Source organism: Leptopilina heterotoma, unplaced genomic scaffold (assembly GCF_015476425.1).
Source record: "Leptopilina heterotoma isolate Lh14 unplaced genomic scaffold, ASM1547642v1 Lhet_238, whole genome shotgun sequence".
NCBI lineage: Eukaryota > Metazoa > Arthropoda > Insecta > Hymenoptera > Figitidae > Leptopilina > Leptopilina heterotoma.
This window is the reverse complement of record NW_025110954.1, coordinates 601,685-745,863: the sequence shown is the minus strand read 5'-3', so window position 1 is coordinate 745,863 and position 144,179 is coordinate 601,685. Positions and strand designations below refer to the sequence as shown.

The window sequence follows — 144,179 nt, the reverse complement described above, 5'->3', positions numbered from 1 at the left end:
CAGGTTTTAGTCAGACAAAAATTCTATTTTTTTTTTCTAATTAACTAAACTCATTGTCAGTCAGATGAAATACTTCTAATTGAAACAAAATAAACAGAAAATAAACTGAAATAATTTTACTTTTTATTAGAAATCGTTTTTCAGTAGTACAAGTCAGTCTGTGTCAGACACAAATTTTCAATTCTTTTACTTTTGCCCATAACTAAAAATTCATTTAAAAATTCGCTTCTAATTACTGGCAAGAAGGAAAAGTTTGTTTCTAATTTTAATAACAGTTACAAACAGTTAATAACAGTAATAACAGTACAAAAATGTACTTTTTTATTAACTGTTTTATAATTCAGTAGTAAAACCTTGTTTTTGTCAGACAAGAAGTTTCAACTTCTTATAAATTTTGTCTAAAAATATACTAAAAGTAAAACTCAGTGTTCAATATATTCTTAAATACATTTTTCATTTCAACCATGAGAAAGCAATCAGTAAACAAATAAAAGAAAATAAATAAATATAAATAAACAAATAATAATTTTCTATTTAATTTTACGTCTTCAGTAGTACAAGTCAGTTTCGGTCAGACGAAAAGTTCAACCATGAGAAAATAATAAGTAAACAAATAATAGAAACAAAATAAATATAAATAGATAAATAGTAATTGAATAAATTGAAGTAATCGTTAGTGTATTAAATTAATTAAAAAAAAAATTTTTAATAAAAATAAATTTAAAAAAATAAAAAAAATGAGAAAATTAAAAAAAAATTAAAAAATATACAAATATTTCTAAACATAGAATATAAAGACAGTTATCGGTGCATAGTCGATATTTCATAAAAGTAACGAAAAGAAAAGAGGTGAAAATTTCCTAATTAAAACTCAAGCGTGTAACTATTTAAAACTTAAAAAGTTTTCAGAAACTGCCAAAGTCTTGGGTCGCGAGAGGGGAGCTCTGCAAATTATAAATCTACTCCTCTCTTCTTGTGTCGCGCGCAGTATCTTTCTACCATTTAGGGGAAGTGATTTTCTTCGAGAATTTTTTTTTTACACTTTTTTTCTATTTTTTTTTTTTTAATGGCATATATAGAGAGGCTCAGTGACACTAATACTCGAGACTTATTTTAACGGTCTCCGACATTGCGTCGCGCCGAACAACGGGTCGCAATTAGGAAGACTGTCTTAAGCTTGGTCATAGATTTTTCCCTCGAGCTCCCCCGCTTAACAAGGAAAATTTAGAGGGAGTTTACGAGCTACATGAGAGATGAGAAATTTTCCTCTCCACTCGACTCATTTTCCCTACTTTTTTTCTCTTAATTTTCAAATTTATTATTTTTTATTCCAGAGACATTTCTTTGAATAAAAAGTCTTCTTCAAAAATTACTCTTGTATTTTTCGTTCTTTTTGAGACAACTATATACGTAAAAATTTTTTTACCTGGATCAGGTATATATTTCACTATATTGACGAAATTTTTAGTAATTATATTTAAAATTATAAAATTATATTTTAATAATTATAATTATAATTAATTATAATTTTTAATTGTTAACTTCTTTCACCTTTAATTATAATTATACTTTCGCTATTCTAGAGAAATTTATCGTTGTTGAGAATAAAGTTTTTTTTTCATGTACTTAATTAGAAGAAAATATCGAGGTCTAAATTTATTAGAAAGGAAAAATAAAATATCAAAATAAAACATCGAAGTAAAAAATACGAGTAGAATTATTTTAGGAAAAATGAGAGATTTTTCAAAATTCCGACCAGAGGGGTAAAAATTCAAAAAAATGAAATTATTTAAAATTTATTTACAGATTTCTACAATACGGTCCTTTTGGCAAATAGTACGTGCGACATCTCTTCTCTATCAAGAGAACCTGTTTATAATCTAGGGATATTTTCTCTCCGTCGATGAAGCTGGAGAGTACATAAGAAATTCCCCATTTTGTCAAGAGAGGGCAGCAGTTTACACAAAATTTGAATTGAAAACAATAAAAAAAAATCCCATGCCTTATCGATCTATTACTAAATTTAGAAATTTTTTTTTTTAATTTTTATAACTAGGAATAACATTTAAAAGAAAAAAAAATATTTATAAGAATAGAAAACATTTCGCCTTAGAGGACTACAACCAATTCGACAGTAAAGTCAGAGTGTATGCCAAGGTGCAGGGGTTTTTTCAAATTTTTACCCTGTAAAAAAAAATTTCTGAAGTCACAAAAAAAAATTTTTTATTGTAAAATTTTTATTTAAAAAAAAATTTACTTATTGATTAATTTTTTAAAACTAATTTTGCTTCGTACTAGAAATAAAATTATTTCTAATAAGAAGCAAAATTAGTTAATATTTATTTATAGCATACTATTTTTTGTTAAAACTTTTTTTTTTGATGATTTTTTAATAAAAAGCGTATTTTGGGCTTTTTATTAAAAAATTTTCGAAAAAAAATTTATAACAAACATAATTTTTTAATAGAAAGCCCCAAATACGCCTTTTACCTTTTTTTTTTGATAATTTTTTAAATAAAAGGCGTATTTAGGGTTTTTTATTAAAAAATTATCAAAAAAAGGTTTTAACAAACATGATTTTTTAATAGAAAGACCAAAATACGCCTTTTGTTAAAAAAATATAAAAAAAAACGGTTTTAACAAAAAAAAATTGTCATAAAATATTATAATAAAATAATCCATTAATTAATAATATTAATATAATTAATTTCCCCAATTATAATCATGAATGAAACGACAGTAAATTATCCGCAATAAGAAATTTATTAATTCTTCAATATACAATATAAATATGAAACATTAATTTTTTAATTATTCAATCAATTTTCTCTTTACTATATGAATTTCTGAGATTTGTCATATAAATTATTAAATTCTGAAAATAATATACCGCCCCGGAATCTGATATATATATATATATATATATATATATATATTTTATATTGATTGTAGGAAAATATAATCTAGTTGGAAAATTTCAATTCACACAAGTTTATCAAAAAATAATGCAATAATGAATAAATTATTGACAAAAGTGTCAGGATACATGAAGTCTAAGTAGATATTATTAATTTTTCAAAAGTGACAAAAATAAATTGAGAAATCTCATAGTTTATTTTCTATAATTATCCACGCTTGTAGATCACTTCCTGTATATATTCAATTAATTTTTCCCTCTTCATAATAATTTATTATTCTATGAATTATCAAAAATTGAATTTGAAACAGTATAATGAACTTTGATTGGCAATTTTCTTTTCATTTAGTTATCTTTTGCCATTTTCAATCATTTTTATTTCTTTATATTTAATTAATCTTATCTTTATATTATTTTATCAGTATTAATTTTTTTTCATTTATTTATTTTTACTATTTTTAATCATTTTTATTTCTTTATATTATTTTATTTCATTTTTCTGTTTATACTTTTTGTTTCTCTGTTTTCTTTACTCCATTTTTTTATTTACTTTTATTTCTTTATATTGTTTTATTCAATTTTTTTTATTTACTTTTATTTCTTATTAATGTTTTTTTGATTCCATTTTTTTATTTACTTTTTATTTCTTTATATTTTTTTTCAATTTTTTATTTACTTTATTTTATTTTCTTTCACTTTATTTATTCAGTTTTATTTTTTTTTCATATTTTTATTCAGTTTTCTTCGTCTCGGTTTAGATTATACATATAGTTTTTCTAAGAATATCAAAATGAGACAAAAATCGAATAGCCAGCGCCTCGTCGCAGCCCTATTTGTTGAAATGTCCATGTAAACTATAAATGCGACTAAATAAATTATGAAATAAATTTTAAAATTAATTACACATAAAATTGGATAATTAAAATTAACCGATTAAAAAATTGAAGCAAGGATTGAAAATTTAAGTAGAGATATTATTAGAAAATTAAAATAAAAAAAAAATAAATATCGAAATTAAATTTTATTTCCTAAAAATGAAGTGAAATATAATTTTGAATAAATTACAGGTGGGGGGGGGGTGGAATAGAGGAAAGGGAGGGGTGGTTAGGAAAAATTAAAATTGAAAGAAAATTTTATTTTCTAGAAATGAAGGGAAATATAATTTTGAATAAATTACTGGAGGGGGGATAGAGGGGAGGAAAAATTAAAAATCGAAATTCTTTTTTATTTCCTAGAAATGAAGTGAATTATAATTTTGAATAAATTACAAGCGGTGGGATAGGAGGAAGGAAAGAGGGGGAAGGGGGTTAGAAAAAAATTGCTAACAGAAAAATACTTTTTGAAGCGAATAAAAAATTTATTTTCAAATAGAACAATAAGATTCATGTCGAGTTGATAATAAAATAAACTAGAAACATAAAAATTCGAAATTCTGAACCCCAGTGCACATTCTCCCCGCGCCCGGCCTCTTCTAAGCAAGGCTAATTCAAAATGGCGGCCTCCGCCTCTATATCATTCTCAACCCCAGGCCGTTGCTCGGGGCTCAAGAGAGGTGGGGCCTCCCAAAGTATGGCGCTCTCTCCCTTCATCTCAGAACTTCGCCAAATTGAAATCCTGCATTTTCCCCGGGAAGCGCGCGACGGCTTATCTCAAAGTTGGAGCTTTGCCGGGATAATTCTTGCCTCAGCCATATAGGATAGAGAGTCGATTTGCCGCTGCCGTCGTCGTCGTTGTCGTAGTCGTAGTCGTCGTCGTACGAATTTCAAAGCAAAATAGCGTCTACACACCCAACACCCCACTCTTATCCCATTTTCAGAATACTATCTGTATATATATATATAGAACACTGAGAACGAGATATTCGCCAAATCACTTTACATTTATTTCTAAAATCCACCTAGACGTTTACTATATATGTGCTTGTAAAGGATTTAGATGTATAGAATTTTACAATTATAAATGGTTTCAGTATATAACTTAGCTTCGATAAAGTTTGGGAGATTTGAACTTTCGTTGTCTGTATATAATATTGGATGATGGTAAATTATTAATAATAATAATAATATTTAATGTAAAATTGATCTGCGAATAATATTTAATAATAAATTGCTGATTAATAATATATTCAATAATTTATTCCTGAAAATTATTATTCTAACTAATTAATAATATTCTATAATAAATTGTTAATTAATAATATATTCCATAATAAGTAACTAATTAATAATATTCAACAGTAAATTGATAATTAATAATATATTCAATACTAAATAACGAATTAATAATTTTCTTTTCTGTAAAAAGAAAGGTACTAATTTAGTACCAATTTTGGTGCTAAATAGTAATTTGTTTTAAAATAAAAAAAAAATTAAAATTAAAAATTAAAATTAATTTAGAACTTTTTTTTCTAACAGTGATTCGATAATAAATTGTTAATTAATAATATATACAATAATAAATAACTAATTAATAATATTCCATAATAAATTACAAATTTACCCCATATAGTACAACTGGGGTAATAAAGTACCCAAAAATGCTAATAATTAGATTTTTGTAAATTTCTTTGTATTTTTTTGTTTTGGTTTTTGTAATTTTTTGACAATCGAAAAACAAAAATTGCTATCCTGTTCTTTATTAAAAAAAACGAAGAACAGTCTATCAAGAAAACAATTTTGGGGTACTTTATTACCCCAGTTGGTTTTTTACGTATGAGCTAGCTAGGCTATGTTGTACTACCTAAAGTTAATAATATTCAATCATAAATTACTAATTAATGATATACGCAATAATAAATATATTTTGAGTCTGGAATTTTGAATAAACTATGGGGTAACTTGTACACATCAACTATAGTGGTAATAAGGAGATAAACTAAAATTACGAAACGCTTTTTGAAAATATAAATACTTCTTTTAGTTTTGCAATAATAGGGTTAATAATATTCAATCATAAATTACTGATTAATAATATTCCATTATAATAAATATTTTTTTGATTTGGAATTTTGAGTATACTATGGGGTAACTTGTACACATCGACTAGGGGTAATAAGCTATACACTAAAATTACGAAACGCTTTTTAAAAATATAAATACTTCTTATGGTTATGCAATTTTGAATACACAATGGGGTAACTTGTACACCCTCGAATTCTATTTTACTCCAATTTACCCTAATGCTACATACTCCACAATAAAATTTCCAATATTTGATTATAAAAGTAAAATAATATTGTCCAATAATTCGAAACGAGATATAATTTTTTTTTATTTCGAAAAAAAAATCTTTCTAGGTCCCAAACGCCATTTTACCCCAATTTTCTCTGTGCTATGTGCAAATTTTGAATACATGAATATTTTATTATGTAAAATTGTTTTATTTTAGTTATGTAATATTTTTTAGTAATTAAAAGTAAAATAGAATTTTTATTTTTGATTTTCCTTTTTGTATTTTATTTCGAAACAAAAGAAATAATAAACCCAAAAATCTATTTTACCCCAATTCTCGGTTCATTATAAGCAGTTTTTACACAGGAGTCGAAATTTCAATAATGTTTTCAATTGTAAGTTATAATTTTGTAAATTCAAAACGAGATTTTTATTTTTGTATTCTATTTCGAAAAAAAGAAGTGTTTTCAAGCTTCAAACGTCATTTGACCCCAATTTTGGCTATTAGGTACATGTTACAGTAAAATAAAAATTTTAAAAAGGGTTTTACATTAAGTCAAATTTTGTAAATTAAAAACGAGATTTTCTTTATTGTCTTTTATTTCGAAATAAAGTATTTTTAAGCTCCAAACGCCATTTTACCCCAGAACAAGAAATTATTAAACCCAAAAATCAATTTTACCCCAATTTTCGATTCTTTTCAGGCATTTTACACTGGAGTCGAAATTTCAATAACGTTTTTATAATTTTGTAATTCAAAACGAGATTTTCTTTTTTTTGTATTTTATTTCGAAAAAAGAAGTATTTTTAAGCTTCAAACGCCATTTTACCCCAATTTTTGCTACTGGATACATTTTACACTGGAGTCGAAATTTGAATACTTTACATAGTAAGTTATATAATTTTCGAAATTCAAAACGAGATAATTTTTTGTATTTTATTTCCAAGAAAAGTATTTTTAAGCTCCAAATGCCATTTTACCCCAATTTTCGCTATTAAATACATTTTACAGTAGAGTAAAAATTTTAAAATGATTTCACATTGTAAGTTATGTATCATTTTGTAACAATTCAAAACGTGAACAATACACTATAGTAATTGTAATCCTCATTTCTGTATTTTCTCTCGGATTAAAAATATTCTTAACCCTTCGATTTCCATTTTACCCCAATTTTATCAATTTCTCTTTTTTTCTCTCTATTTTAAAGTGGATTTAAAAATTACAATACTTTATTAAAGATTACAAAATATTTAGCAATAATAAATCGAATTACAAATTTCGTTTCTGATTTTCACCTTTTTATTTTTTATTTTCAAAAAAATATTTTTAACCCCCAAACTCCAATTTACCCCAACATTTAATATTATACACAATACACATTTTATACATTGCAATGAAAATTTCCAATATTTTATTGTACAAAACAGATATATATCTATATATATATATATACATAATTTGTAATAATTCAAAATGAGATATATTATACGAGCTAAAATACATAAATAGTATATAAAATAAAAAATTCAAGTATAATTAAATGATTTTGGTATTTGAGAGGAAAATTTATTGCCGGCGTTATATATTACTAATCGAAAAGGGATAATAATTAGGATGATATGAAATGAGTAAATCATGATGGGTTTATGATCGATGAATTTCTCGCGTTGAAGTGCATATTGCGAATTAACCGGAATCAGTGTGGTCGACACATTATTTGTTATTCACCAGAAAGGAATGTGAATTTTGGTGTGGGTGGTGGTGGTGGAGAGAGGGGTATTGTGAGCGGGGAGTGGGAATACACGTTCATCCCAGAAATTTCAACAGCCGCCCAGATTTCGTGTCCCGCTTGCTCTGACCACTGAAAGTCTCAAATTCCACTGGAAATAGTTCTCAAATTAACGAACGCTTTTCAAAATTCTTCCTTTATAGTATATATATACATATATTTTAATATACATGATTTAGAAACAAAAATTTTACACATACACAACTTCAAATATTTCACCCAGTTTTTTGTTTTGGAGGGAAAATAAATTATTATTTTTAAAAAAATAGTATTTGAAAAAGAATAGTTTTTTACTGAAAAATAGTTTTCTTTTTATAAAAAGTAGATAAATGTAAACAAACTTTAATTTTTACTTGCAAAAAAGAAAAACGAATTTTTTATATTAGTTTTTTTGGAGAAATATCCGAATTTGGAATGCAGTAAAATTTGATAATTTCTATTTAATTCCTTTTTAAGTCAAACAAATTGTTGAATTCAATTTAATTTACTATAAAGAGAAATTTAATTTATTTTACTATAGAAAATTTTATTTGAATTCCATTAATTTTCCTAGTTTCAATTTTTAAACCATGTTTATAATCTACATTAAACCAAAATTGTGTTTTGATGAATAAAAAAATTTATTGCAGAACACAAACCTTTTTCTCACCTTTTATAAAATCCATTTTATTGTTTATCCACAATTATTAATTATTTAATCCATTTTTTATGTTTTTTACAATTTACAGTTACAATTTCAGTTGTTATTTTAGTCACGTTAGTTATTTAAATTCGAATTTTGAAAAAAAAATTTTTAAAAAATTGAACAGAAATAAAAAAAGATTTAATTACCTAATGGTCTCGGTGGTTAAAGTACTTGTTATAGAGTTAAGATAGGTCAGGGTTCGAATCCCTCTGGGGTCGAATAAATGAAACACAATCTTAATATTCGACGGTAGGAAATAATTATTTCAAGAATGATTTTTTAATTAACAGAATTTGCTAATAAGTATAATTTATTGACATTATTGATTAATGAAACCTAATAATTTATATAATTTATCAATTATTATTTAATAGAATCTAGTAATTATAATTAATAAATGAATATAATTTACTAATTAATACAAGTTATTAAAGAATATAAGTTACTATTCTAGTATAATTTAATAAAGAATATAAGTTACTATTAATATAAATTAATAAAGAATACAAATTACTATTAATATAATTTAATAAAGAAAATAAGTTACTAATTAACATAATTTTTTATTTTTTGTGATTTTTGTTTTTTTTTGTTTTTTGAAAAATATTAAAATAATTTATTATTGAGTATAAATTACCAATTAATATCATTCATTAATGAATTTAATTTTCTAATTATTACAATTTACTATTGAATATATAAAAAAAGATTTTTTATTCACGGAAAAAACTTAAACTGAAACATCGACAAGTTTCACTAAAATATCGAAAGTATTAATTGAAAAAATTAAAAATTTCGCTAAAATAGTGCAATTTGTAGCTATTTCAGCTAAAATATTTTTTTTGTGTTTTTTCAAGAGAAGGAAAATAATGAAAAATAAAAAAAAAATTACAAAAAAAATACAGAAAATCAGTAGTAAATAAAAATATTATATAAACAAATTTGAAATAAAGATCAATTGAATTAACGTTTGAATTGTTAATAGTTACATACTATGTAAAATTTGACCTAATTATTAAATACAATTATACGTATATGCAAAAATTTGGGAGGCGGTTCGCGGAATTAGCGTGAATTTTTACGCACTTCTCGCGGCGTACTGACCTCGCCCTTATTTTTCAACCCTGTTCTATTCTTTCCCCTTTACCTCTACACCCTCTCAGTTGTCTACCAAGGAATTTTTACGATTCTGCGCGGAAAAATACTTTTTTTTACCCAAGTTACGAGCGTGCGCGCCCTACTTTTCATTCTTTCAGTTCTTCTTTTTCTTTTTTCTCAAATATCATCATTTTCCTGCGATTTATACTTTCTATATTTCTTCAAAAGTGACCTAAATTTTTTCTAATCTAATAAATATATTTTTTAATTATTTACTTGACTTTCTTTTATTTAATTTTTGCTCTTGAATTAGTAAATTTTACTAAACTATATTTTACTTTTTAGTTGAAATTACTATTTATTAGCAAAATTTACTAATATAAAAACAAATAGTCAGTTGTTAATTCAAATTAGTAGACATTTTTAAATAATTCAAATTTAAAGAATTTTTTATTTATAATTTTTCAATTTTATACGTATGAGATTATTATTATCCCAGCGCTGTCACCAAAAACTTATTGCGATCTATCAAAGTGAATTTAACGTTTGTATAATAAAAACTCTTCTTCGAGAATTAAAATTATTTTCCTTCCACACAGACTTTCTTTATTTTTCTTTTTTTTGGATTCCTTATTCGACAATTTATTCGACTATGCGAAATGCGAATATTTAATCTCTTTAATCCGACACATATGCGACCAAGACTTGTTGGATTTCAGAGATTTGTCGGATTATTGAATGTTTAATAGAAAATGCTCTAATACTGTCAGAAACTTTTTGAAGATTAACTTCAGCGTAATGATGAATCATTGTAGTAATTTATCATTTCGTATCATTCAATAATTATTCAATATTTTTTTAATAATTCATTAAATGATTAATCATTTTGAAAATTAATTTAATAATTAATCATTTTAAAAATTAATTTAATAATTAATTATTCTGAAAATTATTATTTTATTAGTCAAGAAAAATTAATTCAGACTTTGAGATTAAAACATTTTTTTCTAAATTCATTTTAGGAAAATTTCCTTACAAAAGTTTAGAAAAATTTTCTCTTTAATGTCTCAGGGATTTTTCGCTTGAATATATGTTTATTCTTCCTTTGAAAGCATAATGAATTTTTTAAAATTTATAAAATTTCTATATAAAAAAAATTTTTTTTTCTACTTAATGTATAAAAAATGTTGAACAAATTTAAAAAAAATACTTTTCCTTACTAATTTTTGGAACATCAGAAAAAATTCCCAAATTACAGTGTTGATATAAAATATTGGAAAAAAAATTTGGAATTAAATAAATATTTTTGTAGAAAATTCTCAATTTTCATAACGAAATAATTTACATTATTTTTAAAAATATACAAACAAAATGTTTATAAATTCTATTTGTCAATTATAAATTTTAATTGAAAATAATATTAAAACTTTTTAAATTTTCAGATAATAATAAAAAAAAAATTTTACTCGAAAAAATCTTCCTTTACATTTATTTAAGAATTTCTTTGAAATTATTCGAAAACATCAATAACTTCTTTTTTATATAAATTTTTTATTTTATTTTTTAAAAATGTCAATAAAATTCTTGTCCTAATTTCAATTATTTTCAATATCTACTATTTTAATAAAATTATCCAAAAAGAATTTAATTATTTAAAAAAAAAATTTTAATATAATAGTACGAAAACATTTAATTATTTTCATAAATAAAAAAAATTTCACAGAAATTAAATTATTTACAAATTGTGTACAAATTTCTTCGCAATAATTAAATTATTTTAATAAATAATAACATTTTTTTAAGGAATTCAATTATTTTCCTAAAGAATAATTGAAAATTCTACAGGAATTCAATTATTTACCAATTTTTTTATAACTTTCTTCGCAATAGGTCAATTATTTTAAGAAATAATAAAAATTTTTTTTAGTAATTTAATTTTTTGCATAAAAAATAATTTAATTATTTACAAATTTTTTATAATTTTCTTCGCAATAATTAAATTATTTTAATAAATAATAAAAACTTTATTTAAGTTATTCAATTATTTTTATAAAAAATAATTAAAAATTCAATTATTATTTTACAGAATTTTCAATTATTTTCATAGAAAATAATTGAATAACTTAAATAAAATTTTTATTCTTTAATTATTTTCATAAATAAAAAAAATTTCACAGAAATTAAATTATTTACAAATTTTGAATAAATTTCATCGCAATAATTCAATTATTTTAATAAATAATAACATTTTTTTAAGGAATTCAATTATTTTCCTAAAGAATAATTGAAAATTCTACAGGAATATAATTATTTACAAATTTTTTATAATTTTCTTCGCAATAATTAAATTATTTTCATAAATAATAAAAATTTTATTCAAGTTATCCAATTATTTTTATAAAAAATAATTAAAAATTCAATTATTATTTTACAGAAATTTCAATTATTTTCATAGAAAATAATTGAATAACTTAAATAAAGTTTTTATTATTTAATTATTTTCATAAATAAAAAAAATTTCACATGAATTAAATTATTTACAAATTTTGAATAAATTTCATCGCAATAATTCAATTATTTTAATAAATAATAACATTTTTTTAAAGAATTCAATTATTTTCCTAAAGAATAATTGAAAATTCCACAGGAATTGAATTATTTACAAATTTTTCATAACTATCTTCGCAATAATTAAATTACTTTAATAAATAATAAAAATCTTATTTAAGTTATTCAATTATTTTCATAAAAAATAATGGAAATTTCTATAAAATAATAATTGAATTGAAATGATGAAAAAATTATTAATTATTATAAAACATGAAGAAATCGATTACTCCGAGTCTTCGACTCGGAGCAATCGATATCTTCATGTTTTATAATAATTAATAATTAAAGATGTCCGAGTGATAAAATCATTATTTTATATTATAGGAAAATTGTTACTCCAACTTCTTCAAAATTATTTTCATCATTTCAATTCAATTATTATTTTCTAGAATTTTTAATTATTTTTTACGAAAATAATTGCATTCTTTTTATTATTTATGAAAATAATTCAATTGTCTGTGTACAATTTTATTAAAATTTTTTTAAAATTGAATTCTTTTTGAGAAATTTTATCAAAATAGTAGACATTGAATATCATTATAAAAGGAGAAAAATTTTTGAAAATAATTGAAATTAGGACAAAAATTTTATTGACATTTTTCAAAAATAAAATTGAACTTTGGGAAAGAATTTTATTATTTATAAATATAATTAAGACTTTGACCAGAATTTTTTACAAATTTTCAACATAATTGAATTTTTTTAGAAGAATTTTATTACTTTTGAAAATAATTGAATTTCTGCAGTTATTTCTACCTTCTCTAAAATTTAATTTTCAGTTTTCAACAATTTGAATTAAAAATTTTTAAATTTTGTTATTATCAAGAATTTGCTAATTTTATTTTAAAAAGTAGGCAAGAAGTAAGCAGCGCGAATTGTTGTTAGTCTTTTGATAAAAACCGAAATTATCGTTCGGAGTCTATCGAAATTCCAGTATAACGTGATATATGTAAAAAGACAAAGATGTTAAATTTACTTTTTTGACATTTTTTCTGAAAACGATCAGTACGAAGTGAGATAAATAGATAATTAAAAATTTCGTATTGTTTTGCATAATTCTTTGGGTAATAAAGTGAAAATTGACATCAAAAAATAAAATCTTAATTCGGCTCCTCTGGAATATCTTGACTGTGTGTTATGCTCCTTGTAACCAGGGAAGGTTTTCGAAGGGTGGAAATGATGGGAGTCCCTCGGTTGGGTAACCCCCGCGAGGCAATAAATTCGTTCTTCGTTCTGTCTGAAATTCTACCTTCTCTGAATGTTATATACTTATATATATATATATGTGTAAATACATAAAGGTACCATTTCGTGGTATAAGTTTTCAATGTGTGTGTGTATATATATATGCGGTATATAAATTCGCCTCGCGGAATAAGGATCGAGCCATGTTTAACCCCCTTTCAGACGTCGCTCGGGTATACCCTAGGCAAGTAGGAGAGGGTGGAGAAAGGTTCGTTGGAGGTCGTCGGATGGTTTTCACCCAAAAGTGGAAGGAGGCACCTTCTTGGATCAATAAATGATTTAACATTCACAAAATGGCGGGCCACACGGTCGGGTTCCGCAGAGGCGGAGAAATAATATAATCTACCTTAGACTCTCTGCTTCTCTACTTCCACCCTCGACTCGCGGGGTTTCGTTCTCGGTTCTCACACACCCCTACCACTATACTCTATATAGAGCCTTAGCTTGTGTTTTCCTTCTCTCTCTCTATTTCTCTTTCTCAAACCACCCTCTTATTCCACCCACACCTCGACATCGTCAGCAGACTTTGGAGAACTCCCTTAATACCTACGTGGTTTCTAACATCGAAGAAGGTACCGTTCGGTACCATTAGACTATTCGAATCTCGACTTTTCAGATGCCACGAATAGTTCTCCTCGTGTGAGTGGATTCTATTCTGCCAGAATCCACGTCTGGTCTGCATACTTCTCTCTTTGGGGCTGTGCTTATATAGGCAAAGCTTTAGACTATTACCCGCTCACAGTAATAGATTTGTTTTCACGTCTGTGTTGGACAATAAAATATCTTTTAATTTCCAGTGGAAAATAAATTTTCAAAATTCCTAAACTATTTCAAAATTTTGCTTCTGTTGATCACTTCATTAATTTTTATATGAGATGTTGTCATTTGGTAAAATAATTATTTCCTTTATTGTATTAAAATCTTGTACATCCAAGTAGTTTTCCAAGGATATCAAATTGAGACAAAAAACTTATCATGAAAGTAATCATTTGCGCAAATTTTGAAAGAAGAGAAAGAGGTTCTTGAGAAAAAAAAGAAAATTCTGTTTCTAGAATTAATAAAAGAAAAATTAATCTACCTTCATTATAAACAAGTTAGAAAAATACCAATGTTGGTACCACATCATCATCCGTTAAAAATCCCTTTCTTGCTTTTGTAAATTCTTTTGGAAAACAAAAGAGAAATAAAATCGACAAAAAGTAGTTCCTTGTCGACTACTATTTCCTTCTACAAACAAAACAAAAATTAGAAATTTTTAACCCTTACTATATTGGGAGTTGGAAAATTTAACAATGTTGTCTCATAAACTGTTCAAAATCTGTTTCCTGATTTTACAGATTGTTTTAGAAATAATTGATTTTGTTAGTAAAATAAAAATAGAATCCAATAGAAATATTTTCATTACAACTGTAGCATTTGTTGCTATAAACATTATAAACTAGGAAAAGATCAGAAATTTTCAAAATCTGTTGTTTTGAGATTGAAAAGAGGATTTCATTGATGATAAAAGAAAAAATATTTATTAGATTTGAAAAGAATTTATTTTATAACCTTTATATGGATGAAAGGAACGTATGGTTAACACAAATATCATCCATTAATACATATTCCATAGTCAAATTGTGGTCGTAGTTGACAAATTCCGCAACAATAAACACGACCCATTCCGGGTTTGCATATACCACCATTCACAATACATTGTGCATTCGATAATTTCACCAAAATAGCGATTTTTATAATCATCACCAATAGTCCAATTAGTTTCAAATTCACCATATTTTAAGCTGTTCTCTAAAAAAAAAGTTTACTACTATTATTACTATTATTATTTTTATCACTATTTTTATTATTATTATTATTATTATTATTATTATTATTATTATTATTATTATTATTATTATTATTATTATTATTATTATTATTATTATTATTATTATTATTATTATTATTATTATTATTATTACAATTATATTACTTTATGATCCAATTATTGTTCAACTATAACAAAAATTATTAGTCAGTTCTCGATTTTCTTTCACCTAAAATTTAGTCTCTCAATTCTAAAAATTATATACGAAACTGAATTGTTAATAAAACTTGGAGTCAAATGTTTATTTAATTGTTTAAGATATTGTACTTTTTCCTCTAACTTTATTGCGACAAATGCAAATTTTAAATAACGTCAAGGAACAATGTATGTAACGAAACCAGATAAGGCGCACGTGCACACTTGAAAAAACAGAAGACTTTTTTTTGCACTAAATATTTTAATCAGTATAAGTATGATGAAAAATACTTTTATAATGTACAATAATATGTTTCGCATAGATGTGAAAATTAGAGCATTAAATTTTTATAAGAAAATAATTTACAATAAAATTATTGCGTAATAGATTATGATTCTTACTGTCATTGTGGTAATATTATCATGAACATTATCATTACCATTAGCATTGACATTATCATTAGTATTAACATTTTCATTAACATTATTATTAACATTAATATTAACATTATTATTAACATTATTATTAATATTATTATTAACTTTATAATTTACATTATAATTAAGAATATCATCACAATTAGATATTAGTTATTTAGTACTATTCTGATTATCATTAGCAATATTAACACTATTATCACTATTATTATTATTATTATTTGTTTTTTTGTTTTTTTTAGTTGTTTAGTAATATTATCATTATCGTTTGCAATATTATTTTCACTATTAGATATTAGTTAGTTAGTTGTATAGTAAAGATAAGAAAATTTAGAGGAAGATCATAAATTATCGAATGATATTAAAGGATTTTTGCAGTATCCGGTATTCCAACGTCTTTGTTGATAACAAAAGCCAGAACAGCAGTTTCCCAAACTACCGTCAACTTTACATGTGTGTCCATTAGATAGACATGAATTTGCTACAATTGAACGTGAAACGAACACGATTGTTGCCATTAGGATTAACATTAAGCGCATCGATTTATTCAACATTTTTGTCTAATGTTTCTGTAAAAATCGAATAAATGTTAATAAATTTACAAATACGGCAAATTTTTAGGATTTTTTCTTAAATAAAATATCAATGCATATTAAAATGATAATAATACATTAGTGTTTATTAATATTAATATGTTTACAACTTATTTATAATTTAATATTTACCAGTAAGACTGAATTGATAAGCACAAATATGAGATGAAACAGTTTTTTGTGAACAGTTCGTATAAATGCAGATAAAAATTCGAAAATTAACGACTTTTTATACAAACTCAACAAATAATGACACATTCACATTCATTATTATCTCTGTTAAAAATTAATTGCTTGGAAAGTTGAGAAAATATTTTTACGCATAATAATTTTGTTTAAAAACGTTATCACTTTATTTTTATTTTACAGAATTCAATTATTTAAATACAAAAGTAAATTATTTATTGAATAATTAAATGTTTTTTTAAATTTAAATCTTAGAAAGAATTTTATTAAGAAATTTTTAAATAATTGAATTCTTTTGACGAATTTTAATAAAAATTTATAGAATATTTACATTTTTTAAGAAATTTGATTAAAATTGTATTAAAAGTAATTGAAATTCTGCGATGAGTTTTATTATTTCTGAAAATAATTAAATGTTTGCGTACAATTTTATTAAAATTATTTTTAAATAATTAAATTATTTTAGATAATTTTATTAAAATAGATATTTAAAATCATTGAAATGAAAAAAATTTTTTTAAATAATTGAAATTTTGACAAGAATTTTATTAAAATTTTTGAGAATAATTGAATTTTGAAGAATTTTTTTATTTATAAAGATAATAATTGGGATTTTGTCGAGATTTTTTTGTAAATTTTGAACATAATTGAATTTTGTTATAAGAATTTTATTACTTTTGAAAATAATTGAATTTCTCCAATCATTTGTAACTTTTTCAAAATTCAATTCTTTTTTAATGTTTTTAATTAAAATTCTTCTATGAATCCATTATTTTAAAGAATTAATTAAATACCTATATATTGACAAACTTAACGAATTTTAGAAGATTTTGAATTATTAAAATTTTCCGAAAATTTTAGTTCTTTAAAATTTCTAATTAAATTCATTTAAAATTGAAATTTTATAAAATTTTAAATTATAAACGTTTGAAGTTCATTTATTTATGAAAATTGTAAACGCGACTCTTTTAAAATTCAATTAATTTTGAGATATTTATGTAATTAATTATTAATTATTTAATTATTTAATTATTTAATTATTTAATTATTCAATTATTTAATTATTTAATTTATTTATTTTATGATAATTGTTAAAGATTTAAGTTATTTCAAAAGAAATTTTTGTCAGATATTGAAAAAATGAAATGTTTTGTATTAAAATTTGTGGAAATTTTATCGTTTAAGAGTCAAACAAAAATGACACAAAAAGTTGGAATTTTCTTATGAATTCTAAAAATTAAATTTTTTTCAGTACTGTTAAAAATTCTTGACTTTTTCCTAAATTCTCTATTTCAGAATATATGATTATTATAATTATAATAATATCAAAACTATATACCATACAATATAATATTGATTCCATATAATTGGAATTAATTCATAATTTATTTTTATAAAAGAAATTAAAATTAAAATTTTATGTTCTATTATTTTTAAAATTGCTAATTTTAATTTTTAATTTCTGAAAAATTGAATTTTTTCAGTGTTTTCAACAAAAATTTGAAATAAAAATTTTTAAATTCTATATACATTTAAAATTGTTAATTTTATTTAAAATAGTAAGTTTAAAGGCCTAAAGGGAGTAAATGCAAATTAGTTTAGAGAAGAACTTCTTATGATGTTGTTAAATAGAAGAAATATTGTAGAGTTATAGAAACAGGCAATGATTACTTGACGTACATCTTTAAGGGTAAATCTTTAAGTGAATCGAAATTTTGGACATTATCCTTTTTTTCCAATGAAATCGACATCTTAAGATTAGGAACCTCGTAGCAGGAATATTTTACCCTAATGGGGCAGTAAAGTGGATTTTAGGATGGGCTGTAGCATAGCGTTCGGCTTCAGGGATGCTAGACGTACAAGATCCCTAAATATTAAGAGGGCATTAACGTGGGCGGCCATTTTGCATCCCACGAACCCCCAACTCCCACTTTCATCTCCAACAACTTCTGGACTACCAACGAAGCGCTAGATACCATATAAGCGAACCTTCTCTAGCGTATATTATTATATTATAAGGGTGTGCTCTCTCGCCTCTACCCCTTCGTTTTCATCGTCTCATCCTCCTAAAACTTCCCACCCTCCCCCCCCCCGACCCTCTTTTCATCCTCAACCTCTGAAACTCCCATTCCTCCTAGAAAGCGTTCAAAGTACCTCGCAAGATTATGGAAATCGTAATAGGCATTAAAGACCCTGTAAAATGAAAAATATGCCCCAGTGAACGTACTTTATGATTAATTATTAATTTTTATATATTCTCTAATGTAACATGTTCATTGGATTTGATATAATATTTTACTTTGATAATTTGACATTCTCATACAGAAATTGAGACAAAAAAAAGGAATCAAAACGTTGCTTCGCAACATTTTTAATTCTTCTTTTGTCTCAATTTGATATTTGCAGAAAAACTGTGTACACTGAAGCCACGATTTTTTCTAAATGAAAAATTTAATAAATGAAAAATTTTGATGTAAATAAAAAATACCATTTAGATTGAATATGAATAGATGAAGAAAGTGGAAAAATGGAATATAGATTTTAGGATATCCTAAAACAGAAGGATTAAGACAACTTAATAAGATTAACCCCCTTCCTATATTCTCTTGTACTCTAAAAACCCTTTTTCCCAACAAATGAAAACTGACATTCCTCCCCTAATTATTAGAACTAATGAGAATTCTTAAAAATACACTAAGCTTCAAAAATCGAAAATTCTTAAAATTCAAAATTTTTCTTTTATTTTAAGGCAAATTGCTTCATTATTTTTGGGCTCTTAAATAATACTTTACTCGTTTTTTTAAACTTCACCCTTTGGTCAAAAAAAAAATAATTACTTTTACCACTAGCACCAAAAATCGAAAATTCTTAAAATTCAAAATTTTTCTTTTATTCTAAGGCAAATTGCTTCATTATTTTTGGGCTCTTCAAAATTACTTTACTCGTTTTTTTAAACTTCATCCTTTGGTATAAAAAAAGTACTCTGACCACAGCAAAATTAGAAAATTTTACCAATAATTCAAATCAATAACAAAACATTTCAAAAATTACACAGAACATTTCAAAATTTAAAAAAAAAGAACAAAGAAATTTAACTATTTATAAAAATTACAAAAGTCATTTTTTTCAAAATAATTTTTTTTTCTTGAAATTTATAAATAAAATTATTCAAAACTTTAATCATTTTATTTTGATCAATTCTAAATCAATTTTTAAAAGAAAGTTCTATACGAGAATTCAATTATGTATTTAAATACAAAAATAGATTTATTGAATAATTGCGAATGATTCTTAAATTTGAATTCTTATAAAGAATTTTATCAACATTTTTAAAAATAATTGAATTTTTACCAAGAATTGCATAACAACTTTTGATAATAATTAAATTCATTCAAAAAATGAAATTAAAAATGAAATGAAAATAATTATTACACTCTAAGAAGGAAATTATATCAAATTTTTTTAAATAATTGAATTTTCTCCTGCGATGAGTTTCATTATTTATGAAAATAATTGAATTTTTGTCACTGAACTTTAATAAAGTTTTTAAGTTTTTGAAATAATTGAAATCATGTGAAAAATTTATTTATTTGCAAAAATAATTGAATTTTTGCGAAGGATTTTATTAAAACTTTTATAAGTATTTGAATTTTTTTTTCAAAAATTTTATGAAAATTAAAAGGAATAATTCAATTATATCTACTAATTTAATTAAAATTTTATTAAAAATTATTAAAATTCTGCGATTATTTATGAAAAAAATTGAATTCCTAAAAAGAGTTTAATTATTAATGACAAAAATTGAATTCCTAAAAAGAATTTTTTTTATGGAAATAATTGAATTCTTGCAATGAATTTTATTACATTTTTTAAATAATTAAATTCCTGTGAAAAATTTAATTATTTGCAAAAATAATTGAATTTCTGCGATTATTTATGAAAATAATTTAATTCCTAAAAAGAGTTTAATTATTTATGAAAAAATTTAATTCCTAAAAAGAATTTTTTTTATGGAAATAATTGAATTCTTGGAATGAATTTTATTACATTTTTCAAATAATTGAATTCATGTGAAAAATTTAATTATTTGCAAAAATAATTGAATTTCGGAAACAAATTTTATTAAAAATTGTGTTTTAAATAATTGAATTTCTTTGAAAATTTTATATTATTAATGAAAATAATTGAATTCTTGCAAAAAAATTTTTTAAATAATTGAATTCTTTCAAAGAAATTTATTAAAATTTTTAAAAATATTTTTATTTTTAGCAGAATTTATTTAGAATTGTATTAAAAATAGTTGAAATTCTGCGATGAGTTTTCTTATTTATAAAAATAATTGAATTCTTGCAACGATTATTATTAAAATTTTACAAAACTAATTGAATTCCTGAGAAGAATTTTATTATTTACAAAAATAATTGAATTCTTGGGAAGAATTTTTTAAAAATCTATTTAAATAATTGATTTTTTTCGAAAAATATTAGGAAAATTCTGTTTTAAATAATTGAATTCCTGTGAAAATTTATTTATTCATGAAAATAATTGAATGTTTGCGAAGAATTCTATAAAAAAATTTTTTAACTTATTCAATTCTTTTGGGAAATTTTTTATTAAAATAGTAGATATTAAAAATCATTGAATTACGAAAAATTTGTTAAAATAATTGAATCGTTTAATAGAATTTTATTAAAATCTTTAGAATTTTTTCCAATAACTTTATTAAAATCTTTGAAAATTATTTTTTCTATTTCAACTGTTAATAAATTTAACTCTCTAAATTTGAATTAGTAAAAATGTTTACTAATTCCAAGTAGTGACTGACTTTTTTTTTCTTTTTTGAATTAGTAAATTTTACTAATAAATTAGTAGAAAATACTATTTATTATGTAAAATTTACTAATTTAAAAGCAAACATTCAGTCACTAATTCGAATTAGTATACTAATTCAAAATTAATGAGTAAATTAGTACAAATTCTCAAACATGAAAAAGTAGCTTTTATAAAAAACTAGTAAACTAATTCAAATTTAAAGAGTAAATTACTGGAAATTCTCAAACATGAAAAAGTAGCTTTTAGTGTTACAAATAAAGAAAGTATCTAAATTAGTAGGAAATCGTAAAAACGTAGTAAATAGTAGGCTTTAGTAGATGAGTCCGAGGTCTGTATACCAAAGCAATTAATATTTTTTTATTTTCTCTAAACTATAAATAATCATTAAAAATACAGGAAATAATATCAGATAGTACGAAATAGTATACAGTAGGAATGTTTGTTCCGTCGCATATCTTCATTAGAAGGTTGGTAATTGGTGTAGGTCTCTTGGTACTTAGTTCTTGGGAGGTGCTCTCGCTATTCCAGGAAAAGGGTGTGTGTGGGTGTTGGAAAGGTGGAAGACCTCCTCCCCCCACCCCTTTGTCCCCTTTTCTCTCTCACTCCCGAGTGTATACTTGGAAATGGGTGATGGGAGAGTAACTACTAGAGATCAAGCCACTAGAGTTTCTCCAAGTTTGTTGTGTGAGAAAACAGGGACTGATTTGAATTTATATTGCCTAGCATTGCCCTCCCTCCCCCCCTTCCACCTCTCACCTCACCATCCACCCACAATCTGCAAGGGGCTGTGCAACGCACTGCTCTAAGGAAATTTACATATATCTGAGAAACCGCGAGATCACACAGTTCACGAAATGAATTGTTCTCCAATTTGAATATCCTACACTACGTGTTCCTAGCAGTTTGAAACGTCATTTTGGAAATGCATCTTATATACAGAATTTGATCAGCGAGGTGGTAATTTCTTTTTTCTTATTATTAATTAATTATGTGTGATGCTTTCCCAAGAAAAAATTTTCTTACACCAAAAAAAAACGTTATTCTAAAAAGTACTGAATTTAAGAACTGTTTCTTATTTAAGGAATATTATATTTTAACTTTAAGATAATTTATTTGATTCGCGAGTTTTTCTATAAAAAAAATACACGCTAATATAATTCACGTAATTCAAAATAAAATGACACTATATAAAAAAAGAATTTTTATATTTTAATACCAAAATATCTGCAACGAATATAAAATCGCGATGGGTAAAAATTAAAAAAAATAATTTTCAAATTTTACAATTATAAAACAACGTTATCGATTTAATTCAAATTTAATTAAAATTACTTGAAGTATTTCTTCTGCGAACAAAATCGAAATTGTTTCCAACGAAATTTAAATTCATTCAAATTCTAATTAATTTTCCACTTGAATTTATCAAAATTGTAATCCGTTCGAACGTTAATTTATTGAAATTTTATTTAAATATCTCCTCACTTTTAATTTAAATCAAAAATAAATTCAATTAATTAAAATAACATTTTTTTCAACAGAAAAATAAGCAGCCGACCAAAAAAAAAGTGTTTCAATTAACCATATTTTATAATTGACCTAAACCTAATTTTTATTAAATAAAACTTATTATATATTGAATCAAAATTATTATATTTAAATCAAAAATAAATTAAATGAATGAAATTAAATCATTTTTGCTTGACTGTATTATTGTATCACAAATATTTTAAAGCAAAAGTTTATATTATATAGAATGGAATGAGTGATTTCCGGTTTATACGTATTTCACTTTTCACTAAAATTCAATGGCTGGCATTAAAGTAGAGGTTTTTACGCTAAATTTTCGCTTTTACACGCGAACCCTCGTTATCAGCGAGTGTGGCCGTGGCTTAAGCACTTTTTAAACGGGCAGGGCGCACGTACATATTTATAAACGTAACCGCGCACTCACAATTGTACCGCTTTAGCTCGCCCGACCGCGAGATGTAAGCTCAAAACAATTAAAATCTCCAAAATGCAAAATTGAGCTTTTCCACGTAAATATACTTTTCACGATGAGTCATATTAAGAATATAATAACTGGGAAGGGTAAATAACTGTCTTCATTTCCTTTTATGACTTACTTTATTATTATTATTATTATTATTATTATTATTATTATTATTATTATTATTATTATTATTATTATTATTATTATTATTATTATTATTATTATTATTATTATTATTATTATTAATATAACAATAATAAATATTACAACCATAATAAATGTTATAACAATAATAATAATTATAAAAATTATTATTATTATTAATATTATTTAGTAGCAATTTTATTTAGTTACTACTTTAATTAGTTAGTACTATTTCCAATTAGTATTTTTGTTAGTTAGTATTCTATTTAGACACTATTTTATTTAGTCAAAATTTTCAGTTTTGAAATTACTTTATTTAGTCAAAATTTTCAATTTTGAGATAATTTTATTTAGTTAATACTTTATTTAGTCAGTATTTTATACAATTATTACTTTAGTTAGTATTCTACTAAGTCACTATTTTATTTCATTATAGTATTCTATTGAAGTCACTGTTTTATTTAGTCAAATTTTTCTATTTTTAAATTATTTTATTTAGTTAATACTTTATTTAGTATGTGTTCTAGTTAGTAACTATTTTTTTACTTTAATACTTAAATTAGTTAGTACTTTACTTAGTTAGTATTCTGCTTCGTCACTATTTATTTGGTCCAAATTTTCTGTTCCGAAATTATTTTACTTAGTTACTCTCTAAACCAGGGACTTTCACGAAAAATTCGTGTCGTGCCCGTGCCGTGCCTTGGCACGACACGAAGTACGATTTGTAATTCGTGCCGTGCCAAGGCACGACACAAAGTTCGCTTGGTAATTCGTGCCGTGCCTAGGCACGACACGAAGTTTGCTTGGTAATTCGTGCCCGTGCCAAGGCACGACACAAATTACACTTACTAAATCGTGTCGTGCCTTAAATATTGCTTTTGAGATTCTACACAATATTCCATGCGTGCCTTTAAAACGTGCCTTGGCACAACACATTTCAAAAATTTTATTTGTGTCGTGCCTTGGCACGGCACGATTTACCAAACGTACTTTGTGTCGTGCCTAGGCACGGCACGAATTACCAAGCGTTATTCGTGTCGTGCCAAGGCACGGCACGAATTACAAAACGTTTTTCGTGTCGTGCTAAGGCACGGCACGGGCACGACACGAATTTTCGTTTTTTTTCGTGTCCGTGTCGGTCCCTGCTCTAAACATAAATTAGTAAAAATATTTTCTAATTTTAATTAGTGACTGACTTTTGTCTTTTAAAATATTAAATTTTACTAAAAAATTAGTAGAAATTACTATATATTAGGTAGAGTTATTTTTTCCAATTTTTTAGTAAAATTTATTAATTCAAAAGCAAAAAGTTTGCCACTAATTCAAATTAGTAAACATTTTTATTAATTAAAATTTAGAGAGTAAAACTTTATTTAGGAAAGTATTTTATTCAATTAGTACTTTAGTTAGTATTCTACTTAGTCATTATTTTATTCCATTAAAGTATTCTATTTAGTCACTATTTTAAATAGTTTAACTTTTCTGTTTTGAAATTATTTTATTTAGTTAGTATTTTATACAATTAGTACTTTAGTTAGTATTCTACTAAGTCACTATTTTATTTCATTAAAGTATTCTATTTAGTACTTATTTTATTTAGTCAAATTTTTGTATTCTTTTATTTATTTAGTTAGTATTTTATTTAATTAGTACTTTATTTAGTGTTCCACTCAGTCACTATTTTATTCTGTTAAAGTATTCCAATTAGTAATTATTTTATTTAGTCAAAATTTTCCATTTCAAAATTATTTTTTTTAGATGAAATATTCTGTTTAATGATATAAATCGTTATATTTATAGTTAATAATTTAATTAGTTAGTATTTTATTTTTTAAGTATTTATTTTATATTAAGTATTTTATTTACTATCTTGTCTATAGTTCACTAAGTTAGTATTTTATTTAGTCACTATTTTATTTATTTAAATTTTAACGGTTTTAAAATTATTTAATTTAATAAATACTTTATTTTGTTGGTATTTTTTACAGTTAGTACTTTAGTTAGTATTCTGTTTAGTCACTATTTATTTAGTCAAAATTTTATGTATTGAAAATATTTTATTTAGTTGATTTAATTTAATTTATTTAGTTAATTATTCAATTAGTACTTTATTTAGTTAGTATTTTCTACAATTAGTACTTTATTTAGTATACTATTTAGTCACCATTTTATCCCATTAAAGTATTCCACATAGTCACTATTTTAAATAGTTAAAATTTTCTGATATGAAATTACTTTATTTTGAAAATTTTTCTGTTATCAAATTATTTTATTTAGTTAATACTTTATTTAGTTAGTATTTTATACAATTAGTAATTTAGTTAGTATTCTACTAAGCCTCTATTTTATTTCATTAAAGTATTCTACTTAGTAATTATTTTATTTAGTCAAATTTTTCTATTTTTCAATTATTTTATTTTTTAAGTAGTATATTATTTTATTAGTATTTTATTTAATTAGTACTTTATTTAGTATTCCACTCATTTACTATTTTATTCCGTTAAAGTATTCCATTTAGTCACTATTTTATCGCATATATTATTCTATTTAGTCACTACTTTTTCCATTAAAGTATTCTATTTAGTTACTATTTTATTTAGTCAAATTTTTCTATTATGAATAATTATTTTATTTAATCAAAATTTTTATTTTTAAAAATATTTTATGTAGTTAAAGTATTCTGTTTAGTGACTGTTATATTTAGTTAATAATTGATTTAGTTAGTATTTTATTTTTAAGTATATTTAATTCAGTTAAAGTATTCGATTTAGTATCTTATCTTTATTTTCTTTACTCAGTATTCTATTTTGTAAATATTTTATTTATTTATCTGTTTATTTAGTTAGTATTCGATTTAGCAACAATTTTATTTAGTTAATGCTTCATTATTTATTATTTTCTTTAATAAACATTTTACTTCGTTAATACTCTGCTAAATAACAATTTTAATTAGTTAATACTTGTTTTTAGTAATATTTTATCAAGTTAGTAGTTTATCAAGTAAATTTAGTAATTTTTGTAAAAAGTAATTTTAGAATGAATTTAAATATATTTTATCTATTTACTATTTTAGTTAATAATTATTTTATTTATTCACTATTTTTGCTACTAGTCGGTATTTATTCGTTTATAATTCACAACCGAATACGATCGCAATGCTTGTAAGACTGATTTGAATTTTGATATTAAAATAGAATCGAAAGAAGAACTCTTTTTTTTTCCTTGAAACTGAGCTGAAAGTTGATTTGGTTACTATTGGTTTAGAGACAGAAACGATATACGGGAGTCGAAGGAAAGGGAAACGCGTTTTCCGGAACCTGTTGGTTTGATTGTCGGACACAAGTTGACCGGTCACGTGAGAATAACGACAAGGGGGCATGCCGAGGTGGTGGCAACAGATTCACTTTCCTTCGCCAGTGTCCGGGAATGTAGGACACACGCAAATTCCCACAGGATCTGGTTCTACTACGATGTTTCGGCACACAACCTGCTTCAATGTAGAAATTGAATCACATCGTATCCAGAATGACCAGTCACTGACCATCGAGTTACACGTTCTCGATCTTCGATAACAATTACGTACTGTTTACAAGGACAGACACTTTTAACTCGTTTTCTTACTTTCCCCTTTCTTCTCTCTCTCTCTCTCTTTCTTTCTGCCTCGTTTCTCTTTTTCTGTCTCTTTCTCTCTCTTTCTGCTTCTTTCTCTCTCCTTCTGCCTCTTTCTCTCTCCTTCTCACTTTTTTAACCCCCTTCGTTTCGCTGACATTTTTACTTTTTTCTTTCCACTATAAAAACTCGTAACAACATATATATATATATACCTGATACCATAGAACAAGCGTGCGAATTAAATATAAAAAAACCCTCTCATCGTAATTTAATAATTTTATTTAGAAAATTAACTTCCGCATCCGGATTTCAAGAAACAATAGAAATAGTCTTCCGGAAATGAAACAATAGAATATTTTTCAAATAAAAAAGAAAATAGAATATTTTGTTATTCTCCTTTTGGGGTGGTTAATAAAACAGAATTTTTTTAATTTGAATATTCGTTGTTTGATTAATTAGTGGTCTATTGATGGGAACAAAAAGATGTTTTATATAATGAAATTGTTAATTATTAAATTTACAATAGAATTTGTGAGTTGATCATTTTATACGTGAATGACTAAAGTACCGATGCACATTATGCCCATTGTGTTATATGAACAAGAGACAACAATGTGCATTGTCGCTCAGGGCCATGTCGTTGTCGACTTGAAACTTAATTTCTCAAAGACGACAAGTGTACAATTAAGTTGTTAAAGGACTTCCGCGAACTTAGCACTGATTCTGTCTCTTCTCTCTCAGAACAATGCAATTTTGGTCTCAAAATGATCATATTCGAAATAATAAAATGCAAATTTTCTTGATTAAGCACAAAATTCAGAATGCTTGCACAGTTACGTTATCAGGCTTCGTACTCGATAATTAATTTTAAAGAAAGTAGCAAAAAGTAGCTTAAAGACAGAAATAAAGTAGTAAAAAAGTAGCTATCGAAAAATTAAACTTGACTACATTTTTTTATAATTTCTTAATTACATTCAAAAATAGAATAATTTTTTAAAATAAATATTTAAATACCTATTTCTATTGTCTACAGGAGTTAAAAGATTTCAAATTATTTCAATGTAACGCATTTTTGAAATTTAACTATTTCTAAAAAATTACAAAAGTAATTCTTTCAAAATTCAATCATTTTTTTCTTGAAATTTATAAATAAAATTATTCAAAACTTTAATCATTTAATTTCATTCCATTCTAAATCAATTATCATTAGAAAGTTCTAATACGAGAATTCAATTATTTAAATACAGAAATAAATAATTTATTAAATAATTGAATATTTCTTAAATTCGAATTCTCATAAAGAACATTATCAACATTTTAAAAAAAAATTGGATTTTTTCGAAAAATTTTATTCAAATTTTTAAGAATAATTGCGTTTTTAGCGGAATTAATTTAAAATTATATTGGAAATAATTTAAATCCTGCGATAAGTTTTATTATATTTATGAAAATAATTGAATTTTTGTCATCGAATTTTAATAAAGTGTTTAAAAAATTGCATTCTTGAGAAAAATATTGAAAAAAATCTTTTTAAAGAAATGATTTTTTTCAAAAAATTTTATGATAATTGTATATTATTTATGAAAATAAAGGAATTTCTTTAAAAATTGTATATTATTATGAAAATAATGGAATTTTTTTAAAAATTGTATATTATTTATAAAAATAATTAAATTTTTACCAAGAATTTTATTATTTAAAAGTAATTGAATTTTTACGAATAATTTTATTATTCAAAAATAATTGAATTCTTGGTAAGTTTATTAATTTTTTAAAAATAATTGAATTCTTGCATATAATTTTATAAAAATTTCTGAAAATAATTTAATTCTTTGGAAGTTTATTAATTTTTTTTAAATTATTGAATTCTTGCATAGAATTTTATAAAAATTTCTGAAAATAATTGAATTCCTAAGAAGAATTTTATTATTTAAAAATAATTAAATTCTTGGGAATTTTATTAATTTTTTTTAAATAATTGAATTCTTGCATAGAATTTTATAAAAATTTCTGAAAATAATTGAATTCTTTGGAAGTTTATTAATTTTTTTAAAATTATTGAATTATTGCATAGAATTTTATAAAAATTTCTGAAAATAATTGAATTCCTAAGAAGAATTTTATTATTTAAGAATAATTGAATTCTTGGTAAGTTTATTAATTTTTTAAAAATAATTGAATTCTTGTATAGAATTTTATAAAAATTTCTGAAAATAATTGAATTCTTTGGAAGTTTATTAATTTTTTTTAAATTATTGAATTCTTGCATAGAATTTTATAAAAATTTCTGAAAATAATTGAATTTCTAAGAAGAATTTTATTATTTAAAAATAATTAAATTCTTGGGAATTTTATTAATTTTTTTTAAATAATTGAATTCTTGCATAGAATTTTATAAAAATTTCTAAAAATAATTGAATTCTTTGGAAGTTTATTAATTTTTTTTAAATTATTGAATTCTTGCATAGAATTTTATAAACATTTCTGAAAATTATTGAATTTCTAAGAAGAATTTTATTATTTAAGAATAATTGAATTCTTGGGAATTTTATTAATTTTTTTTAAATAATTGAATTCTTGCAAAGAATTTTATAAAAATTTCTAAAAATAATTAAATTCCTGCAAATAATTTTATTATCCTTGAAAATAATGGAATTTTTCTAAAGAATTTAATTATTTTTTAAAATAATTAAATACTTTCAAGAAATATAATTAAAAATCATTAATCATATAATTAAAAAAATTGAAAATAATAATAGCATTCTAATAAACAAATTATATCAAAATAATTTAAAATAATTGTATTTTTCATGGAATTCATTTAAAATTGTATTAAAAATAATTGAATTCTTGCAACGATTATTATTAAAATTTTTAAAAATATAATTGAATTCCTGACAAGAATTTTATTTTTTATAAATATAATTGAATTCTTAGGAAGAATTTTATAAATATAAATTTGAATAATTGATTTTTTTCGAAAAATATTAGAAAAATTCTGTTTGAAATAAATGAAGTCCTGTGCAATTTTTTTTATTTTTGAAAATAATTGAATGCTTGCGAAGAATGTTATAATCATTTTTATTTCAATTTTTTGGGAAATTTTTTATTAAAATAGTAGATTTAACGTTGAAGTAAACTAATTTTTTAAAAATTGTTTGTCCGAAAATTTTCGTTTATATTCCTTCACTATAACTTTATAATTATACTTATTAATTTATTTGTTTCAAATAAAAAAATACTAATTAACACAAAAAAAAAATTTGTACATAAATGCACTCGGACTGTAATGTAATTGTACAAATGTGATTTATAACTTAGTAAATAAATATCCATAAAATAAACTTCTCTCAATATCTGTCACTCCTATTTATTTCAATATTCTCATCACTCTCGAGAAATGGAAAATACAATTTTCAAAATTCATATCTCTGACGTTACATCCTGTTGAGAAATGTAAAACTGCAACGTAAAGATATAATATTACGAATAAATTTTCCCTCATAATTTCCTCTATCCCCCCCCCCCTCCCACTTCCTTTTTTTAACCGCAAGGTACGAAAACTCTCGGCAAAAAGGCATGAAAATCAAATTATCCATATTAACCGCTTTTACGTGCTATACATAATCATTTCAATTTTAATCCTATCAAAAAGTTTGTATAACAATAAGAGCGACATTATATTAAAATAAATCCAAATTGCTAATTCCTTAATCAATAAAATTCGAGAAGATAAATAAATTGAAAGCTTCATTAATATTTAATATACAATTTTATATTTTCAGTTAAATAAATAGAAATTTAATAAATTGAAATATAGAATAAAATGTCAAATTATTTTCATATAATATTTTTAATATATTGGATAAATAATTAAAATAATTTCGTGTTGAGACATCTTCGCGATGGGGAACTTTGACGTCTGTCGTATCTTGTGAAAGTTTTGGAGAGTAAATGGTGCAAAGGGGTGGGGGAGGGAAAAAGGGGAATGGGAAGGGGGTTGTGTTGGGGGTGGGTTAAAGGGTGGTACCACTAAGAGAGTACTGTTTTCCTCTCGCATCTCATCTCCAAACCCCTCTCACAGTTCCCAGTTTCTCCTATATCATTAATTATCTAAATTGAACCACTATAGCGCGTGTCTTAGATCGAAATTGTCAAAGGAGTCGAGACGCTCTAACTCAAGAGAAAATGGCGGCGGGTCGTTAGCACGGAAACTGCGCGAAGACTCTTCTCTTGAATATATTTGCGATATACATGTATATATATCGCCAATTGTGTTATATAACCCCTTTAACGAAAATACGGGGGGCGTATTGTCCTTGTTTTAGGCTCTAATTTCAATCTTGGCGGGTGTGTGTGTGTATTACGATTCTCGAGGAGCATATTAATGCCTCGTAGAAGTAATCCCATTCGATTAAATTGTTTTAATTAAAGGATTAAATTCGTTAGGCATTATTAGATATTTATGACAAAATGCGAATAATAAAAATTACGTCTTTTTTATTTTTCTTTAGAAAATTATTAATTTTATAAAATTCAAACAAGACACTACGATCTCGGGGGAAAAAAGGTTACTTTTAACTCTTGGGAAATAAAGAACACACGATTCTTCTCCTTTCTCAATTTGATATAGAAAATTGTGAAATCTTATCGATCGCACAGTAAAACATGAGGTGTTAAAATAACACCAGAATGGATTAAAATAATCCACAACAGTTTAATCTCTCTAGGATTAAATTAACACCAGAAAGGATTAAAATAATCTATTTTGGTGTTATTTTTAACTATGAATGAAATTTTACTTTAAATAAATTAATAAAACACCAAAGTCAACGATTTGTAAAAATTCAACGAATTTAGCTTCTCCAGGAAGAATAGTAAGTTAGTAAGTTAGTTTCTAATTTAGTTACTAACTTATTAACTAACTAACTTAGTAACATAGTTACTAAATTCAATTGTGTTCAAAACTTTTAAAAAATACTCGTCAAAATTTCAATTTTCTTTATAAATAATAAAATTCTTCTCTGATATTCAATTATTTTACAAAATTTTAATCAAATTCTTGTCAAAATTTCAATTATTTTCAATAGTTTTCTAAAATTCAATAATTTTCAATATATCTACTATTTCAATAAAATTTTCCAAAAGAATTCCATTATTAAAAAAAAATTTGAATAAAATTCTACACAAACATTCAATTATTTTCATAAATAAAAAAAATTTTTACTGGAATTCAATTATTTACAAAATTTTTTTTATAAATTTCTTCGCAATAATTTAATTATTTTCATAAATAATAACATTTTTACAGGGATTCAATTATTTTTATAAATAATAAAATTCTTTTTAGGAATTCAATTATTTTCATAAATAATAAAAATTTTTACAGGAATTCAATTATTTACAAATATTTTTATAAATTTCTTCGCAATAATTCAATTATTTTTATAATTAATATCATTTTTACATGGATTCAATTATTTTTGTAAATAATAAAATTCTTTTTAGGAATTCAATTATTTTCTTAAATAATAAAAACTAATAGCAGAATTTCAATTATTTTTAGTACAATTTCAATCGAATTCTTCGAAAAATGTAGTAACTCTTAAAAATTTTATTAAAATTTGTCGAAAGAATTTTATTATTGAAAAAATTTGTTGATAAAATTCTTTAGGAGAATTCAATTTTAAGAAATATTCAATTATTCAATACATTATTTATTCTTGTATTTGAATAACTGAATTGTATTATGTTAAACAATTTTAATAAAATTCTCGACAGAATTTCAATTATCTTTATAAATAATAAAATTCTTCCCCGAAGTTCAATTATTTAAAAAAATTTTCATAAATAATATAACTCATTGCACAATTTCAATTATTTTTAGTTGCAATTTTAATCGAATTCCTCGAAAAATGTAATTATTGTTAAAAATTTTATTAAAATTCGTTCAAAGAATTTAATGATTTAAAGAATTTGCTGATAACATTTTTTATGAGAATTTAATAATTCAAGAGACATGAAATTAATAAATTTTTTATTTTTGTAGTTAAATAATTGAATTCTCGTAGAATTAACTAATAAAAATGGTTTTAAAAATGAATTTCAATTGAAATTTTAGATTATAATTAAATATTAAAAGCATTATAACGTGGATTTTTAGAAATAATTACATTTTTGAAAAAGTTTCAAACTAAAATCATTGAAATTCTTACTTTTTAATATTTTTGACAAACAATTCTGTTGAATTAATTATTTGTAAAAATTTAATAGGATTTTTATTGAAATTATTTCAAGCTTTTATTTTTCATTATATATTTAATTGCAGAATTTCCGAATAATTGAAATTTTGTAAAATTGAATTGTAAACGAATGAATTTGAAAATTCTCAAAGAACTTTTTTAAAAATTATTAAAAATAATGGATTTATTGAAGAATTTTAGTTTAAAACACTAGAAAAAAAATTTAATTTTAGAGAAGTTACAAATATTATTGCAGAAATTCAATTATTTTCAAGAGTAATAAAATTCTTCTTAAGGATTCAATTATTTTTATTAATAATAAAACTCATCGTAGCGTTTCAATTATTTTTCATATACATTTATAATTGAATTCCTTGAAAAAAGTAATATTATGTTCATGCAAGTTTTAATAAAATTCGACAAAAGAATTCAATTCTTTAAAAATATATTACAAAATTCCTTTTTGAGAATTGAATTTTGAAAAATATTTAATTATTCAATAAATTATTTACTTTTGCATTTAAATAATTAAATTCTTGTAGAATTTTTTAATAAAAATTGATTTTCATTTTTTAAAAATGAATTTCAGTTAAAATTTTAGATTATAATTGAATATTAAAAGCAATTCAGCGTAAATTTTTAGAAATAATTGAATTTTTGAAATTAATTTTTTCGAAAAAGTTTAATTGAATTTTCTTTTATATTATTGATGAGTCGAAGACTCGGAGTTATCGATATCTTCATGTTTTATAGTTATAAAAAAATTTTATGAACTAAAATTTCATTTATTGTAAAAAATATCACCAAAATTGATTATTTTAATCTTTTTTGGTGTTAATTTAATTTGCAACACTTTTTAATACCTCAAGATTTACTGTGCGGATAAAAGTTTCTTGTAAAAGGTTTTTTTGCGTGAATTTAAAGCTTAACTTTAAAAATAAACAAAAAATCGAAAAAAAACCGTTTTTTCAGAAATTAATTCAAGACTAGAAAATGAGACTGGAGATGGTGTCTCAGGTCGACTCATATCGACGTATTTTAGCTATTTTCCCCGGGACCGTCTTGCACCCACTCAACCCTCCTCCCCCCTACCACAACACGTTGCTCCTATATATGTGAAAATACACACATAGGAGGAGAAAGCTTAGGTTTTCTCTCTCCTAAGGTCTTTCCATTTCTCTCTTGCTTTCGTGGTCCATTCTCCTAGAATATATGCCTCGCGCGACCCTTCCCAGCGCTCTAAACTTCCCCGCAACTAGTGAGTAACGATTTTCCTCCATCTTACCCCGATTCTAGAACACACCCTCGAGTTCAACCTCCCACTCTCTTTCTCTCTCTTTCTATCTCTCTCTCTCTCTATCTATCTTTCTCTCTCATTTCTATTTCTCTCGCATTTCCATTTCCTTTTATATAGCAAATTCGCAATGTACGGGGAGTAAAAGTATATAGAGTAGACTAAACACAAAAAAGGTGAAAAATAAAAGAAAATAAAACGAATGGTGAGAGAATTGTTTCCGCCCACCACCCTTATGTCTCCCCCCCCCCTCCCTCCCACGGGAACGCGAATCTCATGGAGATTTCGATGCCAGCGTGTAAGGATAATTCTTTTTTCGCGAAATACTCGCTTCTTTTTCCGTCGTTGAAATTCTCCCTTCGAAATTTTTTAACACTAGGAAGTAAATTTATAAATGTAAACATTTAAATATGAATGTGGTTTTTTTTTCTAAATTTTATCGAAAAAGTTAAATATTTATATACTTTAGAAAAAATTATAAAAACGATTCGAAAGATTTTCATATCTGATGGAGGAAAAGTTTATTTCAGCTAAAATTAAAATAAAAGTAAAATAAAATTTATTTTGAAACAAATAAAAAATCTAGGATTTTATTAGAAAACTATAGTAATAATAAGACTAACTTATATTACTTTTTTTTAAATAAAATTAGCAATTTAAAGAGAAAAGAATTTAAAAATTGTTAATTCAAATTTTTGTTAAAAACACTAAAAAAAATTGAATTTGGGAGAAGTTAGAAATAATTGCTCAGAAATGCAATTATTTTCAGAAGTAACAAAATTCTTCTCATAAAATTCAATTATGTTTGCAAATTTTTTTTTAAATTCTCGTCAAAATTACAATTATTTTTACAAATAATAAAACTCTTACCCAAAGTTCAATTATTTTCAAAAATGTCAATAAAATTCTTGTCCTATATATATTGAAATTTTTTAATTTAATTCTTTCTATTAGTCTCAGAGCTAACAAGAATATTTAATAGTTTTAAATTTAACAAAAATTAGACATAATTAAAACTTTTATTAAAACAATAAATGAAATTCTATTCGAGATTCTATTTAAACCAAGTAAAATTTATTTTAAACGTATAAAATGTCTGTAGCTGGTTCTGAGTCAAATATATTTTTTTTCTATACGTGTGTTTGTAATAATTATACGTTAAATTAAATGATCAACTTTCATAAATCTAAATTAGTAGAATTCTACTGATAAATTTTAATTTTTACTAATTTTTAGTAGTTTTTATGTTTAGCATTGACTATTTTTGCAAAGTTGTACAAAATTAAATTAGTTGTCTGACTAAAACCTGACTATTACTACTTAGGATTAAATACTATAGAAAACTGGTAAAAATTTAATTAGTTGTCTGACTAAATCTGACTATTACTACTTAGGATTAAATATTATCAGGGTTGCCGCAGGTCAGGGAAGTCAGGGAAATCAGGGAAAAGTCAGGGAAAGTAAAATTGGTCAGGGAAGTCAGGGAAAAGTCAGGGATTTTTACTAAAAATACTGGAAAAAATTGAATTTTTAAAATTCATGAGAAAACTTTAAATTTTTTTCCTTTTTTCTTCGTAAATTATAAAATTTCCTCGAATTTTAATACAAAACCTTCAATTTCTGACAATAATTTTTTTTTTAATAACTTAATTTTTCAAAAACTATTATAAAATTATGACTTACAAATTATTTTATAAATAATTTTTACAATTTTCATAAATACTAGATTGATAGAAGAATTTCAGCTAAAAATACTAAAAAAAATTTGATTTTGGAAAAGTTACGAATGATTACAGAAATTCAATTATTTTTAAAAGTTACAAAAATTCTTCGCAAAATTTCAATTATGTTCAAAAATAAAAAAAAAATTCTCGTCAAAATTTCAATTATCTTTATAAATAATAAAATTCTTCATCGAAATTGAATTATTTTTTTAAATTTTAATAAAATTCTTGTTAAAATTCCACAGGAATTCAATTATTCAATATTTCATAAATTTCTTTGAATTAATTCAATTATTTTCATAAGTAATAAAATTTTCACAGAAATTCAATTATTTAAAATACAAAATTTCATAAAATTTTTCGAAAAATATCAATTATATAAAAAGATTTTTATAAAATATTTTCATGAATTCAATTATTTTTATAAATAATAAAATTCTTCACCGAAATTTAATTACTTTCATAAACTTGAATAAAATTCGTTGTAAGAATTCAATTATTTATATAAACTTGAATAAAATTCGTTGGAAGAATTAAATTATTTTCAAAATAATCAAATTCTTCGCAGAAATTCAATTATGTTCAAAAATTAAAAAAGAAATATTTGTCAAAATTTCAATTATCTTTATAAATAATAAAATTCTTCATCAAAATTCAATTATATTTAAGAATTTTAATAAAATTCTTGTCAAAATTTCGTAGGAATTCAATTATTCAATTTTTAATAAATCAATTAAAAATAATTTCATTATTATATAAAATTCTTTATAAGAATTGAATTTTAACAAACATTCAATTATTCAATAAATTATTTATTTTTTAATTTAAATAATTGAATTTTTTTAGAATTTTCTAATAAAAGTTGATTTAAAAATGAATAAACGAATAATCGATTTATTATTATTTAGAAAAATAATTGAATTATTGCAACGAATTTTATTACATTTTTTTTAATAATTGAATTTTTTTGTGAAATTGTACTTCTTGTAAAAATAATTGAATACTTGTGAAGGTTTTTTTTAGGATTTTTGTAAATAATTAACTTATTTTAAAAAATTTTATGGCAATTTAAATTATTACAAAACATGAAGAAGACGATCACTCCGAGTCGAAGACTCGGACTGATCGTCTTCTTCATGTTTTGTAATAATATTCTTATAAGTTGTTGAATTTCAAAATGGTTTAAATTTGAATATTTTGAAGAATTTTCATTCCTACAGAAAAATAATAATGATTAAATATTTATTTAAGAAAGAAGTTATTGATGTTTTTAAATAATTTTACAATTAAAAAAGTTTGTAAATAAATGTAATAGAACATTTTTTTTTGAGTATCTAATAATTTTTAGAGTGAATCAGAATATTCTTTAGGGTCAGGGAAAAAGTGAAATTTTTTTCTGGAAATCAGGGAAAAGTCAGGGAAAAATAAAATTAAATATTTGTGGCAACCCTGATTATAGAAAACTAGTAAAAATTTAATTAATTGTCTGACTAAACCTGACTATTACTACTTAGAATTGACTATTATAGAAAACTAGTAAAAATTAAATTAGTTATGCCCGATGAAACCTGACTATTACTACTTAGGATTAAATATTATAGAAAACTAGTAAAAATTTAATTAATTGTCTGACTATTACTACTTAGCATTGTCTATTATAGAATAATTGTAAAAATTTAATTAGTTGTCTGACTAAATCTGACTATTACTACTTAGGATTAAATGTTATAGAAAGCTAGTAAAAATTTAATTAATTTTCTGACTAAACCTGACTATTACTACTTAGAATTGACTATTATAGAAAACTAGTAAAAATTGAATTAATTGTTTGACTATTACTACTTAGCATTGTCTATTATAGAATAATTGTAAAAATTTATTTAGTTGTCTGACTAAATCTGACTATTACTACTTATTATTACCATAAATATGTAGCACAACTGCACAATATTAAATACAATATTAACATTGCGTAAATGTTTCTTGGTAACATTGCTAATATTGCAAATATTTCTCGTCTTTATTCTCGTTTATTAGTTATATTCGCATTAAAGCAATATTGCGGTGATTTTTAATGAAAAGACAAGGAAAGCCAATAATATTTTTCCCAAAAATATTAACAAAATATTTACACAGTAAAAAGTAAATCTTAGTTTAAGAGCTGCCTTAAATTCAACACTGTCTGCTATAATGTTAAAGGATACGAAAAACGTGCGTAAATTCAACATTGACTGTCTTAAAAATGTTGCATCTTAATTTAAGGCAGCTTTCGTGCCTTAAAATAAGATTTTCTTTTTACTGTGTATTATTAAATTTCGTATTAAAGTCAATCACTCATAAAATTGTTGAAAATGAACATTACAATGGCAATATTGTTATTTATGTTTATGCAATTCGAATTAGCATCTTCACTCTTAGAATAAACCAAAGCCAAAATAGACAAGACGTGCGAATTATAATCCTTAGACTCCTAAGTTGTTATACGGATAAATTCTCAGCAATGCATTATGCCACCGCTCTCTCTCTCTCTCTCTCGCTAGTATGATGTGATTCGTGGAAAGAGGTTTTGATGCCGCGCGAGAATGGTTGTCGACATTAGAGCTCAACGAAACGACGACGACGACGTTATATGAATATATATATATATATATATATATATATATATATATATATATATATATATATATATATATATATATATATATATATGTGCGCATAGATTGCACGTAAAATATCAAGGCAACGTCACTGGTGATGCGTGTTTCTCTCCACATAACTAAACCCCGTTCCGCGCCAAGACTCCTTTTCCAAGTATATAGAAACCCAACCCTCTCTCTTAGAAAAGCAGGCAGGCTGTTCACGTCTTCGCTGATTATACAAGACGAGTCTCATGGGAGCGCGAAGAGGTGAGGATGGGGGGGGGGAGCGGGTGTTATTGCGATGCCTTCGAGTTAGAGACTCGAGCTCCCGTAGAAGCGTAGGTATTCGGTCTTGGTGCCTGGTTCTTTGGTAAAGGGGGTTAGTTCTCTAGGGTGGGTTTGGTCTCTCATGTTTCTCATTTCGCAGACTGCCTTAGAAACCCAAGACTCACACGTACACACGTACGAAAGAGAGGGTGGTGGGTGGTTTCAAATGAGAGAAGGTGGGGGGGGAAGGGGGAGTTGAAACGTCGAGGGTGGAAAGGCGGCTCTTCCCTGTTGGATCTCATACATACATTAACGTCGCTTGTCAGGCGAACCGAGCTCTGTAAGACTTAAGATACTGTGAGGAAGAGCGAATAGTTCCTGGGAGGTATGAGGGTGCATATAGTAAAGGGTGGATACCGTATATCCTGTGCCAACCCGCTTTTCTAAAATCCACTACTACTACTACTACTACTACTACTACCACTACCTTTCTCCACCCCCCATTTTGGATCTCAGGAGTCGAGCTTATTTCCCTCATGGAAAATGGCTGCTCTCGAGAATCTTACCCGGTATATATTCAGGAAAGTCGATAAGACGTCTTTACGTTCTACCGAGTGGAAGAAGCAGGGATTCGAGGCGCACTGCTTTTCCCCTAAAGGATGAAGCGCCGTCTTGCAGAACGCTTTCTGATATATACGGCTTACATGCGGTAGTGCGGTAATTAATATGAGCCTAGATCGGAAGATCGGCATCAGGATGGCGAAACCTTTGATCTAGGAGGGAAAATACCTTATGTGACTTATAGTCCTAAATTACACTCTGCGGTGCGGCTAATATTAATATAACTGTTACATTTAAATCACTGATGCAAAAATAATTTTCTGATTTTTAAAATATGAAAAAAAATTATTATTTTATGCTCTAAATTTCTAACTTCGGGCTTTGGAAGATAATATTCGAAGAGCAGTTCCAATTGTTTCAAAGAGTTGACACAAAAAATTAATTTTTGTAATTTGTTTTTCCCTAATTTTCAAACAAAATTTTGACTTTTTCCCTGACCCTGTAGAATATTCTGATTCACTCCAAAAATGAATAAAAGAAAAATTTTTTTTTAAATTTTACTCAAAAAAATATTCTATTACCTTTAAAATTTTTTTAAGAACTCAATTATTTAAATACAACAATAAATAATTTATTAAATAGGTAATTGAATATTTCTGAAAATTGAATTTTTATAAAGAATTTTATCAAAATTGTTAAAAATAATTAATTAATCCCATGTGAAAAAGTTCCCGGGAATTGGACCGAGAAATTCCCGGGAGTGAAAAAAACAAATGAATAAAAAAAATTTTTTCTTTTGTTTTTTTCACTCCCGGGAATTTCTCGGTCCAATTTCCGGGAACATTTTCACGTGGAATTAATTATTAATAATAATAATTAATTATTAATAATAATAATTAATTATTAATAATAATAATTAATTATTAATAATAATAATTAATAAAAATAATAATAATTAATAAAAATAATAATAATTAAAAATAATTCAGCGAATTTGAAAAGAAAATTTAAGAATAAATGCAATTTTCTATCATTTTCTTTAAAATTGTATAAAAAAATTATTGACACTCTGCAATAAGTTTTGTTATTTATATGAAAATAATTGAATTCGTGAAACGAATTTTATTAAAAAATTTTTTAAAGAATAATTGAATTCTTGTGAAGAATTTTATTTGAGAAAATAATTGAATTCCGGAGAAAAATATTATTATTTATAAAAATAATTAATTTCTTATGAAGAATTTTATTCAAATTTTTCCAAATAATTGAATTCCCTTTAAAAAATTTATTATTTGCGAAAATAATTGAATTTTTAAAAAGAAATCAAAATATTAAAAGAAAAAAATATTATATTGAAAATAATTGAATTGTATATAGGAAAATTTTATTAATATTGAAATTTTATTGACTAAATCTTGTAAAGAATTTTGGCAAAATTTTTAAAAATAATTAAATTCTTTCGGTGAATTTTCAAAAAAAAAAATTCAGAATAAATGCAATTTTCTATCATTTTATTTAAAAATGTATAAAAAATCTTTGAAATTCTACGATAAGTTTTGTTATTTATATGAAAATAATTGAATTCTTGGTAAGAATTTTATTTAAAAAATGTTTAAATAATTGAATTCTTGTGAATATAAGAATTTTATTTATAAGAATAATTTAATGAATTCCTGAGAACAATATTGTTATTTATATAAAAATAATTAATTTCTAATGGAGAATTTTCTTTAAAACTTTTAAATAATTGAATTTCTCAGAATTTCTTAAAACTTTTTTTGAAAATAATTAAAGTCCATCGAGAAATTTGATTAAAAAATTGAAAATAATTGAAATCTGACGAAAAATTTTATTAAATTTTTTTTAAATAATTCTGTTTAGTAACAAATTTTATTTTTGAAAAAAATTGTATTTTTGGGAAGAATTTGATTTAAAATATTTTTAAAGAATTGAATTCCTGTGAAAAAAATTTTATTTGTGAGAATAAATTAATTCCGGAGAAAGAATGTTATATTTTACGAAAGTAATTAATTTCTTTTGAAGAATTTTATTCAAATTTTTTTAAATAATTGAATTTATCAGAATTTTTTTAAAAAAATTTTGAAAATATTTAAAGTCCATCGAGAAATTTCATTAAAAAATTGAAAATAATTGAAATCTGACGAAGAATTTTATAAAAATTTTTTATATAATTGAATTCTTGTAACAAAAAAAAAATTTTTGTGAAGAATTGATCTTTTGGCAAGAATTTTATTTAAAAAAGTTTTTAAAGAATTGAATTCCTGTGAAGAATTTTATTTGTAATAATAATTGAATTCTCGAAAAAAATTTTTATTATTTATGAAAATACTAATTGATTTGTTGTGAAGAATTTAATTTAAATCTTTTAAAATAATTGAATTCCCATAAAAAATGTATTATTTGTTAAAATAATTGAATTCTTAAGAAGAATTTTATATTGAAAATAATTTAATTGTACAGGAAAATTTTATTAAAATTGCAATTTTATCAACTAAATCTTGTAAAGAATTTTGTATAAATTTTCTTAAATAATAGAATTTTTGGAAAAATTTTATTTAAATGTTTCGAAATATTTGAATTTCTCATAATTTATTTTTATCAATTCTCTGAATATATTTAAATTCTTTCGAGAAACATAATTAAAAAATAATTGAATTGGTGCGAAGAAATTTAAGAAAAAATTAGTAAGTAATATTGCCTGTCAATTTTTTTTGTGACAATATTTCCACGCAATGTTCGTCAATATTTTCTCAAAGCTAACAAACTAAATCGTTTTTTCTCTGAATAATTATAACAGTAATTATAATAATATAATAATTATATTATAATTTTAATATTATAATTTCAATATAAAATAATATTATAATTATTCTTATAATAATAATAAAAATTAAATAATAATAATAATTTTCGTTGAAAAAAAAATCGATTTCAGTTTCGGATAAAAACTAGAAATAGAATCCCAATTTTAATTTCCTTTTGATTATAAACTAAAAACGAATTTGTTAATTGTCTCTATATTTAAATATTTACCCCGAGAATTTTTTCTTTCTTTTGCCCCGCTCTTTCTGAACACGAAAACCTGTTTAAATACGTTCCTTCCTAACTTGAGGCAAAGTCCATTACATATTTATAATCTTTGGTCTCTCTCTATATGCGACTTCTGATTCACAAAAAAAAATTCTCCTCCTGTCCTGAGTTTATTATTCTGACACTGTTATTATGAAAAAAAATTATTACTTTTCTTCTTCAATTTTTTTGCCAAAAATTTTGTAAATAATTTCCTTAAATTATTTATTTATTCAACAAACATTATTTAACAAAAAAAAATAAATTAAAAAAATTATATTTTTTAATTGAATGTGTATTTTCTTTTTGTTCTTTTGTATACATATGGGAAAATGATATGTTTGTTTCAACTAAATACGGATTTATTCGAATGAAATTGAAAGTAATAAGAAGCCGTCTAAGCGGAATTGATGCTATATACATATATATAGTTATTAAGTAGCTGTGGTCATTTTGCGGGAAATAATCGATTAGCAAGTTGCCTCCGTTCATTAGCAAATCAAATGGTTCTGGTGAAACTTAGTGTTCGCCATGTCCTCTATCAAACTTTATTTATGAATTAAAAATGTGTTTCTTCCTTCGAACTTTCTACAACTTGTGAATAGAATTATTGGTTTTTAAAAATGAATTTTAACATTATTTTTCTGCAATATTTTTTAGTTAAAAACGTATAAATAATTTTGGTTGACAAATATCATAAGCGACCTTTGTCTTTGTCTAAGACGGTTAATTTCAAGATGTCAAAATCAATACTAAAAGTAGGAAGTTAATCTCAATTTTTATATCAATTTGGTACTTTTTGTTACCGATTTATTATTCTCTGCTAACAATTTAGTACTAATTATTTGGTGTGGATATGCTATTTTCTTGTACCAATTTGACGCTTTTAGTATCAACTATCAATTTATCATTTTTTGGATCATTGTTCTATTTTTTGTATTAATTTTTTTTGTTAGCATCAATTTTCAATGTTTGTCATTAATTTTCTACCTTAGGTACCATTTGATTACTTTCTGGTATTAATTTGGAACTTTTAGTGACAAGTTTTTAATTTTGATGTAAATTTTCTATTTTTGTATCAATTTTCTACTTTCGAATACATTTTTTATTTTTGGCATTAATTTACTACTTTAGGTATCAATTCGATTACTTTAGTACCACTTTGAATTTTTTGCATCAATTTTCTACTTCAGGTACAGTTTAATTATTTTCAGGCACTAATTTGGCACTTTTAATGTCAACTTTCTTCTTTTGGTATAAAGAATCTATTTTTTTAATCAACTTTTTTCTTTGGAATCAATTTTCTATTTTTTGTATTAATTTTTTTTTGGTAGCATCAATTTTCAATTTTTGGCCTTAATTTTCTACCTTAGGTACAATTTGATTACTTTCTGGTATTAATTTGGAACTTTTAGTGACAAGTTGTAAATTTGATGAAAATTTTAAAAGACAAGATGTAAATTTTCTATTTTTGCATCAATTTTCTACTTTAGAATACATTTTTTTTTTGGCATTAATTTACTACTTTAGGTATCAATTTAATTACTTTTGGTATTAACGTATTAAGATGAAATTTTTGGCTGTAGTGTTCAACTTTATGTACAGTTTGATTATTTTCTGGTATTAATTTAGTACTTTCAGTGTCAATTGTCTAATTTTGACATAAATTTTTTATTTTTCGCAATAATTTGATACTTTAGGTGCCAATTTTAATACTTTTGGTATCGATTTTTAATTTAGGCACATTTTAATTACTTTCTGGTAATAATTTGGTAGCTGTATTGTCAACTTTCTACTTTTTGTATAAATTTTCAATTCCTGTATAAACTTTCTACTTTGAAATAAATTTTTTATTTTACGCTATAATTAAATCTATTTTCTATGTTTAGCATCAATTTTTAACTTAGGCACAGTTTGAGTAATTTCTGGTATAATTTAATACTTTTAGTATCAACTGTGTAATTTTAATATAAATTTTCTATTTTTCTATCAACTTTTTACTTTGGATTAATTTTTTTTTTTTGCATTAATTTGCTACTTTAAATGTCAGTTTTAATTCTTTGGAATCAATTTTTAATTTAGGCACATTTTAATTACTTTCTGGCATTAATTTGGTAGTTTTATTGGCAACTTTCTACTTCTGGTTTAGTTACTTTCTAGTATTAATTTGGTATTAATTTACTATTTTTTAAATCATTGTTCTATTTTTTGTATATATAAATTTTTTTTGTTAGCATCAATATTCAATTTTTGGCATTAATGTTCTACTTCAGGGACAGTTTGATTACTTTCTGATATTAATTAGGTACTTGTAGTGTCAACTTTCTACTTTTGACGTAAATTTTCTATTTTTGTATCAACTTTCTACTTTGAAATAGATTTTTTATTTGTCGCAATAATTTGATACTTTATGTTCCAATTTTAATTCTTTTCGTATCGATTTTCTATGTTTACCATCAATTTTCAATTTAGGCCCAGTTTGAGTAATTTCTAGTATTAATTTGGTACTCTTAGTGTCAACTTTCTACTTTTGGTATTAATTCTCTATTTTTCTCTCAACTTTCTAACTTTGGAATCAGTTTTTTAATTTTGGAATTAATTTCCTACTTTGGATATCAATAAGTTTACATTTGGTATAAATTTATGCATTTTTCGTCAACAATTTGATTAAATTTAAAATCAATTTGATTAAGTATGTTTTTTTCAATTTTCTTTTACTGTTGGCAACAATTTAACTACGTTTACAGTAAATTTGTTTACTGTTACAGTCAATTTAATACTTCTGGTATTTGCTATTTTCGTTACCAATTTTCTTCTTTTGCTACCAATTTTCTATTTTCGGTACCAATTGAATACCATAAATTGTTAAGTACGAATTGTCTGCAATTTTCAATATTCCCTTTAAAATGATTCCCAAATGATATAGCTATCATGCTATATTCTATCATTAAACAAAAAGAAATTGTCAACAATAGGCCTAAAATTGAAAATTCCCAAAAAAATCCCCTTCGCCTCAAAATGTGTATCATTTTAAACGATAAACTTTCGATCAACATCCCTCACGCTCATGTTTTTTTTTTTTTGTGTTTTTCCGCACACGGAAGTTAACCGCAACATCCCTGTATACACCGAAGACAAAAGGGAGTGAAAAGTTAGACTTTCCTATCGGTCTCAATAGACTATTGAAGACACATATACCTATACTTTTGAAATGTCAGAGGCATCCACTGTTTTCCCCTTTTTGTACAAAAAGAAAAAAGGAACATAAGGGAGGAGGAGTGGTTTGATCCATTCTCTGAATCGGTAATACCGATTGTATACGAAAATGGAACTAAAACGAAATGAAACGGAACGGAACTCGGTATCTCGGTAATGGAAAATGGTTTTAGTGATTCGTGCAACGCGTCTCGTATCTCTTCTGAGGGTGGTTTTCGACTGGTGGGTTTGTGAGTGTGAGTGTAAGTGTGTGGGATGACGGGTGCAACGGTTGGATGCTGTATAGGCCGAAGGTTTCGAGACGAGAAAAGAGGGTTGGAAACGTGAAGGGTTGGAAACGCATGGCATATAATATAAGGGTAGTTTGTGTTGGAGCACGAAAGCAACGAGGAGTAGTGCTTACACCCTCGTCGCACCCCCAAGACGCCTCGTGCCATCGTCGCTCCGATTGGTCGACATTATTCAAAATGGCGTCTTCTCCTATATAAGATCCGTTTTATTAGCATAGAGCCGGGAAAGGAAGCTTCTCTCTGCTTCTCCATGTCCTGCGAAAAAGCCCTTACAAAACGACCCTTCTGTCTCTTTCTCTCCATCTCTCTCTCTCTCATTCTCTTTCTCTATATTCAGAATTTACCCCCCCCCCCTTATACCCTCACAACTTGCCTCTCTCTCTCTGAAAACCATCAGTCGTTTTGAACGCCGATACATTTTCTGATAATACGTCTTGCATATGCTTCCGGTGAGATGACAAAAACATTTCAGGAAATATCGTTTCGCGATAGAAAATTACAATGGGAACAAAAATTTTTTATCACTTTCTTTCAATTATTTTTTTTTCTCTTTTTGAAAAAAATATTAAATTAAATTAAAAATGTAAATATTTAAAATTATTTTTTGACATTTAATATATCCATCTTCTATGTAAATATTAAAGAAATTTAATATTTTTTTTAATTCATTCCCTTGTGATTTATTTTTAGTCTTGGTGATACTCAGAATAACAAAAGTAAATACCGGTCATCCTTGTCTTTTTACATATATCATGTCGTACTGGAATTTCGATCGACTCCGAACGATAATCTCGGAGTTTATTAGAAGACTAGCTAACTTCTTCCTTACTTTTTTTTAAATAAAATTAGAAATTTTAATTTTTATTATTATTATTTAATTATTTAAAAATTTGGACGGACAAAACACAAAAAAGTCTTTAACATGAGAAACCTTATAATCTAAAGAAAATTACAAAAGAAATGAATTGCAATATGTACTGGCCGAAATAATAAAAATAATGGAATTTAAAAATTTGTAATTCAAATTTTTGTTAAAAACACTAAAAAATGGAATTTTGGAGAACTCAGAAATTCAATTAATTTTAAAAGTAATAAAATTCTTCTCACAAAATTCAATTCTTAAGTTGAAATTTTTTTGAAAATTCTTGTCGAAATCGCAATTATCTTTATAAATAATAAATCTCTTCCCCAAAGTTCAATTATATTCAAAAGTGTGAATAAAATTCTTGTCCAAATTTCAATTATTTTGAAAATTTTTGCTCATTTCATAATAATATTCAATTTTTAGATGTACAATTTTAATAAAATTTCTCAAAGAGAATTCAATTTTGAAAGAAATTTTTAATAAAATTGAACCAAAACTCTTAATTATTTTCATAAATAATAATAGTTTCCCAGGAATTCAATTATTCACAAATTTTTTAATAAATTTCTTTGCAATAATTCAATTATTTTTATAAAAAAATAATTGAAAATTCCACAGGAATTCAATTATTTACAAATTTGTTATAACTTTCCTCACAATAATTATTGAATTACTTTTATAAGTAATAAAAAATATTTTTAAGTTCTTCATTTATTTTCGTAAAAAATAATTGAAAATTCTATAAAATAATAATTGAATTGAAATAATAAAAATAATTTTCAATTATTATAATTCCAAGAATATTGATAATCTTGCTCGAATAACGATAATTACGTTCGAAAAACAAATGCCTTATTTGCCTTAAAATCTACTTGATTATTTTTTTGTTCTAAATAAAAAATTTTTCCGACATACAAATTATTTATTTCAAACAAATAAAATTTTATTTGAACGAAATGAATTAAACAGTAGCCAAATTTGCAAGAATTCAATTATTTACAAAACAATTTTAATTGTATTCCTAGGATGAATTTAAATATTTAAAAATATTTCCATAAAATTCAATTATTTCTTAAAATTTTAATAAATTCTTCAAAACTATTCAAATATTTTTATAAATACTAAAATTCTTTTTAGAAATTAAATTATTTTTAATCCGATCAAAATAAAATTAGACGAAAGAATTTAATTATTTCCAAATATTTCCATACAAAAATTGAAAGAATTCGATTATTTTAAAAAAGTACCTAATAAAATTCTTGTGATAAAATCAATTATTTTGAATATACTTAATTTTAATAAAATTATTTAAACAAATACAATTATTTTCAAAACAACTTTAATTCAATTTCTCGAAAAAATTTCATTATTTTCAATTGTGTCTATAAAATTCTTTATAACAATTTTACTATTTTTTAAAATTTTAATAAATTCTTGAAAACGTTTCAATTATTTTTATAAATAGTAAAATCCTTTGCAGAAATTTAATTCTTTTTAGAACAATTTTAATAGAATTTTTCGAATGAATTTAAATTTTCAAATATTTACATAAAATTCATTTACTTTCTAAAATTTTAATAAATTCTTCCGAACAATTAAATTATTTTTATAAATAGTAAAATTCTTCGCAAAAATTCAATTATTTTCAATACAATTTTAATAAAATTCTTCTTTTTAAAATTCAATTGCTTTATTTCAAACAAATAAAATTTTATTTAAACGAAATGAAATAAACAGTAGCCAAATTAAATTAAAAATTATGATATTTTGAGTATTTAATTTTGTAACGGATATCAATTTCGTATTCACAATAAGAAATTTACACCATTAGTCGCACAAGATATTTTTTTTAATTCAATTTAAATAACATTTTATTGAATTTAAAATATAAAAATCTATTTCTTTAATAAGTAATTATTATTATTATTATTATTATTATTATTATTATTATTATTATTATTATTATTATTATTATTATTATTATTATTATTATTATTATTATTATTATTATTATTATTATTATTATTATTATTATTATTATTATTTAAAAAAGAAGTTATTAATGTTTTTAAATAATTTTAAAGAAATTCGTAAATAAATGTAAAAGAATATTTTTTTGAGTAAAACTTTTTCCTTTATTTTCTAAAAATTTTGAAAGTTTTAATTTAATTTTTAATTAAAACTAGTAATTGACAAATAGAAATTATAAACATTTTTTTCCTTTATTTTTAAAAAACTAAATTTTACTAAAGCAATTTTAATTAAGAAATAGAAATTATGATAATTATATTTTTATGGAAAATTGATAATTTTCTACAAAAAAAAATAAAAAAAGGGGCTTATGTAATATTTCTATTCCAAAAGAAAAGAATGAGTTTGTTGACAATATTTTTCTTGAGAGATAAAATTTATGCATAAAATCGATATATTTCCTATTTTTTAATCATAATCTTTTAACAATTAACAATTTTATGTCAATACTTCAAAATGTGGACAGACAGAAATAATTATTGTTTTAAAAATTAATAAACATTTTTACAAATTCAAATTTAGGGAGTAGTTAGTGTAGTTAATTAGCCAATATAGTTAATTAGTTAATTTAGTTATTTTACTCAATTAGTGGATTTAGTTAATTAGTTAATTTAGTTAATTTACTCAATTAGTTGATTTACTTAATTACTTAATTTGTTAAGTTTTTTAAAAAGTTTAATAATTTTAATTTTTTGTAATTACTCGGGAGTCAAAGTCTCATTAGAAGAAAAAATAATTCCAACATTTCAAAATAACGTACTACTATTTTTTGTACCAATTTCCAGTACAGCTTTTTAGTAACAATACTTTTTTCTCTTTTATTCAACTATAATATCTTTTTTTTATCCCAAGACGAGTTTTTGATCTAAGTTAGTAAACAGGGAAGACAATTATTTCCTCCGCATATTCTCATCCCCCTTTTCCCCAACGTTGACCGCTGGTCAAGCAACTCCCACCCCATGTACAATTGAAGAGAGTGAGCGAGGTGAGGTGCTATATAGGGTTCGAGGGTTGCGTTCTGATTTCTCGAGGAAAGCGAAACAAGATTGTAACCAGCTGGGTTCTAGATCGAAACAAGTATATCGAGATTTAAGTCTCACGATTACAAGTCTTAATTCGAATGTGGATTGGAAAGAGGAGAATTTTTATTTTTGATTATTCCTCAAAGGTCGTATTCCACTATGGGACAAACGATCTATCCTCCTGTCAGGAAATTTACTCGATATACAAGTTTCAGTTTATAGCGAAAAGTTGACCCTCTGAGAATTATATTTGATATATAAATAGCAGTATATAGTAAACTGGTAGCGTGAGACTGTATCGTGATTATTCATTTTATAGTTAAATTATAATTTATAACACTGTTCACTCTGGTATCGTTTTGAATTCTGAATATGATCGAGGCGAGAAGGACAATTTTCAAAGGGAATGATATTTTTAATAAATATTCTAATATTCTATTTTCTCATAAATTGAAATCATTAAAATAATATTTCAATTTTCCCGGAATTATTAACGAAACAATTGTCAATCATTAAAATAATAATTTTTTGTAATCATTTAAATGTTTCTTTTCTGTTTTTTAATAGTAAATGGGTTAAAATTTTCTTTAGGATATTTTTATATTTAAAAAATATCGTGATCAACTTTGAACCTAAAAAATAAAACATTTTTTACCATATATAAAACTAAAAATTATTAAAATGATAGAAAAAACATTGTACTTGTTGACACGAATAAAAAAAAAATTTCAAGAGTTTAAAAATTTTTTAGATTATAATTTTGGGCTTCAACATTTTGGTAGGGGGGGGGATTTTTTTCCCTCTTTTTGATTTTGTCTGCCACTCAAATGTTAACGTCATGTGTCAATTCTTTTATGAGTTTATTATACAGGTGCAAAAGGGGAAACAATTGATGTAGAAATAGCGACGCGGAGTTTCCGTCACCCACCATTTGGTTCACACACGTCAAACGATAAATGGAACGCAATGTCATGAGCAAAACAATGATATTGATTTTGAAATGTTTCAAGCCTATTATCAACTTTACCAAAACTTGATTTCACTTTTAACTCGAAACATCAGAGAAAATGTCACAACCAATCATTTATGGCTGATAAATTCAAAGGAATCGAACAATGTACACATTTTCTTTTTTGTGCAGCAAAAAAATAAAAAAAAATTTCACAATTTAGGAAAAATTCATCCGAATTCAATTTTTAGTTCGATTATGTTAATTATTTGATAAGTTGTATTTTATTCAAAAAGAAGAAACGAAATTTTTCCTGTTTCAGAAAAATTCAATTTTTGATTTGTTTATTGATAATATATTTATTTCGTTGACCTCAAAGTTAATTAATAAATAAATAATTAATTAATTAATTAAATTTAATAGTTAATTAATTTTACACATTAAATTTTAATTTCTAGAATTTTTTCGAAAGAATAGAAAAATTAGAACAACTTTGTAGCAATAGTGTAACTAATAGAAATAGTGACAAAATAAATAAAATAAAAATTAAATTAAAAACAAAATTTACGAAATAACAGTTTGATATTATTTTTACCATATTTATAGTATAAATTTCTGATTTGAATGTTAAAAATAGTAAATATTAGTTTTTCCAAGAAGAAATAGATACACGTATTGAATAATTTTCAAGGCTACACAGGTGTCTATAATGAATGGGACAGAAAGAATATTTGAACAACCTATCTTTTTTTATCTTGATTGTAGTTTTTGGGTAACCAAAAGAAATTTTGAGTTACCTTTCCACTGACAATGTCGCAGTATAAAAGTTAAATTCAAATTTTTTTCTATTATTTTCCGACAATTATTCTGCTTGAGGAGAAGAAAAATTTACAAGCGCTTCATTAAGGTATTTAAAACGTATAATTTACTAATTCTCAGCCTTAAAATTTTATGTTTCTTTAAAATAAGACCTAAGGGTTAAAATTCCAACTTGTTTACAAATTCAGATCATTATATTTTTATAACAAATTTTTTGTTAAATTCAAACTAATTTCAATTTTAAGACAGTTAATTTAATTTTTTAAAGACATCAGTTAATTTTGCTCTATTTTTTAATGAATTTTTCGTTTTTGAAATATTTTGAGAGTATAACATTGGTACAAAAAAGAATTAAGTTGATACAAAAAGTATTGAATTGATACCATAAGTATTGAATTGGTACCAAAAGTATTTAATTTATACCAAAAGTATTAAATAGATATTATAATTATTGAATTGGTACCAAAAGTATTGAATCTATACCAAAAGTTTTGATTTGATACCATAAGTATTGAATTGGTACCAAAAGTATTGAAATAATACCAATAGTATTAAATTGATACCAAAAAGTATTAAATTGATACCGAAAGTATTTATTTGATATCATAAGTATTGAATTGGTACCAAAAGTATTAAATTGACACCGAATGTAATGAAGTGATACCAAAAGTATTGATTTAATATTATAAATATTGAATTGGTACCAAAAGTATTGAATTATACCAAAAGTTTTTATTTGATACCATAAGTATTGAATTGGTACCAAAAGTATTGAATTTATACCAAAAGTAATGAATTGATATCATAAGTATTGAATTGGTACCAAAAGTATTGAATTTATACCAAATAGTATCTAATTAATACAAAAAGGATCAAATTGATATTAAAATGTTTCAAAATCTTCTTCCCTTTTTTAATACTATTTTACTTATTTTTTTACCCTAAAAAATTCTTTTTCATACATCAATTGTATTTTTTCTTGTTTCTTTTTCAGTTTATCTAAAATATGTCAAAATTTGAAAAGATGAGAACAATATTTTCAATGTTGACTCTACTATTGATGTTAATAGTTACATTTTCCATAGCAGAAGGATGTCTTGAAGAATATTATCGATGTCAACCTTCAAATCAACATGAATGTTGTACCGGATATTGTCATAAAGATCGATCTTGGGATTACGGCATTTGTCAACCTGAACCGGAAAGCCCACCTTTTAGATTATTTCCATTTTAAACCATATAGTATATTGTATTTAATTCTCAAAAATCATCTGTCCATTAACTTATATAAAAATATATTGAATTTCCATTCATAAAATTTTTAATATTCATTCATAATTTTAATTAACCTGTCAAGATTTTCCTATAACCAAAAATAAATCATGTATACAAGCACATTTTGTTGGTGTTGAAAATTTTTACAGTTTCAATTTATGCCCAATTTTTTAAAATATTATTATTAGAAAATATTGTCAAATAACTGGAAATTAAAATAAGAGGTTTTTTTTAACTATTTAACTATCCTTTTAACTGTTCAACTATCCTTTTAACTATTTAACTATCAACACATAGAATTTAATTTCGTGTCAACGGATTAACTAATTTTAGTTTCGAGTCGACACGAAACTAAATTCGGTTTGTTAGTTGTCATTCGTCATGAAACTTTGTAAATTAAGTTCCAGGTTGACAATACTAAATTAAATTTAATATAATTTAATATAATTTTTTGTAAGCTAATTTTTTTTTTTTTTTTTGTTAATTGTTGAAGTTTATTAATATTCTTTTAATCGATTATCGAAAGAGTAATAAATAAAATACTATTTCATTAGTTCTGCAACGTTTCGGTGTTTAGGTTCGACACCATCATCAGGCCGACACTTTATTAAACAGTTAAATATTTTTTAACAATTAGTAATTTTTAAAGAAATTAAAATTATTACAAAATCAGAATACAAATAAATATTTTGTTTTTTTGGAGGATTTTATTTTATTCGAGACGCGTTACAAATGTAACGCGTTTCGAATAAAATAAAATCGTCAGAGAAATTAAAACAAATAAGTAAAGACTTTACAAAATAGTGACATTTCCTTAAAAAATGTAAAAATAAAATAATCCATGTAAACCATAGTAGAGAGGGAGTAAGAGTATAACATTTGGTGAAATGCAGGGAAACTTGTTCGGTAACCATTCTCTTACATATAATCTCATTCGCTCGAATGAGCTTGCGAACACGTACTTCCATTTTAAGACCATCTCCAGAGAAACGTCCCTAAGACAATTAGTGGGACTAAAGGACTATCTGAGCCGTGTGGTTCGGGTGTCTTCTCTCCTCCCCCTCCCCCCTCCGTCCCCCATCGCTTTTCTCTCCAAACCCCTTTTCCCTTTTCAACCTCAAGCCAGCGTTAACCATCTCTTCTCCAGCGTCGTCGCTCCATTCCTCTCTATTCCATACCATTCCTCTATCGCGTTCACGTGTCTCGTAACATTAATAATGCGAGAGAAGCGTCTCCCCAGACTCGAGAGAGCTCCGCTCGTGGAACTTAAACTGGGAAGTAAGTTCTCTGAGCTTGAATAGAGTAGATGGAAATTTACGTTAATGCTTACCTCTGACAGCAAGACTGCCACGTCTTATATATATATATATACATATATAACTTGAATTGTATTTCAAAATTGAAATGTTGACTTTGACTTATTAAGAAATGGGGAATGCTTGTCCTCTAAATATGAATCAGTCAAAAATAACTTAATTTAGAAGCAAACACTCAGAAATTTTTTTTTTTAATTCAAAAACTATAGCGACAAATCGCGCGTTAAAGCGCGTGGCTAACTTCTTACTACCTTCTTTAAATAAAATTAGCAATTTTAAAAATAATAAAATTTAAAAATTTGAAAATTTAAATTTTTGTTGAAAATACTAAAAAAATTCAATTTTGTAGAATTTAAAAATAAATGCAAAAATTCTTTAAAAAAAATAAAATTCTTTTTATTAACTTCAACTATGTTCAAGTCTTGAAAAAAATTCTCGTAAAAATCATAATTATCTTTATAAATAACAAAATTCTTCTCCAAAGTTCAATTATTTTCAGAAATTTTTCTAATTTTAATGATTTTCAATATCTACGATTTTAATAAAATATTTCCCAAAACGAATTCAATTATTTAAAAAAAATTTTAATTTGAATTTTTAGAAAATGACAATTTTTAATGAATGAATTAAATAATAAAAATTTCAGAGGAATTCTATTATTTACAAACTTTTTATAAATTTCTTCGCAATAATTCAATTATTTTCATGATGAATAACATTTTTTTAACCAGGAATTCAATTATTTTCATAAATAATAAAATTCTAGTAGGTTTTCAATTATTTTTATAAGTAATAAAAATCATCGCAGAATTTCAATTATTTTTAATACAATGTTAATGGAATTTCTCGAAAAATGTAATTATTCTTAAAATTTTTATTAAAATTAATTTTCAAAGATTTTAATGAAATAATTTTTAACAATTCAATTTTTTTCAAAATAATTTCAATTCAATTCTTCGTTGAATTAAATTAATTTTAATAATATCAAAAATCAATTATTTTTAATATCTACTATTTCAATAAAAATTCACAAAAGAATTCAATTATTTAAGGGCATTTGAACCTTGATGACGTTTCATTTTGTGCAAAGCATGTGTGACGTCATCAAGTTTCAAATGCCCTTAAAAAGAAATATATTATTAAAATTCATCGCAAAAATTAAAGTATTTTTCATAAATAATAAAATTCTTCTCAGCTATTTAATTATTTTCAATGCAAATACTAAAAAATTCGATTGTATTCAATAAATTAAAGAAATTTTTCAAAAAAATTCAAGAATTAAATGCTTAATTTCAATTATTAAGAAAGAGGATTATTATAAAAAATTGAAAGAAATTATTTATATAGAATTCAATTACTTTGAAAACTTGTAATTATAAAATGATTAAAGAAAGTCTATTATTTTAAAGAAACTCAAAGAAATTCTTCGAAAGAATTTAATTAAGATTATGTAAAATTTTAATAAAATTCTCCCTAAATTCAATTATTTTCATAAACAATAAAATTCTTCAAAGAAATTCAATTATTATCAAATTTTTTGATAAAATTCTTTGCAAGAATTCAATCATTTTAAAAAAGTTTGATAAAATTCTTCGAATCAATTCAATTATTTAAAAAAAATTTGAAAAAATTCTCGGCAAAAATAATTGAATTCTTGCAAAGAATTTTAATACATTTTTTAAATAATTGAATTCATGTGAAAAATTTTTAAGAAAAATTTTGTTTTTAGCGGAATTAATTTAAAATTATATTAAAAATAATTGAAATCCTGCGATGAGTTTTATTATTTTTGAAAATAATTGAATTTTTGTCACCGAACATTAATAAAGTTTTTAAAATAATTACATTCTTGAGAAGAATTACAAAAAAATCTTTTTAAAGAAATGATTTTTTCAAAAAATTTGATAAAAATTGTATTTTAAATAATTGAATTTCTTCGAAAATTGAATATTATTTATTAAAATAATTGAATTCTTTCAAAAAAAATTTATTAAAATTCTATTAAAAACAATATAATTATTATAATGAATTTCATTAAAATTTTTTAAAATAAGTGAATTCTAGAATTTTATTGAAATTTTTATGAATAGTTGCATTTTTTGCGGATAATTTAATTCTTGCAACGATTATTATTGAAATTTAAAAAAAAAATTAAATTCCTGATAATAATTTTATTATTTATAAAAATAATTGAATTCTTGCGAAGAATTTTATAAAAATCTATTTAAATAATTGATTTTTTTGGAAAAAACATTAGGAAAATTCTGTTTTAAATAATTGAATTCCTGTGAAAATTTGTTTATTCATAAAAATATTATTGAATGTTTGCGAAGAATTTTAAAAACATTTTTTTTTTTTGAATTATTCAATTCTTTTGGGAAATTTTTTTATTAAAATAGTAAATGTTTAAAATCATTGAATTAGGAAACAATTGTGAAAATAATTGAATCGTTTTAAAGAATTTTATTAAAATTTTTTGAATTTTTTCCAATAACTTTATTAAAATTGTTTAAAATAATTTTTTTATTTCAAATGTTAACAAATTTAAAGTAGTGTAAATTCTCAATTATGGAAAAAAGTAGCTTTTAGTGTAACAAATAAAAAAAGTATCCAAATAGTTGGAAATCGTAAAAAAAGTAGTAAATAGCAAGTTTTTAGATGAGTGCGAGGCCTGAGCTTTTCGATATTTTCAAGCTGCGCTCACGTCTAAATTTGATACTCTCAAAAAAAAATTGTTAATTAATATAAAAAATTAATATTGTTATTTATTTTTATAGAAGTTTATAAAGTATTTTTGTCTCTTTTCTGAAACAAAAAAAGCAGTTTTCAAAAAATTGCTTTTAACGCATTTTACTTGAAATTAGATGTTATCTTCCCCGGTTGTGGTTGTAAAGAGGCGATAAAACGCCAGAAATGGTGTGGCTGAAAATCAGAGTATTTTAGTCTTTATTTTCTTTGGGTGAATAACTCAACCCCATTTTCGTTCTTGCTCGCTCGTAATTTATCGGCCTCGCAATTTCACAAAATTTCCCCCACAACCAGAATTGCTATATATATACATATATATTCTACACTTTTCCAAACCTATACAGTAAATGCTAATTAGCTTTTCATTTGTTTGTGTTTATTTTATATTTCTGTTTTTTAATAAAATGTAAAGTGCGTGCAAATATTTATGCGTAATTACAGTAGTTGATTAATTATTTTAAAAAATTAATTAATTCATAAAAGAAGCAGTTTATAAATTTTAAGACAAAGAAAACCAAGAAATAAAAATATTAAAGTACATAATATTTAATAAATAAATAATATAAAAAATAGTAAATAATAATTTAAAAATTAATTATAAAAAAATTAACAATTTATTACTTACAAGAGTGGAATTTATTTCGTAAATTTTCTGCTAATTCAATTGCAAGATATTAGAAATAGTCTCACTATTGTCTGTACTCCGATCGGTTTGTTTACGTTCAGGTACTACAACAAAGGGCAGTAACCTTGATTCCTGAATTAAACATTTTCAACTTTTAAGTCGTATTTTTCGAGATTAAACTTGTCGAAACGTGTTTAATGAACAATTAATTTTGATTCTATATTTATTTTTAATACAGAGAAATCAATTATTTAAAATAAAAATTGTAAATTGAGGATAATTTCGTTTTTATCGATTCTAAGGTAGAAAAATCTCTTTGATATAAAAAATGTTTGGTCTTAAGTTAAAATTATTAAAAGTAATGAAATTTTTAATAACTTTCTATTATTGTAATTATAAATTATTAACAATAATTTATTATTATATTATTATTAGAAAATAATAATTATTTGACCACTGTAATTTTTATATTAATATTATTATTTAATTTATATTGTTTCCTCATAGAGGAAGCATTTCATTATTTTTAATAAATTTGTAATGTATTTAGAAGTAAATAAGGTAAATAATTAGTTAATTAATATTAATTTATATATATTATAATTATAATAATTATACAAATTGAAAGTAACAATTTATTTTCATAATTTTCGAAATTATATTATTCCTTGATATGGAAATAACTTTGCTATTGCCTTTATACTCGAAACGGTTTGTTTACGTTCAGGTACTACAATAAAGGGCGGTTACCTTGAAGCCAAAGTCGAATTTTTCTATTGAAGAATTACAGTTGAAATTTAATCTCATCAGTCGTAATTTGTGTTTCAGCCTGTCAAAACGTGTTCAATGAGAAAAAAAATTTAAGAAAATAATTTTTGCTTCTAAAATACATTCAATTAAAAGTACTACGCGGTACATGCTTATAAAATAAATAATTTAAAAGTTAAATATTTTCTCACAGTTCTCGATTTTAAATATTAATTTTATTAAATAATTTTATATTTTATTATATTTTATTTTATATTTTAATTAAATAATTTTAGTTTTATCAAATAAATAAATAAAATATCAGTTTTAATAAATAAATGAATAAAGAAAGGAGTAAATAAATAAATAAAGTATTAGATTTGTTAAATAAATAAACAAATGAATACTAAAATAAATATTTCTTACAATTGTTTGCGGGAGTGCTCGGGAGTGTTCGTATTTGTCTTTAAATCGCGATCGTTTCGTAATTTAGGTAAAAAAAAAATAGTTTTTCGATTCAGTGAGTGAAATATTTTTAAATTTTTTTTGTTTGAAACCATGGAAGGATACCAGAAGCGGAAAAACAATTTTAAGGTTCGTAATAGTAAATATAATTATTAATTTTATATACAATTATTTATATTTAATGCGCAAGAGTGGGGGCAATGAGTGCGAGAAAGAAAAACTGAAATGTCTCTCTCACTCTCATTATCCCTACTTTGAAACTTATTGTCCGAAATATTAATAAATAATAATCAATATTGAAAAATTCTCTTAGAAAAAAATAAAATAGAAACAATTAAAATAATTACAAATATATTCTATAATTATTTTTGATAACGTAAAACAAAATATAAAAAATTTTCAGAAAAAAATGCGAAGGGCTGGCAATGATTAAAAAAGCATGAGCGATGACGTGCCAATTTAGAGTCACTGCATAAATTACAATATACCCAGAGGGTTATTTCCAAATGTTCTCAATTTATGGTGAACCAATATTGACATAAACTTGGGATGATAACGATGTTGCTAAGATTCGGCAGTTGAATATTTACTCAATTTCGTGTCTCTCATAAATTTTCCATTCATTATATTAAGCGCAGTTAATTTTTTATTTAATTTTTTTAAGAGGTCGTATAGAAATAAAAGTTATTATTATTAACTAAATATTATCAACTAACAATAGTATTTAAATGACAATTTTTTTATAATAATAAATTTTTCTTTTTGTAAATCCAAATTCTGTAAATGTATTGAAATTTATTGGCTAATTGAATTCTTTAGAAAGAATTTTAATAAAATTTTCAATTGCATATTTCTCTGGGAATTCATTAAAAACTTCATTAAAAATAATTGAAATTCATCGATAATTTTTATTAATTATAAAAATTTTATTAGATGTTAATAAAAAGAGTTGAATTTTTCCTAAGAATTCTCAATAATACAATTTTCTTCTCAGGAATTCAATTATTTTTATAAATAATGAAATACTTTGCAGAAATTCAATTATTTTTATAAATAATAAAATACTTTGCAGGAATTCAATTATTTTTATAAATAATGAAATACTTTGCAGGAATTCAATTATTTATGTAAACAATAAAATTTTTCTTAAGAATTCAATTATTTCCATAAATAATAAAATTCTTAAAAAATTCATTTATTTCCATAAATAATAAAGTTCTGCGCAAGAATTCAATTATGATGAGAAAAATTGTACTAGAATTTATAAAAAAAATTCTATTTTTCCATAAAAATAGTAAAATTTTACGACAATATGCAATTAGATTAAAAAATTAAGAAAAAATTCTTCGCTAGAATTAAATTATTTATGTAAATAATAAAATTCTTCAAGAATTCAATTATTTCCATATAAATAATAAAATTCTGCGCAAGAATTCAATAATGATGAAAAAAAATTATACTATAAAAAAATTCAAATTTTCAATATATAAATGTTAAAATTTTCCGACAATATGCAATTATTTTAAAAAATTAAGAAAAAAATTCTTCGCTGGAATTCAATTATTTTCATAAATAGTAAAATATTTTGCAGGAATGAAAGTATTTCCATAAATAATAAAATTATTCTCAGGAATTCCATTATTTACATTAATAATCCTGAAAATTATACAAAAAAATTCAATTATAAAGAAAATTTTTTAAAATATTTTATAAAAAAAATTTCCATTTTTCCATAAAATGCAATTTTTATCAAATAAAAAAAAATGTTTCGCTAGAATTCAATTATTTAAATAAATAGTGAAATGTTTCGCAGGAATTCAATTATTTATCAGATAATTTTAATAAAATTTCTTAAGAAAACTCTTCGAAAATATGCAATTACAATTTTCAAAAATTAAAAAAAAAAATTCTTCCCTAGAAATCAATTATTTTCATAAATAGTAAAATTCTTCTTCAGGAATTCAATTATTTCCATAAATAATAAAATTATTCTCAGGAATTCCATTATTTACATAAATAATAAATTTATTTTGAAGAATTTTATTATTTATATAAATAATAAAATTAATTCGAGGAATTCCATTATGTATGTACATAAATAATAAAATTCTACGAACAAATTTAATTATAAAGAAATTTTTTAAAAATATTTTATAAAAAAAATTTTTGATTTATCCATAATATGCAATTTTCAAAAATTAAAAAAAAAAATTCTTTGTCAGAATTCAATTATTTTTATAAATAGTAAAATGTTTTGCAGGAATTAAATTATTTGGAAAATAATTTTAATAGAATTTCTTAATAAAATTCTTCGCAAATAACAGACAAAGTTGCTTCATTTAGAATTTTTTTTACACCGAAAAAAATATTCGCCTACTGGAACAGCTTCAAATTTTGCTATAATTAGCCAAATGTCTAGTTGCTGCATCTTGCATTTTTTTAAATTTGAAAAAAAATATTCATTCTATTTCTATACACGGAAAAAAAATTTTAATGACTTGCATTATTCTAGAGAAACTTATTGCTATTCTAGATAAAATTTTTTTCTCGTGTAGAAATAGAATGAATATGTTTTTCTAATTTAAAAATTAATTATTCTTCTTGTTTCTTTTAAAATTATTTCAAAATATAATTCTTTTTTGTAACATTATACAATTTTTGTCGGTAATTTTTTAATCAATTTATTAATTTGTTTTCTTCTTCTAACATGCAGACAGATGAGTATTTAATTATTTACTAAAGAATGGAAGGGATAGAAAAGGGGATAATAATTCTTCTCAGTTTTCTTTTTTCCCCTTTTTTTATTTCTTCTTTTTTACCTTTTTCTTCTCTCTCTCTCAAAAAAAAAAAAAAAAAAAAAGAAAAGAAGTGTCGATTTTGAATAAGAGAAAGAGGAGAAGAGCTTTTATAAGGCTTGCCTCTCTAACTTATCGATTTCTTGAGTCGAAAGCTCTTTCCGCGCGCCATTGGCCCCTTAAAGGTTTGGTAGAAAAGCCAAGAAAACGAGTACGAGCCAATGGCCGCGCTGGAGGCTTTTGAGCTTTTACTCGATTTTTCCGAGTGGGTCGGCTCTAAGAAAGCACAGGGCGAATGGTGAATGCGCCGCGAAGCCAACTCGACTCAGGATTGGTCGAGCAAAGCGTCTTGACACCGCCTCTCTCGAGAACCCCGGGAAAACATAGAGGGTCTCCTCTCGTTCCTTCCCATTTTCCCTGTGTGTATACACACGTCTAGCTTGTAGAATTTTCTTCTGTCTCTCACACTCTCTGAACACACAATTTCACCATCTCTCCACCTCTCTTTCTGCTTTCGTTCGTTTTCCATTCCTCTCTCCGCATATTATCTTCCTTCTCTCGCATCCGTTTTCTCCTATATGTCTTGCCAGTTGCCACCCTGGCTCTCTCTGCTGCTTCGTTATACCCGCAACTCCGCCTGATACCGGGAATGATGATGATGAGGTATGGTGGAGGTGGTAAAATGAGGAGGAAGAAAGGGGGGTTGTAAGAGGTAAACTCTCTCTCTCTCTCTCTGGGTAGAACTGTACAGGGACGACGACGCTTCCTCAGATATTAGATTTTACAAGGAGTGTGCTGGGATTTTCGGGTGGAAGGGGGCAAAGGAGGCAAGAGAGTGAATCGGGTCGGTGAGTCCGGGTTTGAGGGGGGAGGGAGGGAGTCGGGATAAATATTAATTACGCTCCTAAGGGCTGCCTGCGGTCAGGAACCGTTATACTTCCTCGCGTTACTCGACTCGCGATTACGAGGATCTTGAGGGTCGAAAAAGAGGGTTGATGGTCCAACACTCTCTCTCGCTCTCTGATATGGGTACTCCTGAGGGTCCTTTGACTTTGTAAAGAGCTACAGCCTATCGACTTGCAAAGCTTATTGCGAAGCCTTCTACATTTCTCCTAATGCCTGCTGTAATATTTCTCTAAAAAATGTTACAAAAACTTTGCTAAAAATATGAATAATGTATACAAAAATTTATTTCAAAAGATTAATTTTTAAAACTCATCTTTAGCACATCGTAAGGCATTAAAAATTAATGTAGGCCTTTTTATTATTACACAAAGAATTAAGGCATTAAAATTGTATTCAGGCCCACTTGATTATTAAGTTATTAAAAATGTATTCAGGCCTTTTTATTATTACACAAAGTAAGGCATTAAAATTGAATTTAGGCCTACGTAATTATTAAGTTATTAAAAATGGATTTAAGCCTTTTTTTACTACACAAAAAATTACGAAATTACAATTGTATTTAGACCTACTTATTATTAAATTATTAAAATTCCACTTAGGCCTTTTTATTATTACACAAAGTGAGGCAGTAAAATTGTATGGTAATATTGCTCGACAAATATTGATAGTGCACAGTGATAGACAGTGTACACTGAGATAAGTTTTTTTTAATCTAAAAATATGTATCCAACAAAAAAAAAAATGTTGAAATTAAACATATATATATATTTTATAATAGAATTAATTTTTATTGAATAAAACTTACGTATTAAGTCAAAAATTATTATGTTTAATTTAAAAATAATTTTTTTAAAGTAATTAAGTAGTAATTGCCCCCTTTAGTCAGACAGAACTAAAAATAAATAGATTTGTCTTAAGTAGTAAAAGCCAAACATAGTCAGACAGTATATAACAATTTTTCTCTTTTCCTCAAAAGTAACATAAATGAGTATATTTGTCAGAGATAGAATTTAAAAATTTTTAATTCAAATTTTTGTTGAAAACACTGAAAAAAAATTGAATTTTGGAAAAGTTACAAAGAATTGCGGAAATTCAATTATTTTTAAAAGTAATAAAATTCTTCTGACAAAATTCAATTATAATGTAAATTTTCCAAAAATTCTAGTCAAAATCTCAATTAACTTCATAAATAATAAAATTCTTTCCCAAAGTTCAATTATTTTCAAAAATATTAATAAAATTCTTGTCCTAATTTCAATTATTTTCAAAAATTGTTTCTCATTTTAATGATATTCAATAATTTCTACTATTTTAATAAAATATTTAAAAAAAAATTAAATTTAAAAAAAAATGTTTTAAAAATTGTACTTAAATATTTAATTATTTTCATAAATAATAAAAATTTTACGCAGGAATTCAATTATTTACAAATTTTTTTATAAATTTCTTCACAATAATTCCATTATTTTCATAAATTATTATTTTTAATACAATTCTGCCTAAGAATTCAATTATTTTCACGAATAATATAAATTTTTTTTATGGGAATTTAATTATTCAAAAAAAATTTGAATAAAATTCTTTGCAAGAAATGAAATATTTTCATAGACAATAAATTTTTCTCGAGTATTCAATTATTTTAAAAAATGTTGATAACATGATTTATAAATTTGAAAAATTTATAATAAAATTAATCATAGAATAGAATTATTTTCGTAATTTATAATAAAATTAATCATAGAATAGAATTATTTTCGTAAAATATAACATTTTTTCTAGTTTGTAAAAATCTTCGATACAAATCAATTATTTTCGTTAAAAAATAAAATTCTTCGAAGCAATTCAGTTATTATTTAAAAAAATTTTGATAAAATTCTTCTCAAGAATTCAATTCTTTTTAAAAATAAAATTCTTCGTCAGATTTCAATTATTTTCAATTTTTTTATGAAATTTCTTGATGGAATTTAATTATTTTTAAAAAGTTTTAAAAAAATTCTGACAAATTCAATTATTTTAAAGAATTTGTATAAAATTTTTTCATAAGAAATTAATTATTTTCATAAATAATAATATTTTTCTCCGGAATTCCATTATTTTCACAAATAAAATTCTTGATAGGAATTAAATTGTATACGCTAACATTTAATTAATTTTATAAATAATAAAATTTTGTTCGAGGAATTCAATTATTTTTTATAAAAAATAATTAAAAATTCTAGAAAAAATAAATGAATTGAAATGATAAAAATAATTTTGCAGAAGTTACAGTACCAATTTTCTTAAATAAGAGAAAATAGTAATTTTATCACTCGATCATCTTTGTTTATTATAAAACATGAAGACATTGATTGCTCCGAGTCTTCGACTCGGGAGTGATCGATTTTTTCATGTTTTACAACAATTATTTAATAAATTGTTTATTTTCAAAAAGATTTGAATTTAAATGTTTTGAAGAATTTTCCTTAATACGAAAAAATAATAATTATATATTTATTTAAAAAAGAAGTTATTAGTATTTTTGAATAATTTTATTTTTTCAATTTTTCTTTTGTCAAGAATTTTGTTCTTATTGTTTTAATGAATTTAATGTTCAATTCTAAGTAGTAAAAATTGAGTGTAGTCAGACATGAATATCATAGTTTTCTTTTTTTCTTACAAAAGTTGCGAATTTATTATTATGAGTTAAATAATTATTTAATAGTGAATTATTTATTAGTTAAATTAATTTCGCAGTTAATTTATTATTTTTTATAAGTAAAGCAAAATTAATTAATTAATTAGCTAATTATAAGTTAATAAAAATTTTTACTAATTGAAATTTAGAGAACATAACATAATTTTGCGAGAAAAATAAATTATTAAAAAAAAATTTGCTAATATCGTAAAAGGAAATTCGTTTCATTTATCCATTGGGTATGACAATCTCTTTGGATAATGTTCTCTGGCATCGATCCAACTCCGATTGGAAGTAAAAGCATTTCCTGGGGAGGGTTCGAATCTGAGCTAAAAGCGTTTGAAATTTATCTTGAGAGGTTTGTGCTGCCACATAGTGGCCAGATTCGTAATTAAAATTTATTATTTATCAAAAAATTGGAATACAAAGCTTTATTTTGATAATATAATTTTCTTTTCTATTTTTTATCATTTTTTCAATTTTTAATACTTGAATAAAATAAATTTTTTTTAAGTCAAGTAAATTTCAATAAATTTGAACTAATAATTTTAGTAATTAAAATTAAAAAATAATTTGATTCAAGTAAACATTTATTCGATAATAGAAAAGTAATTGGTTATTTGAATCAAATAAATTTTTTCAGTGAATTTAATTAGAATATTAAATTTACCATTATTTACTTACAATTATTTTAATTTTCTCATATGTTTCAATTTTGTATCAAACTTTTATATTCAAGAAAAAATTGAAAACCTAATAAATTATTTACTTCGAATAAAAAATGTCTTTCGTACTAAAGAAAATTTGTTTGAAAATAAAGTTTTTACCTTTACTCAAACAAAGTGTAATTTTAAAAATTGAATTCAAAAATATTTCAAATAAAAATTTCTTTGTTAAGAAAAGGTTTATTTTGTTCCAAAAAAACGTTTCTTGTGAATAAAATGTTTATTTCGCCCCAAAAAATTTTTCTTGTAAATAAAAATATTATTTTGCACTTTCATTCTAGTAAAAATAAAAATTTTCTCTTTCAATTGAATCCAAATTTTATTTTTAACTAGTAAATAGATTAGTAGGTATAACTTCTGAGATAAAAAATTTTTCTTCAAATGGAAATTGAGAATAAATGTATTTATTAAAAGTATTAAAAGAATTAAAAGGAATAAAAGGATTAAAAGGAGTAAAAAGGATCAAAAAGAAAACTAAAAATCATAATTATCACATCTCGTTTATTGATTTCCAAACGTCTCAATAATTTACAACAATTTCATAATAATCGTCCTTAACAAGTAAATGAGAGAAGAAAAAGTAGATGAAAAAAAAAAAATGTCCCGACAGGATGATGAGAATTAAATCGGATGGCAAGACTCTTGGGTGCAAAGCAAATGGGCTCACGGATCATTACGAGAACGACGGGTGCTTTGCGTCGAACCGGACGTTACGGTAATCGAGCACAGTCATTAGCCACAAATGACGTACTTAGGCAAGAGCTTCACTGTGATTTGATCCAATGTCAATGCAGCATTCCTTAGGAAAATGCTTCGATACCTCCACCCACTATCCCCCCCCCTCTTTCTCTCTTACTCTCACCCTCCCTCTCTCTAGTGTATATACCCGCACTGTAGTTCATCTATATCCACAACGTTCAGTTGTCCTACGGTCACTATATATTGATTTCCCATTCAAAATTGGTCTCCCACTTGAGCCACTGATCACTCTAGACTCCAGACCATTTGACCGACATCCGATTTCATCGATTCCATGTCACGCGAAAGATCAATCAGAATTCTAATACAGGTGAAAGTGTTACGAAAATTTATTCTTCTCGGTTGATAATAAATACTGTATTATATGAAAATTTTCATTTTTTTGAATTTACATTCATTTCAATTTATTTAAGTTGTTTAAAATTTTTTTTTATTGAATTTTGTTATCAAAATGGAATTTAAAATATCGCGTGGGTACATTAATTGGTAGTTTTTATAATAATTGGTAGCTACAATAATTGGTAGTTACGATCAGAGACAGTTGCAGTAATTGATAGCTACAATACTTGGTTCTTACAATAATTTACAATAATTGGTAGTTACAATAAATAAATTTTTATTACTTTCAAAAATTGGTAGTTTCAATCAGTTTCAGTTGCTAAAATTGATAGTTACAATAATTGGTTCTTACAATAATAATTTACAATAATTGGTAGTTACAATAAATAAATTTTTATTACTTTCAAAAATTGGTAGTTTCAATCAGTTTCAGTTGTTAAAATTAGTAGTTGCAACGATTGGTAATTGCAATCAATTGTAGTTTTAATAATTTGTATTTACAGACAATGGTAATTGCAATCATCAGTATATACGAAAATTGGTAGTTTCAATCAGTTTTAGTTACAATTGTTGGTAGATGCAATAATTAGCAGTTATTCTCAGAGTAGTTTTATTAATTGGTAGATACAATAATTATAAGTCACATTAGTAGCTACAATAATTGGTAGTTGCGAGATCAGTTTAAGCTACAATAATTGGTAGTTACCATCAATTGTAGTTTAAATAATTTATAGTTAAAATTAGTGGTTGTTTTAATAAGTGATCGATACAATATAATTAGTAGTCAGTGGTAGTTTTAATAATTGGTAGTAAAATCAATTGTAGTTTTAATAATTAGTAGTTACAATCAGTAGTAGTGACTATTTTTGGTAGTTACACTTAATAGTTAATAATTGGTAGTTGCAACGATTGGTAGTTACACTCAATTGTAGTTTACATAATTGGTTATTACAATCGATTGTAGTTTAAATAATTGGTAATTACAATTAATTGTAATTCTAATAATTTATAGTTAAAATTAGTGGTTGTTTTAATAAGTGATATATACAATAATTAGTAGTCAGTGGTAGTTTTAATAATTAGTAGTAAAATCAATTGTAGTTTTAATAATTAGTAGTTGCAATCAGTAGTAGTGACTATTTTTGGTAGTTACACTCAATTGTAGTTTACATAATTGGTTGTTACAATCGATTGTAGTTTAAATAATTGGTAGTTACAATCAATTGTAGTTTAAATAATTAGTATTTGTATTCGATGGTGATGAAATCATTAGTTTTCACTAAAATTAGTAGTTACAATAATTTATACTTACAATATTTTACAGTAATTTATACTTACAATCAGTGATACTTGCTAGTCACAAAAATTAATAATTACAATAATGGAGAGTTTCAATTCTTACTACTTACAAAAGTTGGAGTTTAAATCAATTGTAATTTTAATAATTGCTATTTACAGTCAATAGTAATTGCAGTAATTAGTCTTTACCTAAATTGGTAGTTGCAATCAGTTTCAGTTACAATAATTGGTAATTACAATTAATTGTAGATCTAATAATTTGTATAGTTAAAATCAGTTTTAGTTTTAATAAGTGGCAGATACAATAATTATTAGTCAGTGGTAGTTTTATTAATTGGTAGTAACAATCAATTGTAGTTTTAATAATTAATAGTTACAATCAGTATAGTAGTCAATATTTTTGGTAGCTACAGTTAATAGTAATTGCAATCAGTAATAGTTAAAATACTAGTAGTTGCAATCAGATTCAGATACAATAATTGGTAGTTGCAATCAGATTCAGCTACAATAATTGGTTGTTACAATTAATTGTAGTTTTAACAATTGGTATTTATAGTCAATAATAATTGCAATCATTAGTATTTACCAAAACTGGTAGTTGCAATCAGTTTTAGTTACTACAGTTGGTAAATACAATAATTATTTAGTCACACTCAGTGGTAGTTTTAATAATTGGTAGTTACAATCAACTGTATAGTTTTACTAATAAGTATGGTTACAATTCGTATTAGTCACAATTTTTTTGTAGTTATACAATCATGAGAAGTTGCAATCAGTAGTAGCTACAAAAATTGGTAGTTGCAATCAGTTTCAGGTACAATAATTGTCAATTGCAATTAATTGTAGTTCTTATAATTTATAGTTAAAATCAGTTGTAGTTTTAATAATTGGTAAAAACAACAATTAGTAGTCAGTGGTAGTTTTAATAATTGGTAGTAACAATTAATTGTAGTTTTAATAATAAGCAGTTATCAATCAGTTTTAGTCAATATTTTTGGTAGTTACATGTAATATTAGTTATACAATCAGTAATAGTTAAGAAAATTAGTAGGTGCAATTAGTTTTAGTTACAATAATTAGTAGTTTCAACAATTGGTAGTTACAATCAATTGTAGTTTACATAATTGGTAGTAAGAATCAATTGTAGTTTACTTAATTCGTACTTACAAACATTTTTACTTAGAATTATTCATATTATTTGCAACATTTGGTATTTAATATCAGTGGTAGTTATAATAATTGGTAGTTTTAATCAATTGTAACTGTAGTAATTGGTAATCACAACAAATTTTATTAACAATTGTTGTTATTTAAATTTAGTAAAATAATTCCACTTAAATCAGTAATAAAACATTTTTTAACCAATTAAACACTAATTTTCAAAAGAGAAAAACATATTCGTTATTAAATATTCAAAGAAATTTCCCCAAAAACATAGTTTTCTTATTCCATCAAGAAAAAAATACCACTTGTTAAATTATGGACACGAGCAAAATCATCATCATCTAAACCCTCAAGAAATTGTGGAAACTTGATATTGTTCTTATAAACGCTAAGCTGATTAGTAAGACGAGTTCGGCATTTTAGAGACATAAAACGAGGTTTCACGAAGGTAACGAACTTTGGAGTATAGAGAGTAAGAGATATAGAGAATGTGAATAGGGAGATGGGGGACGAAGGTGGCTTATGAATATTCATTTCTTGCCGGTTTCTTACAGGAGATCGAAATATATATATATATACATACATATATACTATATATAAAGAGGGGGGGTTTGTGCTGTTGAAGGGGGGTAAAAGTGGAATGGTGTGCAGGGTAAAATCGTGGCGAGTGCGCGACGTAAGGGGGTGTACTTTTAAGGCAAAGAGTAGGGGTTCTGGATCAATGCCGAAACCACGCCTTCTTCATCTTACATCCTACCCCCTTTTGCTTTTCCTTTGCTTTTCCGCCTCTTCGCTTCCTTTAGCCCGACGTCGGAAGTGAGCCCTGGAAAATAGAAGGAGATAGCTCGCGAGACAAAAATAGAAAAGGAAACTGCGTTCAAAGTACATTAACCTCCAAGGTGATTTCAACAGAAAGGGGAAATAAAATTTCGTTGAAAAAAAAAAAATTCATTTGAGATATTTTTAGATAAATTATCTAAACAGGGTGGGGCAAAAAATCACCAAAAGGAAAACTTTCAATAATTTCCTCACTGTACGAAAAAAAACTGATAACTTTAAAAATCTAACTGGTAACTTAATTTCTTACAACTATTTTTTTTTAATAAGAAATAGTTTTACGAAATAAGAGTGGTAAAAAAGAAATAATTATTTCCTAAGATATATTTAGTTTCGTAGAACATTTTCCAAGATGATGATGATGATAATGAAGAAGAAGAAGAGGAGGAGGAGGAGGAGTGGGTAATATAAATTAAACGAAATACAATTTGTATTTGTAATGAGATTGGAGAATTTTTTCTTTTCCAAATTGTGCAATGGGAAGTTTCAGGGAAATGGAAATGTCTTAACAAGTTGAGAGGAAACATGGGAAACTCCCATTGATTGCATTACGACGAAGAGTTACACACAAGTTCCGAAAGCTTGGGGGCCAGCAGAGTGCATCCAAGATTCTATGCGTATATTCCTTCATTGCATTGCAACTATTTCTCATTCTCATCTCTCTCTCTCTCTCTCTCTCTCTCTCTCTCTTGCTCCTCTCCTCCCGCCCCCTCACTGACAAGAGTCTCTTTAGTCATTGTGTCGAGTTTAGCTCTGGCTTGTCTCATCTAGCGCATATTCTCCTGATGCTTAACTTCGTTGTTGGCTGATGCCTTCAGGCAATTCTTTCCTTTGAAGCTCAACATTAATGCATTTTTTATCTCTTTAACATGAGCGCGCATTGTTGCATTATATTCAAATGTACATCAAATAAAGTACACAGTATGAATAAAAGTATAGAGAGAAAGTTGAAGAATTATGTTCTTCTAGGAATAGACGTTTTTATTATTATTACTTTTTCCACTTTTTGTATAATTGATTAGGATTTTAATTAATTTATTTTTATTATTATTACAGGTTTCGCACTCATCTATACTAAAACCTACTATTTACTAATTTTTAATACAATTTGCTACTATTTGGATACTTTTATAAATATGTGACACTAAAAACTACTTTTTTCTTTATTTTTTTGGATAAATTTTCATCACTTTAAATTCGCTAATAGTTGAAATGAAAAAAGTTCTAAAAATTTTGAAAACATTCGGATTTTAAAACGATTTAATTATTATTAAATAAGGTAATAGTTAAATAAAAAAAATTTTAATAAAATTCTTCATTAGAATTCAATTACTTTCCCAAATAATAACATTTTTCACGAGAATTCAATTATTTAAAAAGAATAAAATAAAATTCTTCACAAGAATTCAATTATTTTCATAAATAAAAATTAAAATTCTTCTCAGAAATTCAATTATTTTTCAAAAATTGATAACTTCTTAAATTCTTTCTTTTAATACATCACAATTCTTCAATTATTTTTCAAAATAATAACATTTTTCAGGAGAATTTAATTATTTAAAAAAAAATTAAATAAAATTATTTTTTAAAAAATTGATAAATATTCTTGAATTCCTTTCTAACCAATTTTTATTTTTCACAAGAATGTAATTATTTAAAAAAAAAATTGAATAAAATAGTTCGCAAAAATTCCCTTCTTTTCATAGGTATCAAAATTCTTCTGAAAAATTCAATTATTTTTTAAATAATAGATACAATCTTGAATTCTTTTTTTAATTCTTTACAATTATTTAATTATTTTCCCAAATAATAAAAGAATTTCATATTTCACGAAAATTCAATTATTTCAAAAAAATTTTTTAAAATATTCTTCACAAAAATTCAATTATTTTCATATATTAATATTCTTCTTAGAAATTGAATTATTGTTTAAAAAAATTGATAAATTCTTTCTTCAAATCTTCACAATTATTTAATTATTTTTCACAATAATAAGATTTTATACCAGAATTTAAATATAAAAAAATTAAATAAATTTTTTTCAAAAATTCAATTATTTTCATAAATATCGAAATTCTTATCAAAAATCTAACTGTTTTTTAAAATATTGATAAATTCTTTCTTTAAATCTTCACAATTATTCAATTATTTTCCCTAATAATAAAATTTTTGACTAAAAATTAAATAGTTTTAAAAAATTAAATAAAATTTTTTGCAAAAATTCAATTATTTTCATAAATATCAAAATTCTTATCAAAAATTTAATTATATTTTTAAAAATTGATACATTCTTTATAAGAAATTAAATTGAATTTACTCGGAATTCCAAAACTAATTTCCGTCGAATTTCTAAGTTTTTGTGGTCGTAAAAAATTTCTCTAAAAAAATATCTGTCTACTTATAGGGAAATTAAAAAAAAATCGCAAAAATGCGAAAGAAAAAATAAAATTAAAAAATAAAAAAAATAAAAAAATGGAATAAAATAGAAATTGAAAATTATTTTTGATCAACCGTAAGGAGAAGTAAAACTATATGGACATAATGAACGTACAGCATGGAAATATAGTTGTTTTGCACGTGCAACGGTATATAATATAGAAACTGAGACAAGAGAGTAAGTGAAAGAGAGAGAAAGAGAAATATGGTAAGAGTAAGGTAGGGATGTTGCAAGTAGTAGGTGGATAGTACTATCTATATAGAACGTGCAGAAGTATAAGCTTTCCTCTCGCAAATGAGGTAATATATATACAAAAGCTAATACGACCAAAAGTTGGCAACTTGGATGAGTCTCCTCTACCACCCCCACCCGCTTTCACCCTCTCCCCCCTTACCCCACCCAACGCCATTCTGTTCTCACTTCATATCATCTCTCACTCCCACTCTCTCTCTCTCTCTCTCTTTCTCCCAGGAGTACTTTCCTTCTAAATATTTAAAAATTTCATTAAAATTCTACTCTCTATGAGTTAAAAGTTAAAATATAAAAATAAAAAAAAATTTTTATTTTTTTCTTTTGTCTCTAGGACTTTATTATTTGACAAGGAATATTTCTCCAGAATTCCTCACAAGTTAATTATTTACTTTTTGAATTTCTGCCTCGCGACTCTCGTGTTTAGTTCATAAAATCACTGAATTGAGGACAATTTTTGAAAATAATTGAAACTTTACCAAGAATTTTATGAACGATATTTTATTTTTATGAAAAACAATTTTGTATTATAAATTTTTAAATTACATTTTTTTTTTTAAATTGCTGATTTTATTGAAAAAAGTGAGTTTTTAATTCTTTTACATTTAAAAAAATGAACAGTTTGTACAGTTTTTGAAAAGCTTTTTTGTATTGAAAAAAAAGTTTGTAAACTATAAATTAATAGGGTAAAGTGAAACCGTATATATAGTGAAACTCTCTCTTCTAGTAAAAGAGAAATTTAACATTGTACAGTGAAATGACACTGTCTGGTAATAAAACTCGAGGCAGGGTTTCGCTGTGATTGTATTTTATCGGAAACGTTAACAGCGCCATAAATCAGTCTTGGAAACAATTCGGGTTTAACGTAGTGACGGCTATCGTCCTGCAATTCAAGTCGATGTTTCAAATCGCTTTTGCCTTTTCCAAAAAAAAAAAAATTTCTTAATTTCCCCAGTTATTTCATTTCACAATTATGAAATATTTCATCAATCTTTAAAAAACGTTCGAGTTGATTATTATAGTAGGGAAAAAAGACGAATAGTTTTTAATAAAAATTTTGCTCCAACGATTTGAAGTCGTAACGATTTCGAATCGTTGGAGCAAAATTTTTATTAAAAACTATTAACAAGAAGAAAACAGAAAGAACAAGAATCAATAAAAATATTCAAAAAAAGATTAATTATTAATTAATTATTAATTTAAAAAATTAGAAAAATATAACACACCCAATAAGACTAAAAAATGTAAAAAAATTGTTGAAATATTATTCAATAGAACAAAAGAAAAAGTTTGTATTTTCCAAAATACTTTTTGTAATAATAGTAATAGGAGATTAGACAAACAAAAGAAAAAGTTTGTATTTTCGAAAATACTTTTTGTAATAATAGTAATAGGAAATTAGACAAACTTGTTTACAAGTAAAGTTTGATTTAATTAGAGAGTAGTGGGTTTGTGATTTTTCAATCAAGAAAGTGGAATTAAACTATATACGAGTTCGAATTAGACAAACACAAGTCTGTTGCTCGCGATTCATGCGAAGCTGTTGGGCGACGAGTCGAAATGTTCGGAGAGAGAGAGAGAGAGAGAGAGAAAGGAGACGACGTTTGGAGAATATAATCTACCCTGTTTGAGGAGAACCAGCAGCGACTACAAGTTAGAACAAACTCTCTGTGTACTCATGAAACGTCGTGCACCAAAACCTACTGCTTCTTCTCTTCATCTCCTCCTTTTCTCAACGTCGATTCACTCCGGCTACCTGCCCATTTACATCTAATTTTACAGTTTCGTCTTCCTCAATATTAACAAGGATTATATACACCATCTTGTGTCTCAGATTACACTCACACACACACACACACACATACTTTGTCCCCATTCCTTTCATCATTAAACAACACTGATGATATTCTATGACAAAAGATTATAGTTTCTTCCTTCGAGAAATATTTTCATTTATTAACCTGTGAAAATTTTATTAATTTCAAAAAAATTGAATATTTGCGAAGAATTTAATCAAAAATCTTTTGTGAAATTTGATTGAAATTTGTATAGATATTGAAAATTATTGATTTTCATAAAGTTTTTGAGAATATTTGAATCGTTTAAAATAATTTTATTACAATTTTCAGAATTTTTTTTATTTCACCTATTAGCGAATTTAAAGTGTGATGCAAATTTATCCCAAAAATAAATAAAAAAAAGTAGTTTTTAATGTCATAAATCTAAAAGAGTATCCAAATAGCATCAAATTGTAAAAAAGTAGTAAATAGAAGTAAATAGTATAGTAGTAAATAGTAAATGTTTTAGTAAATGGATGGGAAGCCTGTATTTTTTTTAATTAATATAATAATTCCATATACAATAATTATATTATTATACGTAACTGGAAATAATGATAATAATAGTAATAATAATAATAATAATAATTAGTAGTATTAAATAGCAATATTTTTATAATAGTAATAATGATAATTAGTATTATCGGAGTAATAACAATAATTACGTATAATAATAAAAAGAATAATTTTACTTGTTGAACAATTTTAATTAAATATTTGAACATAATAACGATTAAAGTTGAGTATCGAGAGCTATTATACTCGGTAATTATTAATAACGTTGAGTATTAGATTTGGAAATTTTACATGAAACATTAAATTTCTTTAATGTATGCGGGCACACATATACATATGTATTCAGAAGGAATTTAATTAATTTCGATTGTAATGTAATATTATAATATTAACATTCTGCGATATAAGACGACGAACAAACTACATATGTATATACTATGCTATGTACATGTACATTATATGTATTTCGATTCAAGGTGAATTCAATGTTGTATTAAATCCTTATGGTCTAAGGCAATGTACCATGTTTGTCAAATGTCCTTTGCAGAGCTCTACTAAAGTGCTTGATTAAAATTAAGGTTGCCTCAATAAACGTAGCTTAAAGGTTTCCTTGTGCCTTAATGAAGAAGTTAGGGTCACTAAAAGATGCGTGTGTAAATTCTCTACAGATAAAAGACTTTTCATTTATAGAGTTTAAACTTTACAATTTATGTAAATTTACCCAATGTCTTGTTCGGGGAAAATATATTATATTTGCGAATTTTAAACTATTTATCCGAGAAACGATACTTACTTCTTAAACATTTTTTTAAGTAGTACAAGTAATGTTTAGTCAGACGGGACTAACTATACATTCTAGTAATATTAATAAAAATAAGTAGTAAATATCAGTTTTAGTCAGACTTAGATTTGGTATTTAGATATTTAGATTTTTATGTTTAATAGAATTTTTAAGTAGTAAGAGCAGTTTTTAATCAGACGAATGTATTAAATCGATTTAAATTTTAATATAAGTAGTATTAAGTACGTTTCTAATCAAACTGGACCTTATAATGGTAGTAGAAAAAGAACGTAGCACTCAGACAATTCTTTAGAATTTAGTGAATTTGTCAAACAATATATTTAAATTTTAAGATACTTTTAATGTTCAAATAATCTGAGAATTTTGTTCTAAGTAGTAGAAATCAAGTATAGTCAGACACAGTAAATAAAAAAATTTATTTTGCCTCCAAATAGAGGAAATATTTATAAATCTAGTCGAAATAACTTTCCGTCAGACAAGACTAATTATATTTTCAATTTTTATTAATTACAAGTAGTAAAAATCAGCTTTGTTCAGACGTAGGTATTAAAATTTTTAAATTTAATTGTTCTAAGTAGTAAAAGTTGTTTTCAGTCAGATCAAGGTTTTTAATTAGATTTTAATTTTAATATCAGTAGTATAAGTTAATTTCTAATCAGACAGGATCTTTTTTGTAATTTTAGTAGAAAAAGAACGTAGTACTCAGACCTAGAAATTATTAAATTTAGCAGATAATATTAGTAATAATATAAGTAATGATAATTACGTTTTAATGATAGGAAATAAGATACATTTTAATATTGCGAATATTACTCATCAATATTGAGTCAATTTGGAGTGGAATTATTATAACTTTTTAATTCTTATTCTTGTTTTTAATTACTAAGGGAAAAATTAATAATATAAAATATATTGTGAGAGGAAACATTTTTTCATAGAATAAAAAAGAAAATTAACTTAATACGCAATTTATGAAAGTGTTTGAGAAACATTTAAAACTGAAGTCTTTTTAAGTAGAACAAGCATTTATTTGTCAGACACAATAGATGAGTACTTTCTTTGGTCATGTGAAGGTACTCCCTGGAATAATTCTATAATTCATTGAGGTGATAATTACAAATCGATATACTAATTAAATAATGTAGTTGAGCAGATAGATAAATTGCAGATCGTATTTTTAATTTATTAGCTAATTTCAAGGAAAGTATTATTTCTTCTACTTAAATTAATTCCCTGATTGTAGCATCTAATTGACGTTTTACGTAACTTTTTTTATCTATGTTTTTATTTCTGTCATTATCTGACTTTGTCTATTTTTATCTGTTTACATCTGTTTTTTAAACTGTTTTTATTTTTTTTATCTGTTTTACATCTGTTTTTTATCTTCAACAAATTAAAATAAATTACGTTAAAATAAAACAAGTAGTCGATTAATTAAATTCAGAATAAAAAGTCGATCAAATTAAGACGTTAACTGGATATTTGATTAGATACCAGAATGTCGCTTGTCGGCTTGTAATATTCTATATGCGGATAGCTTTTAATAGACTATAAAGTGGTACTAAAACAATTATTTCAGCAATTAGAAAAAGAAAAAAGCAGTTAATTGAAGAGATAGTAATGTTCAATTGCTTTATTCTGACAATTATTTTATGATTATTGGCTGGAAAATATATTGAAATATTTTAATTTTGTATTCAAAAAATTGGTCATCGCATACGAACAGTTGGTTCATAATAAAAAAATTGTTGTCGAATAAAACAATAAGGTATTAGATAATTTACAATTATTTAAAAATGAAAAAATTGTTTTCTCGTAATAAAAATAATAATTAAATATTTAAATAATTAAATAACCAATTAAGAACCAATTAAGAAATTGGTTATATATTAATAAATTCGTTGTCGCATTTAAATAATTGGTTATTTCTATAAAATTGGAAAAATTAAATTTGTTGTCTGACTAAACCTGTTTATTACTACTTAACATTGGTTATTATATGAAAATTGTAAAAATTAAATCAGTTGTCTGACTAAACCTGATTGTTACTACTTAGCATTGGTTATTATATGAAAATTGTAAAAATTTAATTAGTTGTCTGACTAAATCTGACTATTACTACTTGGCATTGACAATTATACAAAACTTGTAAAAATTTAATTACTTGACAGAAAAAAATTTTGACAGTCTATTTCTATTGAGTAATTAAAACTTGGTACAAAAGTTTTTGTAATTGTTAATTTATGTTTATTACCCTTGTATTTTTAATAAACACAGAAAAAAGTGAGTGTCATTTTAACACTGAATTCGGTGTTAAAAGTGTCTGCATCAAACTTTAGCTCGGAAGTGTTATTTTAACACCGAAAATAAGGTAAATTTTCTATTATAGAAAATTTATCCTCACTAAAATTACCCTACCAAAATTTACCCGCATCAAAAACAACACTCGCTTTTCTCTGTGAAAAAAAGTCAAAATACTATGTTTCGTTATAATTTTTATTAATCAATTATTTAAAAAAATGTAATGTAAAAAAATGTAAATTTATCTCCTTTTAATAAATCTCTTATTCCATTTAATTTAAAATAATAATTTAAATAATTTTAGAGAAATTCAATATTATTTTCAAAAATTTTAATACAATTCTTGGAGAAATTTCCAATTATTTTTAAAAATCTTTTTGCATTTAATGATTTTCAATATTTATTATTTTAATAAAATTTTCCAAAAAATTCAATTATTTAAAAAAAATTTGATAAATTTCTACGCAAAAATTCCAATTATTTTGAATACAATTTTAATCTAATTTCTCGAAAAATGTAATTATTCTTAAAAAATTTACTAAAAATTCGTCCAAAAAATTTAATTATTTATAAATTTATTGATAAAACTCAATGCAGAATTTCAAATATTTTTAATACAATTTTAATCGAATTTCTTGAAAAATGTAATTATTCTTAAAAATTTTATTAAAAATCGTCAAAAGAATTCAATAATTTATCAATTTATTGATAAAATTCTACGCAGAACTTCTTTTATTTTATATACAATTTTTAATCGAATTTCTCGAAAAATGTAATTATTCTTAAAAATTTAATTAAAATTTGTCCGAAGAATTTAATTATTTATAAATTTATTCATAAAATTCTTTACGAGAATTAAATTTTAAGAAACTTTCAATTATTCAATAAATTTTTTATTTTTGTATTTAAATAATTGAGTTCTAGTAGAATTTTCTAATAAAAATTGATATTTATTACATAAAAATGAATTTCAGTTAAAATTAATTTTTTAAAAAATTTAATTGTGTATTTTTTTAAAATTATTTGAAGTTTTTATTTTCTATTATATATTTAATTGAAGAATTTACGAATAATTGAAATTTCGAAGAATTGAATATTGTATATTGTATACAAATGGATTTGAAAATTGTCAAAGAACTTTTTCGAAAATTATTAAAAATAATTGATTGAAAGAAGAATTTTAGTTAAAAATTATTGAAAATGAATTTTGAAATAAAGAAAATAATTTTGAAGAAGTTACAGCAACAATATTTTTATAATACAAAATAATGATTTTTTTCACTCGATCATCTTTAATTATTATAAAACATGAAGAAATCAATCGCTCCTAGTTGAAGACTCGGAGTGATCCATTTCTTCATGTTTTATACTGTGCAAATTTGTTTGTCCCATTTAACTGATTGGTAAATAAATGGATTTGAAAATTATCAGAGTACTTTTTCAAAAATTTATTTAATGAAGAATTTTAGTTAAAAATTCTTGATAATAATAATTGTATTGAAATGATGAAAATAATTTTGAAGAAGAATATTTGAATATTGAATATTCTTATAATATAAAATAATTAATTTATCAATTTTAATTTGATTCAAATTTTTGGTTATCAATTTGATTCACATTGGTGAACAATTTGATACTTTCAAGAAAACTGTGCAGTGAGAATAATTAATTGTCGCATTTAACCCCTTCACTGTTTGGAAAAATATTCATTTTAGTGTCCCAAAATGTCCATCAAAATCTTTTAAATTGTTATATTATTTAAAAATAATAAACAATTATTTATTTATTACTTTTTCTAGTATCATTGATACCTATAGTATGTGAATAATGATATAAAAGAATTTATTTTATAATTTAAATAACAAATTTCTATTTTTTGCTAAAACTTTCACGACCCAACGTTGGATCGCAAACAGTCTGGGCCATCTTTTTTCACGACCCAACGTTGGGTCGCAAACAGGCAACGGGTTAATAAATTTAAATTCTGTAATCCATTTAAATAATTCGTTTGTTGCATTGCATTTTCTGCAAACAATTGGCTCTGATAACAAAAAATAATAGATTGCAGCTATAAAAATAATTGCTTGTCGCTGTAAATATTTTCCAATTTTTCACCGCCTTTTCCTCCAATTTTCACGGAGAAAAAGAATTGTTACGTTGACAAAAAGATTGTTTATAATATAGAACTAGAAAATTTATTTTGTTGTCCTAAAAATTCAAATTTTTTCCAATAACAATAAATCTGTTGAGATAACAAAAAATGTTGTAACAACAACAACAACAAAAATTTGTTAGTTCTATTTTCTCTGTGTTCTATTCCCTCAACTGAAGATGATTGCAGATGATTTAAAATCAGCCAATTAATTGTCTAATGTAATGTTATATATTCAAAGAGCCTCGAAAATGCTTGGAAACTGTTCTCCTCGGTAAATTAAGCCCAGGAAAGTATTTCTCTTTGGATGCAGGTAAAGACTGAGAGGAAGTGCGAGTAAAAGCTAGGTCTAGAAGGAGTGCAGCTTAAGCTAGACGAATAGTGGGTGTGAATGGGTGGCAACATATACATATATATACATCGAGAGAGAAGTTGGGTTGGTTGTAGAAGAGTATGGCGAAGCAAGTAGTTTTCGCGGCAGGCAGGAGGTGGAAAGAGAGCGGGTGGTTGCCACATCGCTCTGCCCGGGTACCAAGCTACCCCTTCTCTTCTGTCACCTCTCACCCCCTTTGCCAACTCCTTTTCGCCCCAGCTATATACGGTTCATAATATCCTGCACGTCAGACTTTGAAAACTCCAACAATTTCCTACTCTGCCGCGTGGTTGGAGAGCCAAGGGGGGTGGCTTGGGAGGAGGGGGGAGATGCTGGGTACAGGGTGCCGCTCAGAAGATGGTTCAACTCCAAGAGTATATATGATGGGTGCAGAGGGTGGTGAGTTTTGAGGTGGGGTGGAAGAACCAGCAAGAGACGGGAATAGCTGGCTGATGGTGAACCTACGCTTCAAGGGAGACGAGTTTCGAGTTTATATAAAGTTTAGGGCTACATCAATAATTATAAGTAGAGTGAGTGAGTGAGAGAGAGAGAGAGAGAAAGCTGGGGCAAGATGCATGTTTTGGGAAGGAAAATCATCTCCTTGTGTCATTATTCAAGACATCGTCTTTCGAAACTCATTCATCTTTCATAAATTCAATTCGGCAATCTGCATATGACAGGAGATTTTTAATCTTTTCTTTTTTATTATTCTTTTTTATTGTTTTTTTCATTGTTCTTTTCATTGTTCCTTTCATTGTTCTTGATAGGATTAAATTTATACCAAATTGGATCAAATTGATTCTAAATTGAATCATATTCATTTACCGTATTTGATCAAAATTAGTATCAAAATGAATCAATCAAATTTTGTATGATTGAATTCGAATTATTTTCATACCATATTGAATCATATTGATAACAAATTGAATCAAAGCGTTACCAAATCAGATAACATTGATATTAGATTGAATCAAATTGATACCATATTGCATCAACATATCATCAAATTGAATCAAATTGCTACCAAGTGGGATAAATTTGGTACCAAACTTGATCGAATTGATACAACACTAGACCAAATTGGTACCACATTTTTTTTTAAATAATTCAAAACTATTTGTATTAATCTAAAAAAATGATTAATGTTATTATTCATTATTTTTTTGCTTCTAAAAAAATTAGCATTTTCTAACAAACTTTTTAGTTAATTAACAAATGTAAATCCTAAAAAATATTATCATTTTTTTAATATGAAAAAATTAATTTCATTGTTTGACAAATCAAAATTAAGCAGCAATTTTTTTCTTTTTTCTAAAAAAAAAAAATTTTTAATTGTTGGAAATGTAAAAATTAGAAAGTAGAAAATATTATTCACACTTACTGCTTCTCAATTACAATTCATAAACAAAGAACAAGTTTTAAGTTAAAAAAAATGTTACAAACCAAATTTTGTTTAAGAGATTTTAAATTTATTTTGGAAAAAATGTTTACAAAATTTCTATTTGTTAAAAACGATTGTAAAATTATTCGAAAGCACGAAAAACTTCTTTTCTAAATAAAAATTTAATCATTATTATTTTTCCATAGGAATTCAAATTCGTCAAAACGTTCAAATTCAAACATTTTTAAAATTCAACAACTTTTAAGAATATTTATTATAAAACATGAAGAAATTGATTACTCCGAGTCCTCGAATCGGAGTGATTGGTTTCTTTATTTTTTATAATAAATTAAAGATAACCGAGTGATAAGATAATTATTTTATAAAATAGAAATATTTTTACTGTCATTTTTGCAAAATTATTTTCATCATTTTAATTCAATTAATTATTTTCTAGAATTTTTAAATAATATTCTTTAAATCAATTTTCTTTAATAATTTTTGAAAAAGTTCTACTTTGAGAATTTTTAAATCCATTTGTTTGAAATTCAATTTTACGTGAAATTTCAATTATTCAGAAATTCTTCACTTGAATACGTATTAAAAAATAAACACTTCAAATAATTTCAGAAAAAAATTCAATTAAACTTTTTCAAAACAATTAATTCTACAAGAATTGTTGGTTACAAGTATGAAAAATTAAGATTTTCAAAGAATTTAATTTAAAACCTTTTCAAAATTCCATTATTTCTTAAAATTCATGCTATAATGCTTTCAATATTCAAATATTATTTGAATTTTCGAATGATTTGACTAATAAATATTCAAATCTAAAATTTTAACTGAAATGAAATGAAAATCAATTTTTATTAGATCAATTTTTATTAGAAAATTCTACTAGAATTCAATTATTTAAAGAAAAATAAAATGCAAATAAATAATTTATTGAAGAGCTGAATGTTTCTTAAAATACAATTTTCATAAAGAATTTTTTCAAAGCATTTTTAAATAATTGATTTCTTTTGACGATTTTTAATAAAATTGTTAAGAACAATTACATTTTTCGAGGAATTCGATTAAAATTGTATTAAAAATAATTGAAATTCAGCGATGAGTTTTATTTATGAAAATAATTGAATTCTCCTAAAAAGAATTTTTTTATTTATGAAAATAATTCAATCCCTGTAAAATTTTTTATTATTTATTGAAAATAATTAAATTATTGCGAAGAAATTTATCAAAAATTTGTAAATAATAGAATTTATATGAAATTGAGGAAAATTTTTGATAATAATTGAAATTTGGCAAAAAATTTTATTAAAAATTTTTAAAAAATTGAATTTTGCCAAGAATTTTATAAAAAATTTTAAAAATAAACGAATTTTGGAAAATAATTTAACTACTTTTGAAAATAATTAAATTTATGCAATCATTTATAATTTTTCCAAAATTCAATTTTTTTTAGTGTTTTTGAGAAAAATTCGTCTATAACAAATTTTTTTCTTTACTTCTTAACAAAATTAGGAAATTTACTTATTTTACATTATTTTTGTTTATGAATCATAATTTTCTTCACAAAATGATTATTTTGCTTTAGAAAAAGAAAAAAAAAATATTTGTATACTTCGTATTTTTAATCTTATTTCTTGTACCAAATTCTGTTTCTCTTTCATAAAAAGAAACTAATTTGCACCATTTCTATTTTTCAATTAAAATTTATTTTTTTAAACAAAATTCAAAGAGTTCTTAAAAATAAAAGAACAGATTGTTTATAATTTACAAATTTGATGTATCAATTATAAATTTTTAACAAAATTTGCTAGGCAAAAATTAAACTTTTTAGGTCCGTCTGAAAAATGCTGACACAAAACAATATATTATTTTTATATATCTTCTAATTGCTATTAAATGTTATTTTTGAAATAAAAATAAATTGACAAAATTGCTTCAATTTATTATTTCTATATGATTGATATAGTTTTGCACTTTGGTAATAAATTTGCCATTTTCCTCGAAACTGAATTTGTATCGTAGTTTGATGCAAACTCAGGAAACTACTGAACAAGGGATGAGTTAAAATTGAAGATGGATAGGGCGGTGAAGGGTGGTGAGAGGGAGAAGAGAGAAAGAGAATGAGGAGGGGTTATAATCGTTGAAGACGAAAAACATCATCTGCGCGGTAAAGTTGGAAGCTCGAAGCGCCAGTTTCTGCTAAAGATGACGGTTGATTAATGTTGTGAAGTAGGAGAGTGAGAAAGAAAGAGAAGCCACCCTTTATTTCGCTATAGTTATATTCTACTATAGAAATAGGAAGAGTGCAACTTCAGATAAGGTGGCAAATTAATATCTCGGCCATTAAAGGTCATTTCTGATCCATAGACGTCGTACCCATTGTCTTCTTCATTCCTTGTAATTTATTTCAACTTTGAAATCGAATCTCCATGGAAAATTTTCCAGAGGCGACAAAATTATTCACTTTTCCAAGAATTTTCTTTTTAGGGAAATTTCACACATAGAAAATTACAGAAATCGAAATTTAATATCGATTTGTAAAAAAAACTCTAAAAATTTGAACTAAATTTAGCAAAATTTGAAACATATTATTCAAACTCTAAATTCTGTATTTTGAAATTCACTTGTATTGTACAATTGTTCGAATACATTATCTAACTAGAAATGTAAATTTTTTTCTGAACTTTAATAATTTATTTTTTTACAATTGAAAATGTTTCTATGCACTATTTACATTTCGATTTTCATTTGAATTTTTGTGGATGAAATTAATGAATATTTAAAAAAAATAATAAATTTATTTTATTAAACAATTATTGAGATAATATTTTTATTCTACATTTTTTCTACTTTTGAAATTGCAAACGTTGTCGAATCTTTTCACATATTGTCGGTGTAGCCAGTTCCATATTTGTAGACTTCAATGCCTGCAACAGAAAAATTCCAGTGAGAGATTTAAAAATATATGTATATATATATATATATATATATATATATATATATATATATATATATATGAATTAAAAAATAAGGAAATTCAAATATGTTGCTATGGAATAATATTAGAAATATTTTATCAAAGTGGAAATATTCCACAATTTTTTAGAAATATCATTTTTATTATTACTTATTACAATTATATTAACAAATTAATTTTTAGTATTTGTTTTGTATTTTCCTCATTTACTTTTCAATATGTTTGGTATTTTTTTTATTAGTTTTTAAATATTTTAAACATTTTAAATATTTTAGTAATTTTAGTATTTTTAGTCTTTTCAAATTTTTAGTATTTTTAGTGCTTTTGAAAAATACTTTACTCATTTAATAGTTTCGACTATTTGGTAAAAAATCCAAAATTGTCGATAATTATCAAAAATTCAAAAATCCAAATTTCTTAAAATTTAATATTTTTTCCTTTCTTTTATGGAATTTAGCTTCATTATTTTTGTGCTTTTGTAAAATACTTTACTTATTAAGTAGTCTCGACTCTTTGGTAAAAAATCCAAAATTGTCGAAAATTATCAAAAATTCAAAAATCCGAATTTCTTAAAATTCAATATTTTTTCCTTTCTTTTATAGAATTTAGCTTCATTACTTTTGTGCTTTTAAAAAATACTTTACCTATTTAATAGTCTCGACTCTGTAAGAATTTAGATATCTCTAAGGTACGTGAATCGTTGTGTGTGTTGCGAGAGGTGGGAGATTAGAAGTAGAAGGGAGATAAATTTGATGTCGCATTGTCGAATTTCGTCGTATTTAGTGGTCAAGTACCCTTGGCATGTTTAACATGCGAAAGGGATATTCGAAACTTTTTAAATAAGTAAAGTATCGATCTGATTCCAAATTATAAGACAACGCCCGATTGGGGTAAATATTCATGTTAATTTTATTTAAATATTTTAATATTGTGCATTTGTTAAAATGAAATGATTTATTTAAAAAAATGTAGCGAATTGTGAGCATCGTGAGAACACATTTGTCGGCGTCAGATTCGTTGCCTGTTCTCTTTTACTTGAATCATTCGGATTGGACCTAATCACCAAATTATCTTTGTTGATAATCGACGGACTTCTGCAAAATTATTTCTGCGTTGTTGCTGATCCTTCACTCTCTAAAAAATTGGAAATTCGATCATCATATCGCTCCAATAATAATAAGAAAAAGGAAGCAGAGCATCAAGAAAACGTGGACCGGAAGTTCGACGAGTAAATAATTCATTTCGACTTGCTACAAGTTCGTAGGATTTTTCTGATATATATTTTGACTAATTGGTGAGTCCAATTCATTCGATTATAATTTTCTTTATTTTATAACAAAAAAGAAAATAACTTTATTGCTTGACCACACATGAAAATTGAATTTTAATATAACTAAAGATATAAATTAGTATTTCGAGAATCTCAAATTGAACATATTTTATGACGATTTATATAAATTTTTTAATAATAATAATTTGATATTCGATTTTATTTGTAAATTGTATGAATGGATATGTGTGTGAATGCGTGCGTTTAATATTGGGCGAAATATCAAATTTTTTAATATCGAACTCATAACCTTATGTGACTTTCTTTGTGTTTGTTCGTAAACTAAAAAAAAAAATATATATATATATGCGATTAATTGGTTAATAAATTTATAGAGTTCTGAGATTATATTTGTTTTCTTCTAACCGAATATTTCACTTATCTATTTCATAAAAAAAAAAAAAAAATAAATAAATAATTAAAGTTAAAATCATATTAAATTTGTTACAATTGGCGCCCAACGTGGGGGCAATTTGAGGTTTTTGTAATTTTTGAAATATTTTATATATTATCAAATTTTAATTTGTCTGAATTTTATTTTCATGATTGATGGTTGAAACTCGTTCTGGGAGTAATACAAACAAAAGCGACAAGTGTGAGTCACCTCGAACAATGTCGTTTAATCAACAGGCAATGGATGAGCTGAAAGAGGAGCTGGCGAGAATTAGCAAACAACGTATAGAAGCCGAAAAGGAAAATACAGTCTTGCGTCAGGAAATATTACGGTTCAAGGACATAGTCGAACATATGAAAAATAACAGCGAAGGTGGAAACAAGGTTGATTCTTCTATACAAACTGAAGAAATTGAGGTATTTAAAGAGAAAACTAATTTTGTAAATCAAAATGTAATCGACCAAACGACGCATGACGATAATTTTGAAAATAAAAAAATTTTGCAACCGGGTAATCAATGTAATGCTTATGAAAATCGAAAATCGATTGATTCTTCTAATCAAAGTTGTATCAATATCGGGGGTTGTCGAAATGATAAACAAGATATTTTAGTTACGGGTTTAATGAATTATTTTCAATCAATGCAGGTTACGACTCCTTTGCCAAAATTTGATGGAATAAAATTAAATCCAATAGAATTTATTAAACAACTTGAAAAATATTTTGTGAGAAAAAATGTTTCTGATGACGCGAAATTATTAATGGTTGAAGATGCGATGATAGGCCGAGCAAAATTATGGTATGATGCGCGAGTTTTCCCTTTTATAACTTATTCACATTTTAAAGATAAATTCCTTGAGGAGTTTTATTCGATTGAGGCAAGAATGGTTGCTAAATCTAAGTGGGAGAATCGCCGGTTTAAGGACAGTGATCAGTCGTTGCAAGCATACTACGTAGAGCAATTACGCGACGCGAAATTTTGTTTAACTTCTCTTCAAGAATACGAAGTAAATTATTTGATAGTGAAACAATTACCGCAACGAGCTCGCGAAGTATTGGCAACGATTGATTATATGGATACATCAAAAATAAGTCAGACGTTATCACGTTTGGATGTGACTCGTGGTGATGCGGAAATAGGGGTGCCGTCAAGGTCTCATAGTAATAGTAATTTTTCGGAAAAATCTAATAATTGTAAAAATCAATTTGGGCAAGCTCGACAAGGTTATGATCGATCTGAATCTCACAATGACGAAAAACGCGGTAATGTAAATTCAGCCAAGGCTGGTCCCGAAGATAATGATCGTTCCCGAAATTGGAGACATAGGCCGGTAAATAATAATCCACAATATTATCGAGAACAACAACGAGATAAAATATCGGAAAATAATCAAATAAGGGAAAAAAATAATATAAATGATAATAATCCTGGATCGAGCGTTCGAGTGATTAATAAATCGAATATGTCCGAGTTTTTAGAGGATTTGTGTTGGGATGTTGAGCCCACAAAAAAAACGTCTGTCGAAAATTTAGAAATGAAAATAGTTAGTCCTCGTATTCGCGCGATAATTGAAGAAAATGAGGTACCAATCTTGGTTGATAGCGGCAGCGAAGTAACAGTTATTTCTGAGGCATTCTATAATCAATTAAAAACTAATTGTAAAATAACAGAATTACCTGTAAATAACGTGACAGTTAATGTCGCCGTCGGTAAAAAATCAACCACAATAAAAAGACAGGTACAATTATCGGTTAAAATTGATACGGAAATTTTAGATTTTCCCTTTTTAGTTGTTCCGGGATTATTAACAAGTGTCTTGGTCGGAATTGATTGGATGGTACGATTTAAATGTGTCATTGACGTTGCGAATCAACGCATTAGATTAGGAGAAAAAGATTTATCCGAAAAATTTGTGACATTTCGAATGGCTCGCGAAATGAATGCTTCGTGTAGACTTATAAAAACGGAAGGAATTTTATGGTATGATTCGGAAGGATCGCAAAGTAGATTAGGAAATGGAATAAAAAAGAGAGAGGAAATAATTGTTGATATTGAGGATTCATTTAATGCTGCTTTGGGGCCCATTCAAAATAATGAGGAAATAAAAAATGTCATGTATATGTCGGAGTGCGATTCTGATTTCATTGGTGAGGTAGATGATTGTGTATCACAGATCAATAGTATAGATCATGATCAAAAGGAACAAGTAAGAGCGTTATTGTTGAAATATGAAAAAGTTTTCTCTAAGATTCCAGGATGTACAAATGTGTACAGTCACTCAATTGTATTAAAGGATAATAGATCAATCGTTCGAAAATCTTATCCTGTCGCGTTAAGTCAAAGAGCAGGTGTACGCGGGGTTTTGGATCACATGGAGAGATTAAATATTATAAGACGTTCTAATAGTAGGCATTGCAATCCGCTTCGTATAGTGGTAAAAAAGAATGGAGAAATTAGGGTCTGTTTAGACGCACGATTTATAAATGATAAAATTGATTGCGATAACGAGTGTCCACCACGTATAGAGGAATTAATGCAAAAATTTGAAGGTGTTAGGTTTTTATCTACAACTGATATGAATTCGGGTTATTGGCAAATTCCTCTTGAGGAGGACTCTAAACAATATACAGCCTTCCTATTTGATGGGCATCTGTATGAATTTAATCGTGTTCCGTTTGGGTTGAAGACAGCAGGTAGTGGCTTCATTAGAGCGTTGAGTTTAGCTTTGGGTCAGGAACTCGAGGAGTATATCTCGTGCTACGTCGATGATATACTTATAGCTTCGAGGACATTTGAAGAGCATTTGAATCATCTGGAAAGTTTATTTATTAAATTAGAAGAGGCAGGTTTTACCCTTAGTTTAAATAAATCTATGTTTTTTAGGGAAGAAGTGTCCTTTTTAGGATTTAAATTATCGTCTGAGGGAATCCGAGCCGAAGAAAAAAAATTGTCCGTGATTGCTGATTTTCCGTGTCCCAGGGATAGGAGACAATTGCAAGCATTTTTGGGCGTTTGTGGTTATTATAGGCGATTTAGCATAAGGCATTCGGAATTTATAGGGCCTTTTAGGGATTTATTAAGTAGCGCAAATAAATGGTCTTGGACAGAAAAACACACGCAGGCTTTTAATAATTTAAAAAGAAATTTCCTGCATGCAGTAACTCTAAGTCATTATTTGCCTCATAAAAAATTTAAACTTCAGACTGATGCTAGTGATATTGGTCTCAGCGGTATCCTTTATCAGGAGGATGATAATGGGGATTATAGGATTGTATCGTTAGCAAGTAGAGTTCTTACACAATGTGAAACTAGATATACAACGTCTGAAAAAGAGCTCTTAGCTGTAGTCTATTGCCTTATAAAGTTTAGAATGTATCTGTTGGGTTGGAAGTTCGAAATTATCACGGACCATCAAGCGTTGACGTTTTTATTATCAACCCCGTATCACAATGCTCGCTTAATGAGATGGATCTTATTCATGCAAGAATATCAATTTGATATTCTTCATTGTAAGGGTTCAGACAATTTGATTGCCGATTTTTTCAGCCGAAATTTCGAAAATGAGACATCAGTAGATAATCGAAATCAATTTCTTATAGGAAAATTGATGATTAATAGTCTTGAGCGAGAAATTTTGGGTGAATCGACAAGTCAAACGAAAATCCCTAGTATTGATTTTAATAAAGAAATAATTTCTGAATTAAAAAATCTTGGTGATGCTCAGCGAGTAGATGTGGATATACAGGAGTTGATAAAAAAGAATTCGTCGGAGTTGAGGGTTAAAAATGTTAATGGAATAATATATTTTAAAGCTAGTCGCGATGAAAATTGGAGAGTTGCAATGCCTAGAAATCTGGTGGGAAAAATATTAAAGGCGGTTCACGAGCAATTTTGTCATGTGGGAGGTTATAAGATGCACGAGTATTTGAGTAAATTGTTTTATTGGCGATATATGCGTCGTGATATTAAAAATTACACGCGAAGTTGCGATTTATGTCAACGGACAAAATGTTTAAATTATCGGACTGAGGGTGTTTATCAATTTGTAAAAGCGTCGAAACCAAATCAAATGATCGCGGTGGATTTTTATGGGCCATTACCCGTTTCTGTAGCTGGTGTTACATATATTTTTGTTGTTCAGGATTTGTTTTCGAAATTGGTCTCGTTGTACCCGATAAAAAAGGCAAATACAAAAATATGTTTGAAAAAATTAAAGGACCATTATTTTGTGAATGTAGGAAGGCCGGGTCAAATACTGTCTGATCACGGGACACAATTCACGTCCCCACTATGGAAAAATAGTTTAAAAGCGGAAGGAGTTAAGGCAATTTTTTCGTCGATTAGACACCCGCAGTCGAATCCTGTGGAGCGAACAATGAGGGAATTGGGACGGCTTTTTAGGACCTTATGTTCCGATAAACACACGAGTTGGGCAAAGCACATTCCTGCAATACAAAATTGTCTAAATGTAGTATCTCATCATAGTACTGGGTCGGTTCCGTATACTCTACACTATGGTAGAACTCCTCGTGATAAAATTATTGATTTGTTCCCGACAATTAAAGATAGACAAATTTCGAATGAAATCTATGTACAGCTTGCTCAAAAGAATTTGCAACAATCGTTTGAAAAAAGATTAAAAAATCAAGGAAACGTCAGTAAAATTAATTTTCAAGTAAATGATCTAGTGTTATTGAGGGTACCTCATTTATCCAATGCGTCACAGCGAGTTACACACAAATTTTTTCATTTGTATGAGGGGCCGTTTCGTATCATCAAGATTTTAAATCAAAATGCGTGTGTGTTGGTCGATTCAAACGATGAAAATATAGTTAAAGGCACCTACAACCGTTTCCACCTTCGAAAATATTGTCAAGCTCCAGAGCTTTGAAATGTTGTATACGCAACTAAAAGATATTCAAGCTAATTCTTGCAAAATGCTCGCTCTTGATGCTGTTCATTGGCATGTTGAGGATTGGATGTGTCTTGTATAAAGAAATATGTATCAACGATTAGCGTAAATTTTCTTTTGTATGTCGTATGTCATCGTATAAAAAAGAAAAGGGGTGCATTGTAAGAATTTAGATATCTCTAAGGTACGTGAATCGTTGTGTGTGTTGCGAGAGGTGGGAGATTAGAAGTAGAAGGGAGATAAATTTGATGTCGCATTGTCGAATTTCGTCGTATTTAGTGGTCAAGTACCCTTGGCATGTTTAACATGCGAAAGGGATATTCGAAACTTTTTAAATAAGTAAAGTATCGATCTGATTCCAAATTATAAGACAACGCCCGATTGGGGTAAATATTCATGTTAATTTTATTTAAATATTTTAATATTGTGCATTTGTTAAAATGAAATGATTTATTTAAAAAAATGTAGCGAATTGTGAGCATCGTGAGAACACATTTGTCGGCGTCAGATTCGTTGCCTGTTCTCTTTTACTTGAATCATTCGGATTGGACCTAATCACCAAATTATCTTTGTTGATAATCGACGGACTTCTGCAAAATTATTTCTGCGTTGTTGCTGATCCTTCACTCTCTAAAAAATTGGAAATTCGATCATCATATCGCTCCAATAATAATAAGAAAAAGGAAGCAGAGCATCAAGAAAACGTGGACCGGAAGTTCGACGAGTAAATAATTCATTTCGACTTGCTACAAGTTCGTAGGATTTTTCTGATATATATTTTGACTAATTGGTGAGTCCAATTCATTCGATTATAATTTTCTTTATTTTATAACAAAAAAGAAAATAACTTTATTGCTTGACCACACATGAAAATTGAATTTTAATATAACTAAAGATATAAATTAGTATTTCGAGAATCTCAAATTGAACATATTTTATGACGATTTATATAAATTTTTTAATAATAATAATTTGATATTCGATTTTATTTGTAAATTGTATGAATGGATATGTGTGTGAATGCGTGCGTTTAATATTGGGCGAAATATCAAATTTTTTAATATCGAACTCATAACCTTATGTGACTTTCTTTGTGTTTGTTCGTAAACTAAAAAAAAAAAATATATATATATATGCGATTAATTGGTTAATAAATTTATAGAGTTCTGAGATTATATTTGTTTTCTTCTAACCGAATATTTCACTTATCTATTTCATAAAAAAAAAAAAAAAATAAATAAATAATTAAAGTTAAAATCATATTAAATTTGTTACAACTCTTTGGTAAAAAATCCAAAATTGTCGAAAATTATCAAAAATTCAAAAATCCGAATTTCTTAAAATTTAATATTTTTTCCTTTCTTTTATGGAATTTAGCTTCATTATTTTTGTGCTCTTAGAAAATACTTTACTTATTTAATAGTCTCGACTCTTTGGTAAAAAATCCAAAATTGTCGAAAATTATCAAAAATTCAAAAATCCGAATTTCTTAAAATTTAATATTTTTTCCTTTCTTTTATAGAATTTAGCTTCATTATTTTTGTGCTTTTGAAAAATACTTTACCTATTTAATAGTCTCGACTCTTTGGTAAAAAATCCAAAATTGTCAAAAATTATCAAAAATTCAAAAATCCAAATTTCTTAAAATTCAATATTTTTTCCTTTCTTTTATGGAATTTAGCTTCATTATTTTTGTGCTTTTGAAAAATACTTTACCTATTTAATAGTCTCGACTCTTTGGTTAAAAATCCAAAATTGTCGAAAATTATCAAAAATTCAAAAATCCGAATTTCTTAAAATTTAATATTTTTTCCTTTCTTTTATGGTATTTAGCTTCATTATTTTTGTGCTTTTGAAAAATACTTTACCTATTTAATAGTCTCGACTCTTTGGTAAAAAATCCAAAATTGTCGAAAATTATCAAAAATTCAAAAATCCGAATTTCTTAATATTCAATATTTTTTCCTTTCTTTTATGGAATTTAGCTTCATTATTTTTGTGCTCTTAGAAAATACTTTACTTATTGAATAGTCTCGACTCTTTGGTACAAAATTCAAAATTGTCGAAAATTATCAAAAATTCAAAAATCCGAATTTCTTAAAATTCAATATTTTTTCCTTTCTTTTATGGAATTTAGCTTCATTATTTTTGTGCTCTTGGAAAATAATTTACTTATTAAATAGTCTCGACTCATTGGTAAAAAATCCAAAATTGTCGAAAATTATCAAAAATTCAAAAATCCGAATTTCTTAAAATTCAATATTTTTTCCTTTCTTTTATTTGAATTTAGCTTCATTATTTTTGTGCTCTTGGAAAATAATTTAGTTATTGAATAGTCTCGACTCTGTAATAAAAAATCCAAAATTGTCGAAAATTATCAAAAATTCAAAAATCCGAATTTCTTAAAATTCAATATTTTTTCCTTTCTTTTATGGAATTTAGCCTCATTATTTTTGTGCTTTTGAAAAATACTTTACTCATTTAATAGTCTCGACTCTTTGGTAAAAAATCCAAAATTGTCGAAAATTATCAAAAATTCAAAAATCCGAATTTCTTAAAATTCAATATTTTTTCCTTTCTTTTATGGAATTTAGCTTCATTATTTTTGTGCTTTTGAAAAATACTTTACCTATTTAATAGTCTCGACTCTTTGGTAAAAAATCCAAAATTGTCGAAAATTATCAAAAATTCAAAAATCCAAATTTCTTAAAATTCAATATTTTTTCCTTTCTTTTATGCAATTTAGCTTCATTATTTTTGTGGTTTTGTAAAATACTTTACTTATTAAGTAGTCTCGACTCTTTGGTAAAAAATCCAAAATTGTCGAAAATTATCAAAAATTCAAAAATCCGAATTTCTTAAAATTCAATATTTTTTCCTTTCTTTTATAGAATTTAGCTTCATTATTTTTGTGCTTTTGAAAAATACTTTACCTATTTAATAGTCTCGACTCTTTGGTAAAAAATCCAAAATTGTCGAAAATTATCAAAAATTCAAAAATCCGAATTTCTTAAAATTCAATATTTTTTCCTTTCTTTTATGGAATTTAGCCTCATTATTTTTGTGCTTTTGAAAAATACTTTACTCATTTAATAGTCTCGACTCTTTGGTAAAAAATCCAAAATTGTCGAAAATTATCAAAAATTCAAAAATCCAAATTTCTTAAAATTCAATATTTTTTCCTTTCTTTTATGGAATTTAGCTTCATTATTTTTGTGCTCATGGAAAATAATTTACTTATTAAATAGTCTCGACTCATTGGTAAAAAATCCAAAATTGTCGAAAATTATCAAAAATTCAAAAATCCGAATTTCTTAAAATTCAATATTTTTTCCTTTCTTTTATTTGAATTTAGCTTCATTATTTTTGTGCTCTTGGAAAATAATTTAGTTATTGAATAGTCTCGACTCTTTAATAAAAAATCCAAAATTGTCGAAAATTATCCAAAATTCAAAAATCCGAATTTCTTAAAATTCAACATTTTTTCTTCTCTTTTATGGGATTTAGCTTCATTATTTTTGTGCTTTTGAAAAATACTTTACTCATTTAATAGTTTCGACTATTTGGTAAAAAATCCAAAATTGTCGATAATTATCAAAAATTCAAAAATCCAAATTTCTTAAAATTTAATATTTTTTCCTTTCTTTTATGGAATTTAGCTTCATTATTTTTGTGCTTTTGAAAAATACTTTACTTATTAAGTAGTCTCGACTCTTTGGTAAAAAATCCAAAATTGTCGAAAATTATCAAAAATTCAAAAATCCGAATTTCTTAAAATTCAATATTTTTTCCTTTCTTTTATAGAATTTAGCTTCATTATTTTTGTGCTTTTGAAAAATACTTTACCTATTTAATAGTCTCGACTCTTTGGTAAAAAATCCAAAATTGTCGAAAATTATCAAAAATTCAAAAATCCGAATTTCTTAAAATTTAATATTTTTTCCTTTCTTTTATGGAATTTAGCTTCATTATTTTTGTGCTCTTAGAAAATACTTTACTTATTTAATAGTCTTGACTCTTTGGTAAAAAATCCAAAATTGTCGAAAATTATCAAAAATTCAAAAATCCGAATTTTTTAAAATACAATATTTTTTCCTTTCTTTTATGGAATTTAGCCTCATTATTTTTGTGCTTTTGAAAAATACTTTACTCATTTAATAGTCTCGACTCTTTGGTAAAAAATCCAAAATTGTCGAAAATTATCAAAAATTCAAAAATCCGAATTTTTTAAAATTCAATATTTTTTCCTTTCTTTTATAGAATTTAGCTTCATTATTTTTGTGCTTTTGAAAAATACTTTACTCATTTAATAGTTTCGACTATTTGGTAAAAAATCCAAAATTGTCGATAATTATCAAAAATTCAAAAATCCAAATTTCTTAAAATTTAATATTTTTTCCTTTCTTTTATGGAATTTAGCTTCATTATTTTTGTGCTTTTGAAAAATACTTTACTTATTAAGTAGTCTCGACTCTTTGGTAAAAAATCCAAAATTGTCGAAAATTATCAAAAATTCAAAAATCCGAATTTCTTAAAATTCAATATATTTTTTCCTTTCTTTTATGGAATTTAGCTTCATTATTTTTGTGCTCTTGGAAAATAATTTACTTATTGAATAGTCTCGACTCTTTGGTAAAAAATCCAAAATTGTCGAAAATTATCAAAAATTCAAAAATCCGAATTTCTTAAAATTTAATATTTTTTCCTTTCTTTTATGGAATTTAGCTTCATTATTTTTGTGCTCTTAGAAAATACTTTACTTATTCAATAGTCTCGACTCTTTGGTAAAAAATCCAAAATTGTCGAAAATTATCAAAAATTCAAAAATCCGAATTTCTTAAAATTCAATATTTTTTCCTTTCTTTTATAGAATTTAGCTTCATTACTTTTGTGCTTTTAAAAAATACTTTACCTATTTAATAGTCTCGACTCTTTGGTAAAAAATCCAAAATTGTCGAAAATTATCAAAAATTCAAAAATCCGAATTTCTTAAAATTTAATATTTTTTCCTTTCTTTTATGGAATTTAGCTTCATTATTTTTGTGCTCTTAGAAAATACTTTACTTATTTAATAGTCTCGACTCTTTGGTAAAAAATCCAAAATTGTCGAAAATTATCAAAAATTCAAAAATCCGAATTTCTTAAAATTTAATATTTTTTCCTTTCTTTTATGGAATTTAGCTTCATTATTTTTGTGCTTTTGAAAAATACTTTACCTATTTAATAGTCTCGACTCTTTGGTAAAAAATCCAAAATTGTCGAAAATTATCAAAAATTCAAAAATCCGAATTTCTTAAAATTCAATATTTTTTCCTTTCTTTTATTTGAATTTAGCTTCATTATTTTTGTGCTCTTGGAAAATAATTTAGTTATTGAATAGTCTCGACTCTTTAATAAAAAATCCAAAATTGTCGAAAATTATCCAAAATTCAAAAATCCGGATTTCTTAAAATTCAATATTTTTTCCTTTCTTTTATGGGATTTAGCTTCATTATTTTTGTGCTCTTAGAAAATACTTTACTTATTTAATAGTCTTGACTCTTTGGTAAAAAATCCAAAATTGTCGAAAATTATCAAAAATTCAAAAATCCGAATTTTTTAAAATACAATATTTTTTCCTTTCTTTTATGGAATTTAGCCTCATTATTTTTGTGCTTTTGAAAAATACTTTACTCATTTAATAGTTTCGACTATTTGGTAAAAAATCCAAAATTGTCGAAAATTATCAAAAATTCAAAAATCCGGATTTCTTAAAATTCAATATTTTTTCCTTTCTTTTATGGGATTTAGCTTCATTATTTTTGTGCTCTTGGAAAATAATTTACTTATTGAATAGTCTCGACTCTTTGGTAAAAAATCCAAAATTGTCGAAAATTATCAAAAATTCAAAAATCCGAATTTCTTAAAATTTAATATTTTTTCCTTTCTTTTATGGAATTTAGCTTCATTATTTTTGTGCTCTTAGAAAATACTTTACTTATTCAATAGTCTCGACTCTTTGGTAAAAAATCCAAAATTGTCGAAAATTATCAAAAATTCAAAAATCCGAATTTCTTAAAATTCAATATTTTTTCCTTTCTTTTATAGAATTTAGCTTCATTACTTTTGTGCTTTTAAAAAATACTTTACCTATTTAATAGTCTCGACTCTTTGGTAAAAAATCCAAAATTGTCGAAAATTATCAAAAATTCAAAAATCCGAATTTCTTAAAATTTAATATTTTTTCCTTTCTTTTATGGAATTTAGCTTCATTATTTTTGTGCTCTTAGAAAATACTTTACTTATTTAATAGTCTCGACTCTTTGGTAAAAAATCCAAAATTGTCGAAAATTATCAAAAATTCAAAAATCCGAATTTCTTAAAATTTAATATTTTTTCCTTTCTTTTATGGAATTTAGCTTCATTATTTTTGTGCTTTTGAAAAATACTTTACCTATTTAATAGTCTCGACTCTTTGGTAAAAAATCCAAAATTGTCGAAAATTATCAAAAATTCAAAAATCCGAATTTCTTAAAATTCAATATTTTTTCCTTTCTTTTATTTGAATTTAGCTTCATTATTTTTGTGCTCTTGGAAAATAATTTAGTTATTGAATAGTCTCGACTCTTTAATAAAAAATCCAAAATTGTCGAAAATTATCCAAAATTCAAAAATCCGGATTTCTTAAAATTCAATATTTTTTCCTTTCTTTTATGGGATTTAGCTTCATTATTTTTGTGCTCTTAGAAAATACTTTACTTATTTAATAGTCTTGACTCTTTGGTAAAAAATCCAAAATTGTCGAAAATTATCAAAAATTCAAAAATCCGAATTTTTTAAAATACAATATTTTTTCCTTTCTTTTATGGAATTTAGCCTCATTATTTTTGTGCTTTTGAAAAATACTTTACTCATTTAATAGTTTCGACTATTTGGTAAAAAATCCAAGATTGTCGATAATGATCAAAAATTCAAAAATCCGAATTTCTTAAAATTCAACATTTTTTCTTCTCTTTTATGGGATTTAGCTTCATTATTTTTGTGCTTTTGAAAAATACTTTACTTATTAAGTAGTCTCGACTCTTTGGTAAAAAATCCAAAATTGTCGAAAATTATCAAAAATTAAAACATCCGAATTTCTTAAAATTTAACATTTTTTTCTTTTCTTTTATGGGATTTAGCTTAATTATTTTTGTGGTCTTGGAAAATACTTTACTTATTTAATAGTAAATTTCCTAAAAATTTAAATTGCAGTTTCGATTATACTTTCGTGGAAATTTTAAGTTTTTTTTTAAAGTTTCGCGCTAAACATTTATTGAAGTGGGATATTTAAATCGTTATACAATTTTCACTAATCTTTGCATTTAATTATTTCGAAGGTTGCGACTAAATCTTTAGTAAATTTTTAGGAAAGTTTTGGTGCTATGTAGTTAGTTAATCGTGACTAATTGAATCAATCAAAAACAATTGTATTGAATCATCAGTTGTTTTTAACTAATTGTCAGAAAAAAATATTACTATTTGAATTAGTGACTGACTTTTTGCTTCTAAATCAGGTATTTTTAACTGATTTAATAATTTAGATTGCGTTATATATAATATATAATGTCCAATGTATAAAATTTTCAGTGAAATTTACATGTGTGACGTGACGTAGGGGGAGGGGGGGTGGTTCAAGATTTGTGACGAAGTGTGTCATAGGGGGTAGGAGGGGTTAAAAATGGTCAAAAATCGCGTGACGTATTATGTGTACGGCCCCTAGTTTTCTAATAAAATCCGAAATTATCGTTAGGAGTCGATCGAGATTTCAGTACGACACGATATATGTGAAAAAACAAGTGTGATAATTACTTTTTTAATATTTTTTGAAAACGATCAATTGCAATGGCTTACTATTGATGGCAGTGGTGGGATTTTTAACGTAAGAGAGCAAAATAAAAGTTTCCCAATTTTACAATAACAAAAAAGAAAAAAAATTTCTTTTCGTATCTTAAAATACAAATTCTTAAATAATAAACTTATTAACAATAATAATTAACTAATTGAAATAAGTACATAATTAAAAAAAGAGAGAGATAGTATAATTTAGCGTGAATGTACATTACACTAGGGTTTCAAAGGAGATTTACAAGTTGGTCAAACGGGTCATTAAAGGTTTGTTGTGAGGTATATGGTTGTATCTGAATTTGCAGAACATTATCGTTAGTATAGGGACTTTGTTCAGATAGTTTCAGGTTACGTGGAAAGGTTACAAAGGAAGAAGAACTCACTAGAAGGGTTGAACCGGTCGAGCAACGAACCAACGAATGTTCGAACGTGTCTCTAATGTAGTTTCCAGTTGAAACGCAGATCTGGTGTTACCCCTAACTCTCAACCCACCCGAGAAACTCAGAAATCTAATGTCGAGAGGACACAGCCCGTAAGGCCTGTGCCAACCTCCGTTAACTTTTAGTGCACGGGATTAGAGCCACGGAAGCGAGATGGTACAAACTTTACTCTAATTCGTTCGACTATTAACTTCATTTAACAAACTAAAATTGAAAAAGAGAATAACTCTCTCATTTTCAATTTATTCTTTTTTATTTCATGTACTTTAAATATTTTTAAATGTCTTACGCGCCTTGGTAAAACGTACCTGAAAGAAATTCAGGTAACAAAATCGAATTGTCCGCCATTTTGGATCCGCCATCTTAAATATTTGAATTTAGAGGTCAGATTCGAATTCAGCGACTTTAAAAACTCCTGGATACTAAGTTTCATGGAAACTTCGCTTGAAATATAAAAAATTGTGTCCGACATTTTGAATTTTTAAATTCTGAGGTCGGGTTTGAATTCCAACGTGAAACAAACTAAAATTAATGTCTTCTTAGGTACCTTTCTTCCTTCTTTCTTTAGTTATAAAAAAATACTTATTTTAACAAAAAAAAATTTATTTCAATGTAGAAAATAATTAATTTTAATATTAAGAAAAAATTCCAAAGACAAATTGTCTCTCGAATGTGCAGAGAGGGGAGAAAAAAACCACTGAAAACATTAGGAGTGATTTGATGAGAGGATGAAAACGAATAAGGGAAAATTCCGGTGGTTTGAGAATACACATTGACCCTGCTGATAGCGGCGAGTTCACTCAATTTGCTCCTGACGAAAATAAAGAGGAGAGAAAGGAGAGAAAAAAAAAGAAAATTACAGGGGGAAGAGGGAAAGGGTTCTCTCTCTCTCTCTGTTTTTACTCGGAAAAGATGGGAAACAGCTTAACGGGGTTAAAACCACCCCCGTGAGGGCTAAAAAAGTTAAGCGGTGTTTTATAGACCCAACAAGCTGTCCCGTCCGTGGTGGCGGCGTTCAACCGGTGCCAAACCCCCTTTTTACACCCTTGTTGGAAATTAGAGGCTTTTTGTGCTAAATATACCCTCTCGACCTGCCCGGCAGTGAATCTCATTTTAATTTTCCGCGGGAGACCTACAGTAAACTGTTTCTCCGGCCCTTCGTTACTGACCTTCGCGTGCCACACACACTCCCTCTTCTTCTTCATCTCACTCTCTCACTCTACATGTATAAATTTCCCTCTCGTAATTCCTTCACAAGACTCTTTTTAATTGGCCACGAGAGTTTCTAAAGTAGGAAATTAATCTCTTTGAAAAAAGGAAGACTTATTTTTTTTCCAACGAAAATTAATTTTCGTTGCATTTATTCTCAATATCACTGGGTTTATTTTTTAATTTTATTATTTAATTGAAGGGAATTATTTTTAATTATTTGTATGTAGTGTTTTTCACTGGTAACATTCATTTAGTTTGCGGGGGTAACATTCTTTTCCGTAGAAAAGAAAATTATTGTTAAAATAACAAGTGGGACTTGTTTTTATAGAAAGAAAATTTCATATGAATTTTATTTTTTATTTTTAACTTCTTTAAAATTTAGATACTGCGAAAATTAATTTCTTTTAATTGTTAATTAGCAAAAAACATTAATTTTGAATGTTTCTAATATAATTTTTGGAAAAATTTTTATTTTCAGGTGACAGTGAGTTCATGGTGAAGAAAATGCAACCAATAGGTGACAGCGGTGGGACTATTCACTATTTACAAGGTAAACTGTCTAGAATCACGTTTCTATCAATTTTTATTTTGCAAATAAATTTTATTTCAAGTTAGTAAAATATATTTCGGCTTTAGAAAACTAGTTACTTTATATTTTTTTTTATTTTTTCATTTATGGAAATCGTAGTTATAAGGTGGCAGTGGTGGGATTTTTATTGGACCTCTAAAGGTCCATTTAGAGGAAAAGTTACTTTATATTTTTTTAATATGTGTTTGTTTTTAATTTATATTTTTTTAATATTTTTTCGTTTATTTATTTTTATTTTTATTTATATATTTCAAATATGTTTTCTCGGTACCACTTAAAAAATAAAAGTACAAACAAAAATGCGTAAATATTGAGGTATATTTCTAAATGAAAGAGCGAGATGTGTAATTCAACTTTTGTAGAATCTTCCGCGGGTTAAGTGAAAATAAAACGCTCGACCAGTTGAGCAAGAAGGCGTGAAATGAGGGTGGCGCTACTCTCACATAAATTAGCTGCCGGGTCTAAAATGCAAAACATTCTGTTCTGAACCACATTTCCACTTTAGAGGGGGGTCAAAGAGAATTGCGGTTTCTCGGCACGTATGCTACATTTCTTCTTTTTCCTCCTTTCTTCCCCACCCCCACCCCACCCTCAACCCCTTACACCGGCACACATAAATCCCCTTTTCACGTTTCTTGATTTCTTCAACTAGAAAAGTGATTTTATTTTCATTTTAATCGGGGGAGGAATTTTTCTTCTTTTATTTTTATTTAACAACTCGTGTTTGTGGAAATTGGAAAATTGGTTCTAAACGAGGGAGAAATTTTTAATTTTTGGTATCTTTTGTTCATGTATATTGTATTTAATTTAAAATGTAACAACGAATTTCAAAAAAGAAATCAAATAGGTTTAAATTTTCGGGAATTGCAACAATTTTCGCCTTTAAAAAAAAAACTTTAATTATTATAAGTTGTTGAATTTCAAAAAGGTTTAGATCAGTCAAACGAAATATGTTATGGAAAAAAGCATATAATAAACTAAATTTATTTGTTTATAATTTTTTTATATTTTTTTAATTTCAATTATTGTTTTGTTATAAATCATGAAAAAATACCTGCATTTCTTCGATCTGTCAAACAATATTTTTTAAAGAAAAAAAAACAAAAAAACTAATTTCAAAATGTGAACAGACACTAACTTACTAACTAACTAGCTTAGTAACATAGTTACTAAATTCAATTGTGTACAAAAATTTTTAAAAATTCTCGTCAAAATTTAAATTCTCTTTATAAATAATAAAATTCTTCTCTGATATTTAATTATTAAGCAAAATTTTAATCAAATTCTTGGCAAAATTTCAATTGTTTTCAAAAGTTTTCTAAAATTCAATAATTTTCAATATCTACTATTTCAATAAAATTTTCCAAAAGAATTCCATTATTAAAAAAAATTTGAATAAAATTCTACGCAAACATTCAATTATTTTCATAAATAATAAAAATTTTTACAGGAATTCCATTATTTACAAATTTTTTTTATAAATTTCTTCGCAATAATTCAATTATGTTCATAAATAATAACATTTATACAGGGATTCAATTATTTTCGTAAATACTAAAATTCTTTTTAGGAACTCAATTATTTTCATAAATAATAAAACTCATTGCATAATTTCAATTATTTTTAATGCAATTTTAATCGAATTCCTCGAAAAATGTAATTATTGTTAAAAATTTTATGAAAATTCGTCCAAAGAATTTAATGATCTAAAAAATTTGTTGATAACATTTTTTATGAGAATTTAATAATTCAAGAAACATGAAACTAATAAATTATTTATTTTTGCATTTAAATAATCGAATTCTCGTAAAATTTACTAATAAAAATGGTTTTAAAAATGAATTTCAGTTAAAATTTTAGATTATAATTAAATATTAAAAGCATTATAACGTGGATTTTTAGAAATAATTAAATCTTGAAAAAGTTTCAAACTAAAATCATTAAAATTCTTAATTTTTCATATTTTTGCGACAAACAATTCTGTTGTATTAATTTTTTTTAAAAGTTTAATAGAATTTTTATTGAAATTATTTCAAATTTTTATTTTTTAATATATATTTAATTGCAGAATTTACGAATAATTGAAATTTTGTAAAATTGAATTGTAAACGAATGAATTTGAAATTTTTCATAAAACTCATCGCAGTGTTTCAATTATATTTTTCATACAATTATAATTGAATTCCTTGAAAAAAGTAATATTATGTTCATACAAGTTTTAATAAAATTCGACAAAAGAATTCAATTATTTAAAAATGAATGAAAATGAATTTAAAATTGAATTTTGAGAAATATTCAATTATTCAATAAATTATTTACTTTTCCATTTAAATAATGAAATTCTTGTAGAATTTTCTAATAAAAATTGATTTTCATTTCATAATAAATGAATTTTAGTTAAAATTTTAGATTATAATTGAATATTAAAAGCAATTTAGCGTGAATTTTTAAAAATAATTGAATTTTTGAAATTAATTTTTTTGAAAAAGTTTAATTGAATTTTCTTTTATGTATTATTTAAAGTTTTTATTTTCTAATATGCATTTAATTAAAGAATTTAGGAATAATTGAAATTTCTTGAAATTGAATATTGTAAACAAATGGATTTGAAAATTGCCAAAGAACTTTTTGGAAAATTATTAAAAATAATTGATATAAAGTAAAATTGTAGTTAAAAATTTTTGAAAATAATAATTGAATATTGAAATAAAATATAAAATGTATAAAATCGTTAAATCTAAAATCTTCTATCTAAAATCATTAAATAAAAAATTTAATGAACTAAAATTTTATTCATTGTAAAAAATATTACCAAAATTGATTATTTTAATCTTTTATTTTTGGTGTTAATTTAATCTGCAACACTTTTTAATACCTCACGATTTACTGTGGTTTAAATTTTCTTACTCGGGGGGGTTTTGGTCGCTGATTACGAAATCGACGTTTGTTTTACAAAATTCAAAATGGTGGATTCAATATGGCTGAAAAATTTTCAAAAATTTATTTGATTCGTATTAATCTTGTCACTCGGGGGTTTTCGGGGCCGCTGATTACGAATTCGAAGTTAGTTTTTAAAAATTGAAAATGGCGGAAGGTTTTTATAAAAATTCATCGAATTCGGAGTTAAATAATAGAAAATATTTTATAATTTCGAAAAAAAAATTGTGGCTTTAATTTTGTAAAAAGAACCTAATAGTGGACCTACAGAATAATTATATAGTTTAACAAGCAAATTTCAACTTTTTAATATTTAATACTGTCAAAATCGAAGAATTGTAAGAATTGTAATTAATTTTAATTATTAAATTTATCGAAAATGAAAAAGTAAAAAATGGAAGAAGATTGTTATTTACAGTGGAGAAATGGAAGCAAGAGAGTAAAATTCACGGTAGGATAGAATCGAACATTAGGACATTAGAATCGATGCATCTTACCCTCGGGGGTATCGTAACAAAATGGGGGCTTGGTTAGTTCCTCGGCGTCTGTATGTACGTATATATAGGTATATAAGTTTGGTAAAGGCAAAGGCGTGCCAGGTACATAGAGAGCACCGATACGATAGCGCGATCGCTAGTTTTAGCGGCGGCATCTCGGCAGCTTTCGAGGCAATATAACTCGAAAATGGTGGCCTGGCTTGCGAGTACCGTTATCATTTCTTAGTCCTGGTATCGCCCAACCCTCTCGGTTATTACTGCACCCCCGGGGCTATCCTATGGACTCTTAGATAAGCCACCCACCGCGAAGGTATTGTCTGTTTCGCTTACTATACCTCCCCTTATTTTACCCTCCCCCTTTATATATTCCAACACACACACACACACACACACACTCTCATCCCTTTCTCTACTTCCGTATAAATATATATATATATACATATACATTCGTATTTGTTTGAGAATCGCCCGAAGCAACGCGAGATTACTTGGGAAAACGGATATGTCGTTCGACTCGCTGATAAATTCGACGCGCGGGAGTCGAAAAGGACCTGGAGATCCTTACCTCAGCAATAGATCCTTACATAAGAGAATTGCACTCGAAAGTGGAGAAAGAGAGAGATGGAGATAGAGAGAGATGAAGAGAAAAGCAGAATCGTGTAATTTTATAGACTACCCTCTATTTCAAGTGTCTGCAAATTTCTCCATTTAATGATGAGAATGCAACAGGGAAAATTTATTGTTTCCTGCTGTAATTGTAATTGACATTCATTTCGTTCTAGTTTAGAAAATTTTCAAATAGTTCATAATAAATTTATTTCATTTTATTTTACTTCTTGTTTTTCTTAAATAATGATGATACATTTTTTTTTAATTTTAATTTTTCTTTTTCTTTTGATTTAATGAAATTAATGCACAAGGGTGCGTTCACGTAATTTTTATATTCACTGAAAAAATTTTCATTAAAAAAGAAATTCCCATCTTCTCTCTACATTTGAATTAATGGTAAAAAAAATATTTACTGACTTTTTGCTTTTGAATAAGTAAATTTTACTAATAAATCAGAAGAAATTTCTATTTTTAGTATTTACATTTATAATTTTTAAAAATTAGTATTTTTACTATTTACTATTTTTGCTATTTACTAGCTCAAAAACAAAAAGTCAGTAACTTATTCAAATTAGTGAACATTTTTAACTAATTTAAATTTAGAGAGTTCATTGACAAAATTTTTACCTTCACTCAATAAATTGTCATTTTCACTCAATAAATTTTCACATTCATTACAAACATTCTTACTTTTACTTAAAAAAATTTTAACCTTCTCCAGAAAAATTTTAATTTCACTCAAAAAAGTTTAGTTTCACTCAAAAAATTCCACTCTCCGTAAAAAATTATTACTTTCATTTTTATTAAAAAAAAATTGTAGTTTTATTAAAAAAATTCTCCCTTTCACTAAAAAATTATTGACTTCATTCAAAAAAAATTTATTTTACCGTAAAAATTATCTACTTTGAGCAAAACATTGTCGCTTTTAGGATTAAAAAAATTTTACATTCAGTAAATAATTTTCACTTTCACTTTGACTCCAAATATTTTTAATTTCACTCAAAAAATTCTCACTTCCCCTCAAATAATATTCACTTTGACTCAAATTATATCAACTTTTACTTGAAACTATTTGAATTTTGAAATGAAAATGAAATTTTTTTGAGAGACAGTGAGAATTTTCGGGTGAAATTGAAAGTAAAAATATTTTGAGTAAATGTAAAAGTGAGTTATTTTTTTAATGAAAGTAAAAGTGACTTGAATTGAATTTTCATTCAAAAAAGTCATATTTTCGCTTTCATTAAAAAAATGTTGACATTATTATAAAAAATTCACACTTTTACTAAAAAATTTTGACTTCACTCAAAAAATGTTTAGTTTCACTCAACAAATTTCACGTTCACAAAAAAATTATTACTTTTACTTCACTGAAAAAATTGTTACTTTCACATTCCCAATCAAAAATTTTTAATTTCTTAAAATCAATTCTCACTTTCATAAAAAAAAGTTGTCACATTCACTAAAAAAAATTTTGGCATTTATTCAATAAATTGTCACATTCACTTTTACGCACAAAATTTTCACATTTCATCAAAAAAATTCTTAATTTCACTTAAAAAAAATTTGAATTCACTCAAACAATATTCAAATTCACTCAAAAAATTTTCACTTTCCTTAAAAAATTCTCGTTTTTGCTAAAAAAATTTGAACTTTCACTCACAAAATTATCCCTTTCATATTGACTCAAATATTTACATTTTCACTGAAAACATTCTTACTATCACCCAAAGTATGTTTACTTTAACTCAAATTATTTTTACATTTACTTGAAAATTTTTATTTTTAAAGTAAAAATGAACATTTTTTGACGGACAGTGAGAATTTTAGGGTGAAATTCAAAGTGAAAATATTTTGAGAAAAATAGATGAATTTTAAGAAAAATTATACTAACAGTAAGCTTGTAAGCTCTTCATGAAAGGTTCCTACAATCTTAACAAAAAAGATTACGACAAGATTTCAAAGAATACATTCATCAAATTTACTACGTGATGTTGCAAACTTGTCGTAAGTTTTTAGCACGTTTGCTGCAATTTGTAAAAAATATTTTTTAAACTAAAAAATTTGTATGAGTTAATTTATTTGCTAGATTGTTATATCACAGCAAGCTTGCGGAACAGCTTTTGCAAAATTTGATAGTAAGCTTGTCAAAATTACCAGCAAAAAAAATTAATAAAACCTTTTTTTTTTTACTCTGAACAACCTTTAATGAAACATTTGTAGAACAATAGACATTTTACTGCATTACGCAACCTTGCAAAATAATCTTCCGCAAAAATTTTAACAATATTTCCCAAAAAACTTGCCGCAAGATTGAGTGCAAGCGGCTAGCCATCTAAATGTTACAAAAATTACCAAAAGTACAAAAAAATGTTTCTAAAAATATTATCAAAATGCATAAAAAATCAATTTTTATAAATGAAGCTTTTTTTGTCAAATTTTCGACTTTTTTGCCTTGCGTATAAAATAGTATCGTTTGAATGCAGGGTGAATGTTCCTCTAAAGGAACAAGTGCAAATGAGGCTGGCTGGACTGACTGATGACGTCATTACTGTCAGGCTTAATGAAAATTTCCGGAAAGTTACCGTTCGCGTTAACTCGTTGCTTCTAGATGGTGTATGAGGAGGGGGGGGAGGTGTTAGTTTGGGAGATGGGTGAGTTCGACTCCGCGGAGTAGGTAAATTGGGGGGAGGGGGGTGAAGAAGGGGGTATGGAGTGAGAGAAGAAGGGGTTAGTTTGAGCGAGTGAGAAATTTTACGAGAATTTCCGAGACTAATTTCTCTTGCGCTTTGCGCTCAAGGCAGGCGGGCGTCGTTAATTTCTGACGTTAATTGCTAAACCTGAAGTTTCTAGAAATTTCCTGCGCGGCACCCTCTCTCTCTCTCTCATTCCCTCTCGCCTCCTCCTACTATACCCCCCTTTTAAACCTCACTTCCAGGCCAACCAGCCTCTCGTACTTACTCTCTCCTTCTCTTTCTCACTCTATATTTCTCTATTCTCTCTATTACCCACCCTTTATGACTACCTCTTTCTCAGTTTCTCATAATATCTTTCTCTCTTGTCTCTCTCTCTCCCTCTCTCTCTCTCTCTTCATTCCTTTCTTGTTGCTGATGATGCTTTCTCAGCATAACTCTTTCTCTCTCTATACATATATACATTTTGCTGACTCCAGTTCTACCCTCTCTTTGCTATGCTTACAGCGCGGCGTTTCTAATGCCAGCAAAGATTAGACATCATTTATTCAAGCAAATTTCGAGTGTTATGAATATAAACGATTTTAAGGAAAGGGACAATGCTGAATTTTAGGGAATTAATTTATGTTTTATGAGGCAAGTCAGAAATAATGAGACATAACTGCTAATCTTGTTTATTTTTCCTCTTTGCTTTGTTTAGTTTTCATTTTTTTTATTTTCTTTTCTTCACTCCTTTAATTATTAATTTTTGAATTTTGACAAAACAAATGAAATTTATTTTGAAACAAATTTCTGTTAGTAACGTCTTGAACGACTTAATAAAATCATAATAAAATATTATTTAAATAATAAACCATAAAAAAAACCGAAAGATAACGATAAAAATAGTGATGCATAACGATACGAGATTTTTAATTATCTCACATCATATTGATCGTTTTCAAAAAATATTATTAAAAAAGTAATTATCACACTTGTTTTTTCACATATATCGTGTCGTACTGGAATCTCAATCGACTCCGAACGATAATCTCGGATTTTATTAGAAGACTAACTGACTTCTTACTTGTATTATTTATTCAAATAAAATTAGCAATTTAGAAACAAAAAAATTTAAAAATTTGTAATTCAAATTTTTGTTGAAAACACTGAAAAAATTGAATTCTTGAGAAGTTGGAAATAATTTCAGAATTTCAATTATTTTCAAAAGTAATAAAATTCTTCTCACAAAATTCAATTATGTTGCAAATTTTTTTTTTAAATTCTCATAAAAATCCCAATTATCTTTGTAAATAATAAAACTCTTACCCAAAGTTCAAAATAATTATAAAACTATTTTTAATTCGTGTGGAAAAATAATAATAATTAAATAATTATTTAAAAAAGAAGTTATTGATGTTTTCGAATAATTTTAAAGAAATTACAAAATTTTTTTGTAAATTTACAATGACGATTTAGTACCCAAAATTGGTACTAAATTAGTACTTTTATTTTTACAGTGTACATTCATTATTAGAAAAAACTTTACAAATTTACAAAAAAAAAAATTTATTACATAGTTTTGTACATTCATTGTTGTTATGAAATTTTTTTTATAATCCCTTTTGCAACGAGTTTCTTTGATTCTTATTTATGCAGGAGTGTAATCCGATTGGTCCAACGGAACGTAGAGATTTACTAAAGTTGTATAATTAATTTTAATCTTACAGCTTAAATGGAACTATCTAAATTCAATTTCATCAAGAAAATTTAGATTGGATGTTTAATAGACAATTTTCTCAAATTATAAAAGCTAAACACGAATGATTTTAGAAACTTTTTCTAGAAGAAGAAAAAATGCAGAGAAATTGGTTTTTTATTTAATTTTTTTAATTATAAAAGGTAATTAGACGCTTTATGTATAGAAATTATAATTATAAAGCTTAATGTTTTAATTTTAATCATTGATATTTAATCAAATTTCAAAATGAGTCCAGTCAAGATAATTTTAATATGAGAAGAGTATTAAAAAAATAAAAATTAAAAAAAAAACGGTTAAAGATAATAATTTGTTATGATGTAGAGCGAGTGTAAAGTTTTCATGGCGTTTATGGCGATTGCAGTAAGTAGTAAAATCAACGCTTTATCAGACAAATAATAATGAAAGTTCTGTCTGGATGTAATAATAATAAAATAAACTATAACAAAAATTAACATTCTTTTTTTTAACTGCAAGTATAAATTTTCATTACGCTAGCTTACGAATCTAGATTAGTTTTGAAATTTTCATTAATCTAGATTATAATCTATTTTGTTTTATTACTCCTTCTTCGTTTTGGTTTTTGAATTTAAAATACGAATTAAATTAATTAAATTGTATTCAACTGTATCAAAATTTATTAAAAATATAAATTAAAATTAGTGTTTAGTTTTCCATCAATTTCTATTAAAGGACAATTTCTTACTATACCACAATTTACCCTTCGTCTAGATCTAGAACGAAAATTGCATTTTAGATTTCCGCTAATCTAGATTAAAATATAAGTTAATCCCTTGTTTTCTATTAATCCAGATTCCAGACTTGAAATCTAGATGAAACTCTAGTTCTTTATTGATTTATTAGTTTGTAACTGTAATCTAGATCAACCTTTAAATTTCCATTAATTGTTTCAGAATTTACAGTCAACATTATGAATAAAAATTATTATATTATAACCTTTTCTTACTCTGAATCTGAAATCTAGATGAATGTTTAGTTTTCCATTAATCTATTTTCCATCTATAATCTAGATCAGGCACTAAAATGTAATTCATAGTAAATGTTTTTTTTACTAAAGTGAAAAATAAAAATCCATTGATAGTTTTCTTTTATTCTGAATTCGTAATTAAGATGAAACTCTAGATTTTCAGTAATCTAGTTTCAATCTGTAATCTAGATCAGTCAGTAAATATTTCTTTATACATTTATATTCTAGATGAAAGATGAGAAACTCTAGTTTTTTATTCATTCTTTCATTTTCTATTCATTCTTTTCTAGAATCATCCATCTAAAATCTAGATTAATTTCTAAATTTTTATTAATAGTTTCCTCTGCATTTTATAATTTATAGTCTAGATTAAGAATAAAAATTCCATAATTATAGTTTTTTATAAATAGACGACAATTTACCATTAGTCTAGATAACGAACCATCTAGATCCATCTGTAATCTAGATCAATTTGTAAATTTTTATTAATTTTTTTCCCTACATTTTATTGCATAGATTAAGAGTAAAAATTCTATAATTATTTTTTATTCTTCTGGAACAGGAATCTAGATGAAGTTCAAGTTTTCCAGTAATCTAGTATACATCTATAATCTAGATCAGGCTCTATTTTGTCATTTATTGTTTTTCTTTGTATTCTTCAGAATTCGAAATTTAAATTCGGAATCAAAAACTCTAGTTTTTGCGGTCTTCTATATAGATTCATCAATCTAGATCTGTCTGTAATCTAGATCAACATCTACATTTTTTATTAATTTTTTTCCATACATTTTATAGTATAGTGATTATGAAAAAAAAATTTATAATTATTTTTTATTCTATTTGTAAGCTAGATTTTCTTTTTACTGAATTCGGTTGAAAATCGTTACTTGGGGGTTTTTAGGGTCGCTGAATACAAATCTGGGGTTATTTTTTAAAAATTCAAAATGGCGGATCCAATATGGCGGACATGAAAATTAAAAATCGACTGAATTCGTTCGAAATTCGTTACTCGGGGGTTTTTAGGGTCGCTGACAATGAATCTTTGGTTACTTTTAACAAATTCAAAATGGCGGATCCAATATGGCGGACATGAAAATTAAAAATCGGTTGAAATCGCTTGAAAATCGTTACTCGGGGGTTTTTCGGGTCGCTGAATACGAATCTGTGGTTATTTTAAAAAAATTCAAAATAGCGGATCCAATATGGCGGACATGATAATTGAAAATCGGTTGAAATCGCTTGAAAATCGTTACTCGGGGATTTTTAGGGTCGTTGAATACGAATCTATGGTTATTTTTTTAAAAATAAAAATGTCGGATCCAATATGGCGGACATGAAAATTAAAAATCGACTGAATTCGCTTGAAAATAGTTACTTGAGGGGTTTTTTTGGTCTAAATTGAAATCTAAAAATCCACACATAGATTTCTATTTTTAAATTCCCGAATGTAAATCTCTAGAGCTTTTCAATGTTTCATTAATCTCAAACTCAGCCTTTTTCATTAAATATAAAGTTTACTTCCCAACTAAAGTATAGAGTAAATATCTCTAGTTTCCATCTCTTCTTTTTTAGTGAAATTTAATATATTTTCAAGTATTAATTTTGTTATTTGACATTAGCATCTGCTATAATATATACATATATACCGAAAACTTTGCAACGTCTCGAGTTTCTAATCTCAAGGAGGAGGAGGAGGAGAAAAAAAAATCTTCCCTTCCCATTTCCCCATCAACGAAATTCGTTCTTGTTTAGTTTTCCGCCATCTTTGTTCGCCGCGCTATAGTTGTATAGTTGTTCAAAAGAGGTGGAGGAGGGGTGGGGGGGGGGGGGTTATTGGAGCTAAAGAAGAAACGAAAGGTGGGGTATAGAGAAAGAGAGAGAGAGAGAGAGAGAGAGAGACTAGTAGTAGTAGAACGCGTATACTAAGAGGGGAGGTTGTCCCTGAGCATACTTTGTGGGTGGGTGAACGCAGCACAGCAGCCTTTGGAGGGCAAGGGTCGAAGAATAGACCCAGGGAAACGAACGAACGAACGGGATAAAGTTGAAGGGGTGGTACCATGGTGAAGGTTGGAGAGAAGGTTGAGAGACTTTACTTACTTACATCCCCCCACCTGACTGTGAAAACCATTTCTCCCTCTCTCTCCCTCTCTCACCCCTTCATCGCCACATCACAACTTCGCGACCCACGATATTTCACTGGCGCGCGCGCAAAAGGCACCGTAACGATTTTCTGCTCCTTCGAAGGAATATGAAAGGCGATATTTGCGCGAGCACACACTTTCAAAAAAGACTCACACTCACACACACTTACACTTACACACACATACACTTATACACCTATACACAGAGGCAAATAAGTTCACAGGAAAGAGGATGGCTTGAGGGTAGGAAGAGGAAAAGAGGCGAAAGGGGGAGGGGTGTGGGGGGTAAAAGGATAAAGGAAAAGAGGAGAGGAGGTTGGAAAGCCGAAGCTATATCGGGAGACGTCGAGGGTCGAGAGATAGATAAAGAGAGACCCCGAGGGTTACCGGAGAAGCAAATACAGCTCTCGGGTGGGATTTAAGGGATGAAAAGGGTTCCTTTAGAAGCCTTCTTCGTCGCCTAGGCCTACCCTTCCTCTCCCCCCCCCTCCTCCTCCTACACACATTGCTTTTCAACCCCCTTTTCATGTCACTCGACGAGTGGCTAATTTTCGCGAAATCGCGCCGACTACCAACGACTACTGGTTATTATGCCTTCGTAAAAGGAGATGTGTTGAGTATAAAGGTCGGAAGAGGAAGAAGGAGAAAGAGAAATAGAGAGAGAGAGAGAAAGAGAGAGAATGAGAGAGAGTGAGCTACCAGAGTCATTACGTTTAACCCATTTACCGAGCTTCGAATTGCGAGGGAATAAGTGTCTTGGAAAGGCAGTTTCGAATTGCAGTTGTTGTGGCCCTGGAAGGTCGTTAAATCCAGGTTTAGTGGAGAGAAATCAGAGATGTCGTTTTTGGCCCATTTTGAGTAACTGTCTTTTTATGAGTGGGAAATTTTCAACTTCTTGTTTCAGAAAAAAAAAGAAGAAATTTTTCTCAAGTAGCTAAAAAGTATTTTTCTAAATAATTTCTGATGCGTACAACAGTTTTTCTAAGGATTTGCAACACTTTTGATTCGTTTTTTGTTTTAACAAAAAAAACGAATCAAAAGTGTTGCAAATCACAGTTTTTCTAAGTTTATCAAATTGAGACAAAAAACGAATCAAAAGTGTTAACTTTTGATTCGTTTTTTTGTATCAATTTGATAAACTTTGATAAACTGGGACAAAAAAAAGAATCAAAATTTGATAAACTTAGAAAAAATGTGATTTTAAAATAAAAATCAAAAAGGGGTTGAAAAGTAATGTGTGGGTAAAAATAAGGGAAGGGGTAGAGAAATAATCTTGTAGGGAAAGAGAGAAATAAAGTAAAAAAATATGATAATGAGAGAGGAGATAACGCTGTTGGCAAAGAAGAAGAGGAGAGTTCTTGGTGAAGACTTCCTCACTCAGTCTCTATATATATATGGTTAAGAAGGAGTCTTGGAGTTGGTAATTAAATACAAGGAACCTTGCTTCGCCTCGTCTCGCCTCGAGTCACCTACTCGAAACCCACCCCCCTGTAGAGGGGAGGGGGTGGGTATATCCGCCCTTCTTCTTCTTGCACCGTCATGTGCTTGGAATATAGAGAGGGTCGTATTTAATTCGAGACTTCATTCGATTTACTTCGACTCGCGAATTAGGCGCTTTCAAACTACCGAGCGTACAAGACTCGTAATTCAAGGTTTCCTTATATTACTTAAATTAAACAGAGAAATAGAATTTCTTTACTAAATTTATAAATATAACTACTTTTTCTCAATTTATTTAATTGTAAACTGAATAAAGAAGTTGAGAAAATAATTTGTTTGCGAAAATTCTATAGAGTTAATTCGTAGACTGATTCAGCAAAAAGATTAGCGAAATTGGCAAAAATTTGGTGAATATTTTCATTGTCTGGAATCTGGAAATTACCCTCGTGGAATTTTTCGAGAATACTGCGTAATAATTATAGTGATAATAAAAATTATAATAATAATGCCCAGGCCTCGCCCATTTACTAAAACTTACTATTTACTACTTTTTTTTACGATTTGCTACTATTTTGGATACTTTTTTTTATTTGTTACACTAAAAGCTACTTTTTTCCAAGTTTGAGAATTTACACTTTAAATTTATTAACAGTTGAAATAAAAAAAATATTTTCAAAGTTTCTAATAAAGTTATTGGAAAAAATTCAAAAAATTTTAATAAAATTCTTCAAAATTATTATTTAATTATTTAAATTATTATTTAATCAAAAATTTAAAAATAATTGAAATCTTACGATGAGATTTAATATTTATAAAAATATTTAAATTCTTGCAACGATTATTATTAAAATTTCAATTATTTTCACCAATTTCTGGTAATTTAATAATTTTTAATATCTACTATTTTAATTAAAAAAAATTTCCCAAAAGAATTGAATGATTTAAAAAAAATGTTTATAAAATTCCTCGCAAACATTCAATTATTTTCATAAATAAAAAAATTCTCACAGAAATTCAATTATTTAAAACTTAAAACAGAATTTTTCTAATATTTTTCGAAAAAATCAAATATTTAAACATAGATTTTTATAAAATTTCTTCGCAAGAATTCAATTATTTTTATGAATAATAAACATCTTCTCATGAATTTAATTATTCTTAAAAATTTTAATAATAATCAAAAAGAATTCAATTTTTTTATAAATATTAAAACTCATCGCAGGATTTCAATTATTTTTAATACAATTTTAAATTAATTTGCACGAAAAATGCAACAATTTTTATAAATTTTAATAAAATTTTTTGAAAGAATACAATTATTTTAAAAAATTTTAATGAAATCATCATAATAATAGAATTGTCTTCTATATAATTTTAATATAATATTTATAATAATTTTAATTAGAAATAATTTACAATTTTCAAAGTAATTTAATTATTTAAAACACAATTCGAAAAAAAAAAATTTGAAAAAATCATTTCTTTAAAAATATCTTTTTCAAATCCTTCTCACGAATGCAATTATTAATTTTAAAAACTTTATTAAAGTTCGGTGACAAAAATTAAATTATTTTCATAAATAATAAAACTCATCGCTGGTTTTCAATTATTTTTAATATAATTTTTAATAATTTCCGCTAAAAACGCGATTATTCTTAAAAATTCAGCCGCGTAGGAACGAATTATTTCCCGGGGGGGCAAACTACATATATAGATATATTTAACAATGTAATATGTATATAACTGGGGGGGACAACTGCCCCCCTTGCCCCCCCGGTTCCTACGCCACTGTAAAAATTTGAATAAAATTCTTCGTAAAAATTCAACTATTTAAAAATTTGTTGATAAAATTCTATATGAGAATTTAATTTTAAAAAACAATTGATTTTTAAACAAATTATTTATTTTTGTTTTTAAATAACTAAATTCTATTAAAATTTTCTTATAAAAATTAATTTAAATATGAATTTTAGTTAAAAACACTAAAATAATATTGGATTTTTCAGAAAAGTTACAGATTACATAAATTCAATTATTTCAAAAAGTTATAAAATTCTTCGCTAAAATTCAATTCTGTTCAAAAATTTTCAATAATTTAAGTCAAAATTTCAATTGTCTTTCTAAATTATAAAATTCTTCTTAAAATTTAAATTATTTTCAAAAATTTTTCTCAATTTAATGATTTTTAATATCTACTATTTTAATAAAATTTTCCTTAAGAATTAAATTATTTGAAAAACATTTGAATAAAATTCTACGCGAACATTTAATTATTTTCATAAATAATTAAAAATTTTTACAGGAATTCAATTATTTTTATAAATAATCAAATTCTTATCAGGAATTCAATTATTTTCAAAAATAATAAAACTCAATAATTTCGCTAAAAACGCCATTTTGTCTTAAAAATTTAAATAAAATTCTTCGAAAAAATGCAAGTATTTAAAAAAATTATATATAATTTGTTTCTTAGAGTGTAATAATTATTTTCAATTACATTTCTTGAATGAATTCAATTATTATAAAAAATTTTAATGCAATTCTTCGTAAAAATTCAATTATTTTAAAAAATGTTGATAAAGTTCTTTATACGAATTCAAATTTAAGAAATATTCACAATTATTCAATAAATTTATTTTTGTATTTAAATAATTGAATTATCGTAGAATTTTCTAATAAGAATTGATGATTTAGAAATGAATAAAATAAAATGATTAAAGTTTTGAATAATTTTTTGTTTATAAATTTTAAGAAAAAATTATTGATTAGATCCACATTTTAAAAAATGAGATTTTTTTGAATTTATGGTTTTTAAAATTAGTACCAATAATTCAGTAATTTCTAATCGAATTAGGTTTAAAAAAAAGAACGAAAAATGTTCAGCAAGGACTCAAAAGATGCGTCTATAAATAAAATAAATAAATTTCTAATAAATAGCAGTTTGAATTTAAACTGCGACACAAAAATACTCCATTTGGAGAGTTTAGGGATCGATAAAATTACAAATGTCGGAAATTTCGAAAAAATATTCAAACAACGTTTCAGTACCAAACATCTAAAAAATTCAGCATAGTTATTCAAAAATTTTATTGTCTTATTAATTTACTCTCTTTTATCGCAATCAAAGACCCGAATGGGCCTTTAGGAAACTAGAATCAAATGCAAGGTTCCAGGTTGCTTCACGTGTACAATTACCGTACTGAGGGTGGAAATGAGGAGGAGGTTGGAAATGAAATTTCGTCTTGTACAGCAGGAGAAAGCAAAGTGTGCACCCTCTCGATTTTACCCGACCTGGGAATTGAGTTTCGCTAAGAGAGATAGAAAGAGAGGGCTTTATATATCAGGTGGGTAATATAGAGAACAGGTGAGAGAGATAGAATGACGGTATTTCAAGAGAGAAACTAAGAGAACCTCAGATAGTGTGTGTGAGAGGGACCTTTTGGGATGGCGAATGGGCTGATGTAACACTGTTATTGCCAATAATGGCATGGCTATACACAGAGTATACGTGTCGCGGGGTGATCGAGAAATTGATTTACCCTGAAAAAGAGTATATTATCAGAGAAGAGAAAGTAAAGCATCTGCTTCACTATAACGCCATATGTCTGATTTATTATTTTCAACATCCTTCCAGCAACTCCTTCTGCCAACTTCCTTTTCATCTTCTTTTTTTTGCCATCAATTGATTTTATAATAATCTTCTCGGTGGGTCCGATTTACTCCTCCTTATATACTATCTCCTTTTTTAAATAATCTTTCTACTGTTTTATTTTTATGACACGAAATTTTAAATATTTGCAATTTTTTTTTCGTCCTGGTTGAAAATTGAAAATTGGTCCTAAAATTCTCCGGTAGCTATTTTGCTCCTCTATTAAATGGGCCTCGCCTCTATTAACTACCTAACATAATTACAATAAGAATTTTTTCTTTTAACAAAATTGCATATTTACTTCCTGCATAAAAAAAAATTTATTTGATTCAAATAACAGATTACTTGACTATTATCAATTAAGTATTTACTTGAATCAAATAATATTTATTGGAGTCTATTGGTATTTGAACTAATAATAATTTAAGTATTTGTACCCTCCTTTTAAATTATAAATGATAGACATTGGCTTCGTGCTCGATAATTAATTTTAAAAAAAGTAGCTATCGAAAAATGAAACTTAACGACTCAATTTTTTTATAATTTCTTAATTACATTCAATAATAGAATAATTTTTTAAAATAAATATTTAAATACCAGATTTATTTTGTCTACAGGAATTAAAATATTTCAAATGATTTAATTTAACGCATTTTTGAAATTTAACTATTTCTAAAAATTACAAAAGTCATTCTTTTAAAATTTAATCATTTTTTTCTTGAAATTCATAAATATAATTGTTCAAAACTTTAATCATTTTATTCTATTCAATTCGAAATTAATTCTTATTAGAAAGTTCTACGAGAATTCAATTATTTAAATACAAAAATAAATGATTTATTGATCAGTGAAAAATTACTGAAATTTCAATCATTTTTAACTGATCTTCAGTGAAATTTCACTGATTCAAATCGCGAGAATAGAGTCACTGATTCTCAGTCAAATTTCACTGATTTTCAGTGGAATTTCACTGATTTCGATTTAGAGAGTAAATTTGAATTCTTCTAAAGAACTTTATTTAACATTTTTTAAAATAATTGAATTTTTACGAAGAATTGCATTAAAATTTTTTATAATAATTAAATATGTTCAAGAAATGTAATTAAAAATGAAAAAATAATTAGTACACTCAAAGAAACAAATTATAGTAAATTTTTTTTTCAAGAGGAATTGAATTTTTTCAAAGAATTTTATTCAAAATTTTAAGAACAATTGCGTTTTTAGTGGAATTTAATTAAAATTGTATTAAAAATAATTGAAATTCGACGATGAGTTTTACTGTTTATGAAAATAATTGAATTTCTAAAATTAATTTTATTATTTATGAAAATAATTGAATTCCTAAAAAGAATTTTATTATTTATGAAAATAATTGAATCCCTGTAAAATTTTTATTATTTATGAAAATACTTGAATTATTGACAAGAAATTTATAAAAAATTTGTAAATAATTGAAATCTGGTGAAATTTTTATTATTTATGAGAATAATTAAATGTTCGCGTAGAATTTTATTAAAATTTTTTTGAAATAATTGAATTCTTTAGGAAAATTTTATTAAAATAGTAGTTATTAAAAATCATTAAATTTTGGAAATTTTTTAATAATTATTGAAATTTAGTCAAGAATTTTATTAAAATTTTTAAGAATAATTCAATTTTAGAAAAGAATTTTATTATTTAAAAAGATAATTGAAATTTTGACTAAAATTATTGAAAATTTTTAAACAGAATTGAATTTCAACGAAGAATTTTATAATTTTTTAAAATAATTGAATTTCGTGCAATCATTTGTAACTTTTCTCCAAAATTCAATATTATTCTAATGTTTTTAACTCAAATTCATATTTAAATAAATTTTTTTGAGAAAATTTTACTAGAATTCAGTTATTTCTATACAAAAATAAATAATTTTTTGAATAAATCAATATTTCTTAAATTTAAATTATTTATCAACATTATTAAAAATAATTAAATTTTTACGATGCAATTAATTGCATTAAAATTTTTCATAATAATTTATGAAAATAATTGCATTCTTGAGAAGAATTAAAAAAAAAACTTTTTAAAGAATTGATTTTTTTCAAAAAATCTTATTAAAATTATATTGAAAACAATTCAATTATTATAAAGAATTTAAAATAATTGAATTCTTTTGAAGAATTTTATTAAAATTTTTAATATTAGTTGCTTTTTTGCGCAATTCATTATTTAAAATTGTATTAAAAATAATTGAAATGCTCCGTTAATTTTTAATATTTATAAAAATAATTAACTTCTAAAAACAATTATTAAAATTTTTTGAAATAATTGAATTCCTGAGAAAAATTTTATTATTTATAAAAATAATTGAATTCTTGCGAAGAAATTTATAAAAATCTATTTAAAAATTGATTTTTTTCGAAAAATATTAGGAAAATTCTGTTTTAAATAATTGAATTCCTGTGAAAGTTTTTTTACATATGAAAATAATTGAATGTTTACGAAGAATTTTATAAACATTTTTTAAAAATTATTCAACTGTTATTGTTATTTTAAAAACCAAAAATTATGGAAAATATCATTTTCAAAAATTATAGTAAAAATAATTTGTAATAAAAATTTATCTAATAATAAAAAAAATAAAATAAATGGATCGAAAATAATCTATGTGAGGAAGCAAAGTGTTCATGAAATGAACACAATAAATTCATCTTTTAACTGAACAGCGGTTTAGTTTATTTTATTTTTCGTATTTTTGTCCAATATTTCGATTACTATTTTATTATTTTGAACTAAGATTTTTTTTTATTTTAATTTTTTTTTTATATTAGACTCCCTGAAGAGGAAATCCGTGGATTTTGAAACGTTGAAGTAATATCAAGGACTGACTTTTTGCTTTTGAATTAGTAAATTTTACTAATTAATAGTAACTTCTACTAATTTATTAGTAAAATTTACTAATTCAAAAGCAAAAAGTTACTAATTCAAATTAGTAAATATTTTTACTAATTTGACTTTAGAGAGTAGATCGAAAGGGGAATGAATCTCCGATTTTAATTGAATATTCTTTTTCCAATCGTGAAGTTAGGAATATCTAAGTTCTAAGACGTCGAACGCTGAGCAATAAATAACCCCGAGATGAGTGTTTAATCGAGAGGTTTCCATCTGCCAAGGCAAGAGACTAGAAATGGAAAAGGTGTATGAGCTCGGAGAATTTATGGGTGTTTCGTGTCGTTTCAGAGGATACTCGGCGTGTCGCTGGAACTTGTAACCGGCGCTACAATAAGACGGCTCAATGAAAAGCTTCCTTTACTAGCGTCAGTGAATGCTTATATCTGTATACATATATATACACGTCTCGTTCCGTTTTGCTATTTGCGAGAGACATCTCGCTCAGGGGTGCGCTCGGGCTCAGCCAATGAAAGCACGAGAGGCGAGCTTTTACGGCGTTCTTACGGCTTGGGTGGTGAGGTGGTTTAAGGGGGATTGAGAAGTAACGGGGGAGGTCGCTGCCGCCTCCACAGCGTTCTTATTGTTTCAACCCCTGGCGACCCTCTCCAACCCCCACAGCCCCTCTCATCCTTTTAGCCGCTTCTCTTCTTCCTTCACCATTTCACCCCACCTTATCGCTCGCTCTCTTCTCTTCTCTTTCCTTCTATACTGTACGTTCAAAAGTGGGGTGGTTGAGAGGGTGGCAAAGGCGGACGGGGCTTCGTGCTACGCTCTACTCTCTGTGCTTAGAATTTTAATGGACCGGCTTAGAAATTGTTGGCGGAATTAGATTTTAGAACGAGATTAGGCGAGCCGCGGTACTGCGCGTCTCTCCTACGAAATTACTCCGCCGCGAATTTATGCCATTGTGGAAAGGGCATACAAACGCTTGCGGGCCCTCATTTTAACGGTGGGGAAAATTTGTCATTAAATTTTTCTATTTTTATTTATAAACCTGTTGTTCTCAAGAAAGAAAAGGTTTAAACTTTAAATTAATCTTACGAAAAGCGACTATGAGAAATTAGGGGTTGCTTATATTTCTGTACCAATTTTTCGCAGGATAAACTTTCTTTAATTTTTAATTTTCTGAAAAGTATTTAATTAATAGCAGGCTTCGCCCTCATCTACTAAAACCTACTATTTACTACATTTTTTAACAATTTGCTACTATTTAGATACGCATTTTTAGATTTGTGACACTAAAAGCTAGTTCTTTCTTAATATCGAAAATCAATTTTAAAAACACTTTATAAAATTCTACAGCAAGAATTCAATTATTTTCAGAAGCAATAACATTTGTCACGAAAATTCAATTATTTATAAAAATTTAAATATAATTCCAGTCAAGAATACAATTATTTTTGCATAAATAATTTAATTATATAGTTTTAAAAATGTTAATAAAATTCATTTCAAGAATTCTATTACCTACTTGTAAAAATTTTAATAAAATTCTAAACAAGAATTCAATTATTTCCCTAAATAATAAAATTTTTTACGATAATTTAATTATTTTTCCTAATAATAAAATTTTTCACGAGAATTCAACTATGCTATTTAACAAAAAATTAAATTAAATAATGCTCAAGAATTTAATTATTTTCATAAATAATTAAATTTTAATAATTAATTAAATTTAATAATTAGTTAAATTTTCATAAATAATTTAATTTTAATAATTTTTAATAATTGAGTTTTAAACAAGAATTAAATTATTTAAAAAAAATGAAGTTAAGTTATTTACAAGAATTCAATTATTTTCTCAAGCAAAAATATTTGTCACGAAAATTCAATTATTTATAAAAATTTAAATAAAATTCCAGGCAAGGATACAATTATTTTCGCATAAATAATAAAATGCTTCTCAACAATTCAATTACTCATTTTTAAAAATTTTAATAAAATTCTTCACAAGAATTCAATTATTTTCCTAAATAATCAAATTTTTCACGATAATTCAATTATTTTTCAAAATATTAACATTTTTCACGAAAATTCATAATTATTTTCCCAAATAATAAAATTTTTCACGAGAGTTCAATTATTTAACAAAAAAATTAAATTAAATTCTTCGCAAGAATATAATTCTTTTCTCAAACCAGTAATATTTGTCACGAAAATTCAATTATTTAAAAAAATTTTAATATAATCCCAGTCAAGAATACAATTATTTTTGCATAAATAATAAAATGCTTCTCAACAATTAAATTGCCTAATTTCAAAAATTTTAATGAAATTCTCCACAAGAATTCAATTATTTCTCTAAATAGTAAAATTTTTTCAATTATTTTCCCAAATAATAAAATTTTTCAGGAGAAAAATAAATAATAATAAATAAATTCTTCCCAATAATTCAATTATTTTCTCAAGCAAAATTTTTTGTCACAAAAATTTAATTATTGATAAAAATTTAAATGAAATTCCTGTCAAGAATACAATTATTTTTGAATAAATAATAAAATTCTTCTCAAGAATTGAATTACATTTTTTAAAAAATTTTAATATAATTCTCCTCAAGAATTCAATTTTTTCCCTAAATAATAAAATTTTTCACGAGAATTCAATTATTTCATAAATATTAAAATTCTCCTCAGAATTGATTTAAAAACAAATTTCAGGTAAAAATTTTTTAATAACAATTGAATATTAAAAACGTTATAGTACGATTTTTTAAGAAATAACTAAATTTTAAAAGATTATTAAATTGCAACCGTTGGAAATTTTAATTATTTTAAAACTGTAATAACATTTATATTTTTACTTTGAAAAATTATTAATTTATTTTCTTAATTCTTGTGAAGAATTTAAATTAAATTTTATTATATCTTTTTATTTGTTTACTTTTAAAAATTACTTTTAAATACAAATGTATTTTTTAGGATAAAAATTTAGGAAATAATTGAATTTTTCAGTAGAAGCAGGATTAGAATAAAAATAAATATTTTTGATTGAAATCAGGAAACATTGAGGGAAATACTGAATTTTTTGTGAATCGACTAAAATACAATTTTTTTTTATTCGTTAAAATTAATATTCTATAGATACTTTTTGACTATTTTTTTTAGTATTAAAGCTACTTTTTGATAGTTTTTTAAAATTAATTATTGAGTATGAAGCCTGTAATAGTTAACAAATATCTAATAACTAATATTCTAGTTTTACTGTCTATTTAAGTAAAAATGAATTATTTTTATAATTAATCAGTAAATTATTCATTATTATTTTATAAATAAATAACTATTGTAAAAATTGTGCAAATTACCATTAATTCCATTATTAAAATTTAAATTACGAAAATCAATTTCTTTTTCTTGTTCGCATTTGAGTAATTTTCGAATTGGAATTTTTTGAAATTGAGTTTTCGAAAAACATCGGCACTCATTAATATTTTCAAAATATCAAAGGTAATGTAATTTTCAATTAATTCAGGTGTTTAAAATTTTCTTTAATCCAATTTATGTTAATGTGACATTATTAATATCGCTTGTAGGCCTAATACGAAAAAACTTTTCTCAAAAATATGATTTTGTCATATATAAGGTTTTTGGGGTTTCTGAATTCAAACTTGAGGTCAGTTTTTTAAAATTCAAAATGGCGGATCCAATATGTCGGACGAGGAAATTAAGAATCCAGCCGATTTGCTGTTACTCCAATACAACTTGTTAGTTATAAACCGTCCGAATACCGCTTTTTATTATTTTTTTCAAATTTGATATCCTTTGAAAGAATGTGATTATAACTGAATCAGAAATATCAGAAATATGCGACAGATAATAGGAATTCTATCAAAATTAGATCCAATTTTACGTCGAAAGCAAAGGGCAGAATTCAATTAATATTTCATGGAAAACGGTTTTTGGAACGTCCATAGAGAATCACAAAAGATCTAAAGGTTGACACTTCCATTATAATAATAATTATAATTATTGTCGACCCTTTGCGTGAATCTCTCACAGCAACCATTTCGTAACCCTCACGGTCGTCGTTTTCTTTCCGGCTTTCGCCCCTAGAATCTCAGTTTGCGCTTCATCCCTTATTTCTAAGGTCCCTAGACCACCTACACTTTCATTTCTCAAATATATAGTACATATAAACGTCTAAGGGAAGGAAGGCGAAACCAAGGAAAATGGGTGAAACTAGAGGGTGGTGGTGGTTGGTGGAACCCCCCATTTTCTCTCGTGTGTTTGAGTTTGAAATTACGAAGCGAGAGAATTTATATGCCGGTGCCGCCTGTTCTTGCGCTGCTGTAGCGCAAGTAGAAGTTTCATTTATTTAAGGCATCTTGTGCTGGGATTCTCGGTAAGAGGAGACTTTTCGTGGTAGAGAGAGAGAGAAAGAGAGAGAGAGAGAGAGAGAGAGAGAGAGAGAGAGAGAGAGAGAGAGAGAGAGAGAGAGAGAGAGAGAGAGAGAGAGAGAGAGAGAGAGAGAGAGAGAGAGAGAGAGAGAGAGAGAGAGAGAGCAAAAGGGTAAAAGGAAGAGAGTAAGAGAGGAGAGGACCGTGTTTCTGTGTTCAAGAAAACCACCCTTTTTGGGGTGGATGAACCGGGGCCGAAAGCCAGGAAATACCGGCGACTTAAGTACCCTTCGTGCATGTACAAGGCGCGCACATCAGAATTCGCTGACGCTCTCTCAAACCGCTTTTCTCACTCACTCTCTCTCTCTCTCTCTCTCCCCCTTTTGCTGGGTAGAAAAGAAGGTTTCTTGCACGCGAAGGGTTATAACCAAGATGTGCTGAGTCAGGAGTGAACAGCCAGGGGAGAAATTTTACCCGAAGGAACTTGTTCGCTTATATATCCTCTACCTTCCCTCTTAGTCCTTTTTTATCCATTTTACCTCCACATTTTCTTTACGATAATCTAGACAAATTTTGACGCGGTGGGCACGCCTTTTCTTTTCCTCTTTTCTTCATAATATCATAAAATTATTCAGAAGCAAAAAATATATCATTACAATCATCAATATCATTATAATTAACTATATTAATCTTTGTACTAGCATTAATTCGCACGCTAAAGCGCGCGCCTAACTTCTTACTGCCTTTTTAAAATAAAATTAGCAATTTTAAAAATAAAAGAATTTGAAAACTTTCAAATTTTTGTTGAAAACACTAAAAAAAATTTTAATTTTAGAGAAATTACAAATAATTGCAGAAATTCAACTATTTAAAAAAATAAATAAATAAAATTCTTCTTATAAAATTCAACTTGTACAAAATTTGAAAAAAAAATTGGCAAAAATCCCAATTATCTTTATAATTAACAAAATTCTTCTCCAAAGTTTAATTATTTTCCTAAATGTCAAAAAAATTCTTGTCCTAATATCAATTATTTTCAAAAAGAAAATGAATTTTTCTAATTTCAATGATTTTCAATTATTTTAATAAAATTTCCCAAAAAAAAAATTCAATTATTTAAAAAAAATCTTAATAAAATTGTATGCAAACATTTAATTTTTCTATTTTCATAAATAATAAAAATTTCACAGGAATTCAATTATTATTTTTATAAATAATAAATTTTCTTTTAAGGAATTCAATTATTTTCATAAAAAAATAATTTAACATTCTAGAAAATAATAATTGAATAAGATGAAAATAATTTTGATGAAGTTACAGTAACAATATTCTTACAATAATAAATAATATAAAATAATGATTTTATTACTTGGTCATCTTTAATTATTGAAAAAAATTAAGAAATTGATCACTCCGAGTCGAGGACTCGGAGCAATCGATATCTTCATATTTTATAACAAATACAACTTATAAAAATAAGTTGTTTAATTTAAAAAACGTTTGATTTCGAGATTTTTGAATGTGTTAATTCCTGTTCCAAAAATAAGATTAAAAAAAAATAGGAATTTTGCAAATATTTTTCTTCTTTTTCTAAAACAAAATAATAATTTTGTTAAAAAAAATTGTGATTCATAAACAAAAATAATGCAAAATAAATTGCATTATTATTAACTTTTTTTATAATTTTTCTTTTCAAATATTTTCAATTTTCAAATTAATATATTGAAAATCATCGAATTGTTGCAAAGAATTTTATCAAAAAATTTAATGATAATCAAATGATGATGATCTTTCCTTATCAAAGAATTTTATTATTTAGGAAAATAACTGAATTCTCACAAAGAATTGTATTAAAATTTTTTAAAATCCTAATTAAATTCTTTTGAAGAATTTTTTTTTTTTAAACTAATGGAGTTTCTTTAATAATTTTAATTGAAAATTTTGAAAGCATTTGAATTTTATGAAGAAGAATTTTATTAAAAGTGAATTGAAAATAATTGAAATTCTTGCGGAGAATTTTACTAATATTTATAAAAATTGTTTCGAAGAATTTATTAAAATTTTTGGACATAGGTATAATTGAAATTTATGGGAATATTTAAAAAATATTTGAATTCATCCGAGGAATTCAATTAAAATTGTTTTAAAAATCATTGGATTTTTGTAAAGATTTTACTATTGAAAAAAAATAATTGAATATTGTTTAGAAAGATTTTACTATTTATAAAAAAATAATTAAAATGTTTCGCGAGAATTTTTGAAAATTTTAAGAAAAAATTAAATTTTAATGAAGAATTTTATAGAAATTTTTTAAAAATAAAGAAATTTTTTCGAGAAATTCAATTAAAGTTGTTTCGAAAATAATGGAATTTCTTTAAAGAATTTTATTAAAATTATGTATATTCAAAATCATTGAATTCATCACAAGAATTTTATTACTTTTTTGCAAATAATTGAATTCTTTCAATTTTTTTGACGAATATATTTAAAAATTGCATTGAAAGTAATTTAATTTTTATATAGAATTTTTTAAAAAATATTTTGAGAATAATTTTGAATTATTTTTAGAGAATTTTAAATTCTTGTTGAAATTGCATTTTATGGAAATTTTTGAAAATAATTAAATTCTTTCATGTAATTTTATTTAAATTTGATTAAAAATAATTTAATTCTTGTGAAGAATTTTACTATTTATAAAAATAATTGAATTTTTTCCAAGGATTTATTAAAATTTTAGAAAATATGAACAGTAATAATTAATTTTGTACTTAATAAGTGATTTTTTAAAATTTTGATTATGAAATTATTTTAAAAATTTATATTTGAAGATTAAAAATATTTGTAATTTGTATAACAATAATAAATTGAATATCACGTTCCGCGCGTAAAATTTTCTAGTAATATGTAATATAATATACAATTTATCTAAAGATAACAAAAACAAAAATATAAATAGAAGACAACTTCAGAGTGTGAGGGACAGAAAAAGTGAATGAATGAAAGAATGAAAGAACATTCAAATTAATATAGTTAATAGTTAATTCTTTCATTCCTTCTGTCCGTAGTTAAAAATATGCAGGTATTTTTCATGATTCAAAAAATCAAAATAAAATAATATTAGAAACCCAGCTGAAAATGTTCTATAGAATTTCACTAGAATCATTCTATAGAAAAATTATTAAAAATTATAATAAAACTCCATAGAATCGTTCTGGTGAAATTCTATAGAATCCAGTGAAGTTCCAGTGAAGTTTTATCACTAATGGTTTAGGAACTGATTTTTGTTTTGATTAGAAAAAGAATGTATATAGGATGACATTCTTTTTCTAATTAAAAATGAATCAGAAATTCTAAAAATATGCGATGAAGATGAAGAAATGATTTAAAGTTAATTAATACTTCTTCAATCTTTTTTGGATGCTACCATATTAATAAAATGTGTAACTCATTGTATTCTAATGAGGACTTATTTTTAGAATCTCAATCAAAATTTGACGACTTCTTTTCTCTTTAATATTGTAGCTCCTTTTTCGTAAAAAAAGAGCTTGGAAGTTTATTCCATAATCTTGCTCCTCTTATGATGAAGGAACATTTTACATGTTCTATGTTGTGGAATTGTTAGAGAAGATTTACTTTCTCGGATCTTTCTCATTGTTGTTTTTAAACTCAAAAAAAATTATGTACTTTATTTGTATTAATACAAGCAAATTTGAAAAGTTAACGTTTGACTAACGTTTGGTTAACGTTAATTTAATGTTAATGACCAAAAAATGTCGTTAGATTAACGTTAGCCTAACGTTAACTAATATTAACTTTTCCACCTGGATTGTTATTGTACAATTGATCTTGGCTCTAACCAAAATCAAAATTTGTAAGGCGGAAATTTAAAAAAGAGAAGAAACAGAAACGATAAGATACACTTTTTTCTCAATTCCACCTACGGAACAAAACTTTGATAATTAACTCTCCCCGTCTTTCTCTTGATGAATTATTTTCGAAAGATGATCAAAGTTTCTTGAAAGCTTGCCAATCTTCTTATCCTCTTTGTGTGCGCGCCTCTGCTCTCGTCTTTCCAACCTCAATCATAAAGAGTACGACGGAACAGGATCCTTTGTCTACAAGTTGAAGTAAAGCGGGAATAAGGGTGAGGGGGGAGGGTGAAGGTGGTGGTGGTGGTGTTTCGCGATTATAATTTAACGACGCCAGGCAACGAAGCAAAGTTGGCCCTAGAAATCAATGCTGAGACAAAAGCAAACGACGACGACGACGACGACGACGAAATATAAGGGAGTTTTGGAGATGAGTGTATGTGTGGGTGCGGGTCGACATCATCGTTGTGGAACTGTTTTGAACAGTGTGAATATAAAGGGGGGGAAGGAGGTCGTGTGGGGTGTCATAAGTATCCTGGTCCCGGTGGTGTGCCGTGGCTGAATTTCGGAGTCGTATTTTCCGTCGAGATAATACCCATCCTCTTTCATATATTCCAAACTGCTTCGATAGTACCAGTTGTTGGTATATTGTAAATATATCTCTACGCACAGGTCGGCGAAACAATGGAAAATATTCTGGCCCTTATCGTTTTGCATTGTTCTTCCGATAATTGACCTCTGACTGACAACAAATTTTAGGTTCGGAGAAAAATTTAGTTCAAACAACCTGAGAATTATTTTTTCGAAGCAAATACCATTTACTTGACTTAAATAAATTCCCTTCCTTTAATTAATGACTTAAATAAATATTTATTAGGTACAAAGAAATATTTATTTGATACAAATAAACTTTCATTACGAATTATTATTATTATTATTATTACAAATAAATATTCATTTGGTGCGAATAAATATTTATTTGGTGCGAATAAATATTTATTTGACGCGAATAAATATTTATTTGATGTGAATAAATATTTACTTGATAGATTATTTATTTTCTCGACAAGAAATCGTTTATTTGAATGAAAAAACATTTTTAGTTTTAAGTAAACTCATGAGGTCCTCTCCCTCTGAATGAGACTCCTAATATTCCAAAAGCAACCCCACCTTTCGACGAGGCGCATTTCGTGGCGGGTATTAAGAAATCTCGACGGACGTTTGGCGGTAGGCCAAAACATTCCTGGCGAATTAAAATTCCACGCCAAACGAATTTGAAATCTCGTGTGACCGAGATTTTACGACAGTTTTTCTTTCTTGATTAAACACTAAAATCGAAAGCCTCATTGAGGTTTATTAGAATCAAAAATTAATTTAATTGTTTAGTGAAAAATTATTTTCTGAAAACGAACATTATTTTTATAGCAAGAAGAAGTTTTGTAACTATTCCATTCACAGAAAAAACGAAAAATCAGTTTACTGTAAAATAAGTAAAATAGATAAAATTAGTAAAATCTAGTAAAATGTTCTAGGAATAGGAACGTAGCAAATTTTTTTCCAAATATAGTAAAATTTACTATAAAGAAGAAAAGTAACAAAAAAATTTTTAAAACTTTGCGAGAAAAATATATTTAGTAGAAGAAAGGATATTATAATAATGTTAAATTACAAAATGTTTATCGTATAACTCGAAAGCGTAGTGGTGGAAGGGAAAGGAGGGAATTTCAAAAGAAATCTATTTAATTTTCCAAGTTTCGAAATTTGCAATTTTCGAATAACTTCACCGGGTCAATTTTCAATCAAATCGGTTTAAACTTTGATCACTAAAGTTTGAAGCAGTGAAACTTTAACTACAATAACTACAAAGTGATGAAATTTCCACAGTTTCGCAAGAGACTTGAAAACTAAATTTATCAAAGAATTGGATTTTTTATTAAAAAAAATATATGAGAATTTTATCGAAAAATCTTATTTTGTAAAAGTCATGAAAACATAAAGAAGATTACTTATTTTAGTTGCTATTTAATTCATTACTAAAAAATAAAATAAATAAGAATAATTAAATATAATTCAATTCAATTATATTTTCTAGAATTTTTAATTATATTTTTTATGAAAATAATTGAATTCCATAAAAAAAATGTTATTATTTATGAAAATAATGGATTATTTGTATCTTCTCCAAAATTCAATTTTTTTAGTACTTTCAACAAAAATTTGAATTAAAAATTTTTAAATTCTTTTATTTTGTAAATTGATAATTTTATTTAAAAAAGTATGTAAGAAGTTACGACACGATATTATGTGAAAAAACAAGGGAATAAACGATATTTACCTTTTTAACATTTTTTGAAAACGATTAATGTGAAATGAGATAATTGCAAATCTTGTATCGTTAGTGATTAATATTGTTATTTTTAGGTTTTTTTATGGTTAATTATTGAAAATATATTTTATTATTATTCTAGAATAATTATTTATTATTTAATCGTTATTATTTAGTCGTACTTTATTTATTCGTTCAAGACGATATGACCAGGAATTTGTTTTAAAATAAATTTCATTTGGTTCATATCAATTTTATTTGGTTTCACCCATTAACGAAGGACGTTTTTTAAATAAAGCGAATTTTCTCCGCCATATTGGATCCGCCATTTTTAATTTTGTAAAATTGACATTGAATTGGTCATCAGCGAGTCTAAAAACTAGTTAAAAGTTTATTGCACTATGAATTTTTTTCTATGTCGTTGACGTTTAGAAATTGAAAATTTTTAAGTTTTGACCAAGTTATGAATATTTGAATGCCAAAGAGATTTCTATCGTTAAAGGGTTAAATACATTTTATTTTATTTAAATAAATTTCATTTGGTTCAAATAATTCTTATTTAGTTCAAATAAATTTTACTTTGTTCAAATTATTTTCATTTGGTTCAAATAAATTTTACTTGGTTCAAATAAATTTTACTTGGTTCAATTAATTTTCATTTGGTTCAAATAATTTCCATTTGGTTCAAATAAATTTTACTTGGTTCAAAAAATTTTCAATTCATTCAAATTTTTACTTGGTTCAAATAATTGTCAAATTTGGTTTAAATAAATTTTACTTCAAATAATTGGTTCAAATAATTCTCATATTTGGTTGAAATAAATTTTACTTGGTTTAATTAATTTTTATTTAGTTCAAATAAAATTTGTATTTGGTTCAAATAATTTTCATTTGGTTCAAATAAATTTTACTTGGTTCAAATAATTTTCATTTGATTCAAATTTTTACTTGGTTCAAAAAATTCTCATGTTTGGTTCAAATAAATTTTACTTGGTTCAATTAATTTTCATTTGGTTCAAATAATTTTTATTTTGTTTAAATAAATTTTACTTGGTTCAATTAACTTTCATTTAGTTCAAATAATTTTCATTTGGTTCAAATTTTTACTTGTTTCAAATAATTCTCATATTTGGTTCAAATAAATTGTACTTGGTTTAAATAGTTTTCTATTAGTTCAAATTTTTACTTGGTTCAAATAATTCTCATATTTGGTTCAAATAAATTTTACTTGGTTCATAGAATTTTCATTTGGTTCAAATAAAATTTGTATTTGGTAGAAAATTAAAAAAAAAAATGTTATTTTCCTCAAAAGAGAAATGCACATGTGCCAAATAAAAATTTGATTTGAAATAATAAAACAGTAGTCTATGAGTCAAGTATATATTTTTTAACTATGTGTAGTTATTAATACATAGTTTCCAATATTTCCCTTCAGAAATACCGAATTCGAAATACATGTATGCTCGGCACATAAGGAAGCTTTCGTAAAATTATACCTGTTAATTCACAGACAAGGTACCCCCCTCTCTGTACAGTTTGAAAGCACTGCTTTTCAAGTTGGTGCCATTTTCAGTTTTCGGAAACTCATGGACCTGGAGATCGCGTCTCTCTCACTCTCTGTACAGATATGTGTGCCGCCAGTGTACAAAGTCGTTGCTCGCGGCCCTTTCATTTGTAAACGAAATTACAGAATAAGGTTTGAGAACGTTGATGGTGTTGGTTTGGGGAATATATGGGTGTCGAGGTGAGGACTACAGAAGTGTGGGGGGATGGGGGTGGTATAGCAACCAACGACGATGTCGACGAGTGTGGCAGGATAGAAGAAGCAAGAAGGGAATAGCACTCTGAAGCAAACGGCTCAAAGGAAATTAAGGAGCATTCACTCCAGGAGAAGCTTCCACAGAGAAATATCGTCTTTGCCGACTTAGAGAGAATTGTGATGAGGAAAAGGAGGAGAATCCTAGAGAAGATGAAACTCGAGACTATTCACGACTTCTATAAACTCTCTTTAGATTCTCGCTTCCCTTTTCCCCGAGAGTGAAAAAGAATTAATCGATTCACACTCTCAGTCATTGTCAATATTCACTCACATCAATCACTATGGGAATTCGGTATTAAATTATGTAACTCACCAGGAATTTGCTCATTCATTTGTAGGGTTTTCTTATTAATCAATCTTTTACGTCCGAGAAATAGAAATAATAGGGTTTTCTTGCTTATATTTTTCGAAATGAAATTTTTTTGAAAAAAGGTTTTTTTTAAAACTATTGCTTAAAATTAAGAGAAAAAAAAATTGTTACTGTTTTCCAAATCTAACAAATTTCCTTTTGGTATACAATTTTCAAAAATGGAAATATTTATATTCTTTGGGTACAATCAAAAAATTATTTTTTACCAGAAGTTTCGGGTGATTTTTCTGAAAGCTCTACTTTTGAATTTTGATTTTTTAATTTATTTTTGATGACTCGAGCAAATATGTAAAATTTGACTATTTAAAGCAATATTTTTCCTCCATTTTACTAAATAATAAAAATAAATATCAGACTCTCAGCTTTATTTTAATGTTCGTGTAGATCTTAATATATATTATTGTTCCATAGTTTAGGCCAAAAAATCAAATAAATATTAAATAATATTAAAAATAATAATAATATTCAATATTTTTATCATCAGGGTTGCCACCAAAATTTAATTTTGTTTTTCCCTGATTTTTAGACAAAATTTTTACTTTTTCCCTCGACCGTAGAGAATATTCTGATTCACTCTAAAAATTATTAGATATTTAAAAAAATATTCTATTATATTTATTTTATGAATTTCTGTAATTGTAAAATTATTCGAAAACATCAAAAGTTTTATTTCAAATGAAATAAATAAATTAAATAATCATTATATTATTTTTCGATACGAATTAGGATTTTTAAAAATGTCAAATTCAAACCTTTTGAAATTCAATAACTTTTAAGAATATAATTATAAAACATGAAAAAAATCTTATCAATTTTACGAAATCAATTCGGAAATGCTTCAACTAAATATATAATTAATAGGAAACAAAAACTTCAAATAATCTCAAAAAGAAGTCAATTAAACTTTTTCAAAAAAATTAATTTAACAGGATTGTCATAGTTAAAAGTATGAAAAATTCAGATTTTCAAGGATTTTAATTTGAAACCTTTTCGAAATTCAATTATTTCTAAAAAAATTCTTGCTATGAAGCTTTTAATATTCAAAATATCTGAAATTTTAACTAAAATTAATTTTTCAATCAATTTTTATCAGAAAATTCTATGAGAATTTAATTATTTAAAATTTTAAATACAAAAATAAATAATTGAATATTTTAAAAATTTTAATTGTCATAAAGAATTTAATCATAAAATTTTAAATAATTGAATTCTTTCGACGAATTTTAATAAATTTTAAAAAATAATTACATTTTTTTAAAAATTTGATTAAAATTTATTGTATTAAAAATAATTTAAATTCGATAAATTTTATTAAATTTTTTTTTAAATAATTGAATTTCTTAAAATTTTATTTAAATTTTTGAGAATAATTAAATTTTGGAGAAGAATTTATTATTTATAAAGGTAATTGAAATTTTAATGAGAATCAAACATAATTGAACATCTACGAACAATTTTATTACTTTTGAAAATAACTGAATCCCTGTAAAAAAATTTTAATATTTATGAAAATAATTGAATTATTGCGAAGTAATTTATAAAATACTGGTAAATAATTAAAATCCTGGGAAATTTTCATTATCTATGAAAGTAATTAAATATTTTGCATAGAATTTTATTGCAAATTTTTCTAAATAATTGAATTCTTTTTGAAAATTTTTATTAAAATAGTTGATATTAAAAATGATTAAATTAAGGAAAATTTTCGAAAATAATTGAAATTTTGACAAGAATTTTATTAAAATTTTTGAATATTGAATTTCGAAAAATAATTTTATTATATATATAAAAATAATTGAATTTTTAAAGAAAATTTTTTTTTAATTTTTACAAATAATTGAATTTCTGCGAAGAATTTTATTACTTTTGAAAATAATTGAAATTGTGCGATGAGTTTTATTATTCATGAAAATAATTGAATTATTTCGAATAAATTTATAAAAGATTTGGAAATAGGTAATTGAATTTCTGTGAAATTTTTATTATTCATGAAAATAATTAAATGCTGGCGTAGAAATTTATTAAAATACTTTTTAAATAATTAAATTCTTTTGGAAAATTTTTGAAAATAACTGAAATTTTGACAAGAGTTTTATTAAATTTTTTAAAACTAATTGACTTTTGGAGAGGAATTTTATTATTTATAAAGATATAATTAAAAAAAAATTTTTTTAAATACCAATTGAATTTCTGCAATGAGTTTTATTTTTTATGAAAATAATGGAATTATTGCGAAGAAATTTTTATAAAAAATTCGTAAATAATTGAATTCATGTGAAATTCTTATTATTTATGAAAATAATTAAATACTTGCGTAGAATTTTAATAAAATAGTACCTAGATATTAAAAATCATTGAATTGAGGAAACTTTTTTAAAAGAATTTAAATTTTGCCAAGAATTTTATTACAATTTTTGAAAATAATTGAATTTCAAAGAAGAATTGACATTATTCATAAAAGTAATTGGGAGTTTGACGAGATTTTTTTTTTTAATTTTGTGATAAGAATTTTATTACTTTTGAAAATAATGGAATTTCTGCAATCATTTTTGTATAACTTCTTCAAAATTCAATTTTTTTTAGTCTTTTTAACTAAAAGTTTTCTATAAATCCATTATTTTTAATAAATAATTAAATATACTATATATTAAAAATTGAAACTAATTTCTAAAGAATTTGAATATTAAAAATACTTTTTAAATAATTGAATTATTTTGAAAATAATTGAAATTTTGAATTTTTTAAAATTTCTAATTAAAATTGAAAATTGAAATTTTATAAAATTTCTAATTAAATTAATTGAAAATTGAAATTTTATAAAATTTCTAATTAAATTCATTGAAAATTCAAATTTTATAAAATTACAAATTGAATCGAATTTTTTCCTATTATTATTAAATTCAGTTGAATAGAACTGTTTAATGTTTTTTAAATAATAAGTAAATTTTTACTATGAAAATTGTTAATTAATTACTATTAGAGATTATATTTTCTAAAATCAATCAAGACATCAAAAACTTTACTTTCACAGAAGAAATCACCCAAAATAAGAAATAAAAAAAAAGTTACCCTAGTTTTCGTTTTCATTGGAGGAGTGGTCGTCAGGACGGTGTGCTGTTTTTCATCCCTTATTTCGCTTTCGCCGTGAGGGTGAGACTATTAAGACGGGGGTGGCAGCATGGCCGCTTATCCGGGACTCCGCCCTCGAGTTGAGAATATATACGAAAAGTGGGGAAGAGAAATTGGAAAACTTGACGTTCTCTCCAACTATCTCGGATATTTATACCACATTTTTCTCATTCCTTTTCGAAAACTTTATAATTCAAAAACAAGTTAAGTCATAACTATCCCTCTTCGATAATTTTCTATCCAATCATTCCCAAGGCAGTAATTTCGAAAAAAGAGGGAAATTTATTATTTTTTCAAACTTCACAATTTCACTTATTTAAATTATGCTCACGGTTTTTCTAAGAATATGAAAATTTAGACAAAAGACGATTCGTCTTTTGTCTCAATTTTTATATTGACAAAAGACGATTTATTTTTTGTCTCAATTTTTATATTCTTAGAAAAACTGAAAAATATTTGAATATTAATAATTTTCACAAGTTTTCTAAGAATATTAAAATTGAGACAAAAAACGAATCAAAAGTGTTGCAAAGCAACACTATTAATTCGTCTTTTGCCTCAATTTTGAATTTTGTCTTTTGAGACAAAAAACGAATTTAAAAATGTTGCAAAGCAATACTTTTAATTCGTCTTTTGCCTCAATTTTAATTTTTTCCAATTTTAGAAAAACTGTGAAAATTATTAATATTTAAAATTAGAAAATCACTGTTACTTCAATTATAAAATTACTATTGTTATTAATTACTGGTTTATTTATTAATTATTTATTAATTACTAATTACTAGTATTTAAATTATAAGTTGATGGTAACTTACTGTTATTTAAATTCCAAAACTATTGTTTAAAATTAATTTTCAATTTTCCAATAAAAATATACAGAAAGCAAAAGAATAATTATTTATCACTTGAGAAGGTGATCTAGTATCGAATTGAAATTACGAACTGACCAAAGTAGAGAGACTGGACACTAGTGCCGATTCTACCACCACCAGTACACCCCCCTCCCTCTATAAATGCCCTTTTGTCGAAAAGCAGCAGTCCCATCGTGAAAGACGACCAGTGGTCCCCGACACGTATATGTGGGAAAGAAAACCAGTTCGTGTAACAAGACAGCAGACCAAGGATGAGATGGACAATCGGATTTAGAGAGGTCACTCAGAGACTCGATATATATATAGAAAGAGAGGGAAAAAGAGAGAAAAGAAATTACTAGCAGGAGAACCAGCTATATATGTGGCAAACCTGTTCCAAAGGGTCAGTGCGTGGCACAACTGACCCACTAAAGGGACGAATGTTATATTATCGTCCATCACACGTACATTCTGCTTCCGCCAATTTTCCTCCGAAATCTCCATTCTCCCCGTCGTTATATTCGGCCGTGGGAATTGTTACACTTAACGATTAATCCACTTGTGTAATTACAATCAAGCAAAGTCGAGCATTAAATTAACATTAAATTGTAAATCAAAAAAAAAAAAAAAAAAAAAAAAAAAAAAAAATCAAAGATCACAATTGGAAGATATATTTTTGAATTTCAAAAATTGGACTTTTTTTAATTTTCTAATTTACTAATTTTACTATGTAGTTTGAATTATATTGTACAATTGGACCATGTAATTCTAATTATTTAGTTCAATTTAACAATTTCACCATATAATTTTAATTATATGGTCCAATTGTTAAATTACGGTTTCTTTTCGAAAGAATAGAATCGGTACTAAAAAGTAACAAAATTGATATTCTTAAATTTGAATATACTTATAAAGAACTTTATCAAAATTTTTTCAAATAATTGAATTTTTACGAAAAATTGGATTAAAATCATTAATAATAATTAAATTCATTCAAGAAATGTAATTAAAAGTGAAAAAATAATTAATACACTCTAGAAAACAAATTGTATGACATTTTTTTAAATTATTGAATTTTTTCGAAGAATTTTATTCAATTTTTTTTAAATAATTACGTTTTTAGCGAAATTAATTTAAAATTGTATTAAAAATAATTGAAGTCCTGCCATGAGTTTTATTATTTATGAAAATAACTGAATCCCTGACATTTTATTATTTATGAAAATAATGAATTATCGCCAAGAAATTTTTTAAAAAATTTGTAAATAATTGAATTCCTGTAAAAATTTTGATTATTTATGAAAATAATTGAATTATTGCCAAAAAATTAAACAAAAAATTTGTAAATAATTGAATTCCTGCGAAATTTTTATTATTTATAAAAATAATTGAATTCCTAAAAAGAATTTTATTATTTATGAAAATAATTGAATTATTGCCAAGATATTTAGAAAATTTGTAAATAATTGAAATCCTGTGAAATTATTATTATTATTATTATTATTATTATTATTATTATTATTATTATTATTATTATTATTATTATTATTTGTGAAAATAATTAAATCTTCGCATAGAATTTTGTTAAAATGTTTTTCAAATAATTGAATTCTTTAGGAAAATTTTATTAAATTAGTAGATATTAAAAATCAATTGAATTGAGAAAAATTTTGACAAGAATTTCATTAAAATTTTTTAAAATAATTGAATTTCGGAAAATACTTTTACTATATTTATTAAAATAATTGAAATTTCAAATAGAATTTTTTTTAATTTTTAAAAATAATTGAATTTCTGCGAAGAATTTTATTACTTTTGAAAATAATTGAATTTATGCAATAATTTGAAACTTTTCTCCAATATTCAATATTATTTTAGTGTTTTTAACTAAAGTTCATATTTAAATAAATTTTTATGAGAAAATTTTACTAGAATTCAGTTATTTAAAAACAAAAATAAATAATTTGTTGAACAATTTAATTATTTTTTTAAATTGAATTCTCATATTGAATTTTATCAACGAATTTTTAAATAATTAAATTTTTTCGAAGAATTTTATTATAATTTTTAAGGACAATTACGTTTTTAGCGCAAATTTTTTAATTTAAATTGAAATTAAATTTTTAAATTAAAAATTATATTAAAAATAATTGAAATTCTGCGATGAGTTTTAATATTTATGAAAATAATTGAATTTTCGTCACCAAACTTAAATAAAGATTTTAAAATAATTGCATTCTATTATTTATGAATATAATTGAATTCTTTCAAAAAAAGTTATTAAAATTATATTGAAAACAATTCCATTATTATAAAGGCTTTTATTAAATTTTTTTAAATAATTCAATTCTTTCAAAGAATTTTATTGAAATTTTTAAGAATATTTTCATTTTTCGCGCAATTCATTAAAAATTGTATTAAAAATAATTGAAATCCTTAGATGAGTTTTAATATTTATAAAAATAATTGAATTCTTGCAACAATTATTATTAAGATTTAAAAAAATAATTGAATTCCCGAGAAGAATTTTATTGTTTATAAAGATAATTGAATTCTTGCGAAGAATGTTATGAAAATCTATTTAAATAATTGAATTTTTTCGAAAAATATTAGAAAAATTCTGTTAAATAATTAAATTCCTGTGAGAATCTTTTTATTTCTGAAAAGAATTGAATGTTTGCGAAGAATTTTGTAAATATTTTTTTTTAAATTATTCAATTCTTTTGGGAAATTTTTTATTAAAATAGTAGATACTAAAAATCATTGAATTGCGAAAAATTTGTGAAAATAATTGAATCGTTAAAGAATTTTATTAAAATTTTTTGAATTTGTTCCAATAACTTTATTAAAATTTTTGAAAATAATTTTTTTATTTCAACTGTTATCAAATTTAAAGTAGTGTAAATTTTGAAACATGGAAAAAAGTAGCTTCTAGTGTAACAAATAAAAAATAGTATCCAAATAGTAGCAAATCGTAAAAAAAAGTAGTAAATAGTAGGTTTTTGTAGATGAGTGCGAGGCCTGAAAATGAGCCAATAATTCAAAATAGCAAGAATTTTTAGTAATTTTTAGGAATTTGTTTAGTAATTTTTAGTAAAAGTAGTACTATTTTTTAGTAGTAATTTTAATTTAGTAGTTAATTTATTTAATAAATTTTACAATTTCCGAATTAAATAGTACTTAAAATAGTACATTTTTCCACAAAAATACGAACAAGTGGCAAATAGTAAGAAAAATAGTTTGCAAATAATTTATTTCCTTCTTCAAACACTGGACAAAAATAAAAATTTGTTTCATTGTAATTTTTTCGTGTATTCATAGAATAGATATTTATCTATTTTTTCGTTAATAGAAGTAGCAAATACGATGCAGTTATACCCTAAGGATCTAATTTTTTAAACCGGAAATACTCTTCCTGAAACTTGGCGAAACGTGTCAGACCGGATTACATACTCAAACGTAACCAGTTCCTCCTTCAAATTATTATTCATCCATAGAAAACTGCTTTTTCTGAATTGTCCAGTTGAACCAGTTTTTATTCTTAAAATTCATACATATTTCCGGCCGGCAGATGCTTAGGAACAAAATTATTTTTTCTATTCAAATATATCCGTAAATTCTCGACTTCCTTATGTAGATGATGATTGCCTTTCGAATATGTCGTGGATAGAAAAAAAAGAATACAAAAAAACCTAATTTTTTTCTTTTTTGAAAATAGAAAGAAGTTCTTTTTATTCAAGTTGTTTGGCGATGACATTTGATTTAGGGTTTAACGTCTCAATTCAATAGTAGGGAATCTGATACTTTTTGGGTATTTTAAAGTCACCTACAAACTGTCACATTTAGAATTAGAATCATTTTTTTTTTATTTTTTTTTATTTAGAATCATATTAAAATTGTTTGGCGAAATTCTAAGTCAACTTTAGTATTGAAAATTAATAATAAATAAAATCAAGAAAAAAATAAGTACAAAAATAGTGAAAGATAAAAATAGGAAAATAGACAAATTTCATACCGAATATGACCGAAAATACCGAAAAACACTTAAAAATTAATAATAAATAAAATAAATAGAAAAATAAATAAAAGAATAAATAAAAAATAGACAAATAGAAAAGTAGTAAAAGAGAAAATAGAAAAATAGGCAAATATAAAAATGTAATACCAAAACTTACAATCATTATATAAAATCGAAGAATACTGACCAACCATTGGCACGATTTTAATTAAAGAGATGAATAAAAAAATGGACTATAAAAATTGTGTGAATGATGAAGAACAGTAGGCAGTGTGTGAGGCTTATTTGAGTATACCCTTTTCATACAGATATTCCCTTGGTGGTCATTAGAACAGTGTATATGATTATAACAATGGCTTGGTGCGGTCAGTTGATCATTAATAAGCAATTATTCCCCGCCTCATTAGGCGACACAAGATTCAACGCCTAACAATGGCAAACAGCTAAATGTAGAATTAAAAAAAAGAAAAAAAGAAAGAAAAAAAAAAGTTGTGTCGGTGTAGATGAAGAAAATACAGAGATAAGTTTCTATGTGCCTTTAGAACAAGCAGAGCCTGAAGGCATTGGCACCCCTCTGTCCACTCACACACACAACTGAAACCGGTATTGCACTCCTCTGACCACTGGTCAGTCGCTCAGATTAATTTTATTGCCCGACAATTTCCAACGGCCACTGGCTACTTGATACAGTTTTGTTCCAAACTCTTTATCTCGAAAAAAATACGAAAATTCCTAATTAGTTAGACTGTTGAATAAAAGTATCAAACTGCAACGAATTGATAACAAAAAATAATGGATTCAATTTTAAATTGATTTAAATTTTTTGTATTAATTTGATCCATTTTTATTAACAAAAAGTAGTATTATCTTACCCTGAAAAAAAATTTATTTGATTCAAATAACCGATTAATTGACTATTATCAATTAAATATTTAATTGAATGAAAATAATATTTATTGGAGTCAATTAAATGGTATTTTCTTCAAATACCATTTCTCGAAAAATGTACCTAATTGTTCTCAATAATTTTATTAAAAATCGTCGAAAGAAATCAATTATTTAA

General features: G+C 25.2%; 1 protein-coding gene and 1 long non-coding RNA gene across 3 annotated transcripts; both read right to left on the bottom strand.

Annotated features, from left to right (window-relative positions):
* Window positions 1-15,037: 15,037 nt before the first annotated feature.
* LOC122502798 (antimicrobial peptide 1-like) lies at window positions 15,038-15,667 on the bottom strand. Of its 2 annotated transcripts, none has more exons than XM_043613039.1 (2): window positions 15,480-15,667; window positions 15,038-15,306 (listed from the first exon to the last, which is right to left on the bottom strand). In XM_043613039.1, exon 2 carries the CDS (start codon window positions 15,289-15,291, stop codon window positions 15,106-15,108), a length of 186 nt encoding a protein of 61 aa, XP_043468974.1. In that variant the 5' UTR covers window positions 15,292-15,306; window positions 15,480-15,667; the 3' UTR covers window positions 15,038-15,105. The 2 variants fall into 2 exon arrangements, with proteins under 2 accessions (XP_043468974.1, XP_043468973.1); XM_043613038.1 differs by having other exon boundaries at window positions 15,491-15,667.
* A 70,171-nt stretch (window positions 15,668-85,838) lies between these two features.
* On the bottom strand, window positions 85,839-139,210 carry LOC122502806. Its single transcript, XR_006301670.1, has 2 exons — window positions 139,063-139,210; window positions 85,839-85,987 (listed from the first exon to the last, which is right to left on the bottom strand). It is a non-coding gene; the product is annotated as an uncharacterized LOC122502806 (long non-coding RNA).
* Window positions 139,211-144,179: the final 4,969 nt, after the last annotated feature.

Coding starts and splice junctions, on each gene's coding strand:
- LOC122502798 (XM_043613039.1), bottom strand. CDS start 15,291: ATGGTGAATTTGAAACTAATTGGACTATTGGTGATGATTATAAAAATC.